Source organism: Urocitellus parryii, chromosome 12 (genome assembly GCF_045843805.1).
Source record: "Urocitellus parryii isolate mUroPar1 chromosome 12, mUroPar1.hap1, whole genome shotgun sequence".
Taxonomy (NCBI): Eukaryota; Metazoa; Chordata; class Mammalia; order Rodentia; family Sciuridae; genus Urocitellus; species Urocitellus parryii.
In genome coordinates this window covers 2,472,307-2,616,485 of record NC_135542.1, presented here as the reverse complement: position 1 = coordinate 2,616,485, position 144,179 = coordinate 2,472,307, and the positions used below count along the sequence as shown (strand labels likewise).

General features: G+C 40.5%; 1 long non-coding RNA gene across 2 annotated transcripts; it reads left to right on the top strand.

The window, feature by feature from the left end:
* Positions 1-24,754: 24,754 nt before the first annotated feature.
* Positions 24,755-143,347, top strand: LOC144249818 (uncharacterized). 2 transcript variants are annotated; one of them, XR_013342329.1, is made up of 5 exons: positions 24,755-24,806; positions 106,712-106,853; positions 115,445-115,619; positions 120,154-120,286; positions 143,182-143,347. It is a non-coding gene; the product is annotated as an uncharacterized LOC144249818 (long non-coding RNA). The 2 variants fall into 2 exon arrangements; XR_013342330.1 differs by lacking the exons at positions 115,445-115,619; positions 120,154-120,286.
* Positions 143,348-144,179: the final 832 nt, after the last annotated feature.

Genomic DNA, 144,179 nt, shown 5'->3' with positions numbered 1-144,179 from the left:
TGATGCAGAAATAACATTGGGGGAAGCTAGGGAATGTTTGCATGCTGTGCAGATGCATAAATCATCTGAGATCATGCCAATGGGCCAGACCATAATGACAGGAGAAACAAATCTATGTTCTTATTAGGTGCAAGACTAAATTATTTTTATCTTTTTAAGTATGGTCAATTTGAAATGTTGCAAGACTCATGCATTTTTTTTTTGTTCTTTCTTAAAACTTAAGTTTTAAAAAACTTTAGGTTTTAAAAAGATAACTCTTCTTATAACCAATTCAATATACTTCTTTTTTTTAAAGAGAGAGAGAGAGAGAGAGAGAGAGAGAGAGAGAGAGAGAGAGAATTTTTTTTAATATTTATTTTTTAGTTTTCGGCGGACACAACATCTTTGTTTGTATGTGGTGCTGAGGATCGAACCCGGGCCGCACGCATGCCAGGCAAGTGCTCTACCAGTGAGCCACCACCCCAGCCCTCAATATACTTTTAAGATGGGAAACCGAGTGGCCAACTGATTGGTACAGTTATTTGACTGACATTCATAATGGTTTCTGAAACATAATAGAAACATAGTTAGAAGCAAATAGATGCGTATCCCATTCTTCCTTCTCTAGCTTTCTTGCCCTTTGGGAGCTAGAAATCTTAGAATGCTGTAGTAGGGGTTCCATCTGGGCCAGAGTTCTGAAGACACAGGTTCTGGGCTGCACTAGATTTTACTGGAGGAGTGAAGCAAGGTACCCCTCCCTTCTTGTGTAAACGTGGTATCTGTAGAAATCAGTGGTTCTCAAAGTGGCTAGAAGCTCAGTTTTTTCTTCCAGGGAGAATGTCCACAGACATTTTTGGCTGTCATAACTGTTTGGGGGAAGTGCACAGCACCTTCCTTACCAAAGAGAACTAACTGTCCAGCCCCAAGAGCTCACAGGGCTAAGGAACCTTTGTGTGGAAGTAAATAATCATTGTTAAAATACTTAAGAACAGGGGTGTCTTCGTCTGTTTTTGGTTGTAAATAAAAACACTACAGTTTGGGTAAGTTATAAAGAAAAGAGGTGTATTTTGGCCTAAAGTTTTGGTCCAGAGTCAAAGGGCTGCATCCCGTGACGCGTTTCTTACTGGCAGTCCTGAGGCAATGCACCTGCCACCACAAAGTACCTGAGCCTCCTAGTGAAGAAAGGAGAGATTTATTTTGGCTCGTGGTTCTGGACGTCCAACTCTAAGATCAGCTGGGCCCATGATTTGGGGCCTGTGGTGGGAGTCACATATCATGGCAGGAGCAAAGCTCACATCTTGGGCCAGGAAGCAGAGAGAGAGGAAAGGACTAGTGGGGTCCTACAATCCCTGCGAAGGCATGCCCCAGCCAATGGCCTAAAGACCTCCTACTAGGTCCATCCTGTTATAGGGCTACAGTACCTCCCAATACTGCTGCCTGGGGACCAAGTCTTTATACATGGACTTTTGGGGAACATTATTCCAAAACCATTGCAGTGTGATACGGCAAGAGACAAAGAGCACACATGTATGTCTCCTCTGAGTCTCTCCCTCTTATAAAGCCACCAGTGTTCAATCATAGGGGCTCTACCCTGATGACCTATTTAATCCTATTCGCCACCCTAAGACCCCACCCCTAATCACCATGGTTGGATTAAGTTTCCACTATCTTAATACCTCATGATGGAGTTGAAATTTCAGCACGTGAATCCTGGGGAACACATTCAATCACATCCCAGCCATAGTAAGGGGACCATGTGCACCTGTTTTGCAGCAGGTGTTATGCCAGATACTTAAAGCCTACTCACAAATCTCTACAAGCCTCGATATTAGTGTTCACGTATTGACATGAGGCATGTGAGGTTCAGAGACACTAAGCCATAGTCATACCATAGTCATACCATAGTCATATCACTAGAAAATATTGCGGTAAAACTTAGAGCCCTTTCCAGTAATTTTTGGGGAAAGACTTTAAAGCACCCAGGTGTCCTGTGGGGCTTGTAGAATTAGAGATCTCTGGAGCTGGGAGGTATCTGCAAAGCAGTTTTTTAGTCTGATGTCCTCATTGTATGGATGGAGAAAGTAAGGCCCTGTGTGTCTTAGTTTGCCTTCTGTAGCTCTGACAGAATGGCTGAGGCAGTGATTCATGAAAGATAGAGTCCTTATTCTGGAGATTGAAAGTCCATCATCAGGTGACAGCATCTGGTGAGGGCCTCGTGTTGCTACATGATGTGATGGAAATGTGGAAGGGCAAGTCAGCGCGTGCAGAAGAGACAAAACACGAGGGGAGGCCTTCCTTTAGAATCTGTTTTTGTCATGAGCAATCTAGTCCCTTAACAACAGCATTGCTCCTTCTTAATGACCTAAAGTAAAGGACCCATCTCTCAATACTGCCTCAGTGGCAATCAAATCCAACATGAGGTTCGGAAGGAACAAACTATATTCAAGCTATAGCACCCCATCCCACAGCTAGAGCCAGAGCCTGGCTTGGAGCCTGGTGGTGGAGCTAGGTTGGCCCTGGGTCTTCTAGCCAGCACTCTCTGGGGTATCTTTGCCTGCAGGAAGACACAGGGTGGGAACCTTAACAAGCCTGAACTGGCTTTTAACCCAGGCAGATTCCCACCATAGCTGGCCACTGCAGGATTTCCAAATCTGATGGACAAGTGTGCTCTTCTAAAGTCTCTGAACAGGTATTTTGGCTTTGCAGGGGTCCTCTGGACATGCTCAAATTTGGGCAGGTCATTTCCCCCACAGCTGGTTCAGAGCACTTCCTCTTGGTGTTGAGAGCCTACAGCCGAAGGGGCCCCAGCAAACTTCCAGCTGCCAGCTGATTGGCTCCTCTGCGGTGATGCTCATTGGGCTGTTTCCCCGCCCTTTCAGACCACGGAGCTGCTCACTGGGGGACTTTTTTTATATTCACTGATGGGTCAAATAATGGTACAGCAGCAGTAGTTACACCTGATCAATCTTTTACATTTTTAGTACCCAAACAATCAGCTCAAAAGGTAGAGCTTAATGCAGTATTACAAGCTTTTGTGATGTTTAAAGTTTCTGTATTTAATTTATTTTCCGATAGTCAGTATATAGTTAATGCTATAGTATCCCTTGAAGATGCTGGTAGGATTTCCCCTTCCTCTACTGTTTTCTCTTTGCTTTCCACTATACAAAGTCTAATCTGGGACAGAAAAGATCCATTCTTTATAGGACATATCAGGGCACATACAGGATTGCCTGGAGCCCTTAGTTTGGGCAATAATTTAGCAGATAAAACTACACATGACATACATATTTTCTCTACACTAGAAGAAGCTACAAATTTTCATAAAAAGTTCCATGTCAATGCTAATACTTTACAAAAGCGTTTTAAAATAACTAAGGAACAAGCTAGACAAATAATAAAACAATGTCAAAATTGTGTGACCTTTTTACCACAAGTTAATCTTGGAGTCAATCCTAGAGGACTGATACCTAACCATATTTGGCAGATGGATGTCACATACTTGCCGTTATAGTTGATACTTCTTCTGGATTTTTGATGGGCTCCCTTCCTGCTGGAGAAAAAATTAAAGATATTATAGCTCATTGCTTACAAAATTTTGCCACTGTGGGCGTTCCAAAACAGTTAAAAACAGATAATGCCCCTGGTTATACTTCTACATCTTTTAAACAATTTTGCTCATCATTTGGCATTACTCATATAACAGGCATCCCATACAATCCACAGGGACAAGGCATAGTTGAAAGAGCTCATCAAACTATTAAAACGTACTTATTAAAGCAAAAAGAGGGAATTGGAAAGGGGTATATATCCCCCAAAGACAAACTTAAAATAACCCTTTTTACTCTAAACTTTTAAAATTTGGATTCATCAGGGCTTAGTGCTGCGGAAAGGCATATGTGTCCAAAAAATGTACATAAGCCCAAGGTACTTTGGAAGGATATTCTAACAGGACAATGGAAAGGTCCTGACCCAGTGATTGTCTGGAGTTGGGGGTCTGTTTGTGTGTTTCCACGGGGAAACAGCCCAATGAGCATCACCGCAGAGGAGCCAATCAGTTGGCAGCTAGAAGTTTGCTGGGGCAGCTGTGAGCCTATCATCAGCTGGTAGCTGGAAGTTTGCTGGCAGCTGGAAGTTTGCTGGGGCCCCTTCAGCTGTGGCTCTCAACACTTGGGATGCCTTATAGCTCCCTTTCCTTTCTCTATTATTCCCCCACTTTTCTTACTCTTTATCTGGCATGCCATTCAATTCCCTCCAATTCTGACTTACAAAATAGATCAAGAAGGCATGTTATTGGTTAGAAAAAAATGTCTTGAAGCAATATGTATAGGATGCAGATGGTGGGTATTAAAAGAGATTTTGATGATAAGATGGCACTTCCTCCCCTGAGGCCTGAAGGAGTTTGTCTAGAGAAAAACCACAGACTGAAAGATGGGTTCCTCAGAGGGACAGAGACTTTAGTTATGGCCTCTGCAGCTCATGCCTCTGTGATGCCCAGATTTAAAAGTCAGTATTTTGTTCTTCATTCATTAATCAACATCCACTTGCTCTCCTATCTTCTTCTATTTCTTATCAGGTTGTGGGAGGATCAGACTTTATTTTTCTTCAGGTTACTTTTGGCCCTTTGAGAATTAAATGCATTTCCTAACATTGAATTTGGAAACACAGGGAGATTTTTTCACAGATACTCGGCTTGAAGTCATCTTTGCTATTACAACATTGAGGCAAAATTTAATTTGTTGTTAAAATTAGCTGATTATGCAGTATAATATGGGCAATACAATAAGGTGAACATTGAAAACAAATGCTATCAACTGCATCAGAGAGAGAATACGTTTGTTTTAGTGCTTTTTTCTCTCTAATTTGAAAAATAATACCTGTTCACATAGTGGAGTCTGAGTAAGTATTTGCTAAATTAAATTAAATATAATAAGAACATTTTGAAAAGTATAAAATTTATCGTCCTTATTTAAGAATGTCTGGTATATGTCACTTGGTATATATTTTGGTATATATCATTTTATTTTTCTCCATGTGTGTATATTTGTCCAACTACTTCAATCTCTGCTATATCTATGTACACATACACATGCACACACAAACATACATATATACATAAGGTTTTGCATTTGGTATCAGGATTTATTATTGTAACTTTATAAATGTTGTGGTATATTCTAGAGGTTACAAGTATGGTCTTAAAGTTAGAGAGACACAGACATAATATTTAAACTCTTTGTATCTCAGTTTCTTCTCGTTAAAATGGGACTAATTGTATCCACTGCACATTTTTATGAGGATTAAATAAGATAGTGTAGGAAAAGTACTTAGTGCAGGGTCTGGCATTAGAGGTTTTTCTATATTATTAAAAACTCAGTAAGGTGCTTCCTCAGACTCATCTCTTTCTGTTTTTTTAAGCATTGATTGATGGAAGTAGAATTATTGAATCAAAGGAAATGAATATTTTCTCCAGAAAACTTGTACCAATTTCTGATGTTATAAAAGTGATATTTATTGAATGCTGAGGCCCAATCCTGGTGATTTATGTCTTTATTATTTTTTATTTATGTGTTTTAACTCAATAGTCTCAGCAATAACGATGAAATAGATGTTACTCTGTCGCACATTTTGCTGATGATGGCTGATGTGCACAGAACCTAAGCAGCCCTCCCAAGGTCACATCCTTGGGAAGGCGTGGGGCCACTAGGAGAACCCTGTGGCAGGCTGCAGACTCCTTGCTCTTTCCAGGCATGTGCTAAAGAGGATTACTAGTTGTTAAGTCTCTAGAAAGAGGAAGTGCCCTAGAAAAGTCCCAAATGGGAAGTGGGTCGGGGAGTGGAGAAGCTTCAACTTTCAGTGAAGAAAGCAGCTGATGTTAAACCCAAGGCCTTTAAAAGACATCTAAAGAAATGGATTTGGGGAGGAGGTGAACTGAGGATGAAATCTGGGATTTCAGGGTTTTCCAGAAAGACTTGGAGGGAAAGAAGGAAGGAAGGGAGTGGGGAAGGGAGGGGATAGAAATAGAGAGATGGGGAATTATTAGAAAAATGGGCTCATGGGATGATGCAGGCTGAGAAGTCCCATGACAAACCATCTATTAGCTGGGGACCCTGAGATGCCAGTGGCTCAGTGTAGCTGAGTCCCAAGTCAAAGGCCTGAGGACCCAGGAGGCCTTTGGTGTGAGTCTTGGAGTCCCAAGTGTGGAAGATCCGAGGGCCTGGAGTTCTCAAGTTCAAGGGCAGGAGAAAAGTGTTCCTGTTCCAGAACAGGGGGAGGCGTTGTTGCCCTGGCTCTTCTATTTTTTTCTTGTTCTATCCTGATCATCTGATTGAGGCATCCACCCACATGGAGGGTGGATCCTTCCCGCTCAGTCTTTCAACCCACGAGCCAATCTCCTCTGGAAACATGCTCATGAACACACCCTAAAACAATTCCTCACCAGTCCTGTAGGTATTTCTTTAAAAAAAAAAAAAAATTATTTATTTATTTTTTAGTTTTCGGCGGACACAACATCTTTGTTTGTATGTGGTGCTGAGGATGGAACCCGGGCCGCACGCATGCCAGGCGAGCGCGCTACCGCTTGAGCCACATCCCCAGTCCCCTGTAGGTATTTCTTAATCCAGCCAAGTTGACACCTAAAATTAACTGTCACATTTGATGGTATCATCTACCCTCTTTCTCTAAAATTAGATAAACAAGTTTGTTTATTTTATATGGATCAATTGCAATCTCAGGTTCTCACCACCGACTCAAGTCTTTTCACTTCTCAGTGACTCCTGTAAAGAGAGAGTTTAATAGCCTCCCTTTTCCAGGGGCAGTCAATGAAAACTTGGTGTTCCGAGAAGGTTAATTTACCATTGAGAAAAGGTTCACGGATTATTCTTTATGTCAGCTTGTAAGAAGAAAAAGTCATTTACATAAAACAAGAATCTGTGTTGCAGACATAAGCCCACACATCTTGTATTGATGCTCCTGGTGTCTCCACCCCCCCCCCCCAGGCTAGCTGTTGCATGCTCAGATGCAGGCTTTTGGGATGGACTCAAGTTCAGAGTCACCTTCTTCTTACTGGCTATAGGGAGCAGAGTTAGAAGCACTTACAATAAGAGTGTTGGTTCTACAAAACTTCCCTCCACGATTCATCGAATTTCCAAGAGTTCTCTAGAGAAGTCATAAGTCCTGCAGACTCAGCTTTGATAGGAGTTCTGGTCTTCACATTTGCTGATCAAAACTGTAATCCTATAAATGTAGGATTTATAACAGAGACACAAAGAGTGGAGGGAGAATTTCATAGACTTCCTGTCAAGAACTGTGAAGAGTCTTTTGCCAATAAAATAGTGATTTTTTCCCCCTACTTATAAGCAAAGTAGCTAGTCTGCCAGTTTCATGAAGGTGGACAAACAACATGATTTCCTGGTTCAGAAATTAAGGCGGTTTATTGCTCATGACTTTGAGGAGGGAGCCATCTGACTCACTCTCAGCAGGTTCAGGCTGGGTGTCGGCTGGGACCTCAGTGAGGGCGGTCAGTGGACAACCTACACAGAGGTCTCTGCAGGTGGGGAGCCTCCACCACAGCCGTCCCCCTCCCCAGGTCAGCCTTCTTGGTGGGGGCTCAGGGGTCATTGGTGAGCTTCTCGGATTACAGGCTGAAGGCCCAATGCCGTGGGACACCTGGCCTGAGAAACCACCAGCTTCCCACTGGCTACGTGCAAATCACCTGGTGTCCTGTCTTCAAAGAAGGGTATGCAGATCTCACATCCTGCTGAAGAGCAGCAAACTCACTTGATAGAAGAACACGTGGGATGACAGAGTGACAGAGGTCATGCCATCATCTTAGGAGGGTGCAATTTACCACAGTCTTCCCTCCGTCCCCACAACACCTCTTGACCTACCAGCCACCCCCGTCATTTGAGTCTCCCTAGCAGAGACTCAGGCACTGTGGAGCTGTGTCCCCCCCACACTGGTGACCCATAGAGCGTCACCATAATAAAATGGCTGACTTATGCCACTAAACTTTAGTGAGTTACTGCAGCTGGGGCAGAAATTTTTTTCTGGGAAAGTTTACTTTCATTCAGTTTTAAGATTAAAACAAACGATGGAGATCACCTTGTGCAACTCCTTCATTTCCTCCCTTTCTCTCTCTCCCTCTTCCTCCCTTCTCTGTCCTTCCCCTCTTCTCTCCCCCTCTCCTAGTTAGATTCTAGGTGATCACAATGTGCACCTAGGCTGGGGAACCACTGGCCTAGAAGAGACTTTTCCTTCAGCTTTATGACTAAGGTAGGTCACTGGGGCCGTATCAGACCTGAGTCTGCATCAGCGGCTGTTGGTGAGCTCGTTGGAATGCAGCTACCGGGACCCTTGGCAGGATTCAGGAGGTCTTGGGCGGGGCCTGAAAATTCTTATTTCTGACTAGGTCCCAGGTGATATTGAAGTTGCTGACTGGGGATCCCTGGGATAAGAGATGAATGTGGAATGTGGTTTGTGGTCTGTGAAGAAATGCTGAGCCAGGGGGATAGAGTACCATTGTCTTTCTAGGAGTCTCTGCCACTGATACTTCTGGCACCGAGGATGCAGAGAAGGGATGCTGAGAAGGGTCCCACCATGAGCCTCCCAGCATCACGGCTCCCCTTATAGCTTGGGACCAGGTGTTCCCAATCTGATGGAAAACCCAATACAGACCCTTCTGCCTGATTCCCCTCCAGGAACATTCATCCCACAGATGAATTTTAGCTCATCCTGGGCACATAACTAGCTTAAACCAACTAGCTTTCCCAACGATGGCAGTGTTCCCCAGTGCCAGCATAGCCCTAAGGCATTTTAGAAAAAGCTCAGAGTTGTCAGCAGAAAAAGGATCCCAGGTACTCCCTGGCCTACAGGGGCAGGCAGGTAAGATGAGGAGGTCTAGGTGGTGAACAGGAAGGAGCAGAGCTGTGGGAGACTGGTGGCATTTGCAGCAGGTGGGCAATAGGAGAAAGTCTAAATGTAGGGAGCAGAGAGCTGACCTGCACTGGGAAGGACTTGGGTTAGTTCAGAGACCAGTCACTCAGGAACACAGACAGCTTGGCTTGGAGTTTAGATAGGGACAAACTTACCAAAGAGAACGGAAATAAGGCAAGTGCTCAGCCATGGGACGTGCAGCCCACCGAGGGCATGAGCAGGATCGGCATCCAAATCCCAGAGCCTGGGTTGGGGTTGGGGGTCATGAGGTGGCAGGTGTGCAACCTCTAGTGCTCACTGGTTACAATATGCATGCATAAGCACAGAACGTGTGACATGTGTGGGGGATGTGTATCCTGGCAGCTGGTCGACTTGTGGAAGCTCTGCGCAGGCCGCCTGCCCCTGTCTGTGGCCAACAACCATAAGGCACACTCCAGCAGCTTAGGCAATCAGGGCAGTGTGAGCTGGTCCCTCCACCTCACCACACTGGCCGCCAGCCCAAGGCACATTTAAGTACCCCATGCTGATGCAATCTGTGTCCATTTATTTTCTTTCCTAGTTTTCTCACATGAAGCATGGTTGACAGACCTGGCCCTGCCTTTTGGACCCTTTCTCATTATAGAGGTGCCCGCTGGGCTAAGGTCATATTTAGAGAGGCTCTGTAGAGATTCCAGCCCCCTGCAGTCCTTGTTCTGGGGAATGGAGAAAGCATCATGGAAAAGGAACTACTTGAAGTGGTTCTTGGAGGACATGAAGTTTTCTGCTGACAAAAAAGCATATGATAGATGAGCGCGGAGTTGTGTGTCATCTTGTCCATTTGAACTAAGCAGCACTTATCCAGGTTTCTTCATCAGTGGATCTCCACACGGGGTGAATTTGCTCCACAGGGGATATTTAGCATGGTCTGTAGACATTTTCATATTGTCATCACTAGGTACAGGGGAGGCATGCCTTCAGTGACAATCACACACCCCACCACATGTTAACAAAGGCCAAGAAATCCTGCCAAGAAAAACTGAGGGAATCCTGCACGTGTCATTAAAGCAAGAGAGAAGTCCACATTTGATTTCTGATTGGTTGTTGGTGCAGGTATGTTTTGCTTTTAAATTGTGACTTCTTTTGAGTCTATAAAATAACTTCCTAAGTCTCACTGTATCCTGTTCAATAAACTGCAGGAACGGGCACACTATGGCCCACTCCTAGCTTGTCACTTATTTGTGTAAATAAAATTTTTTTTTTGGAACAAAGTCACACTCATTGCTCTATGCACTGCTTTTATGTGCTCATTGTGTATGAGTACTTTTGTGCTCTATTCTCAGCGTTGAGTAGTTGGAATAGGCAACATGTTTGCTGCCTGAACCTTTACAGAAAAATTTTGTTAATCTTTGGGTAAAGAGATAATGTTCGATGACTTTCTGCTGGTCAAAACACAGCTACAGAGGGACAATCTTTCATTGTGGCTCTAAGCCCAGGCCCTTAGTCTTTTGTCAGATCTTTTTAGATTGTTCCAAATTACCTTCTAGTCTCTCTGACCTGTTTGACCGATTATTTGGAAAAGGATGTGTACAAGTTCCTTCTTCCTTAGCTCAGGGAGACTAACGTCACTCAAGACCTCTCTCTTACTAGCTTTGCACAGCTCAGCACCGGACCCAGCTTAGAGGGAAGGAACAGGCCAACAGGAGCATTAGCCCCTGGGGTGAACTGGGAAGTTGGCTCTTCAGTGTTCCTTAGCTAAAAATTGTTAGTCTCTGACTCATCAGCACTGAGAGTGTTTTCTGAATGTGAGACTGTGTATCAGCCATGCAGACTTCAGCTCTACCTGTTGGGCTTCCAGGAATCTTAAGGCCTGGAATTAACTGGAAGCAGACTGTGGATCTACTTGGGTATAAAACTCAATTCAGAAAACTACTGGGTCTATCCTCGTTTTAGTCAGCCTTTTTACTGCTGTGGCTAAAATACCTGACAAGCACAATTGTAGAGAAGGAAAAGTTTATTTGAGGGCTCACAGTTTCAGAGGTCTTAGTCCATAGACAGCAGGATACATTCCTTGAGGCTCAAGGTGAGGCAGAACATCATGGTGGAAGAAGGTAGTGGAGGGAAGAGGCTCACATGGTGTTCAGAAAGCAGAGAGAGACTCCACCCACCAAACACAAATATATACCCCAAAGTCACGCCCTCAATGCCCCACCTCCTCCAGTCATACGCCACCTGCCTTCAGTCACCACTCAATTAATCCCATCAGGTGATTGATTCACTGATTGGGTTAAGGCTCTCATAACCCAATCATTTCTTTTCTGAACCTTCTTGCATTGTCTCATATATGAGCTTCAGGGGGACACCTTATATCCAAACCATAACAATCCTCATGGGGATAGCTTCAATTATGCTATGACTGGGAGCAACATCTGGACCCAGTTTGCAAGACCTTTAAAGTCAAACCATTATAGGGAATCCATTTATTCACTTGTGAATTAAAACAAACAAACATCCCCAAATGCTATACGTTAGAGAATAACCAGAGAAACAAAGTAAAAAACAGCCCATAGACCAGTATGAGCAAGAGGTATTATTTGCAATTCACTGGCTCCATTCATGACCACAAGAGGGTGTGGTAGTGCAGGGGAGAGAGGTAGTGGAGCTGTCTGGGAAGGAGGATGGGGAAGGCAGTGGGAGATGGCCAACTTTGAACCAGGTCTTCAGGGAAGGGCTGTAGAAATCTGAAAGCAGCCCAAGAAGCAGCCACCTTCTGCAGTCAGCCTCTGCCCAGAGGGGCAGACCATATTGAAGTTATATGGTGTTTGGTCCTGTGGCTTCAGACACTTGATCCCTAGAGTCTTGGAGCTGATCAGTTTTAGGTGGGCATTAGCTCACAGTGACCAAGCCCTCAGGAAGCAGGTCTTACATTGGAATACTGGTTGTTAATTCAGATGAAAAATCACAACTGCTAGGAGAGCTGAGTAATGCATTAGCCTCAACAGTACATTCTCTCAAAAGCCAAAACACAAGTCTTCCTATAAGAAGGCTGCTTAGTGATACTGCAATCAGCCTGTAATGCCAACTTTACAAAATAGTAGTAAACATGGGAACTCCCATGAGGGTCCACTCTGGGCCAGTCACTGAGAAAGCACTTTACATGTTGTGCTAGTCAGCTTTCCATCACTATAACAAAATACCTGATATAAAGAGAAAAGGGTTCTTTTGGCTCATAGTTTTGGAGGTTCCTGTCCATGATCATTTGGCCCTGTTGCTTTCAGTCTGTGGTGAGGCAGCACATCATACATCTGCTTACCTCATCACTAGGAAGCAAAGGAGAGAAAAAGAAAGGCCTAGGTCACACCCACACTGATCTAGGCCACCAATTGGCTTCCACCTCTTAAAGGTTTTGCCAACTCCCATAGTTCCACACTGAGGATCAAGCTTTTAATTACGTGGACTTTTTGGGGAACATTCCCAATCCAAAATACAGTACATACGTTATATCATTTACAAACATTGAAATTAGTTAATTATCTGTCTTTTTGCCAAACTATGACACTCCTTGAGAACTATAGCTATATTTATCCTGCTTATTGTATAATATTTTCACACCTTGCATAGAGATAAAGATCAATAAAGAGTTTGTGGAGTGAAAGAAATCAAATGTGCTCATAACTGAAAGGAAAAGAAGAAATGTAACATGCTTTCCTTGCTGGATCCAGAGCTCTCTGTGTTGACAATTGCATTGTGAACACCGTGCAGACACATCAGATGAACTCTTTGTAGAGAGTCTTACCCAGGTAGGGCTCCATGTCTCACTTACGACTTTGCTCTCCAACACGGGTTTTCCTTCTCTGGGGGATCGTCCTCTTCTGATGGACACAGCCCCTCTCCTCAGCATGGTACATTTTGTTGTGAAAGATCATGCAGAAATTTACAAAAGTTGTGTATATATAATAATGACCAGTCATGCAGAGAGCACTATCTTGTCAAAATAGCATATTGCCAGTATCCCAGAAGTCTCTGCAGCCTGTCCGTGACTCAAACCCTCCCCCACTTCCCTGGAGATAGCAAACACCATGATATTGATGACAGTCATTTCCTTGCTTTTTTAAAATAGGTGTTCATCTATGGCTGCATCCTAAGCATCATGATTTACTTTGCCTTGTTTTGAGATTTATATAAGGGAATAAAATGGTATATACTTTCCTGTCTCTTTTGGATGCCTTCTTTATGTCAGCATTTGTGAGACTCATTCTTGCTGTTCAGTGTTGCTTTAGTTCATTTATTTTCATTGGTCTACTTAATAGCATGGATATCAACCTATTTCTCTTCCCATTTTACTACTGAGTTGTTTCTGGCCTTGAGTTGTTGTGGAAGAATGCTGAAATGAGCATGCTTGATCATATATAGATCATACACCTATATATGATCGTATGTATATTTATATACATACATATATTCTAATATATATAAATAGAGGAGAGAGATACCTAGAATGAAATAAGGTGTGTGTATCTTTTGCATTACTGTTTAATGCCAGCCAGTTTCCAAAGTGGTTGTACCAATGCACACTCCTGCCAGTGGGACATGAGCTTCCCTTTCTCGCATTATGTTTTCCAGACTTTTAATTTTTGGTTCACCAAGTGGGAGTACAAAGATGTTCCCTCAGCATTTAATTTGCCTTTTCTGACTTGGAATGAGGTTGAATGACTTTTCATATGATTAATGGGCTGCACCAAGCCTTGTGTACATTTTTGTCTATATTCTGTGCCTTAAAAAAACTGATATACACTACTTACATATTATGGAAAGGATTTATTTGTTGGAAAACAAAATACGAAAGTTTCTTTATGGTAAATTTTGATGAAAATAAGTTTCTGATAAGTTCCATTTACCAGCCTTTCCCTATGTTAATCTTCTTCTATCTTGCTTAATAAATCTTCTCCCCACCCATGGGAGATTGAACTCAGAGGCACTTAACCACTGAGCCACCTCCCTAGCCCTTTTTATATTTTATTTTGAGAAGAATCTCACTAAGTTGCTTAGGGCCTGGCTAAATTGCTGTGGCTGGCTTGAACCTGAATTCCTCCTGTCTCAGCCTCTGAGCCACTAGGCAGCTGGGATTATAGGCATGTGCCATTGTGCCTCCCAGGTCTTAATAAGTCTTTTAAGACATCATGAAGAATTCTTTTTTTTTTTTTTTTGGTATTATTTTCTGCAATACTTTCCTATGTTGTTTTCTAAAATCTTTTCTTTTTTTTAGATTTTGGTCCAAAAGTTACTTGAATTGATTGTAGTAGGTCATTGCCCAACAAGAATGCTTAATTGTCTCCACCTTAGTTATTGTGTTGAACATCCATTCCCCATTGATGTGCATTGTTATGCCTCTCAGATAACATAAAGATATGAAGGCATGGTACTGTTTATGGGCTTTTTTTAAAAAAAAAAAATCAGTCAAGTGTTTTTGCATGCCCTCTTTTTTCAGCCAAACAACCCCATGGAGCTGCATAGTGCCCTGGTCAGGAACCATTTGGGGTTCCATATTTTCACTTTTAAAAAAAAAAAAATTTAATATTTATTTTTCAGTTTTCAGTGGACACAACATCTTTGTTTGTATGTGGTGCTGAGGATGGAACCTGGGCCGCACGCATGCCAGGAGAGCGCGCTACCGCTTGAGCCACATCCCCAGCCCTCCACGTTTTCACTTTTTGATTGTGTGTCCTTGGGAAGTTATCCAACTTTTTATGAATCAATCTGGTCTTCGCGGCTGTAGTGAAAATTGTTCATTTGTGGCTGCCCTTTTAGAACTGTCTCTGCTTCCCATATAGTAAATTTTGTCTTCTTAAGAAACAAAACAACAACAACAACACACACACACACACACACACACACACACACACACACACACACACCTCTCCCAATCTCCTTGTAGTGGAGGTGGAGCTGGTGGTCTAGTTTCCACAGTCAGATGAGTCACAAAGGACTCAAGTGTGAACTGAGGCTCAGCAGCCCTGGGAGGCTCTGCCCCATCAGGAGCGCAGCCCTCGGGAGCCACTTCATTGGCTCCACGCGGAATTCTTGGAAGGCGCCATTTTTGCCTCTAGTACCATCTACTCTACTTAATATTAGAGGATTTCCTTCAATCCACCCTTGAGGCTATTGCTTTTCTGTCCTACAATGTAGTTTAATAGGTGAATCCCCCAAAGACTCACACTGATAAGAGGAGGGGAAGGAAGGAGAGGCAGGGACCAGAGGCGAGGCAGTGTGACCCGAGAGATGGGATCCAAACAGCTGAAGTCCCAGGAGGCAAACGTGGCTGCTTCATGCTTTTATGAAGCCTTCAGAGTGTGAGATGGAACCCAGGCTTTGCCACTGAGCAAACATACCTATCCCTCTGTAAATGTCAGAGGATTTTTCTTTATGAGGTTGCATAAACCGAAGGAAAATAAAATAAAATCACATTTGGAAAGTGTGATAATAAAATATGGATGGCAAACTGAGATTCTGGAATATTGGGACATATTCTAGAGTTTTTCTTTTTAAAAAATAACTGTCTAGGCATTTTTTGATATGAAATTTTAAAAAGATAAGTAACAGCATACGGAGTTTACTTTGACTCTTCTATCTACTGAACTTCACTCTAAAATATGGTCTATAAAAAACAGAGGAAGGAAGATGTTGAGATAGCTTTTTTAAAAAATATAAATTAATTTATTTATTATGACTTGTTATATATGACAGAATGCATTTTAATTCAGAGTACACATATAGAGCACAATTTTTCATGTCTCTAGTTGTACACAAAATAGAATTGTGCCATTTGTGTCTTCATAAATGTACTTAGGGTAACGATATCCATCTCATTCCATTCTCTTTCCTACCACCCTGCCCCCTCCCTTCCCCTCCCTCCCCTTTGCCCTATCTAAAGTTCTTCTATTCCTCCCATGTTCCCCCCATCCACATGATGAATCAGCATTCTCATATCAGAGAAAACATCCAGCATTTGGTTTTTTGGGATCGGTTTACTTCACTTAGTGTAATATTCTCCATTTCCATCTGTTTACCTACAAATGCCATCATCTTTTAATGCTGAGTAATATTTCATTCTGTATGTGTATATCTGTATCTATATCTATCTATCTATCTATCTATCTATCTATCTATCTATCTATCTATCTATCATCTATATATATCTCACAGTTTCTTTATCCATTCATCTACTGAAGGGCATCCAGGTTGGTTCCACAGTTTAGCTATTGTGAAGTGTACTGCTATAAACATTGATGTGACTGTGTCCCTGTAGTATGCTGTTTTTAAATCCTTTGGGTATAAACCAAGGAGTAGGATAGCTGGGTCAAAGGTGGGTCCATTCCCAGTTTTCCAAGAAATCTCCATACTGCTTTCCATATTGGCTGCACCAATTTGCAGACCCACCAGCAATTTATGAGTGTGCTTTCCCCCACATCCTCACCAACACTTATGGTTGTTTGTATTCTTAATAGTTGCCACTCTGAAGGAAGTGAGATGAAATCTTAGTTTTGATTTGCATTTCTCTAATTGCTAGAGATGTTGAACATTTTTTCATATATTTGTTGATTGATTGTATATCATCTTCTGAGAAGTATCTGTTCAGTTTTTTGGGCCATTTATTGATTGGGTTATTTGTTTTTTGGTATTAAGATTTTTGAGTTCTTTAGATATCCTAGAGATTAGTGCCCTATCTAATGTGCCTGAGGTAAAAATTTGCTCCCATTCTATAGGCTCTCTATTCACCTCATTGATTGTTTCTTTTGTTGAGAAGAAGATTTTAGTTTGAATCCATCCCATTTATTGATTCTTGATTTTATTTCTTGCATTACAGGAGTATTAAGAAGGTGGCGACTAATCTGACCTGATGAAGATTTAGGCCTACTTTTTCTTCTATTAGGTTCAGGGTCTCTGGTTTAATTCCTAGGTCCTTGATCCACTTTGAATTGAGCTTTGTGCATGGTGACAGATAGGGGTTTAATTTCATTTTGTTACATATGGATTTCCAGTTTTCCTAGCAACATTTGTTGAAGAGGTTATCTTTTCTCCAATGTATGTTTTTGGTGCCTTTGTCTAATATGAGATAACTGTAATTATTTAAGTTTGTCTCTGTGTCCTCTATTCTGTACCATTGGTCTATCAGTCTGTTTTGGTGCCAATACCATGTTGTTTTTGTTACTATTGCTCTGCAGTATAATTTGAGGTATGGTATAGTGATACTACCTGCTTCACTCTTCTTGCTTTAGCTACTCTGGGTCTCTTATTTTTCCAGATGAATTTCATGACTGCTTTTTCTATTTCTATGAGGAATGTCATTGGGATTTTGATTGGAATTGCGTTAAATCTGTATAGTGTTTTTGGCAGTATGGTCATTTTGATAATATTAATTCTGCCTATCCAAGAACAAGGAAGATCTTTCCATCTTCTAAGGTCTTCTTTAATTTACTTCTGTAGTGTTCTATAGTTTTTGTTGTAGAGTTCTTTCACCTCTTTCACTGATTTCCAAATATTTTTTTGAAGCTATAGTAAATGGGGTAGTTTTATTAGTTCTCTTTTAGAGGATTTGTCATTGATGTACAGAAATGCCTTTGATTTATGAGTGTTAATTTTATATCCTGCTACTTTGCTGAATTCATTTATTAGTTCTAGAGGTTTTCCTGTGGAATTTTTTGGATCTTCTACATATAGAATCATATTGTTGGCAAATAGTGATAATTTGAGTTCTTCTTTTCCGATTCTTATCCCTTTAATTTCTTTCATCTGTCTAATTGCAGTGGCTAGAGTTTCGAGAACTATGTTAAATAGCAGTGGTGAAAGAGAGCATCCTTGTCTTGTTCCAGTTTTTACAGGGAATCCTTTCAATTTTTCTCCATTTAGAGTGATGTTGGCCTGGCTTAGCATAGATAGTCTTTACAATGTTGAGATATGTTCCGGTTATTCCTAGTTATTTTAGTGTTTTGAACATGAAGGGGTGCTGTATTTTGTTGAATGCTTTTTCTGTGTCTATTGAGATGATCATATGGTTCTCATCCTTAAGTCTATTGATGTGATGAATTGCATTTATTGATTTCTGTATGTTGAACCACCTTGCATCCCTGGAATGAACCCCACTTGAGAGTGGTACACTATCTTTTTGATATCTTTTTGTATTTAATTTGCCAGACACGTTTTTTGTATTTGATTTGCCAGAATTTTATTGAGAATTTTTGCATCTATATTCACTAGAGATATTGGTCTGAGTTTTCTTTTTTTGATATGTCTTTGTCTGGTTTTAGAATCAGGGTGATGCCTCATAGAATGAGTTTGGAAGTGTTTTCTCTTTTTTATTTCATGAAATAACTTGAGCAGTATTGGTATTAGTTCTTCCTTGAAGGTCTTGTAGAACTCAGTTTTGTATCCATCTGGTCCTGGGCTTTTCTTGGTTGGTAGATTTCTGATGGCATCTTCTATTTCATTGCTTGAAATTGATCCGTTTAACTTGGGTACATCATCTTGATTCAGTTTGGGCAAATCATATTACTCTAGAAATTTGTTGATGCCTTTGATATTTTCCATTTTATTGGAGTTCAAATTTTCAAAATAATTTCTAATTATCTTCTGTTTTTCTGTAGTGTCTGTCAGGATATTTCCTTTTTCCTGACTGATGTTAGTATTTTGAGTTTTCTCTCTTCTTCTCTTTGTTAGCATGGTTAAGGGTTTGTCAATTTTATTTAGTTTTTCAAAGAACCAATTTTTTGTTTTGCCAATTTTTTCAATTGTTTCTTTTGTTTTAATTTCATTGATTTCAGCTCTGATTTTAATTATTTCCTGTCTTTTACTGCTTTTGGCGTTGACTTGTTCTTCTTTTTCTAGGGGTTTGAGATGTAATATTAGGTCATTTATTTGTTGACTTTTTCTTCTTTTAAGGAGCGAATTCCATGCAATGAACTTTCCTCTTAGTACTGCCTTTATAGCCTCCCAGAGATTTCGATATGTTGTGTCTATGTTCTCATTTACCTCTAACAATTTTTTAACCTCCTCTTTGAGGTCTTTTGCAACCTATTGTCCATTAAATAGCATATGATTTAGTCTCCAGGATTAGTTTCTATTTTTTATTTTATCTTGACTTCTAATTCTATTCCATTTTGATCTGATAGAATGCAGGGTAGTATCTATTTTTTTTTTTGTATTTGCTAGGAGTTGGTTTGTGGCATAATATATGGTCTATTTTATAGAAGAACCCATGTGCTGCTGAGAAGAAAGTATATTCACTCACTGATGGATGAAATATTCTATATATGTCTGTTGAGTCTAACTTATTGATTGTATTATTGAGTTCTATGGTTTCTTTATTTAGCTTTTGTCTGGAAGATCTATCTAGTGGTGAAAGAGGTGTGTTAAAGTCATGCAGAATTATTGTGTTGTGGTCTATTTGACTCTTGAACTTGAGAAAAGTTTGATGGGGCATATGTATTTATAATTGTTGTGTCTTGTTGATGTATGGTTCCTATGAGCAGTATGAAATGTCCTTCTTAAAAAAAAAAAAAAAGAAATGTCCTTCTTTATCCCTTCTGATTAACTTTGGCTTGAAGTCTACTTTACTTGATATGAAGGTGGAAACCCCTGCTTTTTCCACATCCATGTGAAGTGGTATGTTTTTTCCCCAAACTTTTACCTTCTGTCTGTGGCTGTCTTTTCCTATGAGATGAATCTCCTGAAAGCAGCATATTGTTGGGTCTTTTTTTTTTTTTAATATAGTCTACCAGTCTATGTCTTTTGATTGGTGAGTCTAGGCCATTAACATTCAGGGTTATTATTGAGACATGATTTGTATTCCCAGCCTTTTTTGTTTATTTTTGGTATTTAACTTGTCTTGGTTTCTCCTCTGATTAGATTTTCCCTTTAGTGTAGTACCTCCCTCTGCTGATTTTCATTGTTGTTTTCATTTCCTCCTCATGGAATATTTTGCCAAGGATATTCTGTAGTGCAGGCTTTCTAGTTGTAAATTCTTTTAACTTTTGTTTATCACAGAAGGTTTTTATTTTGTCATCAAATCTAAGGCTTAATTTTGCTCAATGTAAGATTCTTGTTTGGCGTCCATTTTCTTTCAGGGCTTGGTATTTGTTGTTCCAGGATTGTCTAGTTTTGAGGGTCTGGTTGAAAAATCTGCAGATATCCTAATTGGTTTCCCCCTTTATGTAAGCTGATTCCTTTCTCTTTTGGCTTTTAAAATTCTCTCCTTATTCTGTATGCTAGGCATTTTTATTATAATGTGCAATGGTGTGGATCTGTTGTGAGTTTGTATGTTTGGTGTCTTGTAAGCCTCTTGTATTTGATTTTCCAATTCGTTCTTCATGTTTGGAAAATTTTCTGATAATATTTCATTGAATAGATTGTTTATTACTTTGTGGGTTTTTTTTTTGTCTTTTGCAACCCATTGTTCATTCAATAGCATGTTATTTAGTCTCCAGGTGTTGGAGTAGCTTCAATAATAACCTGAATGTTATTTTATCATTGGTTTCTAATTCTATTCCATTTTGATCCCAATATAAACAATATACAACCTTAAACCAAATATGCCTTCCTCTATCTCAATAATTCTTAAATTTAGTCTTTTTTTATGTTATCCCATGATTCTTGAATGTTCTACTCATGGTTTCTTACCATCTTCACTGTGTGGTCAACATTCTTTTCAAGATTATACAGTTTGTCTTCATTGTCTGAGGTCCTGTCTTCCAAGTGATCTAAACTGTTGGTGATGCTTTCTATTGAGCTTTTAATTTGGTTTATTGTTTGTTTCATTTCAAGGATTTCTGGTTTTTTTTTTCAGAACCTCTATCTATTTATTGAAGTAATCTTTTGCTTCCTGTATTTGCTTATGTGACTCTTTATCGAAATGATCTTTTGCTGCCTGTATTTGCTCTCTTATATCCCCCTTTAATTCACAGAACATTTTAATTAAGCACATCCTGAACTCCTTCTCTGTCATTTCTTCTGTTGTGCTGGCCATGGACTCTAATACTGTAATGTCTTGGTTTGTTTGAGGCACTTTCTTCCTGTTGTTTGTGTGTCTTCCCTTCTAGCACTGCAGATCCAAGACGATACTGTTTTTACTCTATAGGCTTATAGTGTCTCTGCAGGTTTCCAATACCTCTCCTTTAGTGGGGAGAACAGTGTGAACAGATCCCAATACAAACAATACAGAACCTTAAACCAAATAGCTGCTATTCAGATGTTTACAGATTTGTCACAATATACAGAAATGGTAAGTTTAATTATTATCTACACTAGAAGCAGTAGGTTTGCAAAAGGGTCTCCAGTTTCTGATGGTGGACAAAGAACTGGGGATGTGGTGTAGGATGAGATGCTGAGGGGGTAGGAGGTGAGGATAGAGAGTTATTAGATCTTAGAAAGTGTGAAAGAGGAATCTAAAGAAGTTGGTTATCAGCAAGAGAAAAAAGTGATTTTGGGGAGACAAGTGAGTGGGAAGACAGTAGACTATGAAAATATAAATATTAAGAAAAATAAAAATGTAAAAATAGGAGATAAAAGAATATACAACATCATTGTAATATACTATTCAGACATCCTAGTCCTCAGTAACCTAATTCATGAAAAGCCCTTGGTTTCACAAATGTTGGGGATGTGAGGGTGGGAGGAGAGAGAGAGAGAGAGAGAGAGAGAGAGAGAGAGAGATCTTGAAGGAAGATACAAGGATTATTTTTGTTGAAGATCAGTATCTTTCCAGCTTCCTTCTCATCCCATAGGTGGGGTTGTCTGTTGTTTGCTGGTATCTCCACCCTCAGGATGGTGGGGGTTATCAGGGTGGGAGGGTTGTTCTTGGGGGTGTAGCTCCTGGAGGTGGAGTATACACTTGCCTGTCCCCAATGGGAGACTGCACCCCAAGGATCTCCTTTGGGGCCCCCTCATGTGATGTGGGCACCTGGTCTTATCTCCTAATATGGCCTGTAGACCTTGCAATTCCTGGTCTCCAATTTAGTCTCTAAACTATATCACTCACCCCTTCCCTTTCTGATTTCCAGTCAGGAACCGTTCTCTCCAGGGGTCTTAGGGGCTGCATTCTGGGGGCTGCACACCTGTCTTGGAGAGCTGTTTTATAATGGGCAGTTCAGGACCCTGTTTTGTGAGCTACCCAAGGCCATGTAGCTACAAGCACGGTGCTGGGTTAGCAGCTGCTGGGGAGGAGGGAAGTTGGGGACTTCCGGTACTTTGATATTGCTTTTAGCCCCAGCTGGTGTTCCAACTAAAGAGGCAATGAAGGTGTCCCAAGATGGAGGTGGCTGCTTTCATCCAGGGGGTGTGGGGTTGGGTGGGGCTGGGTGGTGGATGATGGATGTGTTTGATGTGTGATGTGTTCCGAGATGCAGCTCTGTGGCATGCAGTATCATGGCTGGCGGCTGTCTCTGGACCCAGTGAGGTGTCCCCAGGTGCATGTGACCACGTGTAGTGTAGGGGACTGTGGCAGCGGTTGCAGTGCCCCAAAATGGAGGTGATGGGGGACCCCCACATGGGAGATGGGGTCCACACGGGAGTGGCGGCTGGAGCTCCTGTGTGCGGCTGCGGCCAGGTGTCCTATGTGAATGTGGTGGCCAGGACTCCTGCCTCCGTGGGCAGCCAGGAGTCCTAGGCGGGTGCTAACGCTGGTGTCCTACCTGGGCATCTGGAGGTCCTGTGTGCTTGAAATAGCTTTTGAGAGGGAAATCTTTAAAACTTTCAGTAAATGAAACCTTAAGTTCTGCTCTTTCCTGTTATCCTTGAAAAAGAAAGAGTTTTTACTCCGTTTAATAAATACTTTGTAAAAGGTCAGTTATGTCCCAGGGTAAAAGCATTTAATCAAAATAACGGTACTCAGTTAGCAAGAGGTGAGAAATACCAAAAAAGGTGGGAAATCATCTACCAAATATGACACAGGGGTGCAGTAAAATCCCAACGTGAGAATAAATTTCATACTAACTTGTTCAGTGAAAGTTAGTCACTGAGGAGTAGCTGAAAATTTTTTTCCTGGAAATGAAAGCAGCAAATTAATATTAATCTTATAATTATGTTGAAAGAATTATGGTGTGTAGAAGATCAGGCCCAAGAGTTTTGTTTACTTTAATCTTGAACTATTATATAACAGAATAAATTTAAAATCCTATAAAACCTTATTAGCAGAATTCAGATCTTAACCAATTAGCTACTTACATGTTTGACAACTAGAATATTTGTTAAAATGATTTGGTGTATAATGTACTTTATTTCAAATGAACAAATTAAAAACACATCTCTTAGCTATTAAAAATAAAAGAATAAAAGGCTGACAGTTAAGTCACTTTGAGAAACAGTTTATTTCATGAACTTATTCCACTTTCATTCTAAGTAGGATTTCATTTTTTATTTAAATAACCAATTTACTCGTGCATGAGTGCAGCCAATGCTTTTCAGATACCTGTGATTGGCCTGGCTTGGTGTCAGAGGCCGAGGGTGCTGTGGTGCCCTGGGGGGGCTGTTGGGGTCTGTGCTGTGGAATCATCATGGGACGTGTGAGGGGCATCTATGCTTCCAGGGGAGCAAAATTAAAGCCGTATGTTGAAAGGCTCCGTGTTTAAACAGGAGTATTCTGTCCACTCTCTCATATCAGAACGCCTGGCATGCAAGCTGGGGGCAGCATGACGCCCAGAGAGTAGCACACCCTCCGTGGAGTTTGGAGAGCTACCAGCCGTGAGGGCTTAACATCATCCAGGAATTTTTTTTTCTTTTTTTACAACAACCAAATCTTGCTGGAGAGGGCCTCTCTGTTTACAATGTGCTTTTTTTTTGCCTTCCCCTTCTACGTGAGTGGTGCCCCAGAGCCCTGGATTTTGATGCCAGTGTAGACCTTGACTTTGAAGGTCGTCTGGCTCCTCCGCTCTTTCACAGTATCACAGAGGGATGATCACACTCTTTTATCTCATGAAGCAGAGCATTTCTTTCCTTTTTTTTTCCTTTTAAAGTACATTCCATTTTTTTTAGTGTTTCCCCTATTAAATAAAAATCTCTGCAACATAGACGGAATAATGCCTCCTAGAAATGAATATTTCAAATCAAATCAGTCTTCTGCATGAAAACTTCTCAAATAAATCACACTGAGCATTTTTTTCCTCCTCATTCCAGCATCTTTTCCTTTGGAGACTTCACCCTCCTCAGGCTCTTAGCAATTGCTAGGGTTTGGATTCCTAAAGACCCACGTGTTAAAGGCTTGGTTGCCAACCCATGATGCTATTAGGAGGTGGGAACTAGTGGGAGGAAATCAGGTCTTGGTGAGTCATGCCCTTGAAGGGAGCTGTGGAATCCCAACCCTGAGCCTCTTTCTTTTCCTCTTTTTCTCCTCCAGCAGCCATGAAGTGATCAGATGGCTTTGCCACATGCTCTCACCATGATGGGCTGCCCACAATAAGCCCCAAAGCTTAGGCCAACTGACCATGGACTAAAAACTCTAAAACTGTGAGCCAGAATAAACCTTTCCTCTTTTTAAGTTGATTATTTCAGGTATTTTGCTATAGTGATGGAAATCTGACTAGCATAGCAGTCCTGCTCTCTTGATATAGTTTGGGGGGACTTCCCTCTCCTAGTCTCAGTGTAGACACATGGCCTAGCCATGATTTATCCAAAAAAAGAAAAAGAAAGAAAGAAAGAAAGAAATGGGACTCACATAGAGCCCCCTAGCATTATCATAAATAAATTTTTTGGTACTATTTGGATATATATTTCTCTCTGTGGGGGAGCAGGGCAATGAGTCTTGAGCTGATGGTGGTCTTAGTTTCTTCCATAGAGTATCTTCCTTCCTGAGATGGGAGTGAATATAGAAAAAGGAGGAGTAAAAAGACAAGGAGAAAGGAAGAGAAAGCGGGGTATGGCCAGAGGAGGAAGAGGTATGACTCTGTTTTCTGTGTGAACCACACAGTAGCCCAGGTTGTGTAAGTTATAAAAGAAAGGGTTTGTTTGGGTTCCTGGTTCTGGTCTAAGGTCGAAGGCCTGCCTCTGTGGTGTTCTTCTCACAAGCGGGTGTTTTGAGGTAGTACAGGGCATCACACAGCCAGAGACAGGAAACTCATGTGTCCATGTGTCTGTCTGTTCTCTCTCCCTTTTCTTGTATAGCCACCAGGATTTGATCATGGGAGCTCTACCTTCATGACCTTATCTAGTTCTAATCATCCCCCCAGACCCACCTCTAATGCCATTGTCAGATTGAGTTCCAACCCTCAGATTAGTCTAACCCCCTCACAGTGGGGTCAAACTCCAACATGAGTTTCAGAGGGGACCCGTCATATTCAGATCCAACAGAAGGTGAGCTGGAGGAAACACCTAGGAAGGACTTACCTGTGCTTGACATCAGCCCCTTCCTGGACGTGAGTCCCTCCTTGGATACAGCTTTTAGATTTCCTCTAACAATGCTGTGCTCAACCGTAACAGTCCAGAGGAGCTCCTACCCATGGGAAGTGGAGAAAAACCACCCCATCCTCTTAGTGGGATGCTATTATGATTTTTTAATAGCACCACGAATAGTTGTCTCCTTTCCGATATTCACCCGCCTTCTTGGTCCACGACGTCTTAGCACTGGTTCTACTTCACCATTTACAGAGAAATCGGAGGCAGAAAAGCAGCGGCACTCTCTTTTCCTTTTGTTAATCCCACGCGGGGGCTCTTCTTTTTCCTTTGCTCACCCCTCACCAAGGGCTTTGGATGGCCCACTGACTTGTCACCGAGTTTCAGTTCTTTCTAGGCACGGGTTTTCCTGAAGAGTTCCTTGTCTCAGTGCCCCTCCGTTGCCCTTGTGGTTGGACAAATTCTCTGTGCCCATTTGTTACACGTGCTTCTTTGCGACTTCAGTTTGTAAAGCTCTCAGTGGTCTTCATTGTTTGGGGTAGCTCTACTCTTTGTTTCCACATTGGGGGGATTTTAATTTGTAGAGATATAGAGTTTTGTTTTTTTTTCCATTTGAGTCCATCTGGATGGACTGCTCTAACCCCTGCCCCAAATACCATCAGCAACATGATTTTATTTCTCACCCTCTGGAGGCTAGGAAGTCCCAGATCAAGATTCAGGCAGGTCTGGTCTGGCCAGGGCCATTTTCTGACTCACAGATGGTGCCTGTTCATTGCATCCTCACAGGACAGAAGGAGCAAGGGGGGTGTCAAGGGCCGCTCCTATGAGGACACTGATTCCATTCATGGGGGTTCCACCCTCCTGATCCGTTCTCTTGCTAAACATCTCACCTCTTAATACTACTGCTTTGGGGATTAGGTTTCAATCTTAATTTTTTGGGGGGGACACAAACTTTCAGACCATAGTAGACTTTTAAATGACCCTTGCTATATTTTCTCTCTTGGAGCCTCTAGACATGGACTTGTACTTTAACGTGTTTCTGGATTTCCTGAAATCTACTATGTTGGGTTAAGTTGACCTCTGTCAACATCTGCTTTGGCATCATTTTTCCCAATTGTAGACCCACCTCAGGGTGCTGGGTGTGACCTTAATTCTCCTGCTCTGTGCTGGCCCTGGCCATTCCTGAAGTAGGACTCGGAGACACCTTGTCTTGTGAAAGGGATAGCATCTCCTTAGGACAGACCAAACACGTGCCTCTCTGTGGCGTATGTATTTTCAACTGAAATCACAAAGCCATTGGCCTCATTCCAATCAGAGATGGGGAGAAGGGAGAGGGCAACTTCTCCAATCATTTAATTGCATCCCCACAGCAAAGGACTTGGGAGCTTCTGCTGAGCCTTTGTGTGGCTGCGGGATCAGCGCTTTAGTTTCTGTTCAGGGATGAGTCCTTTTGTTATGTATAGCACAATGCAGCCTATATGAAGTCACCAAGGAAAAGGAAAGGCAACTGTGAGGTGCAAAGTACACTGTGAGCAAGGTGAACTCCGAAGGTGCAGAGTGGTAAAGAAACAGCTTCTCTCCTGGAAGCAGATAGGCCATGCTCACTCCAGGGAATAGTTACTTGCTGTTAGGAAAGGGGTGTGTGCATGATTCTGTTTTTTTTTTTTTTTTTTGTATGTATGTGTATGCATGTATGCATGCATGTGTGTGTATGTGTATGTGTGTGCATGTGTATGAGTATGTATCTGTGTGTGTGTGAAACTAGCAGTTACCCCCTGGACAGCTGGAAGAAAAAGTCTCAAAGACACCGAGCTATGACTCCTGTGCCATTAGGGCCTCAGGGGAACTGATTCCCTGTGTCCTGTGCCTACTCTGAAAGACTCTGTCAGAGGCCATCTTGGGACTTTTTTATTTCAGACAGGATAACACTCAGACTTGGGGACATATATGCTGGGAAAAGGAGTGCTGGGGGCTGGAGATGCCATTGTTCAGACAGTGGGTGGTTTTTATAGTGGAGGGTTAAAGAAAGGAGGCCTGTGGAGAGCCACGTGGACCTAAGAACAGGGGGAGCTGAGAACACGGATACACAAATGTCAGTCCCTTGGATGACAGGGACACTCATCAGGCAGAAGCGCTGCTGGCTGTGGCCCCTTGGGAGATTATTTTATTTTTTTTGAGAGAGAGAGAGAGAGAGAGAGAGAGAGAGAGAGAGAGAGAGAGAGAGATTTTTAATATTTATTTTTTAGTTCTCGGCAGACACAACATCTTTGTTGGTATGTGGTGCTGAGGATCGAACCCGGGCCGCACGCATGCCAGGCGAGCGCGCTACCGCTTGAGCCACATCCCCAGCCTGGGAGATTATTTTAATCATCTTCTTTCTATTTTTATTACCAAATACTTATTCTTCATTTTCTTTTCTTTCTGAGATACAACAAGCACTGTTTAAGTCACGAATTAGAACTAGTAAATCTCCAGGATTGGTCACTAAAGTATGCAAATGAGGGTAATGTTGAATGTCCCGATTTTCATTTTTACAGAATTTTGACAGTTTTGCCATATTGCAGTACTAAGAACTGATTAACTTATGTAAAACATTTATCACGCTAGCTAATATATATGGTTGCCACTATTGTTATTACTACAGTTGGAGATTATTCATCTGAGAGTTTGAATATAACATACACTTTAATTAAAAATTTAAAAAAATAAGTTTAAAATAATATTTTAAACATTAAAAAATTAAAATTATTTAAAAATAATTTTCAGTCACTCCTGGGGCTTGTGGATTGTGTGATCTGCCAGGATGCTCATGGCCATCAGGGTTGTGGGGGTCCCGATCCGTGCAGCACAGTGGGACAGCTCGGATCATAATGAACATAAGCAGATGGAGTCTGTTTGAGGCACAGGATGCTGCTGGGCATCTCATATAGTTTATGGAAACAAGTCCAAGGCCTAAGAGGAGGACCCAGCTCAGATGTTCAGGGTGAGAGAAACATGAAGAGGAAAGCTACAGCATAAACACACAGGTGGCAGCTTCCCCTGCTTTGGATTCTGCAGGGCCTACCACAGTAAGCCCTGGGGATACGTGGCTGCACAGCCCTCAGCCCTCAAGGATTTCCCTGTAGCCACAACGTTCAGGTGTCGGCATGCTGCTGTGAATATATCCCCCAAAGTTCAGTTGTTGAAACTTATTCCCCCAATTCATATGCCAATGGTATTTGGAGGTGAGGCTTTGGAAGGTATTTCAGGTTAGGTAACATCAGGAGGGCAGAGCCCCCAGGATGGCATTGGTGGCTTTCTAAGAAGAGGAAGAGAGACTCAAGCTAGCCTATTTGCTCTGCTCACCATGTGAGGCCCTTGGCCATGTTCTGCTGCAGTAAGGAGGCCCTCACTAGATGCTAAGCAGATGCCAGTGTCATGCACTTCTGCCTCCCAGACTCCAGATCCGTGAGCCAAATAAACTTCTACTCTTTATAAATCATGCACTCTCAGGTATTTTCTTATAGCAATAGAAAATCAAGGTGTAGCTTTTAAACTATCACGCTAAAATTGACAAGAAGCAGTCCTGGTACTTATCATTAAAGATTTAGGTCTTAGTGAGATTTATTATTTTTAGGTCTAGCTATGCGTTCATTCCACCCAGTATTTATGAAGCGCCTACAATGTGCTGTCTCAGCTTCATGGTGTGGACAGTGAGCCTACAGAATTACTGCCCTGGGGTGGAAGCTCAGCTCTCCTGAGTGAAGGAAGACAATGCCAGCTGGAGACAGGTACTGTGAGGATCAAGAATGCAGGCATCAGGGTGCTTTAGTCAGCTCTTTTGCTGCTGTGACTAAAGAACCTGACCAGAATAATTGTAAAGGAGGAAAGGTTTATGTAGGGGGTCAAGGTTTCAGAAGTCTCCATCCGTAGAGCCCCATTCCTCAGGGCTCAAGGTGAGGCTGAACACCATGGTGGAAGAGTGTGGCAGAGGGAAGCAGCTCACTCGATGAACAGAGAGCAGAGAGGGAGGGGCTCCAGGCTCCAGATACAATATATATACCCCATGGCCACGCCCCTAATGAGCCGCCTCCTCCAGGCACACCCCACCTGCCTCCAATCACCACTCAGTCAATCCCATCAGGGATCAATTCATTAATTAGATTAAATTTATAACACTCATTTCTCCTCCAAACCTTCTTGCATCGTCTCACACGTGAGCCTTTGGGGGACACCTCACATTCAAATCATAACAGAGAGAGAACAAAAGCTGGGGAGAAGATAATTTCTATTTCATGCCCATAATCCAGGCAGGTATATCAGTTTGAGACAGAACTAGAGGGTAATGTTGAATGTCCCGATTTTCATTTTTACAGAGTTTTGACAGTTTTGCCATATTGCTGTACTAAGAACTAATTAACTTATGTAAAACATTTATCACGCTAGCTAATATATATGGTTGCCACTATTGTTATTACTACAGTTGGAGACTATTCATCTGCGAGTGAGATGTGCTGGGGGAACACCTGTGGAAGAGAGTGGGAGCAGGGGTGGACAATGCAGGTGTGACACCTGCGAGAGGCAGAAAGCAAGGGCGTTGGGGCTGCATACCGAGAATCTCAACTCACGCTGAGCAGGCCTCAGCCCAACAGGGAGCTTGGCCTGGGAGCTGGTGCTGGCCAAAGTTGGTGAGACCTTGCGTCTGTGCTGTACTGAGTCACTGGTGGAGGGTGTTGGGTGCACCCCTAGCTGCAGCCTTTCAGCTGATGCCCTCCTTTAGGTTGCCTCCTGAAGAGAGGTGTCCATGACACAACTTGGAGGCTGCCACAGGAGGCAGCTTGGTAAAGGGCCAAGAGCAGAGACCAGAAGAAAGCGAGCGAGTTCACATGGGGGCCTACGGGGTGTTGTGGACTGAATATCTGCATCCAACCTAAGTTCATGTGTGGAAACCTCACTCCCAACGGGAGGTGGTTAGATGGAGATGAGGGCACAACAGCAGGACCCCGATGGTGGGATTCATATCCTTGTAGGAAGCTCATTCTCTTGTCCCTGTGATGCCATGGCATGCCTACAGTCCAGGAAGTGGCCCTCACCAGATATGCATGTGTGGATACCTTGATTTTGGACTTCCAGCCTCCAGAACTGTTTTCAAAAATTTTTAATATTGTGTCCAGTTGTAGATGCACACAACACCTTTATTTTATTCATTTATTTCTCTGTGGTGCTGAGGATCGAATCCAGTGCCTCATACGTGTGAGGCAAGCGCTCTGCCACTGAGCCATAATCCCAGCCCATGCTTGGTGTTTTAAGCTGCTCAGCCTATGGTATTGAGTTATAGTCACCCAAGCAGACTAGGATATGAGGGAAGAGAAGGTAGCTGAAGTGTGTCAAGAATGAGGAGTACAGCAATTATGCTCTTGCTGCAAGCGGCAATTAAAATCGGGATGGGATTTGGCTATTGGTGGCCTTGGCAAGAGCAAATTTTGTGGACTGCGAGGGGTGAAAACCTGAATGGAGTGACTTCCAGAGAAAAGGAGAGGTAATGTGGTCCAAGTGACATGTGTAGAGAATTCTTTGATAAGTTTTCTTCAAAGAGGATCAGAGAAATGGAGGAAAAGTTGGAAGGATATGTGAAGTTCAGAAAGGCTGGCCAGCTGGCTGATAGGCCTCCTTCCTTCCTTCCTTCCTTCCTTCCTTCCTTCCTTCCTTCCTTCCTTCCTTCCTTCCTTCCTTCCTTCCTCTTTCTTTTCCCATCTTTCCCTCTTTCTTTCCTCCCTTCTCCTTATCTTCCTTTTGCCCAGGATGAGAAATAACTGCTCATTTGAGTCCTGGAGGAGGTGATCCAGGAGAATGGAAATTGCATGGTGCAGGAGAGGGTTGGCAGATCTGCTGGAGCCTCGTCCTCAAGATGGCAGGAAGGGAAGGGACTTAGTGGGCTTAGGGGGAATTCCGCCTCTGTGAGGAGCAGGAACAGTTTGTTCCTCCACAGTAGCAGGAGGGAAGGCATAAATCAAGGCAGGTATAAATCAAGAGACAGGTGGGTGGGTAGACGGAGACATCCTCTTTGGATCCACTTTCTCAGTAAAATAGAAAATGAGATCATCAACTAAAAGTGAGTCTGAGGAGAGAGGAGAGGGAATGACACAGGCTCCCAGACTAGAGGGGGACTCACTAGCTGGGGACACGAGGTGGCCAGGCAGCTCCAAGGGCACTGTTGAGGTTCATGATCCTGCACTGAAGGGCGACCAGTTGGTTCAGGCAGGAGTTTTCTGAGTACATTCAGGTGCACAGGTACAGGTGAAGAACTGGCAGAGTTGTGGTTTTGCCAGGTTAACATCGCTCTGAAGGAACAGGAAAAAGCGCTGACTGCACAGGGAGGGGAATGATCACCATGGTGGGCGCTGGAGTCCAAGATGGCGCTGGAGGAAATGGAGGAAAAACAGGAAGAAGATGGAGTCCATTAGTAAATCTAGCATCAGGGAGCTGTAGGCACCAGTGGGATCCAAGAGCTGTTGGTGCGGAAGAGCATAGCTGGAGAAAGTGGGGAGTCCAAGAGGGAGTGCTTGAGGCGGAGACTGTGAAGGAGCAAGTTCTGAGCACAGGGAGGTCTTGGTTGTGCCCAGAAGTGGAGGCTAGTATCTAGTGGGCAGTGGACACAAATGGCAAAATGGAAAAGAGGACAGGACCCATGTGGCAATATACACCTTACAAATTGTAGCAGTGGTGCTGGGAACCGACAGAGGGCTGGGAGCTGAAGTGGTCAGGAATGTGGCGGGGTGACCTGGGAGGACGCCTGTAGCAGTGCTGTCTAAAGCAGGGTCTGTGCAGCTTTTTCTCTGGGGCAGGGTAGAAGGAGAGGTGGGGAGGGCAGAGAAGGAGTAGACTGATGTGGAGGTGAAGGTCAGAAGCACAGAGGTCTAAGACAGGTGGGAGAAATCAGCCCCCCTCCTTGAGTGGGTAGCAGAAGAGGTGTCTCTGGGGAGTGTCAGGTTGGGTTTGGGCAAGAAACCAGAGGCATTGCTCACAGCAGATATTTTTGATCTGCACAAAATAATAAATACATAGTTTTTAAAATATTTTTGATTGGATTCATATGACATATTCATTTTAAGTAAAATGTTTTCTAAGACATAAGCTTTTAGGACTTATTTATTCCTAGATGGCTTGTATTCCATATTGTTATATTCTATACTTCAGTAAAATATTTTTTATCATCATTGTTCTTTTTCAGAACTAAGGCAGGAACTGTTGTGATCATGTGAATCATGACGCTTTGCAGTTCTTATATTCAGAAGGCCACCCAGTGTTGTTCAAACAATAGCTGGATGCTGATACTCAATGTTTGTTTCCCATTCTCCCACAGCTATAAAATACAGGCGATACTGCTGCCCCCTGCTGCCAAGTAGGAAATTTGCGCTCACATATTGACATTCTTAATACCTGAGCCCCTTGGTACAGGCTGTCTGACGTGCTTAAATTGCTACAATCCAGTGAGATAACTATAAAGACTAATAAGTGCAGTGTGCTACTGTAGTGGATAAAAATAAGTATTTATTAATTGACAACTCTAAAAAAATAAATAATGCCCTACAAATGCAGTGCTGCAGGACAGGACTATCATTCTGTATGAAGATAAACACAAATATTTCCAGTTTCTACGGTGTTTGAACTTGAGATTGATTAGTGAGGATATTTAAGATTTTTTTCATCTTTAGGACTTAAATATGCAAATTACCTTAAGCATTATCAACAAATACATTAGATCAGCAGAATCAACATCCCCTGGGAACTTGTTACAAATAAATGCCCAAGCTACATCCTGACCTGCAGAATTAGCTGTTTTGGAGTGGGATCCAGAAATTTGAGTACAGTACCCCTCTTATCTAAGGAGGATATGTTCCAAGACCCTTAGGGAATGTCTGAAACTTCACATAGTACTGAGTTCTATATATACTGTTATATATATATATATATATATATATATATATATATATATATATATGATAAAGTTTTAATTTATAAATTAAGGAGAGTAAGAGATTGACAGCAATATTTAATAATAAAATAGAAAATTATTAATATTCTAATAAACAGACTATTATTAACATAAACACTGTGATACCACCACCGTCGTCTGATAACTGAGATGACTGCTGAGTGAGTGACGAGCAGGTAGCATATACAATGTGGATATTCAGGCAAAAGGATGATTCATATTTTGCATAGTACGGAGCAGGACAGTATGAGATTTCACCATGTTAATCCAGACAGTGAACAACTTAAAACTTACTAGTTGTTTTTTTCCGGAATGCTTTATTTCATGTTTTTTGACTGCAGTTGACCATGGCAGCTGAAATCGTAGAAAGCGAGACTCTGAATAAAGGGTGGCGACTGTATTAACAAGCCTCAGGTGGTTTTGACTTTGCTTGAGTTTGAGAGCCACTGAGAGGCCTTGCTGCTTCACCTACGGTCCACAGGATTGATGTCGTCACCTGGGAGGTAGTGGGAATTGCTGTCTGAGGAGCTGTCTGTGGAGCTCCTGAATTAGTGTCTATATTTTAACAGGATCCTCATCTCTTTCAAGTTTGAGACACTTATTTAGTGGACACAAATGGCAAAACTCTCCTTGGCCTACAAAACAACCATTCCTGTTTTTTTTTTTTTTTTCTTCTAATTGTAACTGGCAGACTTGTAACTGGCAAGACTTGTAACTGGCAGGGTAAATAGGGTGTCCTGCATGTTTTGAGAAGAAAACAAATGAAATTATTTTCATTGTGAAAAGTCTCCAAGAAATTGCAGTTGTGAACAAAAGCTTCTCTAGGTAAAATTAATGATTAATGTGGAGACAGATATCTGCAGAGCTCTGAAGAAGAAAAAACAAGCCACTTCCTCCTCCTGTCATCCTTGGACTGAGGGTCAGGATCTCCTTTTCCTCTAATGGAGACAGCCATGGAGTCTGAAATTAGTCAGAACTGGGGCCTCTGCTAGACCTTTCTCTCCAATTCTCCTGAACATTTTTGACTTGGGTAAAGTAGGAGGAAATTGGGCAATGTGAGCAAGTTTTAGAGACAATCCACTATCCCTGGAAGACTGGGAGACAGATTAAATCCAGACTTAGTTCCCTGAGAGCTATTTAACTCTGAGCATTAATGTAGCTCATCTTACTAGATCACCTACTTCAAAAGGATGCTGTGAGCCCCATTAAGATTATTTATGCAAAGCAACTTTGTGGACTGCAAAAAAAGCAATTAAACAGAAGGAGTGATAATAACAGCTACAGGTTTTTGCACTGATTTTTACAAATGCAATTTTGAAAACTTTTATGCTAATTTATTTTCTAAAATAGGAAGCAACCATCAGTAGAGAAGATCAAATAAGGTCTTTTAAATTTTAATGATTTAATTACCTCAGGTTTCCTGGTCTATTATATTCTTTTACCTTCAGAAAAGAAAATGTGTTTGGAACTGCAAATATAAATGGACTGCATAGATCTTTTATTTTCCAGCAGTTGTCTAGCTCTAATAGGAAAAAGAAAATTGGTAGAATCACATTTTCCAGCAAGAAATATTACGTTAATGCAATGCAACGGGGATTGATTGAGTCTTTCCTACATGATGGGTACTGTAACATTCCCTGGGAATATAGATATGAATAAAGTATGATCACTCCCCTCAAAAAGTGCATAGGCTGGTGGTGGGGAGGAGACGTTTAATTACGATAATAGCTACCAAGAAAAGGCCTTTTTTTACAAGGCTTGTCTTAATTGATTCTTATAGTCTCTCACCCTCTCTTCTGCTCTCTGCCTTACAGGGAGAATTCTGGAAAGATTGTGGAGGCAGCCTTGTAACTTTGAAATTCCTGAGATCTGCTCCCAAAGCCAAGTGCTCAGGAACACACAACAAAGACACTCAGATAACACACAGATGAGAACAAGGTGGCAGCAAAGCCCCATACTCCTCCACCCCCCACAAACTTGGTATGGGACCACCCACAGCCCTGGGACCAACGTGGCACCGGTGTTGTGTGGCCACTGACATCCAGAGACCAGAGAGCTGGTCCTCCAGCAGCCACCCAGGAGAGGCCTTGCCCCATTCCTGCTAAGTGACTGGGATTTGTTAGGCTGAAGGTGCTGAACGAGCCAGTCCTATAAATTATCCAGACCTATAAGCCCAATTCCCTTCCCAAGCAGGAGACAGAAATTCTCATGGAGGGAAGAACAGGGGTAGAATCCAATGTGAGTGAGGCAGGGACATTAAGAACCCAGGAAAGAGAAGGTCCAGATGAAAGCAGAGGACCACAGTTGACAACAATGATTATGCATTTTGAATTGCTGAAAGAATAGACTTTTAATGTTCTTACCATAAAAAATTGGTCAGTTGGTGATATGTAAATTAGGTTGACTGAATCTCTCTACTGTGACACACAGATCAGTCCATCACATTGTACCCCATAAACATAAACAAGATTTTTTTTAAAAGAGAGAGGGGGGGGAGAGAGAGAGAGAGAGAGAGAGAGAGAGAGAGAGAGAGAGAGAGAATCTTTTTTGTAGATGGACACAACACAATGCCTTTATTTTTATGTGGTGCTGAGAATCGAACCCGGGTCCCGCCCGTGCTAGGCGAGCACTCTACCATGGAGCCACAATCCCAGCCCCAACAAACAATAATTTTTTGTTGATTAAAAAAAGGAAACGCAGAGAAGGCAAAGTGGAGAGAGCACTTGATCATTTTTTAAAAATTTATTTGTTCTAGCAGCAGAATGCACTTTGATTCATACTACACAAATGGAGCACACCTTTTCACTTCTCTGGTTGTACCCGAAGTAGAGTCACACCATTCATGCCATCATGCATGTACCTACACTCGATCATTTTTGACCACTTTGCAACAACAACAGACACAAGAAAAGCTACGCTGGAGCTCTCTCCTGGGGACAAGTGCAGGAAAACTCTTTGTGCCAGAATATTACTCATAATCACAAAAAACAACAGCAACAGAGCATGGTTGGATCATTCTAAGTTTCATAAGAAAACAGAGAATGGGATTAAAAGAACATTCCTTCAGACAACGGAAGCCTACGGAGGCCCACAAAACACAAACAACGAGGTTATATGTAAAAAGTGTTCTGTCTTGCACGGCTGGACACTTGCATGCCTAGAGATGTCATGCTACAGCGCCTGGGACTTGTTTCAAAGAATCTGGGAGGAGAAGGTGGACTGAGACAGGAAAGAAACAAGGCTGGTCTGTTCATGGGTGATTGGTGCACTGGGCCATTGGTGCCCCATCTTTGTAAGAGTTACTTGTAAATTTCTGGGCCATTACCTCTTCCGGGCTCCCTCATAGACCTTGCCCAATTTCCTTTGTGTAATCTGTGAATGATGGGCTCAATCTTCAGCTCTCCCTCCCCTTATTCGTTCTACAAAATTGGGCAATTTTATTCACTCATACGACTTCAAATTCAGCTACTCTGCTCATGAATACCAAACATTCAATTTTCACGGAGATATTGCTCCTATCCTCAGCGTGGCAATTACTTGTAAGACCCTGAGACATGTGAAGTTCAAGGTGCTCATGGATAAACACTTTGTCTTCTCCTCGATTTTGCTCCTTCTCCTCTATCCCCCATTTTCACAAAGCACTTCAACATTCACCTCTTGCCCAAGCTTGAAACTTGAGTGTTATGGATTCGACTCCTTCTAAGACTACAAATCTCATTCTTTCTTCAGTGCCATGGTTTGGATGTGGTTTGTCTCCCAAGGGTTCATGTGTTGGAAGCTTGGTGTCTGGTGTAGCAATGCTAAGAGGTTGTGGGACGGTTAAGAGGTGGAGCCTAGTGGGAAGCCCTTAGGTCCCTGGGAGGCACTGTCCTTGGAGGAAATCCACTTAGTTCCCAGGGGACCCCAGTCTCTCTTTGGCTTCCTGTCTTGTGATGTAATCTTTCCTTTCCTACACTCCACCATTGTGATGCCATCCACCGTGAGATCCTCACAAGAGTCAAGTTGATGCTAGAATCATGCCCCTGAACTTCCAAAACGGTGACCTAAATAAACCTATTTTCTTTATAAAGCAACAGCTGCAGGTACTTCATTATAGTAACAGAAAATTGACTAATACATTCAGTCCTATCTGTTCTGCATTATGTGTAGTTTCCACATCTCTTTTCTTCTCTTCACCTTTCCTCCAGATCACTGAAATGGTCTTCATACTGAGCTTCTTGCCTCTTGTCACACTCTCTACACTGTAGTGGGGTCATCTTTCTTATATAAAAAGCTAGTCACCCTTGCACATCCTCTGTGGTTGCTCAGCACTGAGAACACATCAACCAGGATCCTTCTAGGGCACGTAAGATTGATTTTTCCCTGACTCCTGACCACCTTCCAGAATATCTCTACCATTCCTGCTCCTCTCTTCATGCCCCAGAAGAATGGAGGCATTTGAACATCCTGAGTTCATGGATTTTATTCCTATGAGTCTTTACATGTGTCTCCTGCCTTATCTGGGACATCTGCTCTCTTTCAAGTGGAAAATTCTGACTTTTCCTCTTTGCTCAGGACCCGGAAGCACTTGATGCTTGGCTGATACTTGCTAAATATTTCTGAAAACACATAAGAACACTATTCATAAAATAGCACTCTGAGACATAATTTCTCACCAATTAGTTAGTAACGGCTTTCAAAGCAAGAATCTTACATTTTAGACCCAAATTACAAGACATCACTTGCATGAAAATCCATTCCACATCCAGCCATGTTGCTTTCTTAGACCTTGGTATCATTTGGAAGTGAGGACAAGGTGGCAGCCATATATCAGACACATTGCTGGAAGCTTTCTAGTTTTCTTATGAAAGTATCTATCAGCTGAGAAGCTGAAGTAATACAGCATTTTTTTTTATGAGCAATGGATGAGCCACTGGTATAATGGCTCTGAATTTATGGCAAATATTCTGACTAATAAGACAATAAATACAACAAAGTGGATCAGGTTATAAAGAAGCAGCTGCTGTGAAACGAAAAAAAAATGAGATTGATATTGTTAATCTCCAGCTGATTACGTTGTAAATTCTGTTTAGAGATCATCTATTATCAGACCCCGAGAAGGCAAACGAAGACACAGACTCAGCGGGACCATTGGCAAAAATTCATCTGATTACACGGGCTATTGGCAAATGTAGGCACTTAAATATTGTTAGGTTTGACAGGGACAGGAGTATATGGGCAGATCTGGATGCAGATTAAATAAGAAATGTAAAATATCTGTGAACCACAAACGAAGTTATCAATATAGCGCTTGTTTAGCCAGCAGGTAGACATAATGTATATAAGATTTCAAGCTTGAACTGAGAAGCTCCCAGACAGCCTCAGAAATAATAAGGAAGCAGGAGAACAATGTGCCCCCTGTGGCTGGCAACCCCCAGGTCGAAGCCCTTGGCTGATGGGCTCTGCTGGCAGCCGCAGGGCTGCCTGCTGGGAGAGCACTTCTCACCTTTCATCTCAGGGGCTGGTGGACTTGGCGACTCAGGGTTGAAAATGGGGTCAAGGTATCCGTCAAGAAAAGAGCAGAGTGCGAATTGCCTAAATGAATCCAGCCAGTTGTTAGAGGAACAGAATAACTCTCATCCACAGCAGCGAGCAGAGGCCACGCTGTCATTTCTGTTCTCCTGGGCCTAGGGCCAGTCAGAGATGAGCAGTAGATCTTGTCCTGGGGAACCAGTAATCCCAGGGTGGCTGTGGTCATCTGTGGGCTCACCTCGTGTATTCATAAGCCAGTGTTATCAGGGCACTTGATAATGGCCTGGTAGGCAGCCTGCTTTCTCCCATAGGTGTGTGTGGAGGCTACGGGTTCTCAGAGCCCTCTGAAAACTGTACTTGGAGCACCAAACTAAAGACTTTTTCTGTTTGCTCAGAACATGCCAGAAGTGCCAGGGAGTTAACACCACCAGCGGCAGCCATTGGCCAATGGCTAATAAGAGTTGGAGGAAAAACACTGGGTTTCTTGGACCTCAGGAACAACAGCTCTGAGGCTCCTTCCCCGCTGTCTCCGAGCCCCCATTTGGACCTCACCCCATCGCCCACAGGAGGAACCTCTCATGAACACACATTCTCTTGGCTTCCTTCAAATGGCTTCATTGTAAGATTTGTTTAAATTTTTCACACATGAATTTGCAAATCAGAAAAAAAAATTCATTGGCTCATGTCTACTTTTTTTTTTTTTTTTTGAAAATAGGGTTTCTGCATTAAGTTCAATCTCTCCTAAATAGGCTACATTGAAGCCTACATATTTACCATCTTAGTGACCAATTTGTCCCAAATAACAGCAATTTTGCTAGAAGCCTTTTAATTTAGTTCTCCTGAGGTTTTTTTGTGGTCTTTTTACTGCCTCTTTCTCCTGTCTCTGGATTCCAACAGCTTCTCCAGCACTCTTCTCCTCCAGTTACACTCAGGGATTCTCATCCCTCCTGAGCTATCACTTAGCCTCAAAGAAGAAGAAAACAGGGAGAAGACTCTGGTCCTGCTGAGAGCCAGACCTAAGGTCTCACCTGCAGTGAGTGAGTGGGCAGCAGGGAACCCCCACTCCCAGAGTTCTGGCTCAGCCTTCCCACAGCGTCCTGAGTCCATTGCTAGATTTTTATTTTCCTAAACCTGTCAAAACTTCTCTCCAGGGAGGAAGCATTTTGGATATTCATCTCACTTCAATGGTGAGCACTGAAGTGGCTGTCACTGCGGAACCCTGTGGATCTGGGCACTGATTTACGTAGAAAGAACTGCTGGGGTCATTTCTTGTCAGCTTTGCATCTTTATTGCAGCTTAAACTCCAATCGGAGCGTGTTAAACATGTCCTTTTCCTTTGTAGATGTGGCCTTTTCACAGTCCTCCATAATATCGGCTCAGAAGCATTCCTTTCCATCTGGCACCTTCTTTCGCTGGTGTGGTTTCTTGATTCTTGGTGACGTGTCTTCTATTACCTTCTGCAGAACAGCGCTGGGGCAGTCCCAGGAGAGCCGTGTGCCCTTCACACCAACACCCAGCCTTCTGTTCTGCTGAGCCCCTAAAGAGATGAGAAACCACAGTGGCAGATTTACTGGCAAGAGGGGATGGCAGGGTCTCTTTGTTAGCCATTCCTGTCTGTCAATCTGCCATATCCCCCAGCATTTGTGCAGTAATTTAACACAAGTCTTTTCTCACACTTTGGAGTGTGTGTATGTGGGGGGTGGGTGAAGGGGGGGCAGAGACAGAGAGGCCCAGAGAAACAATGACAGAAAGAAACAGACAAAAACAGAGAGACAGAGAAGCACAGAGAAATAGGGAGAGAGAAAGAGGCGGAGAGAGACAGGAACAGAGGTGGAGGGACAAAGAAATATTTGCTAACCATTTTCATTTTGGTACCTAGGTTTTATGCTCATAGTAAATTTCATTTCTTCCTGATGAGTGTTCCCCCCGCCCCCAGTCTTCTATCTAAATTGCTTCTGTAAGGATTCATTTATCTCTTTGTAGCTCCATCACCAGAGTTGGGGGTTTTATCCTACTTCTCTGACCATTGCTTTCATTTCCATTTAGTGTGTATTTCTAAAGCTGTGGGTTGAGGGGGACAGAAGGCTCTGGGCACACCCGGCCGGTGGGTCCCCCACTTGGAGCTGCAGGCTGGGGATGGAAGGCAGGGGCTGGGGATGGAAGGCAGGGGCTGGGGATGGAAGGCAGGGGCTGGGGATGGAAGGCAGGGGCTGGAGGGTGCTCCTCCCCACCCCCGCAGGCCCTAGCCATGCTCCTTCCTGCACAGCAGCCAACCGTCTGCCCACCCTCTGGTGTTTTTGCTCACGTGTGTTTCCGAAGCTGTTAGGCCCAGGCATTGCCTAGCGGAGGATGAGCGTTGGTAGCACTCAGTACAGAGCTGTTATTTTTCTGGCCCATTTGTCAGTGCAGACTCCATAAACAGGTCACATCTCCCTCCTCCACTTCACATATGGAAAGGCTGTGACCTGCGTTTAGGCGTACAGAGTAAATGCACCCGATCAGGCGCAGAGCTGCCCTCGGGAGCTTCTTGGAGTGGTTGGAAAGCTCCCACTAGCTCGCCGAGCTCGCAAAGCGCTCGCAAAGCGCGGTCCTTGCAGCCACAGAACCCCTGGGACGGCCAAGCCGGGCCGAGGAAGGGGCGAGATGCTGCCACCTAGAGGCGAGAGAAGGCAAAACGCCCAGACCCCAGGCATCACATTGGAGTTTTCTATTTCAGGTCTTAGCTGAGCCTGTCTGGTTCTTTGTTTTCTAATCTTGCACTCAATTTGGCAATAACTGGAGGAAGGAATTCTCGGGAGGGACGACCTCTGTCTTTACCTCTCTGATCAAATGCTATTTATTCACGTATTTGTAGACTGACCTATGCATGTTCTTCACTGTGCTACGTTCTCTAAAAGCAAGTGGAGAATAAATATTCTTATGTTAAATGAACTGTGACTTAAGGAGGCTCAGCAAATCAGTTATTATGGGCTGAGGTAGAACGTGTGCTTAGCATGCCTAAGAGCCAGATCGTTGGTTAGGGCATTTAAAATGCTAATGAGCTTGGGCAAATTACATTCCAAAGAGATCGCACTTATTTACTGAGAGAATCTATTTCCTTTCAACCTGGCAGACAGCTGGATAGGATCAAACTGATTTTTTTTTTGCTAGGATATGTAAAAAGGATCTCATAATAGTTCCCAAGTTTGAAATTGTGAGGTTGAAATTACTTTTTGATTTAAGAAGAGTTATTTGAAGTTACTTATTCATTTGTTTATTTAGTTAGGATTATATTCTGTCATGTCCTTTATTTTTAGTAGTTTGTTTGCTTTATGTTAGTTGACTTAACATTTTTAATAAGGTAAGAAAAATAGGTTTTCATTAGTTTCTTTATAAACACAATGTCTTCAGTTTTCACTTCATGTTAGATTTTGCTTTAAAAAAAAAAAAATATATATATATATATATATATATATATATATATATATATATATATATATTGTCTGGAAGTCTTTTCGAAACTATACATTGATTGTCCCTTTATCCAAAATTCTTAGGAATAGAAGTATTTAATATTTTGAAATTTTTTAAAAAATTAGGATATTTGCATATATCTTAGGGAAGGGAACTGGGTCTAAATGTGAAATTCATTTATGTCTCACACTGTTTTCACAGACAGAAGGTAATTTTGTACAGTATTTTAAATAATTTTGTGCATGAAACTTTTCATGGTGTGAATTTGCACCCGGTGGCATCATGTTTGTGCTGAAAAACGTTTCAGTTATTGGAGTAATCTGGATTTTGGATTTTTAGATTAAGGACGCTCAGCCTGTGTGTGGTTATATTCATCAGTCTTTTCTTGGGTGGCTTTTGGCCTAGATGGTCTTGTCAATCTAGATAAAGGAGTACACAGAGTGGCATCTAAATAATTAATGAAGCATTTTTTTTTCTTTTTCTGCACTATTCAATTTATCATGGGTCACAGAATGAACTAGGAGGCTTTCAGTGTCGAGCAACAAACACAATTGCTAAACTGGAAGACACTTGACTAACTCCTCAACAAGTGGTGGAGTGGTGAGGCAGCCTGGGAAGGCTTTAGGACTTTGGTTCCACTTCTCTGTCACGTGTTTTGTGAGCTCTGCCTTCCACCAGTGTCTGCTTTCCCTCAGGCTCCTTCCTTCCTGATCCCAAGACCTCTGTGAAGGGTTTTACGTCAAACATGACCCAACTCAGAGAGAAGAAAGGCAACAGAGCTTTTTAAGAGTCACGAGGCTTGTGGAAAGCCAGCTCGCCTCTCCTGGTCACATCATTCCGGGTGCCTGTGGCCCACAGCAACACCAGCTAGAGGAGGGGTTGGCAAGCTTAATGACCCCTCACGTGTTCCGGCAAAGCCATTAGAGAGTCATTTTAAGATCAGCCAGAGGTACCTTCTTCCCCATGCCCCCCAGGGCCAAGGACCAAACTCAGGACCTTGCACATGCCAGGCAAGCCCTCTGCCACCGAGCTAAGTCCCCAACCTCCAGAGGACACCTTTTAAGTGAGAGGGAGCATTGGATGTGGTGGCACCAGGTCCTGATTGGCAGAAAAAGACCCTGGACATGTCCAATCAAGAGGTCAGCCCAGGGAGAGCGGGGGACTTGGTGGGGTGACAAACAGGCTGGGGTAGGGACATGGGAGGGACTTCACTTCTGACTCATTTCAACACTATCAAACACCACTTCTCTTACTGTGATGTTAGTAAAACATTTTAAGAGATGCTCATGAGAATCACTTCAAAGACTTAGAAGCAAGAGTTTAGGACAGTGGCCTTGTATATAAAAATAAATATAAATTGGTTTTTTTAAATGATCACTTTGAATATGTAATGCAAAAACTTTTGTTCACAACAACACATACAAAATAAAAGAATAATAGGAGCCATAAGGATCTGATGAGGGTTGGGGATATAGCTCAGTGGTAGAGAGCATGCCTGGCGTGTATGAAGCCCTGGGGGATGGGGCAAGCAAGCTCAGATGAACTGAAATTCATGAAAGATTTCAATAAATGGGAGGAAAATCCATATCCATATTTCTGCAGGAAAATGCAGATTATGACATCGGGGTCAATTCTTTTAATGATTTCTTGATATTTGTATTATTTGGAGTGAGAGGCAAGGAGGGAGTGGCATATGAAGGTGGAGGGGGCTGGCAGCTTGGAATCCGAGTGGGATGGTGCAGGGTGTGGGTAGTGAGTGGGTTCATAGTGGGGTGTAGGTGAGCAGAAGGGAGAGAGTGAGAAAGGAAAAGGGGAGGGTATTGAGTAGGTGTCCGATGGGGTAGGTATTGAGTGCAGCAGGGTGTGACTCGGTTGTGATTTGAAAGATATTCTGTTTTGTTCAGAGGAAAGCTTTGGGCCAAAATGTGTTGTAGTGCAGAAGTAATTTTATTTTAATTGCTTAGATTTAGATAATATGTGCTGTTTTTTTCCCCCAGATGACCTTTGGTAACTTAATTTAGGTATTTTTGTCCTATTTTTCGTATGACCATGCTAATCTAGCCAGAGCTCAGGTACTCAGTTTGGCAGGAGGATAACTGGATCTCTCTTCTTTTTTAAAATTAATTTTTTGGGGTATACATTAACCGCTCATATTTATGGGATACAATGTGATATTCAATACATGCATACATAATGTAATGAATAAACCAGGGTAATTAGCATATTCATCACTTTGTAGGATTATCATTTCTTTGTGGTGAGAACGTTCAAAATCTCCTTCTGTTTTGGAATTACAGTACATTATTGTTCACTCTAGTCACCCTGCCATGCAATACACACTAGTGGTTATGTCTCCTATTTACTTCAAGTATTGTACCTGTTGGCCAACAGTTCCCTGCCTGTCCTCCCTGCTCCCTCCCCAGCTTCTGGTAACAACTGTTCTGCTCTCTAAGGTGTATATGCCCTCCTCCTCCTCCTTCTCCTCCTCCTCCTCTCCTTTTAAAATTTTCCCTCTTTCTTTTTTATTTTTAAACGTTTATTTTATTTATTTATTTTATATGTGGTGCTGAGGATCTAACCCAGTGTCACACATGCCAGGCAAGTGCTACCACCGAGCCACAGCACCAGCCCCCCATGCCCTCTTTTTAGTGGGCAACCCCCCGCACAGCTGCCCCTTGGGTGCTGTGGTCGGGCTATTCTAGCGCTCCACTGCCCTCTGCTGCCCAGTCAGGGTGTGTGCAGTGAGTGTGAAGTCCTCTTGGAGACTCACCGACTTTTCCATTACATCTTGCTTCTTGTCCAAGGACATGAGAAGTTCGCTTTAGGAAGAGGGAATAGAGAGTTCACTGTACTTTAACCTAAACTGAAGATAAACTGACATCTCTAAGAAGAGCAAGTATCCTTATCATGGAGTACATGGACCCTTGCAAGCTATGTGAATGGACTTGATGGATGGACCAAGCTCTTGTATGGTTAGCATGAATATCTATTTACTTAAAGTCATATGCAATTTTCTAGGGAGAGTACCCACAACTTTCACCAGATTCTGCAAAGGGTTCATATTCCTAAAAGTTTAATGTATATTGCTATGGAGCAGTGATTTAAAGTTTTCAGAGTGTTCACTTCTCAATATATAGAGTTTTTACTTATGAATTACTAATATGTGCTAAATGATATACTGAAAATGAAATAAAGGGTTTTTATGTTTTTCTAATCATGATGGATTCATGGTATTAGTTGCTCATGTCTTGTCACACGGGGAGACGTTTTTCACCAATGATGGAAACATAACTATATTCTTCCCTGATGGTTTTGCCCAACTTCTTTTCTAGTCTGGTGGATGTTGTCATTGCTTTTATCCTGAAATCTAGTAAGCAAAGAACTAGGTATAAGGAGGAGCTTTGCCTCTTATGAGTTTTACTTGAGCTTAAATGATTAGTGTATATGAGTGCCTGGTCATTCTTCCATTTTGAGAAGTTATTTTGCTTAGAAATATAAACACACGCAGTAATCCAATCAACTCACTGGCTCTGGTATAAGCCCTTCCTCTGTTGTGGCTGGATAATATATTTCAAATATTATTTGAAAATCTGATTTCTCGTTCTTGTTTTCTTAGTCTTAACTAATCCTTCACATTACTAAGCATCTAGGTAAGTCTGGGGCTTATTGTCACAGGGAAGGAATATTTTGACATTATTGTAAATATTTTTATGTTAAAAACACTTGAAGGAATTAATTTAGTAGCCATTAAACCTAACAATGCCCAGCCTTTCCAGTGTCCTCATGCCTCCTTCATTAAGACTTGTTCTGAGAGCAACTTGCCAGGGGCTCTATCCCATCATGGAGCATCTTTTGCCCTGGTGCTTGTAGAACCACATTCCTTTGGAGAAGAGGGTGTTTCTTTGTGTTTTCCTAGTCATAAAGCCTGTTTGGGTAGTTGTGTGCGGACACAGTCATCAATGTGAGTTTAGGTCCGGAGAACCTAGATCCAAGTAAAAACTGGATTGTGTGGTGGTGTATCCAGTTTGAGTTCAGCAGGACCTTTGCATCCAGGTTTCATGCCCCTGAATCCCCTTACCCTAAAATCAGTATGTTTCAAGTGAAGCCATGATGTGGACCCAGGGCTAGAATTCCCTGAGCAGGAAGCAGAGCCGTGTGGGTGGGAATGGATGATTGTCTGGACCAAATGTTCAAGTAGAACAAGAAATAAGGGCTTTAGTTCTCACCACTGGAGAATGTGATAGGCACCCTCTAGCTTTTCACAACCCTCTGCCCTCCCTTAGACATGCTTCTTATGCCAGGACCAATGTTCTTACACCACATCAGGCTGCGTACTATACAGCTCTACATACAGACAGCTCAGGTGTACAGACTGGGAATCAGTGGTGCTAACGGGCAGAGCCAGGGGTAATGGAGATTATCTCAAAATTGAAAGCAAAAGCTCCATGAAGTAATAGTTATCTTCACTCTCTGTGGTGTGGTGATATTATCCTGCCTTGTCAAGCCAGGAATCAAAACTAGATACAAAGTTGGAAGAACAAAAGCAGGCGGGAATGCTCGGAGATAAACTGGAACCCTTAAGGACAAAATGGGACCTGGCGTGGCTCTCATGGAATCTAACCTTGAAGATGGGTTGACCAGTAGAAAATGCCGGCGCCCTTTATGGTGGGATCATAGCCACAACCCCACTTCTCAGTACCAATTCTATTTTAGTCTGCTTTTTCATCAGTGTGACAAGGACCTCACAAAAACAGACGTAGAGGAAAAATAGTTTATTGTGGCTCATGGTTTCATAGGTTCGGTCCATGGTTGCCCAACTCCATGGCCTTTGGTCAAGGTGGGGCAGAAGGGCATGCTGCAGGAAAGTAGTCAGAAAGCAGAGAGAGCTAGCTCTATTAACCAGGGACAAAATATAAATCCCGAAGTCACACTCCCAGTGATCCTCCCCTTCCAGCCACACCCCATCCAGTTACTGCCCAGTTAATCCATATTAATTAACTTAATTCACCAATTAGGTTGTACTTCTCACAATCTAATAATTTCATCTTGAAAAACTCTCCATTGCCTCCACACGTGAGCTTTTGAGAGACACTCATATCTAAACCCTAGGGACAACTTTACAATCAAAACAAATTATGCTAAAACCAGAGACAGCACAATCCTCAGAACTCATCATGTATTAATTATTTTCAACATTTTATGATGCTCTCCGCCCCCTGGGGCATGTCTGTTCTGTCTCCTTGGTGGACAGCAAAGCCTAGACTCTGTCCTTTCAGCTTCCACTTGTGACTTTTCCTTTCAGCTCACTGGGGTCTCACCCAGGCATATGATGTTCAGCATCCAGCCACAGGTTTGGGACCTGATTAGGTGCATATTTTGGGTTCATTCCCTCCCTTCTACAGTTTTTTAAAAATATTTTTCTTTGAGGTCAGAGGTGGAATTTTCCATATGTAATATCTGCACTCAAAATTTTTCAAATTTTATAACAATTTGAATTTTAGATTTTTGAATCTGGAATGCTCGATCTGTAAAAATCTAAATCTTTTCTTTTTATCCCTTTCTGGTTTTATGTTTAATAATGAGCTTAGCATTTATGAGGTAATATTGGAAAAAATCCAAGGCAAAAAATCATCCTGCTTCTTCTGTGTATCAAACAGCCCGATATGGGATATTAATAGCACATGATTATAATGCCACATGGTCTGCTTTAACTCGTAGATAAAGTGAAGAGAAGGGCAAGTATGAAAAGCCTCCCATATGTCCACAAAGAGAACCAAGTGCTGTGAACATCCTAGTGATTTCCACAGTGCTCACCGGGAATGAACACTGACTGAACGCTTGCTTGGGGCAGGCCCCTGTACAGTACTGGTTAGCTCATAAGGAAGCAGAAATGGCTTGTAACACCAGGATTAGTAGTGCTATATTTATTACACCAGTAGTAGTGTTATCTTAGTATCTAATGATTCTTAGTAGTTGGTAACAAGCACAAACTCCTGGCTATTAAAAGAAAAGATGAAGGTGATCCTGCCCAAAATATCATTCAGTACCATGACATATTTACTGTGAAGTCTGGGAAATACTGATGGTTGCATTTGTTAATGGTCTGAAGTAAAGGTGGATCTTCTACCATGACAGATACAAGGTATGGTCATAAACTATAGAGTCTTTAGGAAAACAGCACTCCTGATGGTATGTGATTAGATGTCTGCGGTAACTGTCATCAACTCACTCACCCCACAGTTTCCTGGGCACCAACCCCCAACTCTTGACTAATTCAGTGGAAGAATGGATGAAGTTCTTGTGAAGTGGGGTTTTCATGTCCTTGGCTCTTCGGCTGTGTAGTTATAGCTCGCCTTGAGCTGAAGACAGAACTGTGGGTGTACTGGGTTAAATGCTTCTATTTTAAAGTCTAATTTTCTCTTTAAAGATACCTCCTAGACACATCACATGCATATTTTAAAGCTGCAGGTGCCTGTGAAATTTCTTCATTTTTATAACTAAAGGTTTTTAAGTCTGGTAAATTAAACTTCAAGACATAAAATGAGAGCCAAGTTAATAAACTGATCATTTGCTGATTGCAAAGGCTGGAGGCACTTTGGATTCTAGCTTTATTTCCTGATGTTTTGCATTTGGATGGGCTTAGGAGTAGATTTGGTTAAACTGAAGGTGAGACAGGAAGGACACAATGCTCTAACATAAAATAAGAGCATTTGTCATTTATCCTTTACATATTTACTATTTTGGAATATTTATAATTTACCTTTTAGTTTTTGAGTTAAAAGTAAATACCTTGGAGAATATAAGTTAATAATAACTTATGAGCTGCTGCCTTTACAGTTTTTGGTAGCCAGAGAGGAGGACACTGTGGGAATGGGACAAAGGACAGACCGTAGGTATATGTGTATATGTCCATATGTGTATATACATGTAATGCAATGTGTGCACCTATAAGAAAGTATACAAATGTGTGTGCATATGTGCTTGTAAGATTATGGTGTATGTCATATATGTGTGTATGCATATATATGCATTACATGAGTATGACATGTATATTTTATATATGGTACATGATGTCAAAGTTATGCACATATACATAGTATCTGAAAGTAATGTATAAACATGTGATGTAAGTATATGTATGTATGCACTTAACGCAAATTTGCATGGATTCAATGAATAAATGCATATGTATACTTATGTGTGAAATATAAGTATGCATTTATGTAACAAAGAATGTGCACATATTTATGTAGTGTGTATCCATGCACATTTGCATACATGCATGTAACAAATGTGCAGGTAGTGTGTACATGTGATATAAATGTTATAAAAAGGCCAGGGTTGTGTCTCAGTGGTAGAGTGCTTGCCTAGCATGTGTGAGGCACTGGTTTTGATCTCCAGCACCACATACAAATAAACAAATAAAGGAAAGGTTAAAAAAAATGTTATAAGGACATATATATATAATGTAGGTGAATACTTGCATGTAATGTATGTGGTGTAAGTGGGTGCCATCTACATATGTATGTATGCATACATGTTAGTGTGTTGTGTATAGGTACATAAGTGCATCTAATGTTGTATCCATTGAAGCTCTGCTTCTTCAGGGTCTGACATGCTTAGTTTTCAACATTAGATGTCTCTAATTTTCTTTTTTCAAGATATCTTTTGATGTTCTCATTCCTTTGCATTTCCACATACATTTTATAAGCAATTTTCAATTTCTGCATAGTAGTTTGTGGGATAGAGTGGAATTACATTAAAGTTTCTGACTCAGTTTGGAGAAAATTTACATCAATATTGAATTTCTGGATCCATGAACAGGTTTCTCTCCCCATTTATTTAGGTTTTCTTTGGTTTCTTTCAATAATGTTTTGTCCCTTTTTGTGTAAATATCTTACTCATACTTTGTTAAATTTATTCCTAAATTTGTCATATTTTATGCTGTTGTATATTGCATTTTCTTTCAAATTTCATTTCCCCAAAATCTATTGCTAGTACCTAAAATTAATTTTTTAAAAAAATATACTGACCTTGGTTGGGGCTGGGATTGTAGCTCAGAGGTAAAGTACTTGCCTAGCATATGTGAGGCACTGGGTTCAATTCTCAGCACTATATATAAATAGATAAAAAATAAAGGTCCATTGACAACAAAAAAAAAATAAAAAAAATTACTGACCTTGTAGTCCAAGAGCTTATTAGGCTTCCTTGTTAGGTTTGCCAGCTTTTTTTGTAGATTCTTCAAGGTGTTCTATATGAGCAATCATGCCACCTGCAGGCAGACAGTTTCACCTTTCTTTTATGTGCTGCTTTCTCCTTCCCTTTCTTTCCTTTCCTCCCTCATTTCATTCTCCCTTCTTCCCCACTTCTTCCTTCCACCTCTCCGCCTCGTCACGCTCACCAGCACTTCTGCTGCATTGCTTACTGAAAGGACGAAGCACACAGCCCTGCAATGCTCACAGCCACAGAGGGGAAGTCCCACGCATTAGAAATCGACTTCAGGATGAGCTGTGGGTTCTTGAGATCACCTTTCATAATATTCCATTGTGTGGCCACATTTGTTCATCCATCCAAAAGAATGACACATGACACTGACATACCTAAATTACTTAGGTTCTTCTTTTGTAAACCGGCTATTGCTTATAACTGGGAGAGTGTTGAATCCAAATAACAGATTTTCTGTGCACAAGCAGTAGTTACTAACCATTTTGTGGTTTGAGTTTAACGTGCCTGACCTCCATGAACTCAGGAGTGAGTATGGACGCTCCTCCAGCCCGGATGAGGTTATCTCCTGACAAATCCATCATTAATCCAAAATGCCTGAGTTAGAAGTGCATCCAACACACCCACCCACTGTATGTCCTGGCTGAGTGGTGCCCTCCCATGAGGGAGGTGGAGGAGCTGACCGTGAGCTGCAGCTGGTGCCATTGCTCAGTGTCGGTGAGAGGGAGACTCCATGTCTCCAGACAGGGACAGGACCCGAATTCAAATTTCAAAGTGTGGCGTTTACCGGATGTGTGTTGTTTCATGCCATCTTACAGTGGAAAAATCCCACCATGAACCAACCATATTAAATGATTCATCTTCAGTGGGGGACGACCTGTACCTGGGTGGAGACGGCTATCTTGCAGTGGAGTTTACTGACTCCAGTCTTCCCCATAAAAAGAGTATGCTTCCCGTTCACTGTGAACTGCCACGCCTCCTGCATAGGATTGGCTTCTCTTCCCTTGACATGGAGACCTGAGCCGTGAGTCTGATAAGCAGAGAGGACCTATGAGAAACTAATGTGACTCCATTTTTGAGAAACCAGCCTCTACCTCAGAGCAAAGCCTGTCCAAGGAAGGGGGCGTGACCCTTGTCCTTGGAAAAACCCACAGAGCACTCCTAGGCACATTCCCACCCTGCTAAGTTGTTTATCTACAAATAACAGGAGAGATCTGCTGCGCCAGGTGTCCCTGACTCAGTCAGGCTAGGTGGGGACCCATAGCAACCCCCTAGCAGCCACCAATCAGCATGAGACAGGGAAATACCTGGGATGCCAGGTGACCCCCCAGTAGTTTATGGTGGTTGATAACATGTTGGGAAACCATGTAGTTCAGCACGAACACCCCTCGTGGCTTAAACCAATCAGTTCAAAGGAACCCCCCTCTTGTACTAACCAATCACCCCTTACCCAACTTGTTCCCACCAGTGAATGTGCTAATCAATGTTAAGAGTTGTTGATTGACTTTCCCGTGGTATGGAATGATTTGCTGTGTGATTTTGTGATGCATAGAGTACCCCCAAAACCTATAAAATGTCACTGAACAAAGGACTGGGACTCACTCCCTGGGACCACCTCTGCATCGGGAATGGTTGTGAGTCCAGGCTCCAACTTGCAATAAAGACTCTTGCATGCTTGCATCGGATTCGGCTCCTGGAGGTCTACTGGGGTCCCATGAATCTGGCATAACACCTGCATCCATCCACACTGATGCTTTACAAGTGCTGTTGGGCTTCTGACTTTGATCTCTTCTCTTTGCTCTGAGATACATTCCAGATGGGACTGCTCTTCATAGGGGGACACCGGGAGCAGGAGCCACCAAGTGGCTGATGTGCAGCCTGTAGGAGTAGGACAGGTAGGTCATATGGTGATTCCATTCCTAGTTATTTTTTATGAATCTTCATACTGCTTTTTAAAGTGGTTTTACTTTAAGGCATTACAAGTTTGGGGTTGCTTGTTTCAGCTATAAATCTTAGTTGAAAATGGTAATAACATTTTTTTTCCCCTGGAACTGAACCCAAGGGCACTTTACTACTGAGCCACATCCCCAGCCCTTTTTATTTTTTATTTTGATACAGGGTCTCATTAAGTTGCTTAGGGCCTCACTAAGTTGCTGAGGCTGGTCTTGAACTCACGATCCTTCTGCCTCAGCTTCCTGAGTTGCTGGGATTATAGGCATGCACCACCATACCTGGCCCCATATAAATCTTAATTAAGTCTGGCGAAGGTGGGAAGTGGTGGAGAAACCTGAAGGCAATTTAAGAAAATACGGTCCATGAGAAACGTGATTTCACACTCTTTTAAACTTCTACATGTACCGCAGGAAAGCAGAATTTTAAAGGAATGGAACTGCTGTGGGACATTCATTTCTTTCTCCCCACCTATCAATTCCCATCTAACTGAAATAGAAAACAGGCTGAATAACAAATTTAAATCACACACTTATTAAAGCTGTCTCCTGTATCTGTGGTTTCACTTTCCTAAGATTCAGTTATCCTTGGCCAACTGTGGTCTGAAAATATTAAGTTGAAAATTCCAGAAAAAAATAAATTGTAAGTTTCAAATTGGGCACTGTTTGAGTAATGTGATGAAATCTTGTGCCATTCTGCTCAGTCCTACCTGTACATGAATCAACCGTTTGTATCCACACTGTGTGCACTACCCACCTGGTAGTCACTTCGCAGGAAAAAAACTCATATTTAAAGAATAGTCATGAATCTCATCATCACTAAAATCTAGAATACTACTAGAGATAGATGTGACTCCATTAATTACACAAATGTAATTAAAGTTGTAATTTCCTGTTGAGTATAAAGAAGAAACATGATTTGAGGACACATCGTAGGGGGGCATACCTACTTTGAGGACCAGGGAAGGCTGCCCTGAAGAGCAGAGGTTTGAGTTGGTCTGTGAAAAGGAGGTGGTACTAGGTAAAGAGGGTTGAAGAAAGGCCAGTGTACAGAGATCCCGTGGTGGAGGAAACATGCTGGATACTTAGGTGTGAGGCAAGTGTGGCTCACATAGTCTGTGAACATGGTGCAGGATAAGACTTGAGAGGAGGCTGGTCCATAGAGGCCCTCCGTGCCAAGGTAAGAAGTTTGATGTTAGAGGGAGTGGATAAAATCAGATTGCATTAAGAAAACATCACTCTGGCTGCAGATTGCAAACACATGGGATCAGAACAGGGATGGTGCAGGGGTACTGTTGAGCAAGTCAATGCAGGTGCACAGTGAGGAGACAGGCTGTTGTAGTGACCCAGGTGAAAGCTCACTCTATCAAAGGCAGTTATGGAAACAGAGCAGAGAGACTGGCTTTGAGACACTCAGCAGATGTGAAATAGAGTTGGATATAGAGAGGTGTGGTGCCCACAGAAGTTTGAACTGAGCCACAAACAGACCAGTCACTAATATCTCACACACACACACACACACACGAAATATAAAATGTTATGTAATACATAAGTGTAAAATATGTACATATTAATGTATAAATATATTACCTCTGGCCCCCAAAATATGTGCACATAGGCCTGAGCTCTGAGAAAGCTAATATCTAATGAGTTTTGGAAGTTTTCAGCCATTATTTTAAAAATGTTTGTATTAGTGCATTATAGTTATATACATTGGTGGGGTTTCATTTTGACATAATCATACATGTAGGGAATATAATTTGCTCCATTTAAACCCCTAGACCCCTAGTACTTCCTCTTTCCCTCCTCTTACTCTACTGAACTGGTCTTCCTTCTATTTATTTATTTGGTGCTTTATAAATATACATAAAGGTGGAATTCACTTTTACATTTTATGAATTCACATAAAGGTGGTATATTCATATATATATACATGGAATAATTTGGTCAGTTTTATTCTCCAGATCCTCCCTTTTCTGTCCCTCCTCTCCCCTCAATCCCCTTCCTCTGTTCCATTGATCTCTCTTCTTTTTTCATGAGATTCCCACCCTACTTTTCCCCCTTAGTTTGATTTAGTTTATGCATATGAGAGAAATTATATGACTCCTGACTTTGTGAATTTGGCTTTTTTTTTAAACACAGTGCTGTCAAGTTCCATCCATTTTCTTGCAAATGACACAGAAATTTTATCCTTTTTTATGGCTAAGTAAAACTCCATTGATACACACCGCATTTTCTGTTGACAGGCACCTGGGTTGGTTCCGTAACTTGGCTGTTGTGAATTGCACTGCTATAAACATTGATGTTCCTGTAAAACATAGGGGTTTTTGAAAAATAATAAGGAGTAGGACAGGTGGGCCATACGGTGATTCCATTCCTAGTTTTCTGATGGATCTCCACACTGCTTTTTAAAGTGGTTTTACTAATTTGTAGTGCCACCAAAAATGTATGCGTGTACATTTCCCCCTACATTCTCACCAGCATTTATTATTATTTGTATTCTTGATGATTGCCATTCTAACTGGAGTGAGATGAAATCTCATTGTAGTTTTGATTTGCATTTTCCTAATTGCTAGGGATGCTGAACATTTTAAAAATATATTTGTTGGTCATTTTTTATTTCTTCCTTTGAGAAATGTCTGTTTAGATCTTTTGCCCATTTATCGATTGTTGGCTTTTTTTGGTGTTGAGATTTTTTGAGTTCTTTATATATTCTGAATATTAATCACCTGTCAGAGGAGTAGCTGACAAAGATTTTCTCCCATTCTGTATGCTCTCTTCATATTTTCTGTGCTCTGCAGAAGCTTTCTAATTTGATACCATCCCACTTGTTAATTCTTGGTTTTATTTATTGAGCTTTAGTGGTTTTGTTAAGGAAATTGGTGCCTGTGTCAGTGTGTTGGAGTATTGACCCTATGGTTTCCTCAAGGAGTTGCATAGTTTCTGGTCTAATTCCAGGGTCTTTGATCCACTTTGAGCAGACTTTTTGTGCAGGGTGAATGATAGAGACCTCGTTTCATTTTTCCACATATGGATATCCATATATATATCATGTATATACACTTATGTGAATATAGAATATTACATAAAATGTATGAATATGAGAGATCCTAGTATATAAAATAAATCATATAATGTAAAAATATCAAACATTGTATGTATATTTGCATATAGGTTTGTAAAGAAAGTAGGGGTCTGAGTTCTGAGAAGGCTTTTAATGGATTTTGGAAGTTTTCAGTCATGATTTGTTTGAATATTGCCTTCCACCATAATTTTTACTACTTTTGAGAGTACATTTGGGGTCGAACTTCTCTATGCTCTCTTTTAAATGAAGTGAGTTTTGTGGGGGAGAGTTTAGGAGCTATGTGTTTGTACCTGCTTCCAGAGGGTTGGGGGGACATCTGATCAAGGCTGCGTGGTGCTTGGGATAGGAACATGACACACTGCTGTCTGAGCGACTTTCCCATTGAAGGATCTGAGTGCCTGTTGTTGGTGGTGGGTGTTGGAATCAGGTCCCCTTGGCTAACCTCTCCTGCTTGTTGTTGGTGGTGGGTGTTGGAATCAGGTCCCCTTGGCTAACCTCTCCTGCTTGTTGTTGGTGGTGGGTGCTGGATTCGGGTCCCCTTGGCTAACCTCTCCTGGCAGGGAACCAGTGCCTTCTGAGCCAGCAAAGGGCTGGCCTCAGTCAAGGCCACAGTAAGTTTCTGCCACTTTTTCTTTTTAAAACTCACTCTACTTGAGCCACGACTGTATTTCCTTTTGGCCTTTCATACTGTGAAGATAGTGTTCTGTGTTTGAGGCCACAGTATTCGCAGTGATGCCACCCTCAGGGCGAGCCTCTGTCATATGAGTGGGGGCAAAGCAGCAGGAGGGACTCTTCACTTCTTGGCCCACCCACGTGGAACTCAGCCTCAATAACAGGTAGCTGGGGTGGGGTGAGAGTTCTTGGGAAGAGAGCCCAAGATGACGAGCTGTGGGGAGGACGGGGGCTCTGTTTATCAGCTGTTTTAATCTGGCAGAGAATTTCTACATCACCAATTTGGACCAGAGAGGAAGGGAACGGATCTCTGTTCGAATACCAGACTCTTATTATTCATATCAGATTTTTGTAGATTGTCTTCACTTTTATCTTCATTTGTTGTATGCTCTGAGAACATTTCCAGAGATGTTAAAAGATTGTTTTAAAACTGTTTTTACCTTTTTTTTTTTTTTTTTGGCTGGGCAGTGGGTCTGCTGAGTCCCTCCTCCTGCCATGCTCTAGTAGAAGAGGCTGAGCAGCTATTGAAGGAGAGAAGAAGGGTCCAGAGAGGCAGAGGGGCAGTGGAATGATGTGTCTTCAAAGTCAAAAGACTATTTATGGTAGAGCAGGTACAAATGACAAAAGTGCGCTGGAAGTTCATGAGGAAGTTGTTGGCATGGTGCGTTTGGTGGAATAATGGTTTGGGAAACCAATTTGCATTGTGCTGAGGATGAGAGCCTGGCGAGGAAGGAATATCAACTTTTAATATAGAATTTATAAAAGTTTAGAAAATAATATGAAATGTTCACATCTGGACTTGCCACCTACTTTATCAAATCTTAATATTTTTTCATATTTGTTTTAGAATTTAGAAGTCTAAGTAGATAGTTGAATGTCTCTATAAATTTCTTCTCAATCCCACGTTCTACCCTCCAGAGATAGCCATGGTCCTTCATTTGGTGTTTTACATTTCTGTGCATATTTAACCTGGCTACGACATTTATTTGTATGTATACCTAACAACAATATATTTTTTAAAAAATCTGTAATCTGAATATAAATGGTATTTATACATTACATTTCTTTCTCAACTTGCTTTCCTAGGCTCCGCATGACGCTTTAGAACTTCATGTGTCTACCCACTGGAGCTATAGCTTAAGTGAATTTATATTATAAATATACCTTAATTCAGCAACTTCCACCCATGGATGTTTGAACTGTGTTTGGATTTTGTTATAAATGGAGTGTCACTGCACATGCTCCCTTGTAGTCATGTCAGAGTTTCCCTGGAAATGGGATGCTGAATGAAGTGGAAGGTTACAGGCCTGCAGTTGGACCAGTTGGGGGCTCTGCTATGATTTGGATCTTAATGTCCTCCAAAAGCTCACATGTTGAAGGCCTGGTTCCTGGCTGCAGGTGCTCCTGGGAAGTGATGAAAACTTTAGGCAGTGAGGCCTCGTTGGAGAAAGCAGGTCATTGGAATATGCCCTGGAAGAGTGTATTGGGGCCCCAAACCCTTTCTGGCTACCACGGGGTGAGCCACTTTGCTCTGCCACACGCTGTCTACCATGATGTTCTGTTACACTGCAGGCCTGAAAGTAACAGAACCATTTGACCATGGACTGAAACCTCTGGAACCATGAGCCAAAATAAAGCTTTCTTCCTTATAAGTTGATTATGTCAGGTATATTGTCACAGTTATTGAAAGCTAAAACAACTCTCAAAGTATTACCAAGAGCTTACGAACTGTTTCTTTCACATTCTCTCTACAAACAGTTGATATTGTCAGAATCCCTCAATTTGCCTTTCAGATTGATATAAAATGATATCCCACCATGATTTTAATTCATTTTTTCCCCCTGATTACTTATGAGATTGAACATCTTCCTACTATTTGCTGCCAGGTTGTTTTTCTGTCTGAATTGCTTTTTCATCTTTTTGCCATTGTCCTCTGTACTCCTCTGTTACTTTCCTTATCGACTTGTGGGAATTCATTATGTATTCTGGACCCTCATCTTTGTCAAGAATGTGCATTACAAATTTAATTTCCAGTTCTTATCCCTCAGTTGGTTTTGGTGTCATTCTTTTGAACAAGAGTTTTTAATTTTAATTTATTCTGACTTACAAATATCTTCTTTAATAATTTGTTATTTTTGTTTTTGTTATTTGAAACAGGTTATTTTATTTTGGTTTTCTCTTGTTATATTTCATTTACCATTTCTGTTATCCGAGGGGATGGATCAAAATATGAATTTATTACTACTCCTGGACATTTTAAATAGCTCTTAAAGATGTTTATAAAAGGCCAGGTGGAGATCTAGTACTGGCTAAGGTAGAGTGCACTTTATAAAGAAAGAGTGGCAGAAACTTATTTAAAAAGCAAAGGGAAAAACCCTATAGAAAGAGCTGGTTAATTCTAAGCCAGAGGGATGCATGCGATGGAGATGAAGAGACTGAATGTGCGAGAAGAGATCATGTTGTAGATTCACATGAAATCATTCTATACATGTGTGGGGGTGCTGAAGAGTTGGGAAGCAGGGGAACAGATGACCAGGGGAGTTACTGGTCCCAGGTAGGAGGAAGGGCGCCATTTCCACTGTTCACAGTGGGACGGGAGATGGACATGTGAATGCAGCTGGGTTGGGGGTGGCAGAGGACACGTCATTGGCTGAGAGTGAAAGGGTCTGGGATAGCAGAAGACAGATGCTCCCCATCTTTGAAAACAGTGTAGCAGTGAAGGGTGGGAGAGTGAGTGATGAGAGGATTTTTTTTTTTTTTTTTGGTACCAGGGATTGAACCTAGAGGTACTTAAATCACTGAACCACACCTCTAGCGCCCCCCCCCCCCACCCCTTTTAAAATTTTGAGATAGGGTCTTGCCAAGTTGCCTTGGGCCTTGCTTAATTGCTGAGGCTGGCTTTGAACTTGCAATCTTCCTGCCTCAGTCTCTCAAGCTGAGGGGTTTCCAGGTTTGTGCCAACATGCCCAGCTGATTAGAGTGAACTTGTAGGTTTACTAGGTAGCCTCGAGGGCCCCTTGGAAGGCATTATTTAAAAATCCATAATGTTTCCAGTGATTCCCCATGGTGAGACTTTCTACAGCAGGGCTGTGGTTCCCAGGGGCTAGCCTAGGCAGACAGATATTTGCAGTGGAGAAGGCCAAAAGAGAATAAGGAACTATGCAGATGGGATAATGGTGTGGCATCTAAGCTAGATAAGGTGGAAGGTAAAGGAAGAAAAGACACAGAGGGGAAGTAGAAAGCTGGGTGTTTGAGACTGGTAGGGGGTAAACCTTCAGTAAGTAGGAAGGAGTCGAAGGAGCATGCTCAGAAGACTGGGAGTAATAAGACGGTAGTTGAGCTGGGAGTCTGCATTAGTGATTTTGGAGAACACAGTGACAAGGAATGGCAAGGTCCAGGGTGCCCACACAAGGAGCGTGATTGCTGGATCTTACGGTTAAGACGGTGTCGAGCTTGGTGAGGAGCTGCCAGGCTGGCTGTCTTCCAGGTGGCTCTACTAGTTTGGCTGAGAGTTCCTCTTGCTCCATGTCCTTGGCAGCATTTTTCAGATTTTGGCCCTTCTAATCAGTGAGTGACAGTGTCCCATCCTTGTTTTGATTTGCAATTCCTGGATGACATGACGTCCTGTATCTTTTCATACAGTTGCCATCTCTATCTCTTTTTTTTGGTGAGGTGTCTTTTTAGATTTTTCCCCCCTCTTGTTTGCTTGGGTTGTTTGCTTTCTTATTATTTAGTTTTCGTATATTTTCAAAGATAGTCCATTATCAGATACGCGTTTTGAAAATATTTCCTCCCCACTCTGTGGATCGTCTCTTCATTTTCTTGGCAATATCTTTCACAAAGCAGAAATTTAAAATTTTAATGAAGTCTAACTTATCAATATTGTGTGTCACGGATTGTGCTTTTGGTGTTGTTTCTGAGAATTCCTCTCCAAACCCAAGGTCACTGTTTCAGTCAGCTATTTCATGGCTTTTGCCACCAAAAGACCCAACGAGACCAATTTTAGAGGAGGAGAAGTTTGTTTGAGGCTCACAGTTTCAGAGGTCTCAGTCCACAGAAGGATGACTCCATCGCTCTGCACCAGAGGGAAGGAAGAACATCCTGGCAGGGGAGTGTGGCATGGGAACATGGCATCAGGAAGGAGAGAAAGAGAGAGACAGAGGTACAGAGAGATGCTCTGCTCAACAAGTATGAAACATGTACCCCAAAGACCCCCAGTGACCTGCCTCCTCCAGCCAAACCCTACTGTCTATAGTTGCCACCAACTTATTCCCTAGCAGGGGATGCACACACTGAGTAGGTTCAACCTTTTATAACCCAATCATTTCATCTCATCTCTAAACTCTCTTGCATTGTCTCACGCATGAGCTTGAGGGAGATACCTAATATCTTAACATTAACAGTCACCAGATTATCTCCTATGTTATCTTCTGGAAATTTTATAGTTTTGCATTTTACCTTTAGGTCTCCAAACATTTTTTAAAAATTAATTTCTCAAAAATGTGGGATCTATTTTTTTCATGCAGATCTTTGCTTTAAAATGTAGGGGGTTTCTTCAAAAATAAAAATAGAGGTACCATTTAATCCACTAGTTACATCTCTGGGCATATATTCAAAGGGAATGAGTAGAGATATCTGCACTCCATGTTCATTTCAGCATTATTCCAATAGCCGAGATACGGAGTCAATTGAAGTGTCCATCAACAGATGAACATTTAAATAAAAAATTACACATAGATTTTAAAAAAGTATAGTAGTATTTGGCTTAAGAAAGGAGGAATTCTGTCATTTATGACACTATGGATGAGCCTAAAGAACATTATGTCAAATGAAATAATCCCCAGATACTGTATGATCTCACTTATGTATGAGCTAGAAAAGGTGACCTTATTGAAGCAAAGACTAGAATGGTGATACCGGAGGCTGGGGTGGTGCATGTAAGGGCAGAAATCAGGAGATTGTTCAAAGGGTACAATTGCATTTAGGTAATACGGATGAGTTTTGGAGACTTATTTATAGTATGGTGATTATAATTAATAATAATGAATTGTATACTTGAAAATTGCTAAGAAAGTAGATCAAAATGTTCTCACTACCCACATGTGTGTGCACACGCACATACATGGGAGATGGTGGGATGTGTTAATTAGCTTGATTAAATCATTTCACAATGTATGCATATACAAAAACATATCATATCATCACAAATATATATATGTAATCTTGATTAGTCAATTATACCTTAATAAAGTTGGGGGAAAACAAACTAAAAATTTAGGTTTTACTACTACTCAGGAATAGTTAGCATAACAGATTGAGATGGCTGCAACTGAAGAGAGAGTTTGGCTCCCAGGAGGGCGGTGCACTGGACTTTGGTTGTGGTAGAGGCCATATAGGAAAGCACCCAGGGATGGTTGGTTCGTCAGGAGTCAGAAAGAGTGGGAGGAAAATATGATGAGAACTTTTCTTTTTGTTTCTCTGGGGAGCAATGGGTGAGAGAGGTGAGCAGTTTAGGGTTAGTGTGAATAATTCAGTAGGCTCTGGGGCATAGAGGTGGTCTCATCTGGAATCTGGCCTTTGGGTGTTTATGAAAGGGTCCCTTGGCCATGAGGGTAAGATAGAGGACAGTTTTGGATTGGTAATTTGCTTATGACAGCTGTGCTTCTAGGTAAGTTGTTTGCTATCTCTAGGAATTAGCTGACCTTAGGAAGGGCAGTCTCTCCCTGGTCAGTGAGGTCCTAGATGTTAGAGCATCAAGAATACAGAAAATAAACACAAAGTATCAATCCACATTTATGGAGTACAGTGTGACATTTTGTTGCATGTGTATGAAGTGTACTAATCAAAAAAGAGTAATTAACATTTTAATCTTTGTATTATTAGTTTATTTTTTGGAGCCTTTGAGTTTCTCTTTTCTAGTTATTCATAAAGTATCGAATAGATTACTGTGAACTATAGTCACCTCATTGTGCTGTAGAATAGTAGAACATTCTTCTAACTAATTGTGTTTTGGCTTCCATTATCCAACTTCCCTCCACTCTTTTCAACCCTACCATTTTCAACCTTTAGTCATCATTTTTTCTATATTAAAATCAACTTTTAAACTTTCATATATGAGAGAAAACTTGCAGTAGTTGTCTTTTGTGTCTGACTTATCTCATTTACCATAATGTCCTCTAGCTGAATCTATTTTGTTACAAATGATTAGAATCCATCCTTTTTCATGGCTGAATATTTTTCTATTATGTACATATGCCACATTTTCTTTTCTTTTTTTAAATTTTTTTTTTTATTAGCTACACATGACATTACAATGATCTTGGCAATTCATACATTTGTATCATTGGGGTATAATTTCTCATTTTTCTAATTGTACAGATTGCAGAATCACACTGGTTACAGAGTCACCTATATACATACATCAGTGGCCACATTTTCTTCATCTGGTTGCTGTAGTTTGGATCTTGAATGTCCTTTAGAGTCCCACGTGGTGAAGGTTGGGTCCTCAGCTCGCTGTGCTGTTGGGAGGTGGTAGAGCCTTTAGGTGGTGACATTCAGGGGGAGGAAGTTAGGTCACTGGGCGGGGGTGACCTTGAAGAGGATATTGGACCCTTGCCTCTTCTCGTCTCTCCCTCTTGCTTGGTGGTCACCATGAGGTGAGGGGCTTCCCTGTTGTGCTGCCCACCATGATGTACTGGCAACAGGCCAACTGACTGCGGACCTACAAAACTCTGAGCCAAAATAGACCTTTCCTATTTTAAGTTGATTATTGCAAGTATTTTTTTAAAAATAATGGAAAGCTGATTCATTGAGGACAGCTAGGTTGATTGCACATCTTAACTATGTAAAAATTACCACCATAAACATGGAAGTCTAGGCATCTCTTTACACACACACACACACACACATATATATATATATATATATATATATATATATATATATATATATATACAAACACACACACAGTTGATGGATCTTTATTTTATTAATCTATTTATATGTGGTGCTGAGAATCAAACCCAGCTTCTCACCATGCTAGGCAAGTGCTCTACCACTAAGCCACAACTCCCCACGCAGGTATCTCTTTAATATGAAGATTTCATTTCTTTTGGGTATGTACCCAGGAGTGCGATAGCTAGATCATATGGCAGACAGAATTTTAGTTTGTTTTCCTTTTTGAGAAACCTCCATACTGTTATCCATAGCTACTTTAAGGAGCTAGAAAGGCTGAATATCCTGATTTGATCATTACAATTGTATAGTTGTATCAAATTATTACACACTACTTCATAAGTATGAACAAGTAAAGTTACAATAATAAAAATAAATTTAAAAAAGAAAAAAACCCAGAAAATATTGTTCACAGAATCTTAAACATATATTTTATACCTAAGTATTTCATTTTTATACTGATATATATAATTGTAATTCTAATTCCAAATTCCTGGTATGTAGAAAAGCAATTGACTTTTGTATATTAACCTCTTCTACTGCACTCTTGCTCTAATCATTTGTTAGTTCCAGTAGGTTTTTGGTGATTTAGGAGAATTTTACACTTTGACAATCATGTTTAAATCTTTGTGTTCTCCCAAAATTTGTATGTTGAGACTTATTCCCCAGTGCAGTGTTGTTGGGTGGTAGAGCCTTTGAGAGCTGCTTTGGTCATGAGAGTGGAGTCCTCATGAATAGGATCAGTGTTTGTAAAAAAGACACCTGGTCTGGGGTATGTAGTTCAGTGGCAGTGCTTGCCTGGTATACGTGAGGGTCTAGGTTCAATCCTTAGCAACACACACACACACACACACACACACACACACACACACACAAAATTAAAGAGGCCTGAGGACACTTGTTTCTTCTTATCCTATGTGAGGATGCACCTAGAAGCTGTCATCTTTGAAGCAGAGGGTGATCTCTCATTAGATTCTGAATCTGCTGGTGCCTTAATTTTGTACTTAGCAGCTTCAGAATTGTGAATAACAAATTTCAATTGTTTATAAATTGCATAGTGTAATCTGTTTTGTTACAGCATCCTGATCATACTAAGTTATATCATCTGCAAATAAAATTTTATTTCTTATTCTTATTATCCATATGACTTTTATTTTGTTTTCCTGTCTTATTGAACTGCCTTGGACTTCCAGTATTATGTGCAATAGCTGTGGTGAAACAGGAAAGTCTTGCTTTATTTCTGACCTTTAAGGGAAAGCATCTAGTTCCTCACAATTGAAATGTTTGCTGTAAGTTTTTGGTAGGTGTCCTTTAACAAATTAAGAAAATCGCTCCTTTTGCCTAGTTTGCTGGGAATTTTTTTTAATCATGAATGAGTGTTAGATTTTTTTTCCCAGAAGTGATATGGTTGTATGGCTTTTCTTCTTTTGCTTGTGATATGCTGTATTAGATTAACTGATTTTCAAATGTTGAACCAGCCTTGCATACCTGGAATAAATTCCACATGTTCAGGCTATACACTTTTAAAAAATACATTGTTTTATTTAATTTGCTAACATTTTGTTGAGGATTTTGCATCTCTGTTCATGGGAGGTACTGGTGTGTGATTTTTCTTTCTTGTGTCTTTGTCTTGTGTCTTCATGTCTTTGTGTCTTGTGTCTTTGTCTGATTTTGGTTTTAGCTCACTTCATAGAATTAGTTAGGAACTGTTTTCTGTGCTATGTACTGGAACAGACCATATAAAATTACTATAATTTCTTCCTTAAATGCCTAAAGTAACTCATCAGTGAACTCATCTGGGCTGAGTGATATCTGTTTTGGAAGCTTACTGCTCTAGCGTGAATGTGAAATGTCCCTCACAGGCCCATGTGACAAAGGCTTGGTTACCAGCCTCTGGCACTGTCCAGAAGTGGTGGAGCCTTTCAGATGTGGGGCTTAGTTGGAAGAAGTGGGACTACTGGAGGCATGCCCTTGAAAGAAGTATAAGACTGACCACTCCCTTTTCCTTTCTCTCTTCTGCTTTCTGGTTGTCATGAGGTGAACAGGCCTCCTGCATCACACATCTAGCCATGATGTATTGTGCCTCCACAGGCTAATATCAACAGGGTCAAGTGACCATGGCCTGAAAACCTCTGAACCTGTGAGCCAAAGATAAATTTTTCCTTATTTTAAGTTATCTAAGGTACTGTGTCTTAGTATCAGAAAGTCGACTAATTCAGTTATTATTTTAGTTTTACAAGTTGATGGTATATAAAGACAATCCAATACACGTATAGGGCACGTACTAATCAAATCAGGGCAGTTAACATTTATATATCCTTAAACATTAACAAAATTTTTTGATTGCCATATCACAGTTGCACAAATTTATGGAGTCCATTGTGATATTTAAAAAAAATATAATATGAACTGATCAAATCAGGGTGATTAACATTTCCATCTCATTATTATCTTGTGTTGGAAGCTTCCACTATTCCCTTCTAGTTATTCATAAACGATCTACTAGGTTGCTGGGAACCCCTGTCCCCATAATGTTCTGTAGAACACTAGAATTTCTGTCTTCCCTCTACTTCCTCCACCACCCTTCCCAGTCTCTATTGATTATTACACGTTCCAAATGACTCTTTTAAACATCCACATAAAGGAGAGAACATGAAGAACTTGTCTTTCCACTATTATTAATTATTGATTCAATTATTATTAAAGGGATAGGCCTGTTCAGCTGATCTAGTTCTTTGGTGTGAATCTGGTATCTTGTGTATTCTAAGGAATAACTTCATTTCATGAAAATTAACAAAATTGTGGGCATAGTGTTCAAAATACTTTTTAAATTATTCTCTGAATGTTCAAGGGATATGATGATCTCCTTTTAATCTTTGGAACTACTAATTTTATCTTCTTTCTCTTTTTCTTGGTTAGCTTGAATAGAGGCTTATAAATTTTATTAGTCTTTTCAAAGAACCAGTTATGGTTTTTAATAATTTTCTCAATTGTTTTCTTGTTTTCAATTTCACTGATTTCTGCTCTGATTTTTATTACTTCTTTTCTTCCATTTATTGTGGATTTAATTTATTCTTACTTTCATAGTTCTCTAAGGTAAAAACTTAGATTACTGATTTCAGATCTTTTTCCCTAATACACACATTAAGTGGCTATAAACTTCCCTCTAAGCACTACTTTCACTGTACCCTACAAATTCCAATAGGTTGTATTTTCATTTTCATTTAATTCTAAGTGTTTTCAAGTTTCTCTTGAGATTTCTCTGGCCATCTGTTGTGTAAAAGTGTGTTGTTCAATCTCTGACTATTTTGGAATTTTCCAGCTATCTTTCTGTTATTGATTTCCAGCTTAGTTCCACTGTGGTCTCTGAGTGTGGTTTGCACAATGTCTGTTTTTTAATTTTGGAGCATTAACCAAGATAGACCACATTCTGGACCACAAAACACACTTGGTCTATCTTGGTTAATGCTCCATGTAAGCTTAAGAAGAATTTGCATTCTACTGTTGTTGGAGGAAATATTTAAAAAATGTCAATTAGATCCAGTTAACTTAAGGTTCTGGGAAGTTTATATTTTTACTGATTTTCTGTCTGTTGGATGTGTCCATTGCTGTTGGAGTTTCCAACCTATACTAGTGGATTTATCTATTTTTCCTTACAGTTCTTTCTTATGTATTTTTAAATTAATTAATTAATTAGTTAATTAATTCTAATTAGGCTTTCGTATGTATTTTGATGCTCTGTGTTAGGCACATAACATTAAAGATTGGTTTGTCTTCTTGCAGAATTCCCTTTTATTGTTATGTGAGGTACCTCCTTTTGCCTGATAATCGTATTTTTTAATTTTAATTTTTTTTTACTAGAGCATTATAGTCATACATAGTAGTTGGGATCATCCGGACAAACTCATATATGCTTGGAGTTTGATTTTAGTCCACAACTCCCCATTTCCCCCTTCTTCCTTCCCCTCCTTTCATTCTTTTTCTACTCTATTAGACTTCCTTTCATTTGTGTATTTATATCTGATTGACTCTTTACATACACACAAAGGTGAGATTCATATTTATACATGCACATGAGTTTTTAAGAATTCATCTTGTGCTGCCTCCCCTTGCCCATCGCTCTTCCTCTCTATCTCCTTCTTCTTCATTGCTGATCTTTTTGGTATCCTATCCCCCCCCTTTCCTTTATTTTACACTAGCTTCTGAATGAGAGAGAACACTTGGCCTTTGAGTTTCCGTGTTGGGCTTATTTCACTTAGCACCATACTCTTCATTTTCATTCATTTCCTGGAAAATGCCATAATCTTATCTTTCATTATGGCTCCGTTGCATATAATGCCACATTCTCTTAATCCATTCATCTACTGATGAACACCTGGATTGATTCCATAATTTGGCTATTGTGAATGGTGCTGCTGTAATCTTTGAGGTAGTTGTATTACTATAGTATGCCAGTTTCAGATATTTTGGGAAAATACCAAGGAGTGGGATAGCTTTTGTGGAATCTCCATAATGTTCCAGTGTGGTTGTACTAGCCTACAGTCCCACCAACAATGTATAAATGTCCCTTTCTTCCCATAAACTTGCCAGCATTTATTATTGTTTGTACTCTTGACCACTGCCATTTTGGCTGAAGTGAGATGGACTCAGTGTAGTTTTGATTTGCATTTCTCTGATTTTTTTTTTTGTTAGAGATGTTGAACATTTTTTTTATATATTTGTTGGCTATTTGTGTTTCTTCTTTTGAGAAATTTCTGTTTACCTTTTGCCCACCTATTGATTGGGTTATTTGTTTTTTTTTTTTTTTTTGGTTTTTTTGAGTTTTAAAAAAATATATTCTGGATATTAATTCCATTTTTGGAGGAGTAGATGGTGAAGATTTTCTCCCATTCTATAGTCTATCTCTTTAAGTCTTGTTTCCTATACAGAAGATTATTAATTTGATGGCATCCCACTTATTGATTCTTGGTTTTGATTCTTGGTTTTATTTCTTGCACTATTAAATCTTGTTAAGAAAGTCAGTGCCAGCACCTATATGATGCAGTGGTGATGCTGTTTTAGTCTAGCAATTACAAGTTTTCTGGTCTGATTCCTAAGTCTTTGGTCCATTTTGATTTGAGTTTTGTGCAAGGTGAAAGATATGGATCTAGTTTCATTTTTCTCTATATGGTTTTCCAAGCACCATTTGTTAAAAAGGCTGTCTTTTCTCAAAGATATATTTTTGGCATCTTTGTCAAGTATCAGATGGCTGTAAGTATGTGGATTTATCTCTGTGTCTTCTACTCTGTTCCATTGGTCTTCATGTCTATTTTGATGCCAATACCATGCTGTTATTGTCACTACAGCTCTGTAGGATAATTTCAGATCAGGTATCATGATGCCTCCTGCTTCCCCTTTCTTGCTTAGTATTGCTTTGGCTATTCTGGGTCATTATTCTTCTAAATGAATTTAAGAATTGCTTTTTTTTCTAATTCTGTGAAGAATGTCATTGATATTTTGATGAGGGTTGCATTGAATCTATATATTTGTTTTGGTAGTATGGCCATTTTGACAATGTTAATTTTGCCTAAACATGAACATGGGAGATCTGTCATCTTCTAAGATCTTCTTTAACTTTTTCTTCAGTGCTCTGTAATTTTCACTGTAGACCTCTTTTACCTCCTTGGCTACATTAATTCCCAAGTATTTTATTTTATCTTTTTTGAAGTTATTGTGAATGGGATGGTTTTCTTGATTTCTTTGTTGACTCAATCATAGGAGAATTATTAATTTATAAGTGTCGATCTTGTATCCTGATAGTTTGCTGAATGCATTTATCAGCTCTGGAAGTCTTCTGGTGTAATTTTTTTTTTTGGTCTTCTGGATATAAGATCATGTCATTGGCAAACAGAGAGAGTTTGATTTCTTTTCCTATTTGTATCCCTTCAATTTCCTTTTCTTGCCTGATCACTCTGGCTAATGTTTTGAGAACTATATTGAAAACAAGTAGTTAGAGAGTTTGCCTGATAATCTTTCTCTGAAGTCTGGCTTTGTCTGAAATCTAACCATCTACTTATCTTCCTTTTAATTAGTATTTAATTACTATAATCATGGCATGTTTCTATTTTTCTTTTTTAGTGGTGGGGGTATACCCAGATAGAACTCAGGGGCATTTGCCCACTAAGCCACATCTCCAATCCTATTTTGTATTTTATTTAGAGATAGGGTCTCACTGAGTTGCTAAGTGCCTTGCTTTTGCTGAGGCTGGCCTTGAACTCTCTATCCTCCTGCCTCAGCCTCCTGAGAGGCTGGGATTACAGGCATGTGCCACTGTGACCAGCATAGTATCCAATTTTAATTTATATATTTAGAACATTCATATTTAAGATAATTATTGAAATTGTAAGGTTAGCTTTGCTACATTTGTAACTTTTCTATTCATTGCTCTTGTTCTTTGTTTCCTTATTTTGTCTTATATTCTTTTTCTTTATTCTTTGATTTCAATTGAACATTTCATATGATTCTCTTAGAATGTCAATTATGCTTTTATGTATATTTTTTGTGGATTTCCTAGAATTTAAACAAATTCTATTAAGTAGCAACAATATCATTTTCTTATAGGAAGTGAATATTTTTAAACTATTGATTAGAACTCTTGGCTTTTCAGCTCTCTTATGTACTTGACATGTCTGTAAAATAAAGAGCAGCAACGTAAATCTTGTTGGTTCCGTTGTTGTTTTATCATAAGTAGTTTTACAAAGTTGCTTCAAAACTTTTTCCAAACACAATTTGAAAGGATGCATAACATCCCACTGAGAAGCCAACATTTATTCATTGATTTCCCTATGATTTCTCAATCATTTCTAACATTCCACTATTATAATGAACACCATGATGATCTCTAGGATGTGTGGAGCCTTTTCCCATATTTAGGATTATTGTGCTAGAATATTTCCTTGGTAGAAGTTACTTGGCTGCCAAGAGAGAGCAGTTGTAAGGGTCCTGAGGTATATTGTCAGATTGTCCTCCTGAAAGGCTGTACCAATTTTACTGTTCTGCTAGTGAGGTGGGAGCCTGCTTATTTCATTTTACCCCTCATCACTGAGTGCCAACTAAAAAAACATTTTCTAAGTTCATGGGAACTTTCCCATAGTTTCTGATTCCAAGTTGAAATTCCATAGCATTGTAATTTCCCCAAATTCTAAGTGATTGTGAACTTGCCCATCAACACACCAGGGGGAAGGAATACTTATTCTACCTTTGTTTAGTAATCATTAAAGTAGGAAGTTTCAGACACATCCTGCATTCCCCTTCCTGTGTTTTGTATACTTATTTGTGTACACATTTTCAAGTCGAAATCATTAGCTGATTATCTCAAGAATAAACAAACATTCAATCAGACATGTTTAGTATTCCTGAGAGACACAACCCACGTCTTCATTGTGAATAATCAAGATTGCCCAACCTCTAGGAGAAGATGAGACAGAGATGATTGACAGAGTAATGAAGAGTGCAGTGCTTTCCAGAGTCCACGGAGAGCAGGCATCCCTGCTCCCTGCATGCTTGTTTTCACTTATGGTTTCAAATTTACTGTGAATCATGGCAATGGCATGGGCCATAGGTCAATATATAATCATTCTTCAACCTTGGGCTTGTCCTTCAGGGTCATAGTTGAGAAGTGCCATTTTATAATATGCAATAGGAAGGAATAAGGAGCAGTATTGGGTGTTTGTGTATCACAATGCTCCTCCCCTGCACCTGTGCATTAGCACTGTTATCTACAAACACATACCAGGCACAGATGCTCTCGGCCATCGATAGGACTCTTTCTTGATAAACCCATTCTAAATTGAAAGTACTGTAAGTTGAAAATCCATTGAACCCTTGATGGTACATCTTAACAGTGTGGCCCACTGGAGAGCACTGGTTATTTCTGCTTGATAGTAGGACTGATTGGGCACTGCAACTCACTGCTTTTGTCCAGGGTCAAGAGAGTATTGGGCTACATATCATTCGACTTAGAAGAAAATCAAAATTCAAAATTTAAGTATGATTCCTACTAAGTGCACTTTACAGTTGCAGCATTGTAAAGTCAAACCATTGTAAGCTGAACCATCATGAGCTGGCTACATCTATACAGAATCTGGGGAATCAGTAAGAATAAGCACATGCTAATGGTTTAAGCTCAAGCAAGGCTTTTAGTCGGTAAACTATCTCTTTTAAGCCTTGTCACAACTCTGAGAGAAGGAGGTGCCTTGGAGGTAACAGACGTGAGCCCATGATGGTCCCCTTATATCTGGTTGCAGATTAAGGTCTTTAAATCCAGAGCTCTTGCTTTTTGGAGGCCAGGACATCTGTTCTTCCTTTCTCAAATAAGATCCACAACCAGCACCTTGGTGCTGCTGCTGTCTCCTGAAAGCTTGAGTGTGCCGATGTGACTTGGAGGGTTCTGCTAACTTTCATGAGTGCTGGGGCCTCCATCCAGAGGACCCCCTTTGCTCTCAATGGCAAAATCCTAGTACATGGAGGGAGGACGTGGGTAGGGGTTTTTAATTTTGGGGGATCACATACATTGAATGGATTAGAATGCCATGGTTGGGCAATTCATCTTGATAAGTGAGAGCAACATCGATCAATATCAGATGGAAAGAACATTGGTGTCTCCTCTGCCAATGTCCTGGGTTGGTTTCCTTTGGGTCTGCTCTGAGCTACACAGCATCTACAGGCACATGGCCTCCCATTCACCTTGGTTCTGAGAGATTATAGCTATGGAGCATGCGGGGAGGATTAGGGCAGTTGAAAGTGGCTTACACTGCAAAAAGAACTGTCTCTTGGGGACCGCAGTCTTCTCATATGACAGATGGAGATGGCTTTTTTTTTTTTCTTTTGGAAAGAAAACAAGAGTTTGTGTTGTAAAAATTCAAGACTGTATCAAAATAGATGCTGGCCTTGGCTCTATATAAACCTGCTCTTTATTAAGAGCAGGCATCTGAAATGTTCTTTGTTTTCTCAAGGTCTCTGTTTTCTTACCTGTACAATAGGGATAAGAACATTGACATATAGTGCTAAGTTTTGTTATATCAAATGAGATGATAAACAAAAAAGTATTATGTAAAATCAAAGCAACACACAAGCTGGTTGTCTGTTTTCTTACAACTTATTCCTCTTTCCCGCATGCTACGACTCCTCATCATGCCTCTCCCCACCTCCCACGTGCATTGTGGAGTTCCGTCAGAAACGTGAAACCAAACTTATTTCCACCTAGAGTCAGGTCCCTATGGTAAACACTGCACATAGGAAATGCTCTCTGTCCAGTAGAGTGAGTGTCTGATTCATGACAGCTCGTATCCCTTCACTGCTTCCCTCTCTGACTGTCTGGCAACGAATCACCTTTGCACTGGCTTTAGTTTATGGGGAGAAATTGCTACTGTGTGGTCATTTGTTTGGAATTAGGCAGCAGAAAAGCAAACATCACCATCCTGCTAGGCAAGCCATAAAGTGGGATTTAGCCCTTTAACCTATTGTAAAAGTAGAAGACTAATAAAACAGAGCACAGGACACATTTCTCAGAAGTAAAAGATAACAGAACATATGGTAAATTGAGCAAATGGTGGGTGGCAGCTGCGGGTGCACTGAAGAGGAAATTGCAAGAGCTAACACATTTCAGCGTGCTCTTAATTCAGGTCCCTGACCGTGCAGGGGAAACTTGTTTTCTCTAAGACGACATGGTTCAAAGACAAGTTTCCAGCTTAGACTTTCAAATGAACAAGCCTGTAATGACCCTTGTGTGAATGCAGAGTCATTCATTCCAGCTCTCCACTCAGTAGTGTTGGGACTTACTTTCAAAGGAACTATTGACTTTGAACTAATTTCAGTCCTTGCAGAAAAGTCTAAATCATATAGGCAATCCAAGTCATTCTAATGTTAACGTTTTAAATAGCTGTACAATGATTAAAATCCGGAAATCAACATGAGTACTTAACAAAGTAAAGAGCTTATTTTAAGTTCACTGGGCTTTCCTCTACTGTTCCCGAATCCTCCCTAGGACCCCCATTGCACTTGATTTCCTCATGCAAGTTATATTTCCTCGGTCATCCCTGTCTTTCTTGGCAAGGACACATTTGAGGAGCTTTTTCCAGTTATTTTGCTAAATGTCACGCCATTGGTGTTGTTTGAAGTTTTCTCCTGATGGGCCTACACTTCTGTCGAGAATACCCATGAAACTGTATCCTCCTTAAAGCATCGTGTCACAAGTGTAGGTTTCGACATGTCTGATTACTGGTCATGTTGACCTTGATCTCTTGGTGAAGGTGATTTCTGTTGGGGTTTCTCCATTGCAAGGTTGCTATCATTTCCTTAGAAGTCAGTAAATATCTTGAAGAAGATATATCAAGATGATACAAATCCTGTTTCTTCTGAAACTTTTGCCTCTGAATTTTATTTATTTATTTATTTTGGTACTGGGGATTGAACTCAGAGGCTCTTAACCACTGATCCAACCCTTTTCTATATTTTATTTAGAGACAGGATCTCACTGAGTTTCTTGCAAAGTTGCTGAGGCGGGCTTTGAACTCACCAACCTCTTGTCTCAGCCTCCCAAGCCACTGGGATTACAGGAGTGAGTTAGATCATCTGGTTAGCCAATGAATATTAACATCCATTAGTGGATTACTCCTGCAACAATTGTTACTGTCATGTTTACCTAATGGTGATTTTTTAATATCCCTCTTTCCTTCTATACTGATTAAATGGAAACAAGATCTGAGTGCTAAGGGTGTTTATCACTATTGGGTATTATTCATTCTAGCCCTCTCAGCAGACAGAATTGGAGCAGTGTATGTGCACAGTAATCCATGCATGAGCACATATTCATACCTATCTATCATCAATCGATCAATCAATCTGTCCTTCTATGAAAATCACAAGTTTATACTGATAATTTAGATTCCAATCCAACACCATAGAATCCGTTTAGTTTTCTACATTTCCTTCTTTGAAGCTTCTTCCTTTATCAGTGAGAAACCTGATCTCATTATTTCTATGCCTTAGTATGGGCTTGGATAGACTCCATTGTATCTCAGCAAGGGGATGGATGGGTGAGTCTTTTTGGGTTTATTGGAGACCAACCTCAGAAGTGTTTTTTGTTACTATGATTCGAACACACTGTCCCCCCTTCAAATTTATGTGCTGGACTCTTGATACACAATGCACTGGTGTGGGAAGGTGCCGCTTAATGGGAGGCGATTGGGCCATGAGAATGTTGCCCTCATGGGTGGATTAATGCAATTATTTCAAGAGTGGCCTTTTTTTTGGGAGGGGGGAAGGGTAACCTCAGCAGCTTGGGAGGCTGAGGCAGGAGCATTGTAAGTTCAAAGCCAGCTCGAGCAACTTAGTGAGGACCTAATTAACTTGTTGTTATAAATTACTCAGTCTGTGATATTTTGTTATACAGCTCAAAATGGACTGAGACTCTATGTGATTTCATCTTTTAAAATTTTTAATTCATTAATTTTTAGCGGAGTGTGTGCTCTGCTATCTCTGTTACCTGAGTATTACTCAGGGTACCCTGAAGCATCTCCCATACCCCCAACTCCGGGCAGGCACAGCGGCCTCCACAGAATTCATCCTTGGCCAACCTTTCAGTTCTTCTTGGCTCTGGCCTCCGGCAGTTCCATTCTGCAGAGCCGTCAGTGAGCCCAGGTGTGCTTCCTGCCAGCCTCCGGCACGCAGGCAGGCTGAGGACAAGAGAAGGAAGATTTCAATACCTGCAGCCCTGTGCCACCTCTGTGAGATGAGAGCCCAGCCCTTCTGCTGTTGGTGCCCTCTAAAGTCAGTGTCAGATGGATTTTAAATCCCATCCAGCTTGGAGACCTCTAGCTTCTGTCTCAGTCCTTTCCCATAGTGTCTGTATGGGTCCACTCTGACTGCCAAACCAAGTGGCACAGACTGAATGGCGTCAACAGCCGACATTTATTTTCTCAAAGTTCTGAAGATAATGTGCGAGATCAAGGTGCCAGCAGGTGTGGATTCCCTGGGACCTCTCTCCTGCCTGCCTTCTGATTATCTTCCCACTCTGCCCTCACATGGCCCTCTCTCTGTGCATGTGCTTCCTTGGAGTCTCTCCATGTATCCTCATTTCTTCTTATAAAGACACCAGTCAGATAGGAGGAGGGTCCACCCTGAGGACCTCACTGTGTCTTAACCACCTCTTTGAATATTCTGCTCTAAACATAGCTGCACACTGGAAAATTCCATAGGTCAATTTGCTCACAATCTACGGGTTTTGGGTGGGCACAATCCAGTCCATTACAACGTCTAATGGTTGGTTCTCCGAGGACCTCGTGAATTTATAATAAGTTGCTCATAACCGCCGAGGCCCGATGTATCACATCACAAGGGAAATGGGCATTTAAATAGGGGACAATGTCTTAGCTAAAAGGAACACATCTCTGCTGAAGTGACATTTGGAGCAAGATGTTCCTCTATCCTCTAAGTCATCAGCAGATGGCAAAGTCTTCACACAGGGTCACAGAGAGAGCTTGGTTTGCACAGGGCACAGGGACCCTCACCCCTCCTCTCCTCCCTGTTGCCCTTGGAGTCTCTCTGATTTCTCGGGTATTTTGTCAACATCCAGAAGCAAAGTATGGTTCCTGTAAATGAAGCGTTCCTGTGATACCCTCTGCTATTTTCTTTCTTTTTCAAGTCTCTAAACTGCAGGCCAAGAAGATGTCTCCAATACCTTTGCGCACATGAAAGGAGGGAGACAAAGGCTTCTTGCTACCATCTGTGTTCTCGGACCTTCTGGATTCCTTCACAATTCAGGCCCAAATCACCTCTGGCTCACACTCAGTGTGACCATGAGAGAAGACCCTCTGTTTGCAGAGGGAGCCCACATGTGGGAACCGGGTTCTGGGAGAGGTGGCTGGTGACGGAGTATGCAAATGTGGATGGCCTGGCTCCTAAATGGAAGAAATGGTAGCCACTGTTCGTCCCCCTTTTTAAATAAAGTTTATCCCATTGTCCCTTGTCTCCAGGTGGCATTGGTTCCAGGACTTCTAAGATACCAAAACCCATGGTACCTGGGATTAGACACTCAAGTGTCTGATGTGTGAGGTAGTGAAGTATTTGAATAGAATCTATGCACTTCTTCCTGTATGCTTTGAATCATCTCTAGATGACTCACAACACCTCATACAAGGTAAATGCTATGTGAAGTTGTTATACAGTATTGTTTAGGAAAGATAATAAGAAAAAATGTGAGCATGTTCAGGACTGATGCACTTTAAAAAAGTGCCCCATGGATGGTTGAATGTGTGTGCATGGAATCCACAGGCACAGAGGTGATTGACTGAACTTGCACCATGCCCCTCTCCCTGGACTCTCCCACGTCCCTCTGACAGCCCAAAGTCCTGGTTTCTACCCTGGGGCTGAGAGAACTGAGGTGGGGAAGAGCCTGACACAGAGGTGGGGATGAAGGGAGAGTTGGATCTTTTCTGGGCAACCATTTCAATTTTCACTCTGTAGCTAACTTGATAAGTCGGAGGGGCCATTATGCCTCTGGCAGATTTATAAATTCACAGGTTCTCAAGGTGCACATGACTGTAAAACCTTCTAAGTGACGACTTTGGAGCAGAATGACCTATGGAATTTTCCAGTGTGAAGCAAAATTTGTGCAGGGGCAGAACACGTCTCAAAACATTTCTAGGAGCACTTTAAAGGGGAAGAAGATGAATGTTTTTTCTCCCCTCATGAGCCATCTGTGGTCTGAAGTGATTTACATGTGTTTTTTTCAGCTTTATGAATTATTAAGCTGGCTTGACAGCCTCTTGGTTTTTATCATCTTGGGTTCACTTACTATGAACTGACATGTAGAAAGGAAAGTGTTCCTTTTTCATTGTTTCTGCAGGAGAATTTAGTTCTTTTGTGAATTTTTGAATGTGCCTTGCATTGAAGCTCGTCTGATGTGGTGTGTAACATGCTACAGATCTCTGTGGGAGGAAAGAGGTGGGTGAGATTCAAACCCAGGATTGCGAAGCACAGCTTCCTTCTGTTCAGCTGTGGAATATTAATGAGGTGGCTTTCTAGGGAAATGGTGAAGAACCCTTTGATGTCAGTTGATTTGTAACTACTGTTTTTTTATATACTGATGGCAAATCCTGGATTAAGCTTGAGCTGGATTATGTGGAAGAACTGTTTCTTAGTGGTTCTGATCTGGCCAATTAAAAAACTCCTAAAAGTTGGACATAGTGGTGCATGCCTGTGGCTGGGGAATCTGAGGCAGGAGATCATGAGTTCAAGGTTAGCCTCAGCAACTTAGCAAGGTCCTAAGCAATTAAGTGAGACCCTGTCTCAAAATAAAAAATACAAAAGTCTGGGGATGTGGCTCAGGAGTTAAGTGCCCCTAGGTGCAGTCCCTGGTACCAAACAACCCCTCCCCCAAAACAAATCCAAAGACAGAAAAACAAAACAAAGAATCCCTCATAAGAATCAAAATCAAAAAGCAAAGGAAGCTCCTGAATTGTTGGTAAAGAAATTATCAAAATAAAAATCATCTTCTGAAGCTGAGACAGCCTATGACCTGGGAACATGCGTGGTGATTTTTGGGTTGTGATCTCCAAGGCTGGAACCTTGGAGCGGGCACAGTTCTTGTGAACCTTGGCTTTCTTACCTGCAAAAGGTTGTCATAGCTGTCTCACGGAGTGCTTGCATCAAGTAGCATCATTTTAGTTTAAACATTTTGAAGGCTGTGCAACCCCCATAATTGTGATTAACAGCTTGTTTGGCCCAGAAAGAGCCCTTGGCTCCCCTCCCACCCACAGCTCTCCCCATACCTGCAGGGAGGGATCCCTGCACCTGGAGACCAAGCAAGGACAACGATGCCCAAGGAAGGTGGCTGAGGAGCCTACTCAGAAGAGGGATAGTTGATTGACTGGCAGTGAAGAAAGCATGGAATTTTATAAAGAAAAGATATTTTAATTGAAACCCAAGCACAGCAAACTGGGGCCATTTAGTGTACAGGAACAAGCGATGTTTGCATAAGGATCTGTCAATCAACTACCACATGGAAGATGGTGGCCCTGGTGACACAGCCATTGCAGTTGGTGTGAGTACAACTTATGACGTTGTACAGTGACAAAATTGCCTAATGATGCAGTTCTTCGAACAGATCCTTGTCGCTAAGCGATGCACGATGATCAGTCACTCTGGAGATATCAAATATGCAAACGTGAGACACAATGATGCAAGATGCAAGAGTGTAAAGTCATTGGCAGATGATTTGTTTATGCTTAATGTTCTTATTTTAAAGTGAAAAACAATATTGGGATATCTAAAAATATGGGCAAAATAGTCAGTTTAGTTGTTTGTCCTGACTTCAATTGAATCAATCTTCCTCCTTTCTGTATCTAGCAGATATGATGTCACGCTAGGTGGACATGTATTGGGTTAGAAGCTTCTGTGCTTCCATCATCTTAATAATTGTTGCTAGACAACAAAACTTAGTGGCTTAAAGTGAGAGGCTTATATTTAGCTCATGATTTGGTTGAGACTGCACACTTCGCTGTGCTCAGCTGGTTGGTTGCTTCTGCTCTCCTCTGTCTTCTGTGTGGCAGCTTCTGAATCGGCTGGGAGCTCTCCTATCAGAGCTTCAGTCGGGACTGCACATCCCCACGGGAGATGAGTCTGGACTTGTTCCCTCAGCCATGCCAGGGCTCTGAGAGACTGAGTGAAGGCACACATGGCCCTCATGGCTGGACTCGGAACTGTCCCAGCACCACTCCGCCACAGCAAACTATGGGGCCAGCCAGCCTCGATCCAAAAGGTGCCCCTTTAGTTGGGGAACCAGCAGAGCCACATTGGAGAAGGCTTAGACAGAGGAGCAGTGGTGCCCAGTGGCAGTTCTCCACCTACCACAGCTCTGCCTGGCTCTGTCCTGGCACTGCGGTGAGTTTTGTTAGATTTCTCTTTCTTCCCATTTAGAATGGAAGTTGCTGAGGGCAACACCATCCTCTTTATTTTCTGTATCTTCCGAAAACATACCAATTGAATGCAGTTCAGGAAGAAATAGACTCACAGGGTGAGTGCTAAGGCATAGCATGTTAAAGATTTCTCAGTAGAGGTGGAAGGCTCTGCTAGGAAGAGGAGCTTAATCTGGTCATGAAGGGTGGGGAGACCAGAATCTGTAATGGAATGAGACATTGTAGTCAGGCAAGATTTCACACAAAATTGTATCAGGAGGATCGTTTATTGCTACAAGGCATGTTCATAGATTGTGTTAAAACAATTTGAGGTTCAGGTACAGATGTGTGTATCTGTCTGCAGGTCTCTCTCTTTCCATCTTTACCTCTACTCACTCACTCTATCTATCTATTGTGGTCATTACATTTATGAAGTTGTAAAATTGTTAAGTTTGGGTCAATTTGTCAGAGTTGGAATCCCGTCTCCAACTCTTAGGAGCTCTGTGACCTTAAGCAAGTCATTTCGTCTTTTGATTCCTGCTCCTCTGATCCACATAGAGGGGATGTTGGCAGCAATCCCCACCGCAGGGTGTTACTGTGGAGATGGAATGCCAGAGGAGCCAGGCCTGGCCCTGGGAAGCACCAGCATGTCTTCATTATCGGTCATAACAACTAGTGCTGCAAGGAGATGTTGCTTATTGCAAGAACGGCTGTCATTCCTGAGGAGAGAAGTACAAGGAATTGGTTCTTTGGAAAGGTCGATCCCACATAGTTCAGTGTGGGCCAGTGCGGGGTGATTGTGTGGGTGAGGGGTTGTTTAGAAGATGTGGGCCTTGCTCACAAGGCCTCAAAGGCTGGTTGTAGGTATAAATTATTTAGGTGAAGACCTAGTAACACAAGATAGTGAGCAAATTCCAGGTGACGCAGACATGGAGAGGTCCTGTGAAGGTCAAGGGTGGGGGGAGAAAGAGGGTGATAGAGAAGGAGAGAAAGAAGTAAGATCTGGGCTTGGTTTGACTCTTGCCTTGACCATGGTTTTAGCTCAACAAAATAACATTTATTTCCACTTGAAAGACTGAGCTCTTGGAGCAACCCATGCAGAATAATGTAGATAGGCAATGAAATGCTGCTTCCTCCCAGCATGATACTACATTTCTTGAAAAATTATGGGCTTTCTTCTCTTCACTACCCTCAGCTAGTCCAGAGCTAGCAGCCCTCCTAAAGATTTGCTAAGAGCCAGTATGAGCTACAGAAAAGCTGTGCCTGCCTCTGGTGCTTGAAGGTAAAAATTTAAGTGTTCCAAGTGGGTCGGTCAGACTTCCAGACATGGAGGTGAAGAGACGTTGGGGTGCATTTTACCTTGGATTTCAGAAGATGTGGTAAAGCACATCTGGACAGGTATATATGGGGTTTTTTTTTTTTTGAATAAATGAATTATTTGGTAAAACTTTTGCAATTACAGTATTATTTTTTGGGTGAGAGATTAAAAAGCGATAAAAGGAAAAAGTGTGTAACATGCGACTCAGCAGAACAGGGCAGGTTTGTGGGTTCTGACTCCTCATGGAGAGGCCCTGGGGTATCTTCCACAGGACTGGGTCTTGGCCATGTATTTTGGTGGGCTTCGCCATCTTAGTTGTCTCCTCACACTTGCTGAGGGGCTCCATGAAGCTAATTATGTATCATTTCACACAAGTATATGTTGTTTGTGTGCAGGAATACTCACACACCTGTTACCTAGCCAGAACTTTACTAGAGTGCATTTTTTCATCTTTAACCTCTTCTGTGTTGCTGGAGGGGAATACTTCTTTCTTGCTCAATTTGAATTCTAATTAAAATTCCAATTCTAAATTCCAATTCTTCTTCCATTTCCTCTTCTCTTCCCTTCCCTTTCTTTTTCCCATTTTTTCATTCTCTTTCCTCTTCTTCATTCTTTTATTCTTACTTCTTATATCAGGGGTATTGTCTTAATTGCAAACAATTATCCTACCCTAACATCGTGTCTCTCTCTCCCTTTTTGGGGTTTTCTTTTTAGCATTTTAATCTAACTACCTATTATGGGTTGGATTGTGTCCTTCACAAATGCATACATTGAAGTCCTAATCTCTTCTACTTCAGAATTTGACCTTATTTGGAAATAGAGTTATTTCAGATAAAATCAGTTTAAGATGAAGACATACTGAGGGGGCTACTCCAAAATGGCCAGGGTCCTTATAGAAAGGAGAATTTTGAACACAGGTATACACACAGGGAGAATGTCATGTGTAAATGAAGGCAAAGACTGGGAGGTAAACATACAAGCCAGTAAATGCCAAAAATTGATGGTAAACTGCCGGGAACTAGGAGCCAGTTCTCAGAATAACCAGCTCCGTGGACACCTTGATCTTGATTTCTAGCCTTCAAAACTGATAGAATAAGTTTTTCTTGATTAAACCATCCAGTTTGTGGTATTTTGTTATAGAAGCCCTAGCAAACTAATGTAGTGCATTTTTGTGTGTTCTTTACGTACATATGCATTTACCCTCCCTTATTATTCCAGAAATGACTTGAGATGTTGGTACTAAAATGTTAGTAAAACCCAAAAAAGAGTAATAAAAGAGCTATAGAATGCAATTGGAGGAAGTAAAGGCAAAAATCTGACAATGAACCCATCCTTTCCTTCAGCATTTGTTGTAAATCAAATTGATTTGGAAGTAGGAAAAGGTGTGTTGATATTCAAACTAATGAAAAAGCTCATACCTTCAAATTGTCTATTGGCCAAGGTTTGATTAAGTTTTAAGCTCTGCGAGGGTAGTGACCTATTTGTTTTGTTTATCATTGTATTATACCTAGTATCATACCTGTCACATACTAGGTGAATATGCATCATTATAGATTAACTGATTGCCCAGGGACATAAAGTTAATCCTTATGGCAAAATAGAAGGCAGATGTCGTCATTCCAATGAGAAAAAACTGAAACCCTCTCTTCAGTTCTGGAATTTTCAGTTTCTATCTGTCCAATTGGGGCATCATTTACTAATAATTTACCAGATGCCTACCACAGCATAGTCTTCAGAGAATATATATGAAAATAAATACTCCTTGGCCTCAGGGGCTCTCCTTAAACCTTCCTACTGCTGCACACTACCGTGTGTTAATAAGAGCAAGCCTGAGGAAAGTTCCGCGGCACACATTTGCATTATTGGAACGACCACTGGACATGCAGGCACCATCTCTCTTGTGAGCTCCCTGAAGCCTCTGGGCTCCATCTTTTGGCTCTCAGACCACCTCCTGCCCTGAAGGGTTTATCCAAGGTTGACATGACGACACTGCAGGGCAGAATCCTACAGTCTTAGAGTCGGCATGGGGCAAGTAATGGCTGAACAAGGGCTCCTTAGAAGCAAAGTGGATATTGTCCTAAGGGTAAAGGTCGCGACCTCTCTGGAGCCTTATACTCCACCGATGCAATGAGCGGTAGGGCCCAATCCGTATATCTTGAACACATTTACCTTTGCCAAGGGTGGCCCATTTCTAATTTCCGTCTGGCCACAACAGGAGAGCTATCTTTTGTTCCACGGAGACCTCTTCTTGATGTTAGGATGATCACTAGAAGACTCCCGTGTTGGTGACCCTGAATAACCAGAACACTGGCCGTAGCTATTTTCAGGGTGTGGGCTGCTGATCAGGAAGCCAGCAGCCCACCCCAGACCTTGATTTTTTTTTTCAATTCAAGCAATGACAGCTTGAACTGATACATTCAGTGTCATATTATCTATTCCGAAATGTTTAAAAGTAAATGACAAACACTGTGACAAACGCTTTAGGAGGACCAGTTTACACAGTCCACGCCTCCCCCACTGCGTCCCACCCTGTGGCTTCTGCTACATCTGTCCCTGTTTGGATCCTGTAGCCATTTGAGTCTGTGAGTACTGATATGAAGAATGAGGATGTGGGCATTGGAAGCCAGAAAAGAGAATTCAGACTCTACTTAATCATAGGCACTGGTAATAATAGGCACTGTGAAAACAGATGCCCAGGAAAGTTCACTAGATGAGCTGGGCGTGGGGGTGCACGCCTGTAACCCAGTAGCAACAAAACAAAACAAAAAACAACACAAAAAAAGGAAAAAAAAAAGGAAGGTTCATTAGATGAACATTGCTGAGATGAGCATCATTCCCAGTTCTGCCACTACCTGAATGTATGGGTCTGGCTGCTACTTCACCTCTCTGGGACTAAGTGGCCTCATCTATAAAAAGTATAGCCTGGATGAGATATTCTGTAAAGACTCTTAAAATTCCCAAATGTCATGATTTTATATTCTACTTAGCAGTCAGAGGCAGGATGAGCTATTTGTGGAGGCAACATGAGCCAGAATTCCAGCTGGGACACATTAAGTACATTTTAAAATTTGTAAACTTTTGCAAACATTCCGTATTACTTATGGAGTGACTTAAACTTATTGGCATATTAAATAAATCTCTTATAGTGATGTGGCTATGTGGCAAAATTGCTCCTATTTATTCATGCATGTATATATATATTTATTATACCCAGCCTTGTTAAGATGGGATTTAAAGAAATTTCCCACCTTCCTAATAACGATTCCATGGCTTCTATGCATGCCACTAGGTGGCGATGTTGTGTTTTTGAACCAATTTACTTTTTAGAAGAGATACATGATGAGTGAGATACTACTTAAAAATAAAAATCACATTTTCAGTTTTTGCTCACTTTTGAATCATATTTCCTAGAATTTGCTCATTGTTTAAAGAGAATGTGACAAGAAACCTTAATTCTTAAGTTCAGAGGAATTAGGTTTTGTTGTTGTTCTTTAAAGCAATCCCAATATCTAAGTAAAATCAAATAAAAACAAATCAAATCTATCCTATGGCTTAAAAAGAACTTGAATTTCTTTTCTAAAGGGAATTTAAACACTTTAATCTGAAAATATTTAGGGAATTGTAAAAAGTTTTTTTAAAAAAATTTTCTTATTCTTTTCTGAGGAGCATGCTTATTATAGCATTAAAACAACTACTGCAGATAGAAAATATCTCAGAAAAAATTGAATTTGTATTGAAAAAATACAGACTATTTCTCGTTATTATTCCTTAAGCAATACAGTTTAACAACTATTTACACAGCATTTACACTATATTAGCTTTTATAAGGAAACTAGAGATGATTAATGTTTATTGGAGGATATATACAGGTTCTATGCAAATGCCACATCATGAGTATCTGCAGATTTTTGGTATCTGAGGGGGTCCTGGAACCAGCCCTCCATGGATACAAAGGGATGACTGTATACCTGTTTTGGGCAGGGGGAGGGGGAGGCCATTCAAAAAAGCCAACGTCATTTTGGGTCATTATGATTATATACTTTTGGGAAAGAAAGATGTCCCTCTATATAGGAAAATCATACAAGGCATCTCTTTCTAGAATAAAGGTGAATGTTTGAAAGAAGGAGAAGGGCATGAGACCAAGGATTTAGAGAGTGTTTTCTCCTGTATGACAGTGAAGGAGACTCATCTCTTCCACAGAGACTGGGTGTCAGAACCATCAGTTTGGAGGAAAGCTATTCCTGTGTTCGGTTATTTTCTGAACACAGGAGAGACTGATTTCCTCCAAGTTCTGTTGTATTGACAGTGGGCAAGTGGAGCAGGAAAAAAGGTGGATAATGTGGTTCTGGTCTTATTTTCTCTGTCATTAGCGTCACAATGCTCACTTACTGATAGACAAACACTCAGCTAGTATCTCCAGCAATTTAACACCATGGTAGGGCTATGGGCTGTGGAGCTGAACTGTCTGGCCCATATCAGCTTCAAAGACGGACAACCAATCTGTCATGGTGTTGACTTCCTTATCTGTAAAATGGGGCTTTTAAAAATCATTCTTCCTGACTTTTTTGGGATGGTTATGGGATCTCAATATGTGGGAATTAAAAATAAAAAATCAAACAGAGTGCTTGAAACATAATAGCTATTATTGTTGTTCTCTTTTTTGTTCTGGAGGTTGACCAAAACAACCCTATGGTGACCCAATGTGAATGACTCAAGGTTAAGATAGCTATTTTAATTTAATGGATATACATCTCTTCCCCTGTTTGCATGTATTTTTATGGCAAATTCATAGGTTGTACCACATTCAAAACCTCATGTACTTCTCCCTTATAAACTAAAAGTAAAACAAACCAAACAAAACTCTTATCTGAGGTAATGGCTTTCATAAGTGACTTATTGCCCTCACTTGGGGATTCAGAAATTCTTAAGAGATATGAACATGGAATTTGATGTTGATTTGATTTCCCAGGCTTCCATAATTTTTAGATTTAAATAATTTTAGCAGAAGAAATTTTCATTTATTTTATTGAACTGAACAGGTAAAGGCTGAAACTACTGCTGTATCCTATTCTGCAAAATTCTTACGACAACACAACTTTGTTATATATCTGTGTGTCGTCCTCTTGATGATTCTGGAACTTGTGTCTGTGCAAGGGATGAGTCTGTCCTCCTCATTGTCATGAGGAAAACCCATCTACCCTCTCCAAGGCCCTGGTCTCATCGCTTCTCTTTCTTTTAGGCATTTGTGTTTGAGAGAGCAGTGTGCTGGGTGGTTTTCCTCTTTTGCAAAGAGCACGTCTCAGACAAATTAATGCCTTTCTTTTCCCCAAAGTGCATGATTTGAAATGATGAAAACTTGGATTCAGAAGTTGCATTTTGCAGAATGTGACAAAAATACAGGGACACACGATCATCCCAAGTGGTGGAACGGGAAGCTGGGCTCTTTGCTACGGGTCACTGAGGTGGGGAAATCATCGGATGAAGGTGATGAAGATGAAAGCCAGCTGTGCTCACGAGAGTCCTTCCAAGCGGAGGGCCTGGCCTGTGCTGGACAGAAGGTCACCAGAGTTCCTGGGCGAAGCGGTGATTCTCAGCTGGAAACATTTCCACCATCTCCCCTGCCCACCCTACCCAGGGGATCTCTGGCAAGGTCTGTAAACACGTTTGATTGTCATAACTAAGAGGAGGGTGACTATTGGCCTCTGGCAGCTAGAGGCCAGGGACACTGCCAAACATCCTACAATACATAGGACATCCCCAACCACAAAGAACTGTCCAGTCCAGAGTGTCAGCCGGGCTGGGGCTGAGAGCCTGGCTTAGAAGGAGCTTACAGTTCTTGGGTTCATAGCCCCTGTTGCCTCGGGTAAGACCTCTAAGGTGGTATCTGGGCCTCGGATAAGACTTGGATGCTTTATAGTGAAGATGCAGTTTTCACTCTTCACTCTTTTATCACAGTGTCCACAGAAAAGAAAGCTCTGTGAGAGCTACATTAAAAGATTTCTATTATCTTTTAAAGAACATTGCACAAACTGAACATTGTGAACTACTAATGTCATATGATTACTTGAACATAATGTGAGCTGTCATTCCAAATGAGCCTGTTAGAAGGAATCCGTGTTTTATTGGCATATAAAACAAGACAGGAGTGCTTTCTAGGACCAGCATTCAACTGCAGATGTACAGATGGCCCCCGACTCACAAGGGTTTGACTTGGATCTTAGGTCTTGGTGATGCTGTGAAAGCTTATCCACACAATCACTCTGTTTTTTACTTTCAGTATAACATTTGTGAGATGTTCAATACTTCACCAAAAAAAAAAAAAGGGCTTTGTGTGTGTTATGGCTGGGATATTAAATGTTCCCCAAAGGCATGCATGTTAGAGGCTTGGTCCCCAGCCAGTGGTGCTATTGGGAGATGGTGGAACCTTTAGGAAGTGGGGCCTGGTGGAAGGAATTTAGGTCACTGAGGCTTGGCCTTGCAGGGAATATTGGAACCCAGCCCCTTTGCTCTCTATCACATGTTCCCCTCCATGATGTTCTGTGCCACCAGAGGCCCCAAAGCAATGGAGCCAACCGACTTTGGACAGAAACCCCTGAAACCATGAACCAAAATAAACCTTTTCTCCTTTTAAGTTGATTTTCTCACAGCAACAGAAAACAGATGAACACCGTTGGACGATTTTGCCCAGCTGTAGGCTGATGTAAATAGTCTGTGCTCATTTAAGGTAGGCTAGGCTGAGGCGGGGTGTTCCGTAGGTTAGGTGCCTTCAATGGATTTCCGACTTATTATATTTCCAGCTGATTATGGAATGGCATGGCCCCATCATAAGTGGAGGACGATCTGGGCTACAGAGCAGACACTGGAGACTTGCTGGTGAGCGATCAGTCACATCCGCTGCCTTCAAGGGGTCAATAGTGTCAGGACGGTAACCTGAATCAGTGTGAAAATCAGTGTGGAAATCAGTGTGGGAGAGGTAACCTTATCATCCTTATTTCCATCATGTAAATGACATCCTTTCAGGGTCTGTGGAGGAGAGGCCTGTTATGCACTGGGGTGTGAGGTGGGCTCCTGACTCGTGTTGATGCACAGAACCAAGGTGAGGGTTCTCAAGGTGGTGTCCAGCGGTGGAGCAGGCTGAGCGGGGGCCGGTGGTCCCTGGCTGGGATCACAAGCACAGCCCAGATGGACACTAACGTGCACCCTCCAGTGACACAGAGACCTGCAGAGGCAGAAGGGAGCAGAACCCCCTTCCTGTGACTGCCTGCATGGACAAAGCAGAGTCGGCCCTCCGCCGACAGCCTTCCCCTAGGGAGGGGGAGCCAGAGCACCCTGAGATGCTCCTGACAATCTCCTGGAAACGTCTCATGTGGAATGTGAGTTTCCCAAACCACCATTCCAGCCTGAGGTTCCTCCAGGCTCGGTTTCTGGATCTGGCCACATTGTTACCAGGATTCCACTTTCTGTTGGATTCTGTAGCTTTTCTGTTCAGGGCAGGTGGCTGGGGTGTGTTGTGGGGTAGTGAGTCTTAGCAGGTTGGGAGAAGCCAGCAGTTTGGAGAAACAAGTTCAATGTCCATGCAAAGGAGGAGTGGACTGTTGACCCCCATCACTCCAGAAGTGTTGTCATTTACCTTCATCTTTGTTCCAATATTTAGAGTTATTTTTTCTCTTTTTATACCATTTTACCTTTCTGGCAATATAGGTCCCATACACTATCCTTTTTGGAGGACAGCAGTAAGTATTCTGAAGTATCCAGAAGGGGCTTTCTCATGATCAGGAGTACCATATTGCACAACTGCAGAAGGTATCATGCACAATGCACTACTACTATTCAGTGTAGTCTGTGTGAAAGATCCCTCTGAAGTTGTTCAGTGCACAATCCATGCAACCACACAAAGCAACTCTCTTGGTGTTTAGGGAAGTCAGTAACCTTCTGGATGATCCACAGGGATAAGCAGACAGCTGTGATCAGCAAGCCCTCCTCCTGCAGCAATGGGAAGAATGCACGAGTCTGCCTTTGGGTGTTGAGCTTACCTGAACGGAGGCCGGTCAGCAGATTTCCTTTGGTTCCCTGAAAGGTGGAGGCCATGCTTTCCCTCAGGGCTGGTTCCCTTCTCTCTACCTGTTCCCCAGGATCTGCTCAATTCAGCTCCTGATATCTGCCCACATTTCTCCCACCACCTTCCTTCTATCACCTACCCTGTTTTCCTTGGCAGGGTGAATTCTTGCTTCTTTGCTCTGTTTATTGTGCCTTTATCGTGATATTTATTACTGTGCACTGTATAGCACATTACCTTCTCCAACTGATTGATAAATCTTGCTGGGGAGGCAAAAAAGAATCATGCTTCAACTCATCCTCTTCCTTTCCACCAAACCTACTACCATGTTTTGTTTTTAGCCATTCTCAATAAATGTGCTGTGAATAAGCTTTTTAAAAGCAGCATCTTGATGTTTCTCAGCCTTGGCGTTCCATCATAGAAGGCATCGTATGAAGGAGTGCCTGTAGCTGATGCGGCAAATAGCTGGGAACTAAGGGAAAGAAAGAAACATCAGCAGATGAGTGGAGTCAGGTGCGGTGGCCCACACCTGATATCCCAGTGGCTCCAGAGGCTGAGGCAGGAGGATTGCAAGTTCAAAGCCAGCCTTAGCAACTTAGCAAGGTTCTGTCTCGAAATTAATATTAAAAAAGGGCTGGGGATGTGGCTCAGTTGCACCTTTGGGTTCAATCTCTAGTACAAAAAAAAAAAAAATGAGTAGACCAAGAGTCTCTTTTTCTTTCATTGGTGAAATGCTTGGTTCTCCTCACCTTGTGGGGAGTTACCAAAAGGTAGAAGCAATGTGTCTTGTTCTCCTCTGTGATTACCTAGCTCCTGGCACAGTTTCCAACACAAAACCAGCACTGAGTAAAAACAGTGGAATACATAAAGAAATGGACCTGCTCATTTTTGTGGATGTTGCTTTATATCAGGATAGTTTTCAGTTGCGTGTAACAGAATCATCATTGCAGAGCCGTAACGAAATAGGAAGCTTTTTCCTCATGATCAGTCTAGAGGCAGAGACCTAGGAAGCAGGAGGTGTACCCATGGCCAGGCAGGGAACAGTCCTACTTCCCGGCCCTGTCCTTCTTTGCATGTGGCTCTTGAACTCAGGGTCGCAGGATGGTTGCACCATCTCCAAGCACACAGTGGATCTTCATGGCGAATCGGACGAATCTGTACCTTTTTATTTGGAAAATTACAGCTTTTTGAGGAACTCCACTGATGCATCACTGAGCAAACGGTGCTATCCCTGGCAGCAAGGGAGATGGAAATGAGGTTCAGTTTAATCTGGGTTCTCTTGGTGTCTGATATTGTAAGCATTTCTTGGGGGTGGCCATGTTGTATTTTGTATCCTATTTTTAAAATTAATATAAATTAATATAAATATCCTATTTTAAAAATTAATGTAAATTAATAATAACTGATGTTATATAATAATAATGGATGTTATGTAATTAAAATTTTTGTAAATATAATTCCTAGCTTTATATCTTTGAGAACCTTTTTAGATAAGACCTAAAGTCCCTATCTAAATGAGGAGGCCGGGAAATATTTCTGACAATGATTTTATAAAAGAAAACCTTTATTGTAATGGTGCTCATGAGTGTGATCCAAACTGATTGCATCTGATCAGTAATTTAGAATTTAGATTAAGTAAGAATGGAATTCAAAGACAAATGATCTCTTTAAGAAAACATTCAGTTAGTATGCTCCTATTCATCTCCATTAAAGATGTAATTTTCACATATCTGACACATGGTTTTATTCATCTGTTTTACTCTGTGAACAATCATTGAGCACCTACTAGGTTCCTGGTGCTTGGCGTAAACATGAATGCCGTAGTGGAGCACTTACCAGGAACTGCAGCATTCACGCAGTCCACAGTGCAGGAGTGCTCTGGAGCCTGCCTTTTAGTGGAAGGAGGCAAAAAACAAACAGCAAGTAGGCACACTGATCAATAATACCTTTCAGATGGAAATCAGCACTTAAAGAAAATAGCGTCATGGAGGGGCATGCATTGTAATGCCAGCAACCTGGGAGGCTGAGGCAGGAGGGTCGCAAATTCAAGGCCAGCCTCTGCAACTTAGTGAGACCCTAAGAAACTTAGCCAGAACTTGTCTCAAAATAAAAAATAAAAAGGGCTGAAGATGTAGCGGTAAAAGACCCCTGAGTTCAATCTCCAGACAAGAAAAAGAAAAGAAAAGAGAAGAGATGGATGGCGTAGAAAGTGTTGGGAGTATCGGTTACAGGGGGCCCTTTCACATTGGGTGGTCAGGGAAGAGAAGGGAGCCATCCACAGGATGGGGGAAGGCTCAGGGCAGTGGGGACAACCAGGACAAAGCCCTGAAGCTGGAGAAACTGTGATGTAATACACTTTACTGGCTTTGGCCAAGGGAAACAGATGGCATGGCTGAGTGTAGTCCTGGGGGTGGTGGTACAAGTTCATGGAGGAATGACCACATAGAAATCCAGGAGGGGTGAAGGAGTTCAGAGTGTATCCTAAGTGAAATTGGAGGCCAGCGGAGTGCTAAGCCTGATTTATGGTTCGCAACCTGTGTCTGATGATTAGCCGCGGCGTTGGGGCTGGTGGCCTGGAGATGGGTGGGCACGCCCTGCTGTGGGTGGGCGCTGGAGCCTGGTGGCTCAGATGAAGGTGACTGGAGAAGTGATAAAAGGTATGCTTGGGAGACATGGGTACCTGCATTAGTTTGCTCTGGTGGCCATTAAGAAAATACGACAGCCTGTGTGGCTTTGCCCACTGAAATGCGTCTTCTCACGGTTCTAGAGGCTGAAAGTCCAAGATCAAGGTGTGTGCGGAGTGGGTTTCTGGGGAGGCCCCGTCTCCTTGACGTGCAGGACACACTGCCTCCTGGCTGTGCACTCAGTCTTTCCTCTGTGTGTGCCTCCTGCCGGCTCTGTGTGCCCAGATTTCCTCCTCTTGTAAGGACACCAGTCTGAGTGGATTTGGAAACACTAGAGACCTCATTTTAACTCTTTAAAGGTGCTGTCTCCAAATACGGTCATACTTGGAGGTCCTGAGAATCAGTGTTTCAGCCAGCTTAGCCTTTTGAGGAGACGCAATTCAATCCTTAAGGTTCCTAAGGAGGAGACACATAGATAAAGAGTTAATAATGAGAAGATTAAGAAATTCTTGAAAACACAGAGATATCAAGATAAATATTGCATTAAAAACAAAATCTGGGTGTTTAAGACTGGTCAGAAGGCTGGGGTTGTGGCTCAGTGGTAGAGCACTTGCCTAGTATGTGCGAGGCACTGGGTTTGATTCTCAGCACCACATATAAATAAATAAATAAATAAATAAATAAATAAATAAAGGCATTGTGTCCATCTACAATTAAAAAAAAAAAAAAGACTGGTCAGAACAGAACCACCAGGGTTAACAGTGCCAGGAAGGAATTATAGCAGGGAAGGGCAAGGGTGAGTGTGAAGGGGGGAGGGGAGGGGAGAGGGGACTTCTGGAACTGATCCCACTTTTCTGAATGAGAAACATTAGCGTGTGCCGCTGTATTTACTCAGGTATAGATATTTGCTTCAGCATATAAGGAATTTCACATTATAGATGAAACTTTGAGGCTGATAAAAGGTGTGTTTGGGATTGGAGGGAGCGAGGGAGGGAGATAGAAGAGATTTGCATTTTGACTGTGGGGGAAGTTGGTACACCGGAGGCACATGGCTCTGCATTACGTTTGGCAGCTACTTCTTTAGTGCTTTGAAACGGTGACATTTCAGGGGCAAGGCTTTTCACAATGAAAGTACTTTTTTCTTGTAATTATGCAAATAGTATGTGAGTATTCATATATCATTTGTGCACTATTAAATATTCAAACAATGCTGGGAATGTATGAGGAAGAAAGCAAATCCACCCTCTGAGATAGTCACCACTAGGCATTTTTAATGAACCTTTTTCATGCTTTGCTTTATGCAGATATATATATGCACATCTATAATTCATACCAGTCGATCTATTTATTTATAGTGAGGTATGCATGAACAAATGGAAGTGAGTGTGCACATACACATGTGTGCATGGACCTGTGCATGTGGATGCACATGCACACATGTGTGTGCACTTGAGAGTATGTGGACATGTGTGCATGCATGTGCGTGCAGATGTGTGCACCCCCCCCACCTTTCTGCTATCCTCTGGGAACCCATGTTAGCTGACTGGTTTGCATTCCTCTCTCTTTTCTCTAAGAGTTTCTGTCCATTTACCAATACACACCTATAGGTGCACCCCAATACATATTATTGTACAAATACAAATTATTATACAAATAATTTTAAAATTAACATCTATTTTTATAAAAAATGTGATCTCAGATGAATGCACTACACATATGAACACACATTGTTCCTCATCTTACTTTTTCATTCCCATATATTTTTGAAGTGTGCTGCAATGTGTGTCTGCTTTGCTCATGGAACTTAATATCCATGCTTGTTGGGATGCTGGATTTCATAAACATCCCTCTGTTTGCATCAAATCTGCATCACCCCAGCTCTCTGTTCCCCTTTCTCTTCACCTGTTCCTTGCCAAGGAGATGAGGAGGAGCTTGGTGGTGGACAGATGATGGGAGTAGATGCTCCATGAGCAGACATACCTTACTAGACTTTTCTCAGCGCATGCTCCCCCCATGCGGGCCAATTTGATCTAAATGCCTGTGAATCAAAGGGTGTCCATACACAGTCCTGCTATTAGTAGCTCACTATCTGCTTCACTGTTTCAGTTGCCCCAGATCTGGATTTGGGATATAAAGCCCCTTTATGACCTTTTTGCCTTGGTCACTGCTTTTGATATCAGTAGAGATTTGTTCTTTTCTCCTCGCTGGAGAGACCTAGATTCACATACAAAGGTGTCAATCCATTCTATGGTGGTTGTTTTCCTACAGAGCCCACCAGGGAAACTTCCCCACCATCTGCTGGTCTCTTCCACACCACTTCACCAGTCTTTGTGCAGAGAGCATGTAGTAAAAGAACCCGCCGGATAAGCAAAGTGATTTCTACTGAAATCGTATACCAAACCCTTAAGTAAAACTTCATTCTATTTAGGGATGCTTGGGTGGCAGAAGGAAAATTGGCCTATTTTTCTGATTAGTTTACTTTCCACTCTTGAAAACATTCTTAGCCTAGACCTTGACCCCAGGGGAGTAAAATGATCTCTGTTTTTAATGTTCTGAATTCTTAACCCCAAAGAGCAAACCAGATGTTATCAGTTGTATATTCCCTATAGCACACACTAAATGAGTTGCAACTATGAGCATGGATAAAATAAGAGTTAATGGAAATATATTATGCTATTATTCAAGTTTAATGGAAACTTGTTAAGATTTTGTTTAAAATATTGCATGAAAAGAGACTTTATAATGAAATCGTACAGAGGGAGAGTTTGCAGAATGATTGAAGTAGACCAGCTAGTCAATAACGTTTGACTGTGGCTCTTTCTCCAGTATTCATTCTGGAATGAGCTGACTGGTGCTCATTTCTGTATTCTGCAGGGGCAAGTTCTCTGTGGCCATTACTTAGCTCAGAGACTTGGTCTTCCCTGGGGCTGACACTGCACTCCCGGACAGCATGAGGCAGACTGGAGCATCCTGCTTGCCAAACCCCTGGTCTTCACCTTCTGAGCCCACAGGCCAGAAGGGCAAGGTCAAGATTGGAAAAGAGCCTGTGGGGCTACCCAACTCCAGTGACACGTGCCGAGTGGTGGGCAGGTCTGGGTGCTGCTTTTATTAGGAGGGCACTGTCGCCAGAACCAAACCTCTCCAGGGGATCATTAGAGAGACTGGCGATCCTCCTCTCATCCCTGCTGTTCCACTTCAGGAAACGTGCAGAGAAAAAAGATCTATTTATTTATTTTTTGTTGCTCAAAAGCGAAGCTTCAGACAATGAAACATTTCCATGATCACAAATCGTCAGCAGCTGGATACTGAAATATTGGCTCGCTATGTATATGTGTCTATGTGTGTTCACTTGTGCAAATGATTCTAATATTATTTTGGCAATTTTTTTCAAGTACTTATTTTTTAGTTGTAGTTGGACACAATATTTTATTTATTTATTTTTATGTGGTGCTGAGGATCGAACCCAGGGCCTCACACATGCTAGGCAAGTGCTCTAACACTGAGCCACAACCCAGGGCCTCACACATGCTAGGCAAGTGCTCTAACACTGAGCCACAACCCTAGCCCTTATTTTGACAATTGCAGGTTAAATTCCTACTGGCAGAACATGGTCTTCCTCCTGTGTGTGTGCTGGGACATTAAATTGAATCTAATGAATATTTATTGCACTCCGTCCGAGGGACAGACGAGTTTTCTGTGGGGAATGGAGAATACTGGGAGATTCGTAATTGGGAGATAGACTGAACCCCATGCTGGGAAGTCCAAGACCTGAATTCTTGCTCTAACTCCTTTCTTATCTATCCCTGTAAGTCTCAGCAGATCATTTAACTCTCCAGAATTTTTAAATCAAGATTTTATCAATGGTAAAAGGCCTAGCTTGACTACCTTATAAAGAAAGTCTCTTCCACTTGAGAACTGTCATTCAAGGATGAAAGAAAAGTTAAACCCTTCGTTATCAGATGTATATGCACAAAATGCATTAAATCTGAAAGGGTTGGAAAAATCATATACCAAGTAAAGGGAATTCAGTAACTCCCAGCATTTAAGTGATAACTAGATATTCTAACAAATAACCTCCTTCAGTAATTACTGGGTTACACAAATACTTCCCCTGATCATTTATTCATTCATAGAATATTTTCAAATTCTCACATTGGGAGAGGAGACTACAAGGTGCTAGAGACATAAGAGTAGGGGGTCAAAATACTTGTCCCCAAGGAACTCACATGAGGTGGATGTCAGAGAAAAGATGGGGAACAAAAGGCAAATAAATTACCATAAAGTGTACTTCCTAAGCTCACTGCCAAAGAAATGCCTTGTTTCATATTTCTATCCACAGTATAAAAAACATAAGATGGATGTGATTGCAAAATTCAGAGTCTGTCAACAAGTCAGGATGGCGCCTGGCATTTTGCCAGAGGGAGTGGTTTGAGAAGTCACGCCAGCGAGCCATTAAGTGTGCAGATTCCTGATTGGTTGACTGCTGTATCTAGTTTATGCTAATTAGATAAGCTGTGTGGAAGGTATATATACCCCTCCTGTCCTACAATAAAGGGCTCCCACTCCTGCTGTGTCGATCTACACAAGTTGCTCGTCACCCCCCACCCCCGGTTATTTTGCTGCAGCCGGGCTGCGGCACTCCTAACTCACTGGCATGACAATAAACAAGAAAACGTATACGTAGGTATAACATAGATATTTCCCCCGGGGAAATGACACAGGAAATAGGGTCAAAGGCGCATTGGCTCTGGAATAAGGTGGTTATGAGTTCAGATTCTGATGCCTCTGAACCGGTCACCTTCATTTATTAACTTCAAGTTTCAATTCCTTGTTTACAAAGACAAGATCACCGAACCTTCCTGGCATAGCGGCTGTGACCGTGCGGGAGGGTAGTGTGGAAGTGTCTAATTTCCGGGTCCTCCCTGTTGTTATTATTTCAGCTTCTGTTTGTCACCTCTTCTAAAAATCTGCGAATGTTTCTTTCATTTTACTGAAATTCTCCGCCAAGTGTTATTAGGCCTTCCTTGATCTCAGGGCGTTTTGTAATCTAGAATTAAATCTGTCTGGTGGAAAGGCTCCCATTTACACAGAACTGGGACTTCACGCAGTCAGAGTGTCTCCTGTGGGCTCCCAGAGCTGTCTAGGCTGTAGCCCATCTCTACTGTCATTTGGTTCTACTTCACCTGCTCTTTACCCCCATGGGGCATTTTTGCCATTTACCTCTGTCCTTGTTACAAGCTGCATGCCCAGTACCTCTTTCACCCTAATTCTCTCAGTCTCATTACAGCCAGGCAACATCTGTCTAGCTAGAGCTCATGCAAGCTAGGTGCTGGTCAGTGCACCTTCCGCTTCGAAAGGAGCTGTTCCAGTCTTGCCAGTCTCCACTTCTTTCTGCTTACTGGAAAACCTCTGCTCTGTGCTTTGCCTTGCTTTTGCTTACAGGGAACTGGCATCTCCTCTGAAGTCACTGTCCTCGAGGGGATTGCTGCTTGGTGGCTTGGCCTAACAGATTTTTATCTCTTTAAATGTAGACAACATTTTGTTTTCCAGCGCTACGCTTGTCAAAAAAGTTGCTGATCCAGTCTGCGTTCCTAAAATCCACACCACAATTTATTTTCTAATGTATTTATTGCTGTTTGCTTCAGCTTTTTCTTTAACGTTCTGAATGCTACTAGTGAACGACAGTTGGACTCTCCCAGAGGCTCCTCGACTCCCATGTGAATGGGCTGGAGCTGACACCAGACCTCAGTTCCACGCACATGTTTCTGTGTCAAGCTGGGACACAGAGGGATAGAGAAGTTTCAAGACTTAAAATAAAATGGAATATTTCTTTTAAAGAGTTCTTGACTTCTAGTCAAATTGGTAGATTAAACATAGCAAATCACTTTTTCTGTTCCAAATGTCAAGAAATTCTGATTAAAATGTTTAAAAATACTTTTTAAAGGTACAAAGACCAAGGAGACACATTCTAGAAGTGAGAAGAGCTGAACTGAGCTGGCCCCAGGCCGTGGCTCCAGATATTGAGCCTCTGACACCTGTCTGGGACTGGGAACAAGCTTTTGGAGGACAAATTGAACACAAATTGAGTTTCTCCATGAAACCAGGGGCTGGAAAATTGCTGCCTGTTTATGAATACAGACTGGGGATCTGTCTGCTAACCTTAGTCACAGCAAGGAGCAAACTGAGCACTCCCAACCTGGCTGAAATTAGAATCATCTGTGATCAGAACTTCAATCCTTTGGAACACTGGGTGGCTGGACTCAAGATTTATGTTCCTCCAGTGATGGAGGACCAGGGACTGCAATAGAGTTTGCGTGGAGGCAATCCGTAAACCACTTTGCAGAGAAGTCCCGTGACCCAGAGAAGGAAAGTTCATGGACAACTTTGATGTGAACTAAGGTCATAGGAAAGAATGACACAGGAAGTGAGACAGTTGGTTCCATGAAAATCAGGCTTCCCTTACCCCCACGGTAGTGAATGCCTAACAGAGAGAAGAGGGAATGGAAAAACATGAATGACGTCAACTTAAACAAGTGTGTTTAAAAGCTGCTTGAAGAGACAAAGGAGAACATAGCAAAATGATGTAAAAATAAGAAAGGGTGAGACAGAAAAAGCAGACATGAAAAATAACCTAAAACAGTAATTGGAACTTGTTATGAGATTGGCTAAATAATAAATCACATAAAACTTAAGAAAGAATCAGCAAAATGGAACAGAGTTTTAATAAATGGTTCAGAGTCAAGAGGAGAAAAGAAAAATTAAGAGCTAATGAACACAAAATTAGGCCCAAATACCTTTCCTTGAAGTTCCAGGAGATTACAGAGGGGATGATAGAGTTAATAGTCACACAGAGAATGCTGAGAACCTTCCAGAAATGAAGAAACCCTCACATCAGTAGGGATGAATAAGTAAATTTTATAAATCCACTTAGAAATGTTGCCACAAAGCTGCAAAACCTTAATAGAAAGTTCTAAAACATACCAGAGAGAAATTGTAATACTGGTAAAGAAACAATGATCTAATAAACAGAAGGTTTTCATAAAAAATAAAAGACAAAAGAAGACAATGGAGACTATTTTAAAGTTCTGAGGGAAAATATTGTGAATTTAAGATTCTTGCTGGATGAATGAACATTTAAGAATAAGACAAAATAATAACATTTTCAGGCATGCAAATACTTTTAACTGTTAAAATTATTGCAAGACACATGAAATACACAAAACAATGTAATTAGGAAATAACAGTGAATTCATAAGGAAAAGCAGGATGCAAGAAGTAATAGTGAACAAAAAAAGTGTAGAACATGGTGGTATAGTTAAGTGCTTATTCACTGTAAAGTAAGATCGTTGCAATGAGAATGAGAGTTAAAAATGTGTGTATGCATGTGTGTGTGTGTGTGTGTGTGTGTGTGAGTGTGAGTGCTTACAGGCCACATAAGCGTGACACAATATTAGTCATATGAGTTTGGGTTTAAGACTGGCAGAAGTTTAGGAGGAATTTATTACCAAAATTTTGTCTTATTTGGATAGGAAATGGAGATGCTGATTAATTTTATATTTGTTTGGCAGTACAAATTTAAGTGTGTATGTAAAAATATCATGGGTAGGGGTGAGGGTTGTAGCTCAGTTGAGACTTCTTGTCTGGCACTGGACTCAATTCTCAGCACTGCAATATAAACATATACATAAATAAAAATAAAGGCTCATCAACAATTAAAAAATCCTTAAGGGAAAAGAAGCGGATAAAATATGTATATATGAGCAGCATAGACAATAAGATGGCAATAAGAAGTTCAAATATACAAAAATCATAAACCATTTGAATGGACAGAGAAATTAAATGTGGATATGAACAGATTTCATTAATACCTACCTATTTGGTATTTTCAAGAAAAACATTTAAAAAAGGATTCAAAAGTTTTGAAAGACAAGAGATGATAAAATATATGCCAGGTAACTACTAAAATAAAGTCATGAAGAAATACAAATCAATCAAAGAAGGATATAGGATAAAAATAGGAGAAAAAAAAAAGAGGAAACACTCCATTGGAAACAAAAGATCCCCCAGGAAGTCATATCAATGGTGGTTGTGTGCCTAGAAAGTACAATTTCCAAACTACTAAAGCAAGAACTGAGAGAATAAGAGGAGAAATTGACAATGCCATACGATGATAGGTGATGTAACATATTTATTTCAGAAAACGTTGCAAACTTCTAAAAAACTTATTTTAAAAAATGCAGTTGACAACTTTGATCTAATAATTTTACACAAGATTTTGCACTTGACAAAGAACACATTTTTTATTCAAGAATATGCTGTACTTAATAAAAATATGCCCTATACTCAAAAAAAGTCTGTCTCAACAATTTTCAGAGTTGATGCCAGGCAACCATCTTCTCTGGCTACAACGCAATACAGTTAGTAAAGAACTAGAATCTAAATTCAATCCTCAAATATTTTTGAAAATGTTTAAGAAAAAATACCTTTAAAAATAATGTATGAGTTATAAAAGAAGTAATTAGAGAAATCAATAGAATTATAAGCACTATATTTAAAAAATGTGGAATTACAGTTAACCAGTTCTCAGAATGAAACGTATGGCTTTCAATACATTTTTTTTTTTTCAAGCAGAAACGAACTTTATTTAGAACACATGCCGCACCACACAGCTCTTCAGGAATTCCCTCAGAGCCCAACTGCCACCACCGGCTTCCCACAAGCCTCTTTTTTTTTTTTCCCTTTAATTTTTATTGTTGGTTGTTCAAAACATTACATAGTTCTTGACATATCATATTGCACACTTGGTTCAAGTGGGTTATGAACTCCCATTTTTACCCCGTATACAGATTGCAGCATCACATTGGTTACACATCCACATTTTTACATACTTCCCTATTAGTGTCTGTTGTATTCTGCTGCCTTTCCTATCCTCTACTATCCCCCCTCCCCACCCCTCCCCTCCCATCTTCTCTCTCTACCCCATCTACTGTCATTCATTTCTCCCCCTTGTTTTTTTTCCCCTTTCCCCTCACTTCCTCTTGTATGTAATTTTGTATAACCCTGAGGGTCTCCTTCCATTTCCATGCAATTTCCCTTCTCTCTCCTTTTCCCTCCCACCTCTTGTCCCTGTTTAATGTTAATAGCAAGACTGTGGAACCAACCTAGATGCCCTTCAATAGACGAATGGATAAAAAAATGTGGCATATATACACAATGGAGTATTACTCTGCAATAAAAAATGACAAAATCATAGAATTTGCAGGGAAATGGATGGCATTAGAGCAGATTATGCTAAGTGAAGCTAGCCAATCCCTAAAAATCAAATGCCAAATGTTTTCTTTGATATAAGGAGAGTAACTAAGAACAGAGTTGGGAGGAAGAGCTTTCAATACATTTGTTAAGAAAATAAATGATTTTTGAATACTAATGAGATAAATAACCAATTCAAGAAGCAAGGTCAAGGTCCATAAGGCGAACTGATGGATTTTTTTCTCAGTATCAAAAACATGCAAATATGCAGATTTAAGTAACAATAATTGTTGGCAAGGATGCGGGGGAAAAAGGTACACTCATACATTGCTGATGGGACTACAAATTGGTGCTACCAATATGGAAAGCAGTATGGAGATTACTCAGAAAACTTGGAATGGAGCCACCATTTGACCCAGTTATCTCAGTTTTTTAGTTTATACCCAAAGGACTTAAAATCAGCATACTACAGTGATGCAGCCACATCAATGTTTACAACAGCTCAACTCACAGTAGCTAAACTATGGAACCAACCTAGATGTGCTTCAGCAGATGAATGGATAAAGAAAATGTGGTACATATACACAATCAAATACTACTCAGCCTTAAAGAAGAATGAAATTATGGCACTTGCCAGTAACTGGAAGGAACTGGAGAATATCATGCTAAGCAAAATAAGCCAAACCCAAGAAACCAAAGGCCAAATGTTTTCTCTGATAAGCAGATGCTAATCCATAATGGGGAAGGTGTCCGGTAGAATGAGGGAAATTTGGATTGTGCAAAGGGGAGTGAGGGGAGAGAAGGAGGTGTGGGGTGTGGAAGGATGGTGGAATGAGACAGACATTAGTACTCTTTATACGTGTATGATTACACTACTGGTGTGACTGTTCAGCCAGAGGAAGGAGGAGTTGTGCTCCATTTGTGTACAATGTGTCAAAATGCATTCTGCTAATTAATGTATAATTAGAACAAATTAAAAATATAATCAAAACATTAAAAAAATTTATACATGATCCCTTTAAACACTGCCTCTCTCCCACTTTTTCTTGTCTTTTCCTGATGCCAAGTAAAAGTGTGCTACTTTTGTTAAGTATCAGATGACTGCAAGTTTGTGGGTTTGTCTCTGTGTCTTCTATTCTGTTTCAATGGTCTTCATGTAGACTTTGATGCCAATACCATGCTTTTTCCCCCCCCTACAGCTTTGTAGCATAATTTGAAATTGGGTATTAAGGTGCCTCCTGCTTCACTTTTCTTGCTCAGAATTGCTTTGGCTATTATGGGTCTCTTATTCTTCTAAACAAATTCAAAGGCTGTTTTTTTTTTTTCTAGTTCTGTGAAGATTGTCGTTGGTATTTTGATGGGGATTGCATTGAATCTGTATATTGCTTTTGGCAGTATGGCCATTTAGACAACATTAATTCTGCCTATACAAGAACATGGGATGTCTTTTCATCTTCTGAGGTCTTCTTCAGTTTATTTTTTCAATATTCTATAATTTTTACTGCAGAGTCTTTCACTTACTTGGTTAAATTAATTTCCAGGTTTTTTTTGATGTCATTATGAAAGGAACAGTTTTTCTGACTTCTTTTTTTCAGCTGATTTGTTGTTGGAGTATAGGAAAGCTATTGATTTAGGAGTGTTGATCATTCATGCTGCTACTTTGCTGAATTCATTTATCAGTTCTAGGAGTCTTCTGGTGTATTTGGTTTTTTTTTTTTTGGTATTTTGGATATAGGATCATGTCATTAAGAAACAGAGGTAGCTTGACTTCTTTTCATATTTGTAGCCCTATAATTTCCTTCTCTTGTCTGATTTGTCTGGCTAGAGTTTCAAGCAATTTAAAAGCTTCTGTACAGCAAAGGAAACAAGGGTGTGAAAAAAGGGCCTACAGAATAGGAAAAAATATTCATCAGCTACTCTTCTGACAGGGAATCAATATTCAGAATATATAAAGATCTCAAAAAATCCCCCCAAAGCCCAATACCCAATCAATAACCAGGCTAAAGAACTAAACAGAAACTTCTCAAAAGAAGAAACACAAGTGGCCAATGAATATATGAAAAACTGTTCAACATCTCTAGAAATCAGGAATTTGCAAATCAAAACTACACTGAAATTTCATCTCACTTCAGTCAGAATAGCAGTGATCAAAAATACAAACAATAAAAAATGCTGGTGAGGATGTGGGGGAAAAGGTACACTGGTACATTATTGGTGGGACTGAAAATCAGTGCAATAACTCTGGAAAGCAGTGTGGAGATTCCTCAATAAACTAGGAATGGAAACACCATTATGACCCAGCTATCCTACTCTTTGGTATTTATCCAAAAGATCTAAAATCAGCATACTATAGCAATATAGCCACTTCAGGGTCTATGGCAGCGCAATTCACAATAACCAGATTGTGAAATCAACCCAGACGCTCATCAATAGATAAATGGATCAAGAAAATGCGATATATATAAACAGCGGTGTTTTTACTCGGCCATAAAAGAGAACAAAATTATGGCATTTGTTGGTAAATGAATGGAAATGGAGGACATCATGCTAAGTGAAGTAAGCCAGACTCAGAAAAATCAATGGTTGAATGCTTTCTAGTGCAAAACAAGGGTAAGAAGGTGGTGGTAGCAGAATTAGATATCATAAAAATATAGGGAAGATTAGTGGCATAGAAGAAGTAGAATGAGAGAGTAGGAAGAAGGAAGTGATAGGCAATCAGATAGGGAAAGAAATATGGAATGACTTTGGCAAAATCATATTATTTGCATATATAAATATACCAAAGGTTTCACCTTTTAGGTATATGTAGAAAGTACCAATAAAAACAAATAAATAAAGGAACAAAAGGAAGATTGGTAGAGGAGGGAACTGAGGAAGAAAAAACGGTGTGGGATGGGAATCAGATTCCTTGCATGTAAGATTTTGTCAAAATAAAACCAAATATTATGTATAATCATAATGCTCTAATAAAAAAGTGTGCTAGACCTTTCTTTTTGTGTTTTTTCCTTCTTTTTTTGTTAAATACTTTTTTAGTTGTAGATGGACACAGTACCTTTATTTGTTTATTTATTTTTATGTGGTGCTGAGGATCAAACCCAGTGCCTCATATATGCGAGGCAAGTGCTCTGCCACTGAGCCACAATCCCAGCCCCTCCTTCTTGTTTGATTTTTTAAAAATTTTTTTGTCTCTGAATTGCATTTTTGTTTCTTCAGACTTATTTTGCAATTCATTAATTTATTCTTCAGCTATGTCTAATCTGCTGCCACAGCTATATTTTACAAACTTATTTTTTATTTTTATATTTTTTGTTATAAATGTTATGATTATTCCCCAGACCCAGACCATTTCTATAATTTAAAAATAGTTTCTTGTTGCATACAGGTAACATCAAACTTGATTTTTTACATTAATTTATTATTTAATTGATGCGTTATGGTTATACTTAAAAGTGGAATTTCTGTATATTCACATATGTAGCTGGCATAATTTTGCAGTTACTTCCCTTTCCCATCTCTCCTTCTAGATAGGCAATATGTTCACTTTGTTCAGAATAAATTAGTATTAGACGGTAAATAATGAAAAAAAATCTCCTTTTCACCTTATTCATTAGTCACTGAGTTATACACACATGCTTTTACTCCATTTGTAAAACTGCAATACATTATGTTTAATTTTGTTTTTCACTTAATATGAGTACACATGGAACCTCCTTATTATTTTTCATAAGTGTGTTTTATTTCATTGTGTATATAAACCCAACTTCATAACTTGTCCCCTATTGATTTAGGTAGTTTTCAAATTTTTTGCCACTACAAATAGCGCTGCTAAGACACACAGATTTGATTAGATATCCTTTTACCAGTAAGGGATGTAACTCTAAGATAAATTACTGAAAATGGAATTTCTAGATCAGAGGGTACACATATATTTTTATAGATATTGCCAAATTGCCCCTCCAAAAGTTACATGTGTTAGCCTTGGTTCAGCAATATCTAAGATCTATTGCCCTGTAGCTTAACCAATACTATTATGAAACTTCTGGATTTTTGCCAGTAAGATAAGAGAAAGTGGTCTCTCAATATACTATTAATTTTTTCTTTTTAGGACTAGGAATATGCTTTTCTTCCATTTTTTAAAAAAAATTATTTATTTATTTCAATTAGGTACATATGACAGCAGAATGCATTTTGATTCATTGTACACAATTGCAGCACAACTTTTCATTTCTCTGGATGTGCATGATGTAGCGTCACACCATATATGCAGTCATACATGTACCTAGGGTAATAATGTCCATCTCATTCCACCATCTTTTCTGCTTTCATGTCCCCCCCCCCAGTCCCGTGCATAATCAAAATTCCTTCAGTTTTCCCATGCCCACCCCTATTATGGATCAACATCCACTTATCAGAGAGAATGTTTGACCTTTGGTTTTTTGGGATTCGATTACTTTGCTTAGCATTATTTTCTCAAATGCCACCTATTTACCTACAAATGCCATAATTTTCTCTTTTAATGCTGAGTAATATTCCATTGTGTACATATATCACAGTTTCTTTATCCATTCATCTGTCAAGGGTTTCTAGGTTGCTTCCACAGTTTAGCTATTGTGAATTGAGTTGCTATTGGTGTGGCTATGCTGATTTTAATCCCTTTGGGTATAGATCGAGGAGTGTGATAGTTGGGTCAAATGATGGTCCCATTCCTAGTTTTCTAAGGAATCTCCGGGAATATGCTTTTCATAGTTTTGAAGAATCATTTGCTTTTCTTTGACCTCTGTATTCATATCATTTGCCAATTTTTCTACTGGATTATTGGTATTTTAATATTTCTTTATATATTAGGCATATTAGCTCTTTGTCTATACTGTGAGTTGCATTATTCCCCTCCCCCTTTGTCATTTGTGTTTTGTGGAGTATGTACATGGATTTTTAAAAGTAGTTTTATAGTTGTTACATTTAATAAGTTCAGTCAGGTCTTTCTAGATTTTGTGTCCCTGACCTGTTCTTTCTCCTTTGTAATGTCTTGTGTATGTGTGTGTGTATTCTTGACTATCTTGACTGTGTGTTGGTCATTGTCTTTTAAGTATTATTTGTAGGAATAATATGAGGTTTAAGATGAAGGTATGGTTTTCCAAAGAGGATTTACGTTTCTCTATTGGGTATTTGTGTTTGGGGAGGACTTTAATTCAAGCTTAAAGTCTGATATTATCTGTATGAATCAGGTGATAAGAACTGCGGTTTCAAGAATTTCCTGGGTTATTTTTGTATTTTGAGTTAACTGTGGTGGTCACTGGTTTACATGTGGCTGGCTTTAGAATCTCTTCTTTGTGGGAGTCTGGACTTTGACCTCTGTTCCCCTTGCACCAATAAGTGGCAAGTATGATTGCCCAATCTCTCCGCTCTTAGGTGGAGGTGGAGGTGCTGGAGGTGGAATGCTTAGTAAATGCTCTTTGAGAGCCAAGTTTACCTTTTTGGATTCTCACATTTTCTTAGAAATTCATGTTAGTACTTTATTTATTTTTTTTTTTAAAGAAAATCCTGTATTCTTAATCTATAACTACTAATCTAACACATCTTAGGGTTTTGGGCACACTTCTATACTCCTTTGATTTCCTCCTAGATAGGAAGTGCTCATTGACATTTCTTTCTTTTTTAAAATTCGTCGTTTTTAGATATACATGACAGTAGGTGTATGTTGACATATCATACATACATAGGATGCAACTTATCACGATTTTGATCCCATTCTTGTGGTTGAACATGATGTGGAGTGACACTGGCCGTGTATTCATATATGAGCATAGGAAAGTCATGTCTACTTCATTCTGTTATCTCCTATTCCCATCTCCCCTCCCTTCCTTTCATTCCCCCTTGTCTATTTCTCAAATGTTTTGTTGATATTTCAAATCTAATATTACAAAACAAGGCCTTTTGTGTACTATATACAGACGCACAGGAGGCTACAGGCTTCCAGCTGTCTGGTATATTCCATCCTCATACCCTAGCGCCTCATCTCAATGCACAATCAGAAACCTCGGATTCATCATCAATCCGTCTTTGTTCTTGCCACCTCCTTTACATCCACTCTATTAGCAATTCCCCTCCACATAGCTTCAAAATCCCCCCGTTTTCCTCTACTCTTCAAATCCACTACCACCACTCCACTCTGAGCCTTCATCATCCTCTCTCTTAGGTCCATTCACCTAAATTAGATTCAGGTCTTGCTTCTTCTCTTGCTGAGCTCATCATTTCCATCTTTTAAATTCCAGACAGTGATCCTTAAAAATGTAATGGATATCACCAATTTCCCCTATTTAAATGTCACCCTTTGAAGTTGGGTGAAATCATTCTACTGACCAGAAATTTGATCACAACATCCTCCACCCTGTGGTTGCTTTCTGGCCTCACCCAATGCCCTGTTGTCTGTTTCTGTTTATCTGATAGGTGGAGCTCATAACTGTGAAGCTGTGCGGACTGCTTCTTCTGCCTGGGAGCCTGCTTCCCTAAATCTCTACTCTTACCTCAAGTGTCATATCTTCAGCAGGATCTTTCCTGACCATCCAGGGGAAACTGCCACTCCTATCCAGTGAGTCATAATGTCTCATTTTCTGCATATTATCCTAGTCTAAAATGTTCTATTTATTCATTCTTTTTCCTGTTTAATATCTGTCATCTAGACTGGAATGTGCCTGTTATGTCCAGCTCCCCAAATAATATGTGACACATAAAATGTCCAAGAGGTACATTTTTGTGGTTTTTGAAAAATGGAGAAATCTCCTTTGTGTTCCTTGAGTTGCTTTATTTTCAGACACGCACTCATTTGGATATATAGTTTGTTTCTCTTTTAGAAAAAATAGAAGGGCAGGGATAAAGTAGGATAAGGTGTGTACCTAAGCAGATGGTCCAGAAAAGCTTTCTTCTCTCTGCTAGAAGGTGGATGATTATACCCCATGACCAGGTCTTCCTTGAAGCCAGTCTGTATGACACATGACTGTAGTAGGTGGGGACCCTTTTGTAATCACTTGTGTCTACAATCCCCAACAAGGGTTCCTCCAATCACTGGTCCCTCTCACCCTGTGTCCTTCCTTCCACTCCACCTCGCTGAGACTTGCCTCTTTCTTGATTGGCACTGTGTACCTCTTATTTTCCTCCAACACTCTAGTATTGTCTGACTTGAAAAAGGACAAATATTGTATGGTACCACTTATGCACCTAGAATAGGAAAATTCATAAGACAAAAAATAGATTAGGAACTTCCAGGGGTTCAGGAGGGAGGATGAAGTGTTAAGTAGTGCTTGATGCTTATAAAGCTTTTGTTTGAAGTAATGAAAAGGGTTTTGGAAATGGTCATAATAGGTGCACAACATTGTGCCACTGAATCTTATACTTAATTATGGTTAAAAGTGAAAAATTTTATGTTATTTTTATTTTACAGTAGTTTTTTTTTTTGATATGAGGGATTGAACTCAGGAACATTCCACCACTGAGCCACATCCCAGCCCTAATTTGTATTTTATTTAGAGGCAGGGTTTCACTGAGTTGCTTAGCGCATTGCTGTTGTTGAGTCTGGCTTTGAACTCATGATTCTCCTGCCTCAGCCTCCTGAGCTGCTGGGATTACAGGGGTGCGCCACCACGCCCGACTATTTTACCATAGTTTTAAAAATCAGTAATGTAATATACCAAGAAACAATAAATTGTATACTTTAAATGGGTGAATGATATGTGAATTATATCTCAACAAAGTAGTTTTTATTTTCAAAGAAAAAAGGAAAAACTGTTGTCTTGAATTTGTTAGTGTCTGATTCTTTTAGATAGTTGTGTGTTTCATTTTCTCTTTTTTATGGACTTAGGTTAACTGCTATAGACAAACATTAAGTGCTTGAGAGATGTTTGTTACACTAATGAGTAAATGCTAGAAGGAGATATTTAGTTGTGTAGATTTTAAATCTTTAATTTGTCGCTGGTTGGTATTTACATGATGATTATCTTTCAGGATTTCATGTTCATTTTGCATTAGGTTTATTTTTTCTTACTCTCACCAGAACACAAAAACAAACAGAAAATGACTTCCTAGTTTTTAAGATGGAATAGTGAAACTCTCAGACTCTTATTGTAGATGATTGCAAAGCAAATGCAGGGAGAAAAGAGCAAGAGTCGGGGCTCCTGTTGGCTCCTCTCAGGCCCGATTCCTAATTATTTCCAGATCACATAAGTCACACTTGGAAGGAAAGAGAGATTGCACTGCAAGTGGAGGTTAAAGGGATGTGTGAGTAGCTATTTCAGAGGCTGAGTTGGTGCCTTGGGTGAATCATGACCTTAGGTGGCCTGTGGCCTCTGCTCTCTGTCATGCATTCGGTCCCGCAGGCTCACCTTTCAGTTTTACCCTTATTGTTAAAGGGATGTGCTTCTCTGCTCTCTAACTCAGATGAGGACTGGTGTCTTACCTCCACTCCTCGTGTGGCTTGTTGCTAACCCATTTATTTGCTGTTTGCCTTTATATGTTGTCTATGTTCTTGACGGCCTATCCTAAAATTCAGGAGGAATGTATCTTTACTGTGTGCACAAAGAATTTAGAGCTCCAATTAGAATGACATACAAGAGACCCCTAACTTATCCATGGGCTGGTACATTCCAAATATGGCCTATACATATCTTGTTTAAAAATCAGAATGCAGGGGCTGGAGTTGTAGCTCAGTGGCAGAGCACTTGCCTAGCATATGTGAGGCACTGGATTTGATCCTTGGCACCACATAAAAATAAACATATAAAATAAAGGCAAGCTGTCCATCCACAACTACAAAAAAAAAAAAAAAGGGAGGGAGGGAGACTGGCTTCTAAAAAAAAATCAGAATGCATTTTTCTGTAATGACAATGTTGTAAAAGGATATTGTATTCCCAACATAACCCCCCCAAAACCAATGAAACCATGAAGTTGTTAGGTTTTGGGGACTAGAGAAGAGTCTCAAACCATATACCAGGTTGGACTGTAAGATTCGGGAGTCCTCAGAGTTTTATTGCCCTTCTTGACCCCACTTTAAGCTCTGGAAAGTACCAGAAATTTGTCACTGCTGAAACATCTTCCTCTTCTCGTTGGTTTCCTGGTGAAATTCATGCTTGACCTTTTTGGTGAGGATTTTCTCGCTTGAAAAGAACTAACGAGACCTTCTCTCCATGGGCTGAGAAGGAAGTAGCTTTGTAGGCCCGATGATTGGTGATTTCTGTTTAGGAGAATGATGGAGTTGATAAAGCTGTGGTGAGGCTCACAAGACAAGAATCACCAAAGGGGTTGAAAAGCAGTCGAGTGTTTTAAAATTGGAAGTAAGAGGAATATAAAGTATTGAAGGGAGCTCTGGAAGCAGCTATTCATTTATTTATGAGGGAGTACACATTGTCAATAGAAAAGCTGCAGGAACTCACAGAAACCAGCATCGACTAGTTTCTAGCCTACTTCATAGAACATCTGAGCCACATTACCATTTCTGTTTTAGAATGCACAACTGCCAGAGTCATTAAATCTTATTAAATCAGTCTAAGACTATCGGGAGTCGTAATTGTCAGTTTTTATGCTCCGCGTAAACTCTTACCAAACTCTAGGCTTCCATAATTGTATTTGAGGCGCTTCTTTCCCAGAGCCCACACAAATAATTACAAATACCAAGGTGTTCAGGGATTCCACTTCTTTTATGTTTGGTCTTATAGGAACAAACATATGGTTGATTTTGACCCTCCGGCAAAGTAATGAAATGAATTAATTTCTGGATGATTAGCTACATTTTATGGTGACTATATTGGCTTAATAACCAAGAAAAGCCATATGTACATGTGCTTCTGTGTGGATATAGATTAAGAAAATGGGGGAAAAGCAAATGCTTTGTTATGAGATTGGAATGCTGAATTTATGTTGTCTTCATCCTATTTCAAACAAGAGATTGTGGCTTGAACCATTCTGGTAATCAGTTTAGGTAGTAAGTGCTGTGACTATGCATCTCATATCTCAGTTTTCCAAAGGAGAAATAAACAATAATGCTGACAGCCTTGTAATTACCCATAAGAGCCAAAGAATCTGATAGAAATGAAAATAAGTGATTGAATCAAATAGCAATCTAATTTTTCTATTTTTCATCTGACATCTGGGGAAGACTATAAGATAAATTTTCTTTCAACTTTTCTAGAATTGTCATAAAAATTGTATTGATGCTTGACAAACCTATTATTATAAACCTTCCATATTTCTGATAAGTTGACAATTTGATTATTTATTATCATTTTTCTGCTTTTTTTTGTTAAAAATCTCTTGGGTAGATAGGGAGTTGATTAAAATTTAGTTGTCTAAAAATCTTTCTTATTCCATCTTATTCTTAAGGGTTTCTATTTATCAAATGTGCTCTCTATTTTTTCATTCCTTTTCCTGTATATTATTATTTTGGCATTTTATTTGTGAGATGGATACTTGAAACAAAATAACTTAGTTGACTCTAAATACCAAATCTGCCTTCTGTTAATGTAGGAATTTATTTATTTGAGTTTGGTTTCCCTTCTTGATATGTGTATCAAGCACTTGACCACTGGACTACAATCCCAGTCCCTCCTTTTTAAAAAAATGTCTCTAATGGTGCTAATATTTTAGCGGGAGAAATTTCTTCCTGAACAAGATGATGATGAGGTCTTTGTCTTAGGATTGACCTATTTGACTTGAGAGATTTGAATGACATGTGCTAGTAATGAAAATTTTGTTTCTAATTTGTTAAATGGTCACCACATTTCTTTGCCACACATTAAATACTCTTAATACATTTTGGGGATAAAACTGTTAAATTGCTGCCTAAACTTGAGGTCCAGAGGTTTATAGGCTTTTGTTGTGGGTGGTGAGTGCCTACATCCAGGTCAAGAAAGAGAGCATGTCTAGCCTCCTGCCCATCTACCTCCCCCAAGTTCCATGTGATTTTTACTACTCAATATACTCACCTACTGCTCTAGAGGTAGCCATTATTTTAAATCTTATGGTAATTTTTTTTCTTGCATTTATTTATAACTTACCAGCTACATATAAATTTTAGACAGAATAGCTATGTTGCCTGCCTTGGAACTTTTATAAAAGGACTCATAACAGGATTTACCTTTTCCATCTTGTTCCTTTTCTTGTTGTAATTGCTGTGCTAGGTATGGAGCCCAGGGCCTCACCCATCCTAGGCAAGTGCTCTGCCCACTAGCTACATCCCTAGTCCCATTTTGTTTCTTTCAGTCAATGTTTTATTTGCAAGTTTTATCCCTGTATTACATGTAACTATGGCCCATTAAATGTTATTACTATGTAGTGTTCTGTTGTATAACTTTACTGCAACTTGTTCATGCTTTTGTAGGTTAACATTGGTGTTTAGAGTTTTGTGCTGTTATGATACCTACTGCTGGGAATATTCTTGCACCTGCCTCCAAGCACACATTTCTTTAGGGCATATACCTAGTGAAGTAACCCCAAAAGAAATGGAGTAACCCCCTAAACTCTTGCCACAATTAGGCCTCTTATCAACAAAATTTTTACAAAGAATGTCAGCAGGATTTCTGCAGAGAGCTTAGTATGGTTTGGAGCTTACTTTTTATTGTAAATGGCTTTTACCTTAACCTGGCCGGTTTCTCTTTCTTGTAAAAGCTAGGTCTACGATCAAGCTTGGTGCTATGCAAAAATACTATCTCTGTTTTTTTTTTAATTTCTTGATAAAAACTCATGAAAACCCTCTGTCTAGCCTAAGACTATGGAACAACATTACCTCCATGTAACCACCAAGTGTTACATAAATCTCCCCCCACTGGGTATAAATAGAAATAAATTTCCAGACCTGGGGTCCAGAGACTTTTAGGCATTAGCTTCTCTGGACTGCTGCAACTTAAATACACCTGAGCATTCCTCCGGTGCTCACCCTCATTTGTCCTGAGTCACTAGGAGTGAAATTGGTGGGTGCTGCAGTTTGTATATTGTTGACTGTACCCCTCACAGTTTCACATGCAGGTGCCTTGGTCTCCAGTGTGACAGTGTTGAGGTGGTGGGACCTTAAGATGTGGGGCTTGTGGAAGGTGGTTAGGTAACAGGGAGCCATGAAAGGGATTGATGCTGGCTGAATGGAGAGAGTGGGTTTTAACACGTGGGAGAGCATGCTGGTGTAAAGAGAGTTCCCCGCATGTGCTTGTGCCCTTCAGCATGTGGCTGTTTCCCATTCTGTTTTCCTCCATGTCGTGACACAGCCAGGGGTCCCTCACTAGAGTCTGAACAGATGAGGCTGCCCGATCGTGAACCCTCAGCCTCCAAAACTGTACGCTAAGGAACTGCTTTTCATTATAAGTACCCAGCTTTGAGTATTCTGTTGAAGCAACAACAACAACAAAATGCGTTGTTAGTGAGTCATAAGGCGTTTGTATCTAAAGCTTTAACAGGAAAAGTCAAATCCTCCCTGCCGAAGTTTCACTACATGATGAAATGTGTGGAATAGGATTAATAGTTCATACTTCTGTATTTTTGCACTTATGTTTGTCAATAAATATTTTAATTTAACTTTTTGTATCCAGAACTTGTATCAAGGTTTTATTAGAATCATGAAATGAAGTAGACAGCTTTTCTTTTTCTCATTTATTGAATGACTTGTGTAATAGAGAATGTATATGCCATTAGCATTTGGTAAAATTACCTGTAAAACTACCAGGTCATGATGTAATATGGCAATGAAAAGATTTGGTGCCTACATACATTTAAATATTAACACCAACCCCCCAAATAATCCAATCAATAAATGGGACAAGGAACTGAATAGATGCTTCTAAGAAGATGATATACAATCAATCAACAAATATGAAAAAGTGTTCAATATTTCTAGCAATTAGAGAAATGCAAATCAATACTACTCTAAGATTTCATCTTACTCCAGTCAGAATGGCAGCTATTAAAAATACAGACGACAACAAGTGTTGGCGAGACTGTGGGGAGAAAGGCACACTCATACATTGCTGGTGGGACTGCAAATTGGTGCAACCAATCTGGAAAGCAGTATGGAGATTCCTTGAAAAATTGGGAATGGAACCACCATTTGACCAAGGTATCCCACTCCTCAGTTTATACCCAAAGGACTTAAAAACAGCATACTACAGGGACACAGCCACATCAATGTTTATAGCAGTACAAATCACAATAGCTAAACTGTGGAACCAACCTAGATGCCCTTCAGTAGATGAATGGATAAAGAAAATGTGGCATATATGCACAATGTAATATTACTCAGTATTAAAAGAGAGTAAAATTATGGCATTTGCAGGTAAATGGATGGAGTTAGAGAATATCAAGCTAAGTGAAATAAGCCAATCTCAAAAAAACGGGGGCCGAATGTTTTCTCTGATAAGTGTGTGCTAATCCATATGGAGGGGCATGGGATAAGTGGAGGAACTTTGGATGGACAAAGGGGAGTGGGGGGAGAAGGGTAGGAAAGACAGTGGAATGAGATGGACATCATTACCCTAGGTACGTGTATGATTGCATGAATGGTTTGACTCTACTTTGTGTACAACCAGAGGTCTGAAAAATTGTGCTGTATTTGTGTAATATGAATTGAATTTCATTCTGCTGTTATATATAACAAATTAGAATAAAATAAAATAAATAAGAATAGCTATTTTTCTAGAAATGATTTTGATTACATATTTTACTAGATTTTGTTTAGAACTTAAAAATGGATTTAGTAAGATAATTTACATGACATAAGCTTCCTTTTAAATTTAAGACACATGATTCCTTGTTTTTAAAATACTGTATTAAGAATTGTGTATTCATCATACATTATCTAAAACATTTCCACACTCCTTGAAAGAATCCTGGACCTGTTAGCCGTCACTCCCCATTCTCCCAGACCCTCAGTCCTAGGCAACCATTAATGTACTTTTTATTTCTCTATATTTGCCTGCTCTGGACTGCTTTAGCTGCTTTTTGTTGCTATGACTGAAAGACACGACCAGAACAATTCTAGGGAGGAGAAGTGTACCTGGGGCTCCCAGCTTCGGGGGTCTCAGTCCATAGATGGCCAACTCCATGGCTCTGGGCTGTAGGTGAGGCCGAACATGATGGTGGAGGAGTGTGGTGGAGGAAACAGCTCGGGACATGGTACCAGGCAGCAGAGAGAGAGCTCTTCTCACCAGGGACAGAATATAAACCCCCAAGGCACACCCCAGGGACCCACCTCCTCCAGTCACACCCTATCTGCCTACATCACCCCTCAGTTAATCCCGATCTGTGACTAACACACTGATTAGGTTAATACTCTCATAACCCAATCATTTGGCCTCCAAACTTCCTTGCATTGTCTCACGCATAGCTCTTTTCACTTTCTTGACAGACTCTCTTGAAGCAAAAATGTTATTTATTTATTTACTTTTCATTACCAGGGATTGAACTCAGGGGCACTGGACCACACATCCCAGCCCTATTTTGTATTTTATTTAGAGACAGGGTCTCCTTGAGTTGCTCAGTGCCTCGATGCTGCTGAGGCCGGCTTTGAATTTGCAATCCTCCTGCCTCAGCCTCTGGAGCTGCTGGGATTGCAGGAGTGCACAACTAAGCTTGGCCAAAAATGTTAATTTTAATGGCATGCAATTTATCTATTTTTTTTCTTTTTCTGCTGTCATGTTTTAAAAACCATTGCCTAAACCATGTCTTGCAGATTGACTCTTATGTTTACTTCAGTGAATTTTATGGTTTTATCTGTTATATTTAGATCTATAAACATTTTAAATTATTTTTCAAATATGACATAGAAGTCCAAATTCATTCTTTTTTTTTTGCATGTAGATATCCACTTGAACCAGCATCGTTATTTGAAAAAACGATTTCTCCCTTGGATTTTCTTGGCAACTTTGTTAAAAAAAATATCCACTGGCTGTTAACATGAAGGTTTATCTCTGAACTCACCATTTCATTGCACTTATGTGTACATGTGCCTTAAGCCATGGCTACTCAACCTTGATTATTGCAGTATTGTTGTAAGGTTTGATGTTGGAAAGTATAAATCCTTTGAATTTGTTCTTCATTCTTAGGATTGTCTGGCTATTCTGGGTCACTTGAATTCCCACGTGGATTTTAGAGTCAGCTTGTCATTATATATTTTTTAAAAGTGGAACTTTCTTGATTGTAAGTCTTTTGTAGGAGAAAGACATGTGCTGTCAGAATGTCAGAAACCATTTGTGACACCTCTCTGTACCTTCACCCTTCACTCGACCCTGAGAGCTGACAGCACAATTGGAACGTGGCCCAGGTCCTGAGGAGGCTGTGTGTGTGAAGAGCACGGGACCTGGGCTGAACCTGGCCCTGACATTCACTGGTAATTACTATACACCTCTCAAAAATGTCCATTTCCTCACCCATAAAGGGGCAATAAAATATCTCTAGCTTCATGTTGTGGCAACGATGTCCCATAACAAGTAACCACAAAGCCCCAGTGACAAACTATAATAAGCGTTTATGTCTTACACATCTGGGCCGGTGGGGGCCAGCTACTTAGCTTCTTATGCCAACAGAGCTCACTCACAGAGACGGCGAGGGTGACTGGGGGTCGGCAGGTCCTGTTCATTGCACTCCGTTGTCCCCTAGCAATGGCACAGCCAAGTCAGAAGTCTCAGTCACGGCAAGTTACCTGGTGAAACACAGATTTGTAAACTGGGAAACGCAGGTTCAGTTAGAAACCAGCCGCATGCTCCACCGAGGGGACGCAGTCAGAGCTTTTTATAATAGGAAGAGGGAAGGGAGTTCGTGCAGCTTCCCATTCTTGGTGGACTTCAGTAAAATGGACCGAGAGGCACGAATCAGGGTAGTTACAGATTTTACAAATTCATTGAAAACTGCTCCCTCTGAAATTTCTCTTGGTCCAAGAGGACCTGTCAGGAGTTTCAAGGCTCACGAGGGATTTTTTGGTCTCTCTGAAATCATGATGATTTTTGTTTTATCGGAGGCCACCTGATAAAACATAAGATGTCTGATAAAGGGCACGGATGAGAGGGCTGGAGCATTTGGTGCCGTTTTTGCAATGCCATCATTAATCTCCCAACAGGAATATTCCACTTCCTTCCTACGTGTGAAACATACTCACCTTGCCCTTGACACCCCAAAGTTCTCACCAATCAAGGCATGAGGCTCAAAAGTTGAGACTGTGTGGTCTACACCAGGTCCAGATAGCCTTCTCTTGATGGCGAGACCCATCAGCTAAAAGCAAATATATCTATATGCTTTGTCTCAACATATAGTGAGAAGAAGAAGCATAACTCCAATGAACACCCATTTAGGAATAGGAATGAGAAGCATGGAAGAAATCCTAAAATAGGGCTGAAAAGTGTGGCCAGGTCTCCCTGTCTTGGGAAAGGGGGTATGTTCTTTATGTTCTTCTTTTTTAAGCTCCAGTATTGTTCCCTGGGGGTTCACTGTGGGCTCTGCCTTGTCCTTCCTTTTCTATCACAGTTCTCAGCCAAATATAAAGAGAGTTGGAAAATGGGCCCTTTGAACAATTCCTTCATTCTGCTACCTAACTATGAAATCAGTGGCCACAGGCATTTTCATGCCTTGTACATTTTCAGTTTGGGCTGAAACCTGGATAGCTGTCTCAAAACTTTTGTGGATTTGCAATGTTATCCGAAATTATTCCTTCCTCATATGTCAAAACCTGCTTCTACAATTCTTTTTGAGAAGCCTCTCTCTCTAGGCATAATCTCCGCTTCTTTGGGCATGCTGGGCTGCTGCAGGGCAATGCCGTTAGGATTTCTAGAAGCCTTTTCATTCCACTTGGAGGATCTAATAGGCATTGACTCAATTCTTTCTGAGGTCTCAAACCCCAGGCTTAAGTCTACATCTTGCTTTGGTTTTTATCTGAGGCCATGTTCTACTCTCACTACTCTTGGATTTGACCTTTTCACCTAGGCTGGGAATATATATTTTTTTGGCTGGAGAAATTGGAGGTAAGAAACTATTTTTCAAACAGCACATCGCCAGTTCTTTCTAACCCATCTGAATTCCTGCAAACAAGGTCAGTTCTTGTTAAAACTCATACCATGCTTTCAGTCCTGAGTCAAACCCAGCTAGTACAGTATCAGCTGAAGCTTTCAATGTTTTGTCCAGCAGTCTCCTTTCCCACCTTTGAAGGTTCAGCAGGTAAGTCTTGTCTTTTGAGTTATCTATGGTGATGTTTTCACTAAATGCTTCCTCAGCACGTCTGTAGCCTCCGCCTGACAACTACAACAAAAATCACCCCCCTTACCACACATGTGTGCGCACAACACACACACACACACACACACACACACACTCATACTCATTCCCCCATGGTTGTGCTTTGCCTCTACTACCAATTTCTGCACCAATTAGCTATTGCTGAATAATAATTATGCCAATTTTCATTGGCTCAAACACAAATCATTTATTTTTCTAGCTCACAGTCATGAAGATAGTTTTTTCCCTAATTTTGCCCGAGCTCAAATCATCTCAGATGGTCTTGTTTGTGCATCCGTTAGTCTCCCAGGCATCCTGCTCTCCATGGCCTTGACTGGGGTGGCCAACAGCCAAAGCTCACTCCACACACGTCCCTACCTGATCAGCCAAGGCATGTGTTTCTCATGCCAACAGCCTAAGCACACAGGGCGAGTGGAAACTGGAAAATGCTTTTATAATCCCCTGTTTGTGTTGTGTCTCCTGACGTCTTGTCTTGTTGGCTAAAGCACCCCATAGCCACACTGAGCATCAAGGGCCTGGAAATACTTTTTGATATTAGAAACTCTAGTCACACAATGAAGATCATGGGTGTGGGGTGGGGTTAAATTTGGATTCAACAGTGCGACCATTTCTCCATAATGGATATATGGATATCAGCATATATACCAACACGCACATATACACATATATCTCGACACAGGTATGTAGATAGATAAGCATACACATATCGTCTGGCCCCTCTTTAGAATGCACACCAGTTGACATTCTTTGATCTTAGCCCTGAAATCTTGGCCTGAGTTAATATAAAAATTTTGTTGTTATCATCTTGTAACATTTATGGTAGCTAGATTGTAACAACAACAACAACAACAACAATGAATATTTATCAGGTTTGAACTGGAACCGAATTAAAAGTCCTTTACATCTGTCATTTTTTGTGACAACTTCATGATAATCCTGAATGGTGAATTGCATACTTCCCTCTCTGAACCAGGATCCAGCCAGGATAGCAGATAAACCTTGAATGGGATACAAGATAAAGCTTTAATATTGAATCAGTCTGGATTTTTTAATACTTGAAAAATCAGAATTATTATAATAACTGGGAATAATCAAAATAGCTGTGGGATCCTCTTACAGCTTTTTACAGGGCTAGCTATAAGAGACCTGGCTTGGGGCACAGGGAAAGGTCGTGCTGGTCAAAAAGTGAATTTGCTTCAAGTCGGGCACGGTGGCTCAGCTGGTAATCCCAGCAGCTCAGGGGGCCGGGGCAGGAGGATCACAAATTCAAGGGCAACCTCAGCAATTTAGCAAGGCCCTGAGTAACTTAGGAAGACCCTGTCTCAAAATAAAACATAAAAAAGAACTGGGGGTATGAAAGAACTGGGGGTATGGCTTGATCCCTGCGTGTTCAAATCCACCCTGCTGCAAAAAAAAAAAAAAAAAAAAGATAAAAATAAAAAGTGAATCTTCTTTCAATAAATTAGGTATGGGTACAAATAAGTTTTCAGAAACAGCATCTGGGTAAGCAGAATTCAGGTAATAAGGAATAATGTTATTTATAGTGTTTCTTTCAAGCATTACCTTTGCTTTCAGTTTCCAACTGAGGAAAGCATGGCATATCCTATCTATTTCCCACCCACCAACATTGCCTTCTCAACAGTTTTTGCAGCCACAATGTTACATTCAAAATCACACACCTGTGTCTACAGGCTTTGCAGTTCATCCTAAAATTGAAAAGGATAAGAATGCGGCTCCGTCTGTGCCGCTAAGCCATCGTTTTCTTAGAAAATCCATCAACTGTAATAAATGTGGAGTTAGAGAGTGTGTCTGACCCAAATAAGAAAGGTTTTGGGTTTGTAGCCATTTTTGTGGGTGGCTGTTCTCATGATGAAAGGTTTGTCCTTGGGGGAACTCACACGTGTGTCCATCACCGGGGAATGGATGAAATTGGGTGGTCAGGATGCTGTCACGGCCAGATCTATACCAATCGGTCCCTCTAGCCCACAACTTGAGTGAATTTGTTTCTGGAGCCTCTTGTGTACCCCGGATCTATCATTCTACTCAAGTTGAAACCACCCATTTTAATGATCGCTTTAATAAACCTTGTTCATACTCAGGAGTGTCTTCTGAAGGAGCACACAGCATACATCTTTAAAATCTGTTTTATTTTATTTTTTATTTTACTGTGTGTTAGTGAGCTTTTCATTGCAGGGACCAAAATACCTGAGAAGAGCAACGTGAGTAGGACAAGTTTATTTAGGGCTCCTGGTTTCAGAGGTTCAGTCTAGGGTGGGTGGACTCCATTGTTCCGGGCCTGAGGTGAAGTGGAGAGACGTCAGGGCAGAAGAGCCTGGTGGAGGAAAGCTAAAGGGAGTGATGGGAGACCAGGAGACAAGATCTAATCCCAAGGCACACCCTGAGTGAGTACCTCCAGTCATGCCCAGCTGCCTACAGTCACCACCCATTGATCTTTCCAGATTATTAATCCATCAACTAAATCAATCCACTGATTAGGTCATGGCTCTTATAATCTAATCACTTCACCTCCTGCTTTCCAAACCATACTGTACTATATATAACTTTTCGATGAACTGTGTGCATCATACTTTTCAACATCATTGACATCCTTGACCTAATTATTCTATTTTGCTTTCTAGCTACATCATACAATTTTGATTGGCTTTGAAACCACTGATCTATCATTTACAAGATACGTTAACTGAGTAACAAAAGTTAGCACTGAGGAACTAAGTCATATCAAGGTCCTGCTCTTCCTTTGATGTGCCCTCGGTAAGTGTTACCACATTCCCAACCATTCTCCACCTGCAGTCAGAATAAGCTTTTGGAAAACCAAATATGATCGTGTCTTTGTTTAAAATTTAACGATGTTTTTCTGTGGTCTTTATGTACCAGTCGAAAATCCTCAATATGTTACCCCAGGTCTTCCATGATCTGTCCTTGGTTATTTTCTATCTCCTTCAACTGTTGCCCTAGCTGCACTTTGAGATTCTCATTAGCATTATCCCCTGCCACACCAGCTGAGAGTTATCCCATACTTTTTGTATCCTAAAGTTTCCCTTTGGAATTGCTGCAAGACTAATGATCTTTCTTGAAGACATCTCCCATCTTCATTCCTTGTCCCTCTCTGCTCTTACACTTTTCTCACTGTCATGAAAGGAGACAATTGTGCCTACCATCAGGAGTTTGACAAGAGTAACCCATAAAACATTGACAAACAATAGGGATTAATTTGTCTTACAAAATGGTAAGTCCATATTGATCAATCCAGAATTGATTCAGTGGCTCCATGATGTCAGGGTGGAGCTTCTTCCTCTTCATTATTTGCCTCATGGGTGCAAGATGGCTGCAGCAGTTCCAAGCACAAAGCAAGAAAAAAAGCTCTTCTTTTTCCCATTGTTCTACTTTTATCAGGCAGGAAAATATGTCTCTGAGATGAAATGGGAGACTCTTTTATGTGTCATTGGTCAGAGCTGTCCCAACTGCTAAGCAGGCTGGGACAGTTTGGATTTGGTGTATCTGACTAAAGAAGGCTGTCTCTGCTGGTCAGGAGTAAAGCAAACAGAAAGGCAGTAGGGAAGTGTTTGACGCAGTATCTCCATGTTTGTGCTTTGTAAACACTGAGGTGCTATGAATTCCTTCTTTGTACTTGTTGAGGAAAGTATTCTGAAAATAAGAGATAAGGTTCCCAAATCTATTTGATAGTATTTTGTGCTGTGTAATATGGTAGCTATTATGCAATACAACTTAAAATTATATCAGATTAATTAAAACTAAATTAAAAATTCAGTGTCTTGTTAGAATAGTCAAATTTCAAGTGTTCATTAGACACATGTGGAAAGCACAGATAAAAGATTTTTCATTATTGCAAAAAGTTCTGCTAAATATCATTGGTTTAGAGCTTAGTCAGAGAGAATTTCTGAGAGCTGATGCAGAAGGAAACTTTGAGAGTGTCTTGTGCAATGGTAGTTCTCAGCAAATGTTAGCTAAGTTGAAAGAAATTAGAAAAATTGTATGAAAAGGGCTTATTGCATTTAGGTCGGCTGCTCTTTGCTTTTCTTGGTTAGGAGAAACTCTATTCCAGTAAATCCCCTTTAAAAATCATAACGTCTATCATGTGACACATTTTGTGTCTTTTTTTTTCTACTTTGTCATGAGTAGACAAGATTTTTAAAGGGCCATGCTCTTAAAAAGTTGAAGTGCAGAAGTAATTTCTCAAATAGTGATGACTTGCAATGCAAGCAAAGTTACCGTAAAAAATGTATTTATATGTGTGTGTGTTAATTACTCAGGTCTTTTAATGTATTCCATTACTGTGAATTAATTCAACTCATTAATTATATTGCCAGCAGTTATCCTTATTAATATATAAATATAAAAAAGAGAAAAACTTAGTTACAGTGTAACAATGAACTCAACAATTCCACACATGTGTTTTAGGCTATTTTGAAGATAACATATATCCAGGATCCAACCCTAACCCTTATCAAAGGGTAATTAATATGCATATTTTGTGCTTTCCTCATTTACTTGAGTGTGTTACTTAAATATTTTTCTTAGTCTTAAATAATTACATTAATATTAATTAATATTAGTTATATTAATTAATAATATTATATATCATTTAGATAATTAAATAATATTCACAGGAAATTTCAGAGGTAGTCCTGAGATATTCTTTTGCTTACGCGTCACCCAAATTCCCACAAAGGTGAGAGCTTATGCAACAACATTGAATCTGATAGTACAGTATCCAACCAGGAACTTGGTGCAGTGTTTGCTTAATTCCACTGTGAATTTTTAGGTTTCACTTTGTTTTCCCCTATAGGGATAGATGCAGTGATTTTACAACAGAATCAAGTAATTACCACAGTGGAGATACAGTTCTGTTCTATCACAAGACTATTGTGTTGTGTACTTATGATCCCATCACTTCTCCTACTATCTCCTTCCCCCTCCCTACCCTGGCAACTCCTGATTTATGCTCTCTACAATTTTGTCATTTATTTTAGAATATTACAGAAATAAAATCAGAGCATGTAACTTCTGGTGTTGGCTTTTTCTCACGCAACCCAGTGTCCCCAAGATCCATTTGTTCTTGCATGTATCCATAGGTTGTTTCTTTTTATTGTTGAGGTTTTGTCTTTCTAACAATTCATTCATTTTTATGACATTTAACTTGTTTACAATTTTAGGATTTTACAAATAAAGCTGCTGTGGCTCAGGCCTGGAATGCAAGGTTCAGGGCTCCAGCAGATGAAAGAAAATGCAAAGCACGATTGGGATGGTAGACATTCTATGCAGCCCACAGCTCCTGCTTCAGCCCCAACTCAGTTCCACATTTAGTCCCATGAGCCATTTCCATAGGGGAGATATATATATATATATATATTCTCCTGTATTTGCTTAACTCTTTACAATGATCATGCTGTAGAGAAGAATGTTATAAAGTTTATTTTCCTATATAGTTTTAATAGAATCAGACATATCCTTTCATAAAAATCTCTAAAATATGATTGAATGGAACATTATACAGTCACTAAAATGATCATTATAAAACCATAAATTCCTTTCACTTAAAATGGAAAAAAATCAAGATTATGAATCCATTGTAGTTGCAACAATGCAAAAATGTTTATGCACATAAAATACTAGAGGATAAAATACATGAAAATAGATAGTAGTTTTTAATTTTTTTTTAGTTCTAGGTGAACACATACCTTTTTTTATGGTGCTGGGGATCAAACCCAGTGGCTCATGTGTGCTAGCAAGTTCTCTACCACTGAGCTACAATTCCAGCCCTTGATAGTCTTTTTTTTTTTTTTTGAGAGAGAGAGAGAGAGAGAGAGAGAGAGAGAGAGAGAGAGAGAGAATTTTTTAATATTTATTTTTTAGTTTTTGGTGGACACAACATCTTTATTTTATTTTTTTTATGTGGTGCTGAGGATCAAACCCAGCACCCCGCGCATGCCAGGAGAGCATGCTACCACTTGAGCCACATCCCCAGCCCCCAAATAGTAATTTTTAAGGTAGGATTTGGGGATATGCAGGCCAGATAAAGAAGGCACGTTGCTAACAAATTACATAAGTGGGTGCAAGCTCACAAGCAAATGTTGAATACATATGTTGAATCAGGGTGTCCATGACCTTGACTACATTCTAAAAACATAGCCTGCTGGAAGCCTTGGTGAGGGAGACTAACTAGAGCCATTTTGGATCTGCCCTAAAATTTCTTATGAGGATTTTGGGGAATGTAAGTTTTCAGTTTTTAGGAATAAATGCCAAGGTGTGTGATTATTGGATAGTATGTTAAGGGTATATTTAATTTCGTAAGAAGCTACCAAATTATTTTCCAGGATTGTCGTACCACTTTGCATTTACTACCAGGAAGTATGGTAGATCCAGTTTCTCCACATCATTGCCAGCATTTGATGTTTTCTCTCTTTATTTCAGTGGTTCTAATAGATGCATAGAATATTTAAGCACTGTTTTTGTTATGGCTTGAATTCATGTCAAAATTCATGGTCTGAGATGTGGCTCAGTGGTAGAGTGCTTGCCTAGCATGCATGTGGCACTGGGTTTAACCCTCAGCACCATATTAAAATAAAGAATAAATATTTAAAAAATTAATTTCTATGGTGGTAGTCTTAAGAAGTGGGGTCTTTGGAACAAGCACTTAAGTCGTCAAGTGTCTGTCCTCATTGATGAATTATAGTGCCTTATGAAATGGCTGGTGGATTGGCCTCAGCCCTATTTTGTCCTTCTATTATGTCAGGACTCAAAATATAATGCACCAACTTGGAAGCAGACACTCAACCTTCACCACACATTGAATCTGCTGGAGCCTTAATCTTGGACTTCTAAGTCTCTAGAACTGCAAGAAATATTTTCTATTATTTATAAATTAAACAAGTTTGTGGCATTCTGTACCAAGACAGCCTTCACTTGCAATTCCCTAATGGCTATATGTTGAACTTTTATTTTTCATGAGATCATTTTTAATTTCTGCATCTTAGTGAAATGTTTCCTTATGTCTTTTGCACATTTATAATTTAATTTTAAAATTAATGTGTAGACTTTATATACTATAGTACAAGTTCTTTTTCAGATATGTGGTTTGCATCTATTTTTTTTGCCTTTTTCTTTTCTTTTTTTTTTTAATCTTTTTTTTTTATTATTTATTGTTGGTCGTTCAAAACATTACATAGTTCTTAATACATCATATTTCACAGTTTGATTCAGGTGGGTTATGAACTCCCAATTTTACCCCGTATACAGATTGCTGTATCACATCAGTTACCCTTCCATTGATTGACATATTGCCTTTCTAGTGTCTGATGTATTCTGCTGTCTGTCCTATTCTCTACTATCCCCCCTCCCCTCCCCTCCCCTCCCCTTTTCTCTCTCTACCCCTTCTACTGTAAATCATTTCTTCCATTTGTATTATCTTGTCTTACCCCTCCTTTCCTCTTATAGTCATTTTGTATAACCCTGAGGATCGCCTTCCATTTCCATGCGATTTCCCTTCTCACTCCCTTTCCCACCCACCTCTCATCCCTGTTTAATGTACATCTTCTTCTCAAGCTCTTTGTCCCTACCCTGTCCTTGTTTACTCCCCTTATATCAAAGGAGTCATTTGGTATTTGTTTTTTAAAGATTGACTGGCTTCACTTAGCAAAATCTGCTCTAATGCCATCCATTTCCCTCCAAATTCTATGATTTTGTCATTTTTTAATGCAGAATAATACTCCATTGTGTATAAATGCCACATTTTTTTTTATCCACTCATCTATTGAAGGGCATCTAGGCTGATTCCACAATCTTGCTATCGTGAATTGTGCTGCTATGAACATCGATGTAGCAGTGTCCCTGTAGCATGCTCTTTTTAGGTCTTTTGGGAATAGACCGAGAAGGGGAATAGCTGGGTCAAATGGTGGTTCCATTCCCAGCTTTCCAAGAAATCTCCATACTGCTTTCCAAATTGGCTGCACCAATTTGCAGTCCCACCAGCAATGAACAAGAGTGCCCTTTTCCCCGCATCCTCTCCAGCACTTATTGTTGTCTGACTTCCTAATGGCTGCCAATCTTACTGGAGTGAGATGGTATCTTAGGGTAGTTTTGATTTGCATTTCTCTGACTGCTAGTGATGGTGAGCATTTTTTCATGTACTTATTGATTGATTGTATGTCCTCCTCTGAGAAGTGTCTGTTCAGGTCCTTGGCCCATTTATTGATTGGGTTATTTGTTATCTTATTGTCTAATTTTTTGAGTTCTTTGTATATTCTGGTGATTAGGGCTCTATCTGAAGTGTGTGGAGTAAAGATTTGTTCCCAGGATGTAGGCTCCCTGTTTATCTCTCTTATTGTTTCTTTTGCTGAGAAAAAACTTTTTAGTTTGAGTAAGTCCCATTTGTTGATTCTAGTTGTTAACTCTTGCGCTATGGGTGTCCTATTGAGGAATTTGGAGCCTGATCCCACAGTATGTAGATCATAACCAACTTTTTCTTCTATCAGATGCTGTGTCTCTGATTTAATATCAAGCTCCTTGATCCATTTTGAGTTAACTTTTGTGCATGGCGAGAGATAGGGATTCAAATTCATTTTGATGCAAATTGATTTCCAGTTTTCCCAGCACCATTTGTTGAAGATGCTATCCTTCCTCCATTGCATTCTTTTAGCCCCTCTATCAAATATATGATAGTTGTAGTTTTGTGGATTGGTTACTGTGTCCTCTATTCTGTACCATTGGTCCACCCACCTGTTTTGGTACCAGTACCATGCTGTTTTTGTTACTATTGCTCTGTAATATAGTTTGAAGTCTGGTATCGCTATACCGCCTGATTCACACTTCCTGCTTAGCATTGTTTTTGCTATTCTGGGTCTTTTATTATTCCATATGAATTTCATGATTCTCTTTTCTATTTCTGCAAGAAATGCTGTTGGGATTTTGATTGGCATTGCATTGAACTTATAGAGAACTTTTGGTAATATTGCCATTTTGATGATGTTGGTTCTGCCTATCCATGAGCAGGGTATATTTTTCCATCTTCTAAGGTCTTATTCTATATCTTTCTTTAGGGTTCTGTAATTTTCATTGTATAAATCTTTCACCTCTTTTGTTAGGTTGATTCCCAAGTATTTTATTTTTTGGGGGGATATTGTGAATGGAGTAGTTGTCCTCATTTCCCTTTCAAAGGATTTGTCGCTGATATACAGGAATGCCTTTGATTTATGCGTGTTGATCTTATATCCTGCCACTTTGCTGAATTCATTTATTAGCTCTAATAGCTTCTTTGTAGACCCTTTTGGGTCTGCTAGGTATAGAATCATATCATCTGCAAACAGTGATAATTTAAGTTCTTCTTTTCCTATTTTTATGCCTTTAATTTCTTTCGTCTGTCTAATTGCTCTGGCCAGTGTTTCGAGGACTATGTTGAACAGAAGTGGTGAGAGAGGGCATCCCTGTCTTGTACCAGATCTTAGTGGGAATGCCTTCAATTTTTCTCCATTCAGAATGATGCTGGCCTGTGGCTTATCATAGATGGCTTTTACAATGTTGAGGTATGATCCAGTTATCCCTAATTTTTCTAGAGTTTTGAACATAAAGGGATGCTGTACTTTGTCGAATGCTTTTTCTGCATCTATCGAGATGATCATATGGTTCTTATTTTTAAGTCTATTGATGTGGTGAATAACATTTATTGATTTCCGTATATTGAACCAGCCTTGCCTCCCAGGGATGAATCCTACTTGATCATGGTGTATAATTTTTTTGATATGTATTTGAATCCGATTCGCCAGAATTTTGTTGAGGATTTTTGCGTCAAGGTTCATTAGAGATATTGGTCTGTAGTCTTCTTTCTTTGAAGTGTCTTTGTCTGGTTTCGGAATCAGGGTGATGTTGGCCTCGTAGAATGAATTTGGAAGTTCTCCCTCTTTTTCTATTTCCTGAAATAGCTTGAAAAGTATTGGTGTTAGTTCCTCTTTAAAGGTTTTGTAAAACTCTGCTGTATATCCATCCGGTCCTGGGCTTTTCTTAGTTGGTAATCTTTTGATGGTTTCTTCTATTTCCTCTATTGTTATTGGTCTGTTTAGGTTGTCTATATCCTCCTGACTCAATCTGGGCAGATCATAAGACTTAAGGAATTTATCTATGCCTTCACTATCTTCTATTTTATTGGAGTATAAGGATTCAAAATAATTTCTGATTATCATCTATATTTCTGAAGTGTCTGTTGTGATATTGCCTCTTTCATCCCGTATGCTAGTAATTTGGGTTCTCTCTCTTCTTCTCTTCATTAGCATGCCTAAGGGTCTGTCAATTTTATTTATTTTTTCAAAAAACCAACTTTTAGTTTTGTCGATTTTTTCAATTGTTTCTTTTGTTTCAATTTCATTAATTTCAGCTCTGATTTTAATTATTTCTTGCCTTCTACTTCTTTTGCTGTTGTTTTGCTCTTCTTTTTCTAGGATTTTGAGATGAAGTATGAGATCATTTATTTGTTGGTTTTTTTCTTTTTTTGAGGAATGAACTCCAAGCAATGAATTTTCCTCTTAGAACTGCTTTCAATGTGTCCCATAGATTCCGATATGTTGTGTCTGTGTTTTCATTTGACTCTAGGAAGTTTTTAATTTCCTCCTTAATGTCTTCTAGAACCCATTGATCATTAAGCAATCTATTGTTCATTCTCCAGGTGATGCTTGATTTTTCCTTCCTTCTTTTATCATTGATTTTCAGTTTCATTCCATTATGATCAGATAAGATGCATGGTATTATCTCTACCCCTTTATATTGTCTAAGAGTTGCCCTGTGACATAATATATGGTCTATTTTTGAGAAGGTTCCATGTGCTGCTGAGAAAAAAAGTGTAATTACTTGATGTTGGGTGGTATAGTCTATATATGTCAATTAAGTCTAGGTTATTAATTATGTTATTGAGTTCTATAGTTTCCTTATTTAACTTTTGTTTGGAAGATCTGTCCAGTGGTGGGAGAGGTGTATTAAAGTCTCCCATGATTATTGTATGGTGGTCTATTAGACTCTTGAACTTGAGGAGCGTTTGCTTGATGAACATAGCAGCACCGTTGTTTGGGGCATATATATTTATGATTGTTATGTCTTGTTGGTGTATGGTTCCCTTGAGCAGTATGAAGTGTCCTTCTTTATCCCTTTTGATTAACTTTGGCTTGAAATCTATTTTATTAGATATGAGTATGGACACTCCTGCTTGTTTCCGCAGTCCATATGAGTGCTATGATTTTTCCCAACCTTTCACCTTCAGTCTATGAATATCTTTTCCTATCAGATGCGTCTCCTGTAGGCAGCATATTGTTGGGTCTTGTTTTGTGATCCATTCTACTAGCCTGTGTCTCTTAATTGGTGAGTTTAAGCCATTAACATTTAAGGTTATTATTGAGATATGATTTGTTCTTCCAGCCATATTTGTTTATTGATGTTACTAAACCTGATTTGTTATCCTCTTTGACTACTTTCCCCCCTTTACTGTCCTACCTCCCATTGTTGGTTTTCAATGTTATTTTCCATTTCCTCTTCCTGTAATGTTTTGCCAAGGATTTTTTGAATAGATGGTTTTCTAGCTGCGAATCTTTTAACTTTTGTTTATCATGGAAGGTTTTAATTACATCTTCTATCCTGAAGCTTAATTTCGCCGGATACACGATTCTTGGTTCGAACCCATTTTCTTTCAGTGTTTGAAATATGTTATTCCAGGATCTTCTAGCTTTCAGAGTCTGTGTTGAGAGATCAGCTGTTATCCTGATTGGTTTACCCCTAAATGTAATCTGCTTTCTTTCTCTTGCAGCTTTTAAAATTCTCTCCTTATTCTGTATGTTGGACATCTTCATTATAATGTATCTAGGTGTGGATCTCTTATGATTTTGCACATTCGGAGTCCTGTAGGCTTCTAGGATTTGGGATTCTGTCTCATTCTTCAAGTCTGGGAAGTTTTCTCTTATTATTTCACTGAATAGACTATTTATTCCTTTGGTATGGAGCTCTGTGCCTTCCTGTATCCCAATGACTCCTAAATTTGGTCTTTTAATATTGTCCCATAATTCTTGAATATTCTGCTCATGGTTTCTTAGTAGACTTGCTGAGCTGTCTATGTTCTTTTCCAGTTGAAATACTTTGTCTTCATTGTCTGATGTTCTCTCTTCTAAGTGATCTACTCTGCTGGTAGTATTCTCAATTGAGTTTTTAAGTTGGTTTATTTTTTCCTGCATTTCTAGGATTTCTATTTGTTTGTTTTTTATTACCTCTATCTCCCTGTGAAATTGATCTTTTACTTCCTGGATTTGTTTGTCAATGTGATCTTTCATTGTCTGATTTTGCTGTCTCATGTCTTCCTTGAGACTCCAGATCATCTGAAGCATATATATCCTGAACTCTTTATCTGATATTCCATCTGTTGCAGCTATTACCTCTTCTAAAGTTGAGTTGACCTGCATTGCTTGTGATCCTTTCTTTCCTTATCTTTTCATACTGCACACGCTTCTTTCTGCTTGGTGCAACTGTTGTGTTTTTGAAATTTACCAGCCTGAAATCACCTGTTCCATAGCTGAATGAGCTGAGATCAGTAGAACATGGGGATGATTACATCATCTCTCCGAAATGGCGGCTGCTGTCCTCCTCTGTGGTCCGACCAGTGTCTGGAACCAAACTGGAGCGCTTCTCTCCTCTGTCTCAAAGCTGGAACTCAGCCCTAAGCGCTGCCAAAGTCCTAGCGCCAAATCGCTAGAGGCAGTTCACAGACTCAGGCCTGCGGGGCCCAGTCCAGCTGCCTCCGCGGCTGGCGGGATTGTGTCCCTGCTCCGCGTTGCTCTGGACCGGCTGGAGGGGGGTGGGTTGGTAGGAGTGTGGATCCTAGCGCTGAACCGCCAGAGGCAGTTTGCAGACTCAGCCCTGCGGGGCCCAGTCCAGCCGTCGCCGTGACCGGCGGGATTGTGTCCTTGCTCCACGTTGCTCCGAACCAGCTGGAGGGGGTTGGGGTGGTAGGGGTGTGGATTGTAGTGCTCAACCGCCAGAGGCAGTTCACAGACTCAGGCCTGCAGGGCCCAGTCCAGCCGCCGGGATTGTGTCCCTGCTCCGCGTTGCTCCGAACCGGCTGGAGGGGGGTGGGGTGGTAGGAGTGTGGATCCTAGCGCTGAACCGCCAGAGGCAGTTCGCAGACTCAGCCCTGCGGGGCCCAGTCCAGCTGCCACCGTGACCGGCGGGATTGTGTCCCTGATCCGCGTTGCCGAGATTCAGTCGCCTGGGACAAACTGACCCCTCACACAGACTTACTAGTTATCGGCAGGTCTCCTTTCAGTGGAATATTGTTAGAAGATCCTCAGCAGGTCCCATGCAAGTGTATTTATGTGTCTCTCTGATCCCGTTACTGCGGAGGTATAGAAAATGCTGCTTGCTCGCCGGCCGCCATGTTGGATCCCCCCCCTTTTTATTTTCTTAACAAGATCTTTTGCAAAGCAAAAGATTGGGATTTTATTGAAAATTAATTCAATTTTTAAAAAATTGTGATTTTTGTACCATGTCTAAGAACTCTTTACCAAGGTCTATATCCCTAAGATTTCTCTCTTGTGATATTAGATAAGTTTTATAATTTGAAAATTTGCATTTAAGTCTATGATCCATTTTGAATTAATTTTATGTAAGATGTAAGATACACATTAAGGTTCTTTTTGGTCTTTGTGTGTGAGCAATTTCTCTGGCATGACTTGTTGAAATGACTGTCCTCCCTCTACTGAATTGCATTAATACATTTGTCAAAAGTCAGTTTTCCATATTTACATGAGAATATTTCTGGATTCTGTGAAATTGATATATAAGTCTATTTCCTCATCCAGCACCACCAAATCTTGATTATTATTGCTTTCAGTAATTCTTGAAGATAATAATTCCTCTCAACTTTATTTTTTTAAAATTGACTTAGCTATTCTAGTTTCTTTATCTTTCCATATAAAATTTTAAAAGAATTTTATCTACATTTATAGAAAATCTTGCTTAGATTCTGTAGAAATTGCACTAAACCTATAAGTTAATTTGTAAAGAACTGTTATTCCTTTGTGTGTGTGTTTGTGTGTGTGTGTGTGTGTGTGTGTGTGTGTGTGTGTGTGTTGCTAGGGATTGAACCTGGGGCCTCTAGATTAGTGCTTTAATCACAGAGCTACCTTTTAAGTTCTGGCATTCCTGCTACATTAATTCTTCCAATCCATGAACATGGTATGTCTCATCTATTTTTAGCCAATAAGTTTCAATATGCATATATGTTTGTTAGATATTCAGTTAAAGTATTTTTAAAATAATAAGTAGTATTTTATTTTAAATTTATGTTTCCACATGTTCATTGCTAATATATAATACAAGTGATTTTTATGGTAATCTCATACCCTGAGATCTTGCTGAACTCATTTTTTAGTTCTATCAACTTTTGCAGATTTATTGGTCTTTTCTATATTGACTATTATGTCATCTGTGTAATGGGCTAGTTTTATTTCTTCCTCTCCTATCTGTGTGCATTTTATTTTATTGCCTTATTTCCAGTACTATGGTGAGTAAGAGTGGTGAGAGTAGACATAACTTGTCTGATTTTTGCATCAAAATAATGCTGAGTTAAAATGAACTGGAAAGTCTTATTTCCTCTTCTCTTTTCTGGAGACAGTATAGAATTAGTGTTAATTCTTTAAACATTTGGCAGAATTCTTCAATGAAGACACATGGGCCTGGGAATTTCTTTCTTAGTGGTTTTAAGTTACAAATTGAATTTTATTAATCATTACAAGGCTATCAATATTATTTTGTATTGAGGAAATTGTGCTAGTTTGTGGTTCTCAAATAATTGGTTTATTTGTTCCTGTTGTAGAATTTATATGTATAGAACTTTTCATATTATTCTCTTCTTATCCTTTTGTTCTCTGCAGTGTCTGATATTGGCAATCTGTGTCTTCTCTTTTTCTCTCCCTTTGTCAGTCTTGCTAGAGGTTTTATGACTTTTTAGCCCTTTTTAAGTTCAGCTGTTTGACATCTTTATCATATGTATGCATGTATGTATGTATGTATTTATGGTACTGAGTATTGAACCCAGGGTTGTTCTACCCCTGAGCTTCAATCCCAGTTTTATTGATTGATTGATTGATTTTGAGCTGATCTAAGTTGCCAAGGCCAGCTTTGAACTTGTGATTCTCCTGCCTCAGCTTCCCAAGATGTTGGGATTATAGGTATGCATCCATTCTGTTTTTGTGTGGTAATATAGTTTAATTCTCTCTTCTTTATTATTTTCTTTCTTATAATTGCTTTGTGTTAATTTTTCTTTTTCTAGGTTTTAAAGATGGGAGCTTAGATTACTGATTTTTTTATTTTTCTTTTTTTTTCTAATGGATATTATTAGTGTATATAATTTCCTCTCAAAACCACTTTAACTGCATTCTACAAATTTTGTTACATTTCTTTCCATTTTTATTTTGCTCAATATAGTTTTTATTTCCCTTGAGATTTTCTCTTTGACTTGAGTTATTTAGAAGATTGCTATTTAGTTTCTAGGTGTTTGAAGCTTTTCCTACAATCTTTATTCAGTTTTAATTTGATTTCATCATGGTCAAGAAACATTGTATCATGATTTTAACTATTTTAAATTTGTTGAGGTTTGTTTTATGATCCAGGATGTGTGCTTTCTTATAATGAATTTAATAAGCATTCGAAAAACGTGCTTATTTCGCTGTTGGGTGTTGTATTCTGTAAATGTCGGGTATATGCTGTTGCTTGCTGGTTTTGTTGAGATCCTCTATCTTCTTGATTTTCTGTATAGTTGTTCTATTGATGTTGAGAGAGAGGTATTGAAGTCTCTAAGTATTATTCTGGTTTTTACCACTTCTCCTTTCAGTTATTTCAGATTTTGCTTTATGTATATATTTGGTATCGAGGATTGAACATAGGGATGCTTAACCACTGAGCCACATCCACCCCTCTTTTTAAATTTTGAGACAGCGTCTGGCTAAGTTGCTTTGTGCCTCCCTAATTTGCTGAGACTGGTTGGTCTTGAACTTGCAACCTGCCGCAGTCTTGGCTGGGCACAGAATCACGAGCCACTCACAGCTTTGTAGATTCAAACAGCAATTCTTTATTCCCGAACTCACACTGACCGTCTACAAACAGGTTCAGGGGAAATCTCAAATCTGCCCGCACAATTCACGTCCCAAATACTTTCTCAATTCCACGAGAACTCAATGGGAACTCAGGCAGCAGGAACGCCCTATTCCCAGCAGCAATAAACTTAAACCTGGAACTTCCCTGAAACCACATTGTCTTAAACCGGGAACGCCTTAAACTTGTCTTAAACCGGGAACGCCCTAAACCCAAGGAGCGAGATACTTCCTCAAACCTGCATCCACCCTGGTCATTGAGCAGGGTCACCTTTCTCAAACACACATGCAAGGTCACAGCGGATTTCCAAGGCAAGTCCATTTAACATGGGGTACGCTGGCAAGGAAATTTCGATGCGTCATTCCTACTTGGCAATGGCCCTCAGCAGCAACCTTCCTATCTCAGCCTCCTGAGTCGCTGGGATTACAGGCGTGGGCCACCATATTTAGCTTTCATCTTCCTTTGAAGCAGGTTTCCTCAGACATTGCTCTGATAGGGGAAGTGGGGCACCAATTCTTTACTGCCAGATGGGTGGAAGTCCAGGTTTCCTACTTGGCCTTCAGTGACGCTCCCCAGATGAGGAGGGCACCTCATTACTTGTGGGGTGGGTGGGGTTTTTGGAATCCCACTATGCCTTGCTGATTGCACCTTGGCTGATTGGGGCTGGGGTGACTCATCACTGTTTCTCGTAGGGTCTCAGCCAGCACATGCTGCAGGGGCCTCATTCCCACTGGTCAGTGGTGAAAGTCCTACCTCGCCACCTAACCATCTCTGAAGCCGCATGGCAGAGTGTGGGGTTCTCAGGACTCTTTCTTGTGTGATTTCCATTGATACCGAGAGAGGGAGCCCACTATTACCTAGCAGGGCTGAAAGTCCTGACTCATAACTCAGACTTTTCTGGTGCCACTGTCCTGGGAAGTGAGCAGCACATCCCTGTGGGCAGTTGTTGGGAAACCTAGGTTCTCCACTTTGTCTTTGCTGAGGGCTGGGGCAGTGAGGTTTTGGGGGACATTGGCTGGAGTCATGCTGTTATGGGCTACACATTGTCAGTCTTCCTAAACTTCCCCTTTACATCCTTTGGATAGACAGGGAAGTCTTGGGACACTTTTGTTTGTCTTCATTGAATTTTCTGGATTGTTGGCTTTTCTAGCGTCTAATTCAGAATAAATGATGATGAAAGAAAGCTCAATGCGCTTGCCACTGTGTTTTTCCCAGGGTCTCACTGTCCCTGGCTGGCTTGACTTTTCTGTTCCACCTTTCAGAATATTTTTATTTCTGTCTTATACATAATGTCATTAGAGGAAGAATTAGGAAAATGAGAGTCTGCCTCATCTTGTAAGGGAATTAATTAATTTTTTGTAGATTGGAAATTGAACCCAGGGCCTCACACACGCTAGGCAAGTGCTCTTCCACGGAGCTATATCCCCAGCCCTACCCCATCTTTCTGGAAACAGACATCTTTAAATGCCTTACCCACATCTTCCCACTTTGCCTAAGGTCTCCCTCAGTGTGTATCAGATAGGCTAACAAGAGCCTCTGTAGTGATCAAACTCTCCATGTCCAGAGACGTGACATCACACACAGTCATCTTTCATGTGTGCTACTGTTCCACATGTGGCTTCTTCCAAGGGGCAGTGTTAATATGACATTACACAAGATATTCAACAAGTTCTAATAAAACAGACTTTGTGTTAGACAGTTTTGCTCAACTGTAGACTAATGCATGAGTTCTGACCACATTTAAGGGAGGCTAGGCTAAGGTGTGAGGTTTGGTAGCTTAGGTGTGTTAGATGCATTTTCAACTTATGATATTTCCGAATTCTGATAGACTTCTCCATTGTAAGTCAAGCCACATGTGTATGGGGAAAAAGTTGTGTAGTACCAGGACAACTCACAGATTTTAGGTACCAGTTCGTCTGTTACCAAAAGCTCCATCCTAGTCCCCAGCGTCAATCCAATAACGAGGACATGGTTTTGAGAAAAGGGAAAACAGATTTTTATTGCTTTGCTAGCAAAGGAGAAACACAGGGGACTCCTGTCCCAGAGGCTGTGATTCTGCCCATTAGTGGGAGCAGAGGGTTTTTAAAGATGTGAATCAAAGACTACAGTTCACATGTTTTCTGTCTGGAGTTGTAATTCACTTCTTAATTTGGGAGAGAGTCATTTCTGAGATTTCCTGGTGCCATCCCCAAGTCTGAATTACTTGGTTCCTGTGGTGGGTAGGTGCCCAAGGACAGATAACTCTGCCTAGGATGGGGAAGAAAGGGAATCCTGTTTCCCCTGAGATTGGGGGCAGGGAGCAGGGAGAGAGGGAGAGAAAGAAACATGTCCTTTAAAAATAAGTCACAATGGCAGAGCAGCAAGGGCTATATTCAAAGCATAAGGTAGACCACTGTTACACATCTTCTGTGGGTTCCGAGTCACAGTTACCAGAAGACTGGATGACCTTCATGCTTGATCCAAACTGGGTCTTCATGTTGCTAGATTTCACGTACTGTAAGTGCCATTAAAAAGTGTTATTATTTTGATTCCCAGCACACCCAGGGGCTTTCTGATGAATTCAGGATGAGTAGAAAAGTCAAGAAAAAAATGTAAATTCCCTGTCCTTGTGCCAGACGCCTCCGTTCAAAGTTGCTCAGTGAAGTGAACTGACAGGTATGATGTATGAGATGAAAGCACGCTAACATAAGACTGCCATTGGTATGCATTTCAATCTTCATCGCGGATATCAGAGCAAAGCAGGGTCACGTAGGGAACACTTTGACGACGATGGGGACTGAGAAGTATGGGTTTCCACAGCTGAAGAAGGCACAAAACTGCTTTGAAAAGTAGGTTTGCAGATTTAGGGTAATTTTCATATCTTTGGGGTGACATGCCAATTTGTGCTTAAATCCACAGGGCTTCAATCTGAGCCGCATAAATTACAATCTGTGTGACTTTAAGCAGACAGTGGGGGCAATGGTGACAAGTTTTGGACCTTTTGTTTTGGATTTTTAAAATATACATGAAAGTATTCCATTAAAAAAAAACCTGTAAGACCATTGTCTCTTAAAAAATTAGCAATAATTCCTCAATATCATCATATAGTCAACCTGCTTTCAAATTTTCTTGATTGGCTATTTTATCTTTTCAAAGTTTTATCTAGAAATTTAAGCAGATGCAAGTTTTTTTTTCCTTTTTCTTTTGGACTGGACTGTTTCACAGTGGTAGCTTTCCATTAGGAAGCTCATAATGTCTAACTCTCTCTGTCTCTGTCTCTCTTCTGTGACATTTATCAATAATTGATAATCTTAGCCTAGACCCATTAATTCATCAGTGTTGTAAAATGTAATATTCTATCTCATTTCCTTCATTTGAGGCTGGGGTAATCAAGAAAGAAATGTGTTCCTTGTCAATTATTTGAATGCTGTGATGTGTGGATTTTATAAGGAAGTTCTGATAATTGCTTCACTCCCTCTCCCCACTTTTTAATGACCAGTTATAAGATAATGAGTTGGCTCTCCAGTACATATCCAAGGTTGGTTAATGAGTTGAGGTTTTTTTCTTTTTCTTTTTAAGTGTCATTATTAACACTGGGTTAAATAGTTAATGTGATTCAATCCATTGCAATCATTAGCTTTGTTGATGTTCAAATTGTTTCAGTTTTGGCCAGTGGGAGCCTTTTCAAATCAGTTCATGAATCCTTTTGGCAAGACACAAATAGTTTAGAAAGTTCCCTTGCTTTCTGGTTTGCTAGGATGTGTTGGGCTTTCCTTGTACTTGGGAATCAGTCATTTCTCTATGGGTCCTGCTTTCCATAGAGAGAAATATTATTTGAAATATCTATTCTGAGATGTCATCACTACTGGGTGGGTCTTTGTTTATGGGCCTTTTCAGAGCACAAAACTAAATGAATGCATAATGTTTTAAAAAAGAAAAGTCGGGAATTAATACAATGTTCTTAATTCAAACTCTAGATCCAGGATTTTTACCTACCATCATTAATCTTGGCATCCATACTGAAAACTCTCAGTCAACGTCAATCTAAATAATGACTTAACTCTCCTACAAACACATAACACAAGCTACTTCTACTACCACCATCATGGAAATGCATTTAGAGTTTTGCAGGTTTTTTTCTTTTCTTTTTTTCTTTTTATCTTTCAGGTTTATCCTATTGTGAATATATAGCCAAGTTGTTGTGCTTCAGAGTAATTTACAATTCTTCTTAATGGTTACACTGCCAGTTAGAGTATCAGATTTTTTTATATTGTTTGTTCAAAACATTACAAAGCTCTTGACATATCATATTTCATACATTAGAATCAAGTGGGTTATGAACTCCCATTTTTATCCCAAATACAGATTGCAGAATCACATCGGTTACACATCCACATTTTTACATACTGCCATATTGGTGACTGTTGTATTCTGCTACCTTTCCTATCCTCTACTATCCCCCTCCCCTCCCCTCCCATCTTCTCTCTCTACCCCATCTACTGTAATTCATTTCCCTCCTTGTTTATTCTAGGTATAGAATCATGTCGTCCGAAAATAGTGATAATTTAAGTTCTTCTTTTCCTATTTTTATGCCTTTAATTTCTTTCATCTGTCTAATTGCTATGGCCAGTGTTTCGAGAACTATATTGAATAGAAGTGGTGATAGAGGGCATCCCTGTCTTGTTCCAGATTTTAGAGGGAATGCCTTCAATTTTTCTCCATTCAGAATGATGCTAGCCTGAGGCTTAGCATAGATAGCTTTTACAATGTCGAGGTAAGTTCCTGTTATCCCTAGTTTTTCTAATGTTTTGAACATAAAGGGATGCTGTACTTTGTCAAATGCTTTTTCTGCATCTATCGAGATGATCATATGGTTCTTATCTTTAAGTCTATTGATGTGGTGAATAACATTTATTGATTTTCGTATATTGAACCATCCTTGCATCCCAGGGATGAATCCTACTTGATCATGGTGCACAATTTTTTTGATGTGCCTTTGTATCCGATTCGCCAGAATTTTATTGAGGATTTTTGCATCTAGGTTCATCAGAGATATTGGTTTGTAGTTTTCTTTCTTTGAGGTGTCTCTGTCTGGTTTCGGAATCAGGGTGATGTTGGCCTCATAGAATGAATTTGGCAGAGCTCCCTCTTTTTCTATTTCCTGAAATAACTTGAAAAGTATTGGTGTTAGTTCTTCTTTAAAGGTTTTGTAAAACTCCGCTGTGTACCCATCCGGTCCTGGGCTTTTCTTGGTTGGTAGTCTTTTGATTGCTTCTTCTATTTCATCCATTGATATTGGTCTGTTTAAATTGTGTGTATCCTCCTGACTCAGTCTGGGAAAATCATAAGACCTAAGAAATTTATCAATGTCTTCACTATCTTCAATTTTATTGGAATATAGGTTTTCAAAATAATTTCTAATTGTCTTCTGTATTCTGTAGCATCTGTTGTGATATTGCCTTTTTCATCTTGTATGTTAGTAATTTGAGTTCTCTCTCTTCTTCTCTTCGTTAGCATGGCTAAGGGTCTGTCGATCTTATTTATTTTTTGGAAGAACCAACTTTTAGTTTTGTTAATTTTTTCGATAGTTTCTTTTGTTTCAATTTCGTTGATTTCCGCTATGATTTTAATTATTTCTTGCCTTCTGCTACATTTGCTGTTGTTTTGCTCTTCCTTTTCTAGGGCTTTGAGATGAAGTGTGAGCACATTTATTTGTTGGTTTTTCCTTTTTTTGAGGAATGATCTCCAGGCGATGAATTTCCCTCTTAAAAATGCTTTCATTGTGTCCCATAGATTCCGATATGTTGTGTCTGTATTTTCATTTATCTCTAAGAATTTTTTGATTTCCTTCCTTATGTCTTCTGTAACCCATTGATCATTCAGTAACATATTGTTCATTTTCCATGTGATGTAGGATTTTTCCTTCCTTCTTTTATCATTGATTTCCAGTTTCATTCCATTATGATCAGATAAAATGCATGGTATTATCTCCACCCCTTTATATTTACTGAGGGTTGCCCTATGGCATAATATATGGTCTATTTTTGAGAAGGATCCATGTGCTGCTGAGAAAAAAGTATATCCACTTGATGATGGTTGATATATTCTATATATGTCAGTTAAGTCTAGGTTATTGATTGTGATATTGAGGTCAATAGTTTCTTTATTCAATTTTTGTTTGGAGGATCTGTCCAATGGTGAGAGAGGTATGTTGAAGTCACCCATAATTATTGTGTTGTGTTCTATTTGATTCTTGAACTTGAGGAGAATTTGTTTTATGAATGTCACAGCACCATTATTTGGTGCATAAATATTGATAATTGTTATGTCTTGTTGGTGAATGGTTCCTTTTAACAGTATATAATGTCCTTCCTTATCCCTTTTGATTAACTTAGTCTTGAAGTCGATTTTATTTGATATGAGGATGGCCACCCCTGCTTGCTTACAAGGACCGTGTGTGTGGTATATTTTTTCCCAACCTTTCACCTTCAGCCTGTGTATGTCTTTTCCAATCAAATGTGTCTCCTGGAGGCAGCATATTGTTGGATTTGTTTTTTTAATCCATTTACCAGCCTATGTGGCTTTATTGGAGAGTTTAAGCCATTAACGTTTAGAGTTACTATTGATATATGATTTGTACTTCCAGCCATCTTTGATTATTTATCTTTTTTTTTTCTAATTCAGTTTGTTCATCCATGATTATCTTTCCCCCCCGTCCTCTGTCTTTACCGAGGCACTTCCCACTGATGGTTTTGGTTATTGTTTTTCATTTCTTCCTCGTGTAGTGTTTTGCTCAAGATGCTTTGCAATGCTGGTTTTCTGGCTACAAATTCTTTTAGCTTTTGTTTGTCATGAAAGATTTTTATTTCGTTGTCGTACCTTAAGCTTAATTTTGCTGGATACAGAATTCTTGGTTGGCATCCATTTCAGTTTTTGAAATATGTTGTTCCAGGATCTTCTTGCTTTCAGCGTCTGTGATGAAAAATCTGTTGTTAACCTTATTGGTTTACCCCTAAATGTAATCTGCCTCTCTTCTCTTGTAGCTTTTAATATTTTCTCTTTGTTCTGTATATTGGATATCTTCATAACAAAGTGTCTTGGCATTGGTCTACTGTGATTTTGTGTGCTCGGTGTCCTGTATGCATCTACAATTTGTATATCTGTTTCCTTTTTTATTTCTGGAAAGTTTTCTGTAATTATTTCATTCAGCAGGTTACTCATTCCCTTGTTATGAATCTCTGTACCTTCCTCTATCCCGATGACTCATAAGTTTGGTTTTTTTATGTTATCCCAAATCTCTTGGATGTTTTTCTCGTGATTTTTTACCAGCCTATCTGAGTTGGCTAGACTCTTTTCAAGATGATATATTTTGTCTTCATTATCTGACGTTCTGGCTTCTACTTGCTCCACTCTGTTAGTGATACTCTCGATTGAGTTTTTAATTTGGTTTATCATTTCCTTCATTTCTAGAATTATTGTTTGATTTTTTTTTATAATCTCTATCTCCTGATAAAGATGCTTAATTTCTTCTTTTATCTGTTTATGTAATTCATTTTCAATGTGATCTTTCGCTGTTTGGATTTGCTGTCTCATATCCTCTTTAAGGTTCCATTCCATCTGTCTAAGGTATTCCTTGAGTTCTTTATATGGCCATTTTTTCTGATGACTCTAGGTCCTCCTGAATATTTAGGCTATCCTGCATTGTTTGTACTCCTTTTCTTCCTTGCTTTTTTATGCTGCTCATGTTACTTCTTGTTCTGTTTGGCTGCTGAGTTACTGTTTACTCTTACAAATTTATTTGATGCTTGGGAGGAAAGATATTAGAAGGGAAGGGAAGAAGTCACTAAAGAGAATGAGTGTAGGCAGATAGAATTCAAGGAAGGGGGAATAAGAAAATTGAAAAGAAATGAAAAGACAAAAGAAAAAAATTGAAAATAAAGAAAGAAAGAAAAAAAGAAAAAACAAAAATTTAAAACAAAAAAATTATAATGATAATAAAAAAATGGAAATTAAAGTTTAAAAAATAATAGTAATAATAATAAAATAAAAAGAATTAACAATTGAAAACATTAATAAAAAGTTAAACAACAACAACAACAACAAAAATGAAAATAAAATAAAATTAAAAAAAAAATAAATGCAGTCATAGAGCTCCATTAACTTCTCTTCCAGTAGGTGGAGCTGTGCCCACTGGGCCAAGCTTCTCTTCTTGATAGGTGGGATCCAATCACTGTGCAGCAGCTCTTCCTCCCAGACTGTGCGGGTCTCCAATCCTGAGTGCCTAGGGCCTTCTCTTGTGTTTCCTCATGCCAGGCCCCGCTCACCGGTGATGCTCACCACAATACTGGCTACACGCCAGGTCTGCTGCTCCTGGGAGCCCTGTTTTCATGAACACCTGGGCACACTCTCCCTGTTTGCCTCCCTCAGACCCTGAGTTTGTAGAGCTTGGGGCTGAGAACCCCCAGCGAATTTGCTTGCCCTCCGGTAGCAACTCCCCTGGTAGCTGGTGCAAGGGACCTCAGTTGTCAGCACTGGTGGGAGCGGTAGCCGGGAGTTCTACGCTGCTAGTCCCGTGTCACTCCTGATTCCCTCCGTCTGGCTCTCACCTCTGTGAGTTCAGGCGGGCCGACTAGTTATTTCAGCGGGATTGTTAGTGCTGAGTCACGAGAAGCAGGCGGACCGGAGCTAGAATGCAGCCGATCCGGGCTCGGTGTGTTCTGAGAAGCCCAGACTGTTCGCCCGGGATCCACGTCAGCTCAGCATTGCCTAGTGGTCCTGAGCAAACAGCATTTTGTCAGTTTACTTCTCCCTATGCCCGCGCAGCTGAAGGGGTTAGAGACTTGATCTCTCCGCTTCCGCCGCCATGTTGGATCCCTTAGATTTTAAATTGTCACTCATCTTATCAGCTGTTCCATTTTGCTCGGCGGGTGGGCGGCTCACTCTCGGGGTGAAGAGTCTGCTCTAACGTGCTCCGCAGGACGCGGCAGCGGCCAAGCTGCGGCCCTCCGGACACCCGGGGAGGGGGTGCGGGCTGGGGGAGGGGAGGCAGCGCTGCTTGACACGGTGCTTAGTCTTTGTCGACAGATCTCCTTGAATGATCTTTACTTTTTCTTTTAAGACGCGGCAACACACGCTGCGGGCGTGGCGGCGTGGAGCACGGAGCTGCTCACTCCCTTCCCGCTGCCATCTTCCCCCAGTAAGACCTCAGATTTTTTTAAAATACTTTTTTAGTCGTAGATGGACATGACTTTAATTATTTATTTATTTTTATGTGGTGCTGAGGATGGAACCCAGTGCCTCACGCATGCTAGGCAAGCGCTCTACCGCTGAGCCCCAGCCCTAGCCCAAGACCAGATTTGTTATTTTTATTTGCCTTTTATTTTTAGGGATGGCTTTTGAAAAATGAATTTAATTTGTTTAATAATGTAAAATAATTATACAGTTCTGAAGTCAGATCTAAGCAAACAAAATACACTCAGAGAAATCTAGCTGTTTTCTGTTCTTTTTGCTTTACTTTCTCTCTTTTTCTATAGGTAACTGAAAGATACAGAATAACAACCCCCAGGTAGAAAGGAGGACAGGGAGAGAAGGAAAACAATGTGGTCTGGACTTTCAGCGGTTCCCGTATCTACAACTATTCCCGACGGCCCAGCTGACAAGTTCTGCTATGATTCCGTCTCCCTGAACCCTACAAGACTAATTAAGACTCCTGTTGTAACCAGTTGCCATTTTCCTCTTGAAAATGTGCCCCTCTGCTTCTTAATAAAGCATCGCTGATCACTGATGTCTGTTTCTGTTTCTTGTACTTTCTCTTTCATTTGCTTTCAGTAACCATTCTTGGGTAGTAAGTTTGCAAAAAGTCAATAAATAACAATTAAGAATCTATTTTTTGAACAAAGTGCTCTGCTTATGTTGCTAAGTGACTACTTCTAGGTGCTTTATAACCACTTCACCTGGAAATAAAATGTAGAAGCTGATGGCAGATCATCAAAAAACAATGTTTTTAGGTATTTTCTTTTTAAAAGTCATTTATTCTATCATCTATCTATCTATCTATCTATCTATCTTCATTTTTGCAGCTCTGGGATTAGACCCAGGGCCTCGTGCATGCTAGGGAAGTGCTCCACCACTGACCTACATTCCCAGTCCTATTTTCTTTTACTTTAAGACAGGGTCTCACTAAGTTGCCCTGGTTAGCCTCAAACTTGCAATCCCCCTGCCTCAGCCTCCTGAGAAGCTGGGATTACAGGTGCGTTTTACCAACACCCGACTCATTCAGTCTAAAATCTGGAAATTTAAAAATTAAAAAAAATAAATTTTTTAAGGAAAACATAGAAGGCCTATGTAATTTTACCCCTTGGAAATGGTCAGTGTTTATATTTAGTTCATTTCCTTCTAGGTGTCTTTTCTACCCAACTTATTTTTAAAAGAGGAACTGCAATTGTACTGAAAAATCTGTATATTTTGGGGCTTACCATTATATCTCGAAAAATTATCTACTTATTTTTTTAAATTTGTTTAAAGACTGCAA